The sequence below is a fragment of the Polyodon spathula genome, chromosome 1, assembly GCF_017654505.1.
Source record: "Polyodon spathula isolate WHYD16114869_AA chromosome 1, ASM1765450v1, whole genome shotgun sequence".
Classification (NCBI taxonomy): domain Eukaryota; kingdom Metazoa; phylum Chordata; class Actinopteri; order Acipenseriformes; family Polyodontidae; genus Polyodon; species Polyodon spathula.
The window spans coordinates 20678657-20822835 of NC_054534.1; the positions used below are offsets into that span (position 1 = coordinate 20678657).

The 144179-nt window shown below is 36.5% G+C and overlaps 5 protein-coding genes and 1 long non-coding RNA gene across 13 annotated transcripts in view; 5 read left to right on the plus strand and 1 right to left on the minus strand.

Annotated features, from left to right (window-relative positions):
• LOC121315393 (serum response factor-binding protein 1-like) overlaps positions 1–3419 on the plus strand; it is a 50808-nt gene extending 47389 nt beyond the window's left edge. The window contains exons 7-8 of the mRNA XM_041249450.1: positions 896–933; positions 2528–3419. Of these exons, the coding sequence (XP_041105384.1) occupies positions 896–933; positions 2528–2718 (229 nt within the window). The 3' untranslated portion in view covers positions 2719–3419. The remainder of the gene's footprint in view (positions 1–895; positions 934–2527) is intronic.
• A 301-nt stretch (positions 3420–3720) lies between these two features.
• LOC121315403 (protein-lysine 6-oxidase-like) lies at positions 3721–11167 on the minus strand. The gene is made up of 7 exons (XM_041249462.1): positions 10169–11167; positions 9891–9999; positions 9476–9607; positions 8316–8472; positions 7558–7653; positions 7355–7470; positions 3721–4827 (listed from the first exon to the last, which is right to left on the minus strand). The coding sequence occupies exons 1-7, from the start codon at positions 10749–10751 to the stop codon at positions 4821–4823; spliced, it is 1200 nt and encodes a 399-aa protein (XP_041105396.1). The 5' UTR covers positions 10752–11167; the 3' UTR covers positions 3721–4820.
• Positions 11168–15676: 4509 nt separating this feature from the next.
• LOC121316765 (zinc finger protein 474-like) lies at positions 15677–16953 on the plus strand. Its single transcript, XM_041251973.1, is given in 4 exon segments — positions 15677–15682; positions 16205–16309; positions 16311–16386; positions 16808–16953. Coding segments are annotated over 4 exon segments (333 nt in total).
• Positions 16954–21734: 4781 nt separating this feature from the next.
• On the plus strand, positions 21735–73114 carry LOC121315417 (synphilin-1-like). 5 transcript variants are annotated; one of them, XM_041249479.1, is made up of 12 exons: positions 21735–21845; positions 49295–49382; positions 56429–56501; positions 61116–61978; positions 63483–63662; positions 64501–64614; positions 65547–65672; positions 66773–66942; positions 67435–67527; positions 67808–68873; positions 69320–69396; positions 71936–73114. In XM_041249479.1, the coding sequence occupies exons 2-12, from the start codon at positions 49326–49328 to the stop codon at positions 72015–72017; spliced, it is 2901 nt and encodes a 966-aa protein (XP_041105413.1). In that variant the 5' UTR covers positions 21735–21845; positions 49295–49325; the 3' UTR covers positions 72018–73114. The 5 variants fall into 5 exon arrangements, with proteins under 5 accessions (XP_041105413.1, XP_041105433.1, XP_041105445.1 ...); XM_041249499.1 differs by having other exon boundaries at positions 69320–69406; positions 71936–72027; XM_041249489.1 differs by lacking the exon at positions 21735–21845 and adding an exon at positions 56214–56335 and having other exon boundaries at positions 49294–49382.
• A 32430-nt stretch (positions 73115–105544) lies between these two features.
• LOC121315432 lies at positions 105545–110282 on the plus strand. Of its 2 annotated transcripts, XR_005950264.1 has the most exons (4): positions 105545–105688; positions 106737–106972; positions 108620–108744; positions 109055–110282. It is a non-coding gene; the product is annotated as an uncharacterized LOC121315432 (long non-coding RNA). The 2 variants fall into 2 exon arrangements; XR_005950265.1 differs by having other exon boundaries at positions 108620–110282.
• Positions 110283–123535: 13253 nt separating this feature from the next.
• The window catches only part of LOC121315439 (sorting nexin-2-like), a 21910-nt gene continuing 1266 nt past the window's right edge, over positions 123536–144179 (plus strand). The window contains exons 1-15 of one of the 3 annotated variants that reach the window (XM_041249545.1): positions 123537–123721; positions 129650–129767; positions 132185–132348; positions 132806–132872; positions 133008–133051; positions 133193–133334; positions 134133–134211; positions 136216–136291; positions 137074–137187; positions 137486–137579; positions 138305–138510; positions 140098–140241; positions 140834–140845; positions 142325–142405; positions 142532–142603. In XM_041249545.1, coding sequence (XP_041105479.1) covers positions 123614–123721; positions 129650–129767; positions 132185–132348; positions 132806–132872; positions 133008–133051; positions 133193–133334; positions 134133–134211; positions 136216–136291; positions 137074–137187; positions 137486–137579; positions 138305–138510; positions 140098–140241; positions 140834–140845; positions 142325–142405; positions 142532–142603 — 1521 coding nt within the window. In that variant the 5' untranslated portion in view covers positions 123537–123613. Of the gene's footprint in view, positions 123722–129649; positions 129768–132184; positions 132349–132805; positions 132873–133007; positions 133052–133192; positions 133335–134132; positions 134212–136215; positions 136292–137073; positions 137188–137485; positions 137580–138304; positions 138511–140097; positions 140242–140833; positions 140846–142324; positions 142406–142531; positions 142604–144179 lie in introns of all 3 variants that reach the window. The other 2 variants (XM_041249552.1, XM_041249557.1) reach the window with 2 other exon arrangements.

Here is a 144179-nt window from a genome sequence, read left to right on the forward strand (position 1 = left end):
TACAGCCGAGCCACCTAATCTATATACTGATAATCTGGATTTTTACTTAAATAGGATACAACTCTGGGAAACTGTTCTTCCCAGTGCTATTTATGTTGTTTAATTGGGACGTCACTTTTTTCAAATGGTAAACGGAGATTGCTTTTCAGAGCAAGACAGGTTCGCGTAGCACAGTGCAGTGAGTGTGTGATTACACTGTGACTTGCGTAAACTATGTTGAACTCTTGAAGGAGCTGGAGTCTCCTGTGGTTTCTCAGGCAGCAGTTGCAAAGAAAGTTCGGCGTGTCAGCATTACCATGTGATAGATTTCATTCTTTCATTTCATGTAGAAATAAAAAACAGCTGATTTTTTTTTTTTTTTTTTTAATTTTTGTTTAGGAATAAAAAACAATTAACTTGTTTTTTTTTTTTAATTATTCATTTAACATTTAATCACAATGTGATGTGATTTAATTCTTTTTCGTTTAGAAACAAAAAAAATTGACTAATGTTGTCTCAAATGCCTCTTGTTTAATTGGGACAGATGCTTATTCAGGATATGTATGCTTCTCCCGAGGCGTCCTGATAAAGCGGCACTGACTGTATTTACCAAACTTGTAATTAATAATTAGAAAATTAGAGAAGACTGAGAATAAATGCATTATGTTAACCATGGGATTGTTCTTTTTTTATTGCCTAAAATTACTATTTGTAAGGTTTTACTGTTTGCTAAATATTTGGTCAATGGTGTCCTGTAACTACCGAAAGAGTGGAAAAGCTAACCTTTATAAGAAGCTAAGCGAGTAAAATGTTTCAGCTGATTACAGATGAAAAAAATTAAGTTTTGGACTAACATTGTGCTGTACCTTGGCGTGTAAATATATTATTTCAGTTAGATATCCATTTTGTTTTCCAGGAAGTCTCAAGGAATGCCTCAAGTGAACAAGGGGTCAGGTATGTTAATCTTACACATTTTGTTCCAAGACCACTTAAACCACAGTAAAAGCGTATTTTTTTCTGAGACTTTCAATAAAATAGAACAAAAAATCAATATAATCACAGTGGGTCTTAGGAATCAGTTTGCTGTGGGAATAATGCAAAAAAACACAGATTTTCAATGCTGTGGGATATTTTTTATATCTTTTGACCAACTTGGAGTGGGTCAAAAAACATGCAAGGCTTTTTTTGTTAGTTTGATAACCAAGTCAGTACAATTACCATATTTAATCATCAATTTATGTTAACATACTAGTCCAGTAAAACTGCTTCCGGTGCACAGAGGTCAGGTTGAACAAGGCGCATGTTGGAACGTGCCTGCAGTTTGCTTCAGTAGTCTTTCTTTAATAACGCTGGATACTTAACAAGCTGTTTACAGATGCTGAAAAAAGTAAAATTCATCCCTAAAGATTGGGTCAATGAATCCAGCTGTATTTTAACACTAGCCAGCTGGTTGACAAAGACTACCTCGGAGATTAACCAATATTATTATTGCTACTGCTACTACTACTATGATTACTACTACTACTACTACACAGAATTATTTGTGAGTGTGGGAATCTTTTATAATGTTAAGGGGAACTCAGTTTTTGGCCTTTTTATTTCAATTGCAGAAATACACAGATTTGTATTTCTTTGTTTATTGTGGGAAAACTAGGATCCCGGATAATGACAATTGACATATTCTATGTAATTTAAAAGGCAATCATTAAAAAAAGGAGGAAAAAATAGTGTTTTTAGTTTTTTTGCCTATTTCATGGCAGGTTATAGGAGGAGGGGTCAGGTGTTTGTAATATTACTTAAAACACTTAATTATATAGCACGTAAACTTCTGTATAACCCTTGCAGTATATTATTTAATGCACAGAGTGCATTAATAGTTTTTAAGATTACAGTGCAGTAACAGATTTGCATGGTGTAGTCAACTATATAAAAAAGTGTTGTAACAATTGAAGATCATTTTCTAATCTAATATTTAAGAGCTATTGTTGATTTTTGAGTTCAATTTCACATATGAAAATAGAGAATAGACTTTTTTTCTAATAAACAACTATGTAAACACTGGAGCCCATGAAATATAGGGCAAAATTTTGGAAACCTATAAATACATTTGTTGCCATTAAAAAAAAAAAAAAAACAACAAACTACAAAATGTCCCCTGCAACAAATTGTTTGAAAAGCCAGAAACTTTACATCTATATTTCTTAAACGGTTAAGCAAAATTTCTAAAGATTCAACACTTGGACAACCTTTAAACACATAACACACAAAACTATTATCACACCTTCTAGTTACATGCATAGACAAAATACTGGGTGCCATTGTTTATTTATTTTTGTGTGTGTTCCTAAAATACAGCTTTCTGGAATCCATTTGTATCTCTATAATATTGTAACTGGAGACATGTTATTGTTTGTTTTGTGGTGACTCATCCATAACTTCATAATCAATAAAACTAAAAGTATGTTTACTTAACTTTCTAGTCTAGTGTTACCTCCATTTGAGAAATGGCTATTCATTCATTGCATCAACTGAACTTTTGTTTCTGCAGCTATGTTAAGCAGACCTCAGTTTAAGAAGCAACTGCCTCGTGCTGCTGCCAGTCAGCAGTTCACAAGTAAAGTTCCACACGTGCAACAATCTCTACATCCGTCATGGGAGGCAAGCAGAAGACGGAAAGAACAGCAGGCCCAAATCACAGCATTCCAGGGAAAAAGGATCAAGTTTGACGACGACGACTAATTTTTATGTGTAAATTCACTAGAACTGGGCAGAGTAATCCAAAATGACATGCAAAGTGCAACTAACGCAAGTTTTCAGTGTTTTAAATAGAAATCTCTTTGAGCACCAGCATTTTGTTTCTGTACATATGTATTACTTTGCTCAACCTTTCAGATACAGAGTTGTACAGAAATCCTACATTATTTAGAATTTGGTGAGTTATCATTCTTTGTATGTCGTACCTTGTAATGTGAGCCATTACTGTTTTAAGTTTTATATTGCAATTTAATGAAGATATAAACTTTTCTCTTATTTGTTTGTTGTGTGTGTGTGCTGTTGTTGACATGCATATGTTGTTTGAGGTTTCATAGTACGTATATCTGATATATAATGCTCCAACAAGAACACTGTTTGTGTGTTGGGTCTGAAGAATGAAACATTTGACTAGCACATTTGTCGTCATGGACATATACTAGATTATATCTAGGCTTGCTCCTTCCAACATTTATTTTTCAGGAGCTCACAAAATACTGTAATAAAATTGCTTTTAAATTAATATTTTTTTTTGTGTATTCTTTGTTCTGGATTTGTGGTGGTTGTAGGTGTGTTTCATATATACAGATAATTCATGATTATCTGATCTCAGCTTTCAAAAGAAAAATACAGGTTGCAAACATTGGGTCTGATAGTCACAGTATCCAGAACGCATTCTATGCCTCCCTACATAGTGTGATCTTTTAAGTTTTGAAAAATTGTTTAAAAAAAAAAAAAAAAAAAAAAAAAAAAAAGTCACAGACAATGAATGGAAGAGAAATGCAAAGGAAAATAACTCGGCCAGAATGTAAATGGATTAAGTAAGTGCTCAAACTGTCAGCAATTGCTTAAATAAATTTCCGAATTGAAAGGACAAAATATCCTATCTATAGTCCATTCACAATAAAAAGGTATGGATCCAGAGTAGCAATATGTACCCAATGCAAGACACACAAGTTTATAATTTGTAGAAAGAGAGAATGTACATTGAACACTTCACCATTTATTCAAGTACATTTTTCATTAAAGATACAGGAATGTAAAGTAAGAATATGAAAGGGCAATAAGAATACAAAGCTACTATTAATGTTATACAGGAGTACTTTTTTTTTTTTTTTTTTTTTAACACTATCAAAACAAGTTAATTAGTATTTTATCTACAAAGCTGCAACATTTAGTGGCATTTAACTTTTACCTGCACACTAGTTACAAAGAAAATTGAAATCAAATTCCAAGTAGGCTAATAATTTAGCACTTGTTTTTATTTAACAATAGGGCACTTTTTATAAGAGTGTTTATTGCAAGACTGGATGTAGCCACTGTATTCCTGCATACGTGGACTACATAGTTTACTGACTGGAACTTGTCCAAAAAACATTTTTGGTATTTTGCATGAGGATGTGAAACCTTAGTGTGTGGTCCCATATAGGTGACCTCACATTACATTTGTATATTGAGTGAATAGTCACATAAATATGTTTCTGATACAGGCAGTTTGTTGTTTTAACAAGACATTGATCATTATCTCTGTTTTTTTTAAAAAAAATAGTCAGTAAAGGCAGTATGAAAGTGGTCTTATGTCTGTTAAAGTGGTGTTCTGATCCCATTAAACTGCACAAATAGTAGGTTTTAAATAACCATCATTATTCTATGCATGTCAAGTATGTACTCTTAATTGAGCTAATGCTGCGTAACTGAAAAAATGCTACAGTCAATTTAAAATCCGAGTACACTTTGGTCAGATTTGGTTATTTACAGACATATTTTACAATGAATGTTTTAACACGTAAAAAAAAAAAATATATATCCCAATGCTGTACTGTCTTCCAAATGTTGTTTATGTCCCGAGAATTATTTATTTTTTTTGTGTGTTTTCTAATACCACCCAACTCTATAATCTCTAAAATCCAAGCTGTTTGAACTAAAAATGATCATTTTATTGCAGTAGCTTAAAATCCAGTTATAGTGTTTTGTTACAAAAAGCAGTCCTTGTGCAATTAAAAAATGTATCTATCCTGGCATTCTGAAAATATCTTAAGGCAGTTTGTATTTTCATTTCACTCTTTTGGCACAGATCCACATCTAGTAAATTAGTACCTGAAAAGAAATGAGAAGTTGTTTACTCAACAAATCATGGGTCGTCATTATGACATTTTAAGGACAAAAATCCCAAATTACAAAGTATGTTACACAACTAAAATGCAATCGCATTACAGAGCCATTTTTGGTGTTTTTACAATGCTGTATTTAAGATAAGACAACAGGCTTCATAGATTTCCCAACATTGAAAAATGAAAACATTTATAAATGTTACTTATGTATTTCTGCAGCACTAGTCTTAGGTGCTGAGAAATACAAAGCCTGAAATCCCAAAGATTTTACAAGTACTCAAGTTTCTCTGGTAAAAGTGTTTACAGGGATTTTTTTTTTTTTTAAACATGTATCATTTAAAGAGATTGGCAAAAGCTTTAAAAGGCTACAATATGATTGTGAGGGCCACTGCATTCCCTGTAACACATACAGCAGACACTTCAGATTTGCTGATATATTAGGAACCTTTTCTTCTATAATTTAAATCAATTTTCACGTTATAGTGTAAAACTGATGAGTTAGTGTTTGATGTCGAGATGGAGTGCTGTTTATCCTGAAGATAGGCAGCTGAGTTATGTGACGCTGCGTAAGATGGATGATGCAGCATTATTAATGAAAATGCCAGTGAGTTATTTAGCATTGTATACTGCAGCTTTAAACGTTTTGTTTTCCTAAACCATATTATATTTCCTGTTAAATATCATATTTTGTGTGTTCTGTATGAGCCTTTCATTTTGTTCCAGAAAAAAAATTGATTCTGAATGATTCCTCAAGGCTCACTGTGGTGGCGTGATGTGGGGAAGTATATTAGCCTTGCGCAGGCTTCACTGCACAATACTTCATTATGACTTTCAGTGACCAAACTTGGCTAATATGTCTCCCCACTCAATCTTTTCAAAAAACACTTCTGCTGGAATAGTTGGTAAGCATGGCAAATAATGATCTAAGGGGAAACAACAGTTGAAAATCATATTTTTATCCAGGTCTATTTTTTTCTCTTCCCCAAACGTATACTTTGGCAATATAAATTTGTTCACAGTGGCCGCTTATTGCTGGAAACAAGTTGTGTTTCCAAATGATGTGGAACCTGCGTCAAATATGTACAAAAAACAAACAAGTATAACTAAGGCGTAATCTTGAATTTAATTATAGACAAAATAGCTTAATACTTTGTGTCTTGCTGAAGATCATATGTTTTGATTATTCAAAAATTGTTCCAAATTCAGTAGACAACCAAATCTTTTTTTTATTATTATTATTATTTTTTTAAACAGTCAACGGATTGCTTCAGTACTTGGTGGGGCCTCTTTTTGCCTTGATAATCTTGATCTCTGCCAGAAACCACCTTGGCATGAAGTCAGTACAGCTGGAATGCAATTAAATCGGTCTACTGCAATTTGATCTTCGTTCTAGGCTTCTTTGCTACCACTTCATTGACCATTTCTTGCCAACAATCTCATAGTTATTCCAACAAGAAGCCTCCTCTTACACAAAATAAATATCTATATCCTACAGACCCTCCTTTTTCTCCACCATCAGAGACCCTTTTGGCTGCACACAATGTGAATGTTCAATCTCTTGATTGCTTGCCAGTTACATCATTGGATAAGGTTTCAGAGTTCCCTGATGATGTTTAATGTTCTCATTGTATTATACTTTGATCAAAACGCCATAGGTCTGACTGCTATCTTGGCCAGTAAATAGCCCTGTTGGAATATGTGGTGTGACAGAGCAGAGACTCTGCACATGGATGCACAGGTGTGTGTGAGAGTTTTGTGCCTGCTGGCCATCTTGACGAAGGAAGCTGGAACCAAGCTGGCCACCCTTGCACAGCCACATGACATTGTTTAATTGATTAATTGAGTGACTGTTTGAATGGAAAAGTGTGGAATGTGGCCAGGTGGTGTTGGGATAATTGATGGCCGCATGGTATACAAGGAACAAAGGATGCTTGTTGAGAGAAAAACACAAACGGGATAGCTGAAGCTTGTGTGTTCTATTCTGTTTGTTTTAAGACATTGTAGGGTATTTGTTTAAACCTTTTGTTCCTGTTTTGATTTATTTTGTTGAATACAAGTGCACCAAGGCGCTATAAACTGGTGTTTGGGGTTTGCTATTTCTGCCACTGATCAGCCTTGACCACTCACCACTATGCCACAGTGATCTTCTGTCAAAAACATAGAATACTCATTTTACTATAGAATTAAGTGGGCATCAAGTACGTCCAGGCATTATCTTTATGTAAAGCCTATTGCATCTATAGTCTAACCTCCTATATTTTTTATAAAATACATGAATAACGTTCATAATTCACCAATTTTCATAGTTTGTGTGTCTTGTACATTATTCTCTTGTATAATCTAGGAATCAAGTCCACATTTACATGCTGCATTAGAACAGCAGCATTTCACTGGGCTTTAGTGCCTTTTTCTGTGTTTCAATAAATTTAAAATAGGGCATTAACATAGACAAGCATTTAATAAAATGGAAATAATAATAATAACAATATATTCACATAAAAAAAAGAACTTACGCTGAAAGTCTGCATCCTGATGTATATGCATAATGACCTGTGTAGCGAATGTCACATCGTACAACGTTATTTGAATAATCAGATTCTGGTACCTGGTAGCTGGGATTCACGCTAACCTACAAAAAAAAAACAGGTGTTAGTTTTGTGTAAGTGCACTATGTTACAGTATATACAGACATGTTAGATACTAAAAGGTCACAAACCTTAAGTATATAGTTGCCAGGCTTTACATCTGTGATATCAATCCATTGGCAGTCAATGTCAGCATTGTAGGTGTCATAACATCCTGGACTCAAACCCTGCACAAAAGGGGAATATATATATATATATATATATATATATATATATATATATATATATATATATATATATATATATATATATATATATATATATATATATATTATTTATCTTCATGTTAGTTAAAAAAAAAAATTGATGAACCCTATATATTACTGTGACTATACCTTTTTAACTGAATCCAATTTTTTTTTATCTGCTACTGTATATAGCATCACAATGAATCCACTATATGCTGCTGTGACTACACTTTAATCCTGTGGTATGTTTTTTTGGCAGTTTAGCCATGTGGAACATCTAAATGTCAGAACAGTCAGAAAAATGCAAGTGTCATGATTTCTGACCAGCTGTTGCTGGACTTTTGAGAGGAATTCTGCTAAAGAAGGACATTCCAAGTTAATAGCACACTGACTGGTTGCAGATGTGTGTAGTGTATGGTAACAAAAAAACAGTAGCAGTGGCCCAAATCACAGAAAACTTCAACACTGGTCAAGACACGTGTTTTTTTTACTAGCACAATGCACTGGGAGCTACACTGACCATTATCCTATTATGTGACTCAATGACAGAGTTCATCAGTGTTCACTGTTGGAAGTTACAATAATAGCAATTAATAGAAAAGGATCTCATGTTTAAAGCAATTGTCTGCAGAAAACCACACCTGTGTATGAGATGTGCAAGCATAGCGTCTACGGTAGCCATAGTCACATGAGCTGTCTTCAAGGCAAAAACTTGCTTTATGTCCTTCAGCTACTCTTCTCTGTGAATTGGCTTCCAAGAAGTCATAGTGGCTGAATTCATCCATACTGTGGTAATGTCTATTACACATAAACAAAGATGTATTATTATTATTATTATTATTATTATAAGCCATACAGATTATTGATTCTTGTATTCTTCATCAAAACTACTGGAGGATATTCATTATCATGCTATTTGTTGTTTTCAATGTGTTTTACACTTCTGTTTAATTTGTTAAATCTATACGAACTACACCATTTGTAACAAAAAAAGGCAGTTATCAATTAACTAAGTCTAAACCTTAACTAGCCAATCAATCATACAGTTCAGTGGCCCAGCTGTATACCTAACAATCCACTTGCTTTGTAGTTTGAGGTGCATTGATTTTTATACTGAAAGGCTAAACAAGAACGTGAGCTGTGAGAGACACTAATATAGTGCTATATAGATATGATATTTAATATTGTAGCGTGGTATTATATATTGTTGATGAAGATAGGAGGGTTTGGGTATCAATCTGCTTTTTAAACTACTGAAACAGTCCGTTCACATATAGTATTCTGAAGATATTGAGACAGACTGTGCTGTGCAGAAGCTATTCACTGAACACCACATCCACTCCAAGGCACTAAACAAGCTGATGCACTTCATAGCTTAGCAATGACTTTATCATTTCAATAATATTATAGCAATCTATCAGTAAGGTGCAAATAAAATCACTTGCAGCATAAATGTGTTATCAGGCACCACTGATGTGCTCTTCAAAGTATAAACATGTATGTTTTTTTTTTTCTAAAAGGATTAATGGTTTTGCTCATTTTTTATTTACTTGCCCTATTCACAAAGCTTTAGCTCATGAGTTACACTTTTTTTTTTATTGTAATTAAACAAATTATGAACAAAACATTTTTTTTAAATAGCTCATAAGCTAAAGCTTTGTGAATATTGCCCATATCAAGTGCCCCAGATGTTTACCCCAGTTGGCTTTATGACTGCATTCCATAGAGTGAGGTGGCCAAAGAAAGTAGTGCATTGTAACAGATGAAGTAATTGTAGAAATACCGAATGTATTTAACTTACTGGTGACAGCTGTGCCATTCCCATGCATAGCGTGGTCTACTTGGCATGAAGTCTGCTGTTCCTTGGTTCTTCACTCTCTGGGGAAACCTCAACAGCACCCGAGTATCATAGTCTCTTACCGAGTAAGCTGAACTGTCAATCACCGAAGAGATACATTATTATTATTTATTATTAATTATTATTATTATTATTATTATTATTATTATTATTATTATTATTATTATATTCGGGGAAAAAAAAAAGAAAAATATAAACTTCAAATATATAGCTTTTAGCACCAGCAATAGCCAAAACAGCCAGTGGTTGAGGTTCGTGAAAAGGTTCAGTGTACTGGTGAGCACTGAATAAAGAGAATATGCCCTGATGCAATCACAGAAAGTTGAAACACTGTTCCAAAGCTCCCTGAAGGTTATACCTTGAAAGGCAATTTTCCTCTGCAGCACATCTCAGGTTGTACATTGACATTTTCTGTATATATGTAGAGGCTTGTATATAGTAGGGGTCTGGCACCAAATCTGGGAGACCTGTAGATACATTTCACAATGGCTGTTAACCCTTTGAAAGAACCGCATATCCGTTACTTGTTTTTGAAGGATTTAGTATTACAAATTAAACAGCAAAACAGTCATATTTTCTCACAGATTGACGGTGTACTTTATTACACGTTTTGATCATGCTGAATATAATACTTACCATACTGGTGATACCCTGTCCCATATCCTGGTCTTTGTCTTGGTCGTGGTCTTTCATATGTATCGTAGTAATTATAGTTAGGATTGTCATCTGAAGATTTGTAAGGGTTGTAGGGATCATCCCCAACCATTCTGTCCTCTAGCCTTAGATTGCTTAGTGGCGGGGGGTTCGTCTCTCCATCATTGCCCTGTCCAGTACCATTGAAACCAGCCTGGAACCAGTATGCTGCCCCTAGTCTTGTGCCAGAATGATTTCGTCTGCGTGCATTGTTTGAGGTTCTCGAGTGCTCGGTGCCCGCTGTGTGGTTAGTGTTACTTAGTATGATAATAGGGTTTGGAGGTGGAAGATTGGCGTTGGGTTCTCTCCTTCTCGGTGGCTGGTATTCGGATCCATGGCTTAGCAAACTGAAGACCCTACCGTTACTCTGCCACTGAATTTTCTGCCTAAACCCTGCTGTCGACGGGGCATTTCCTTGCTTGGTGTGGAGCTGTTGTTGTTGGCAATAAACAACTTGTAAAATGCAAGTCAAATAACAAAAGAGGATGCATCTATAAATGACTGCGTTTAAAAAGAGTGTCTTCATTTTCGAGTTAAACAAAGTTTAAGTGAGGCAACTTACCTAACAGAAAATATAAAACTAGCTTTTATATCCTCCGTTAAAATAATATTTTTTAAAAAAATTTAATGTATTTATATATACATCTACTTCAATTCTTAAAATCTTATTTTTGTAGAAAACTGCATCCGAGCTATACAGGGAATTTTGAAGTTAAAAAAAAAAAAAAAAAATTCTTGTAAAAAAAAATTTGCAGATGAGCAAGCGCGCGCTCACATCTTCCTCTTGCTCGCTGCTGTCTGGAGTGAAGGGAGGAGGAGGAATGGGATTTTTTAAAAGTTTCTGGCACCGTTGCAAAGTTATACAAGCTCTGTTCTGGCGGGCATGCTCCTATTCTGTTTGTTCACGTAGTAGACTGAAAACGTGAAGTCTGACAGATCCGCAGATCTTGTTCTTTCTTTGTTAGAGAACGCCCCTTCTGGTCTGTTTTTAACTACCGCTCTTTAAAGAGAAGGGAGCCTAATACTATATGCACAGCATTGAAATACGAGAGGCTAAACCATGGGTCAACATTTTTTTTTAAACTGAATTGCATTTCTTGTGACCAGTAAATCTCATGTATCAGTTATCCTGGGAAAAAAAAAAACCCAAAACAAAACAAAAAAAAAACAAAAAAAAAAACAAAAACAACCTGAGTCAAATACTCGACAAGCTCTCTACTTATTTAGCACAATAAATACTAAAGTGAAAACATCTTCAGTATGTATTCTACTAAGATGCTGCGTAAAAAGTTGGTGTAAAAGTATGTGTACTAAATAACACATTATTTATATAATGTGTTATTTAGTACACATAATATAGTTACTGTACATCGCAACTAAACCGCTGTTATTTATGATTACGGTTAGGTCTAATTAGTACCATAAAAATCATACTGCATGGACAATAATAATTAAATATTTGAGAAGTCTTAGCAATAGAGAGATCTACTGATGTTTATGGTATGACGCCACATTTTTCATCAATACTATGGCAATGAAACAACATTGCCTCTGTTGTAGTACGTTACATTCTAATTAAGGGCATTTCAACTTAGTACCTAGTACTAAACAGGCTTATGAATGGGGTGGAATTAACAGACTGTTCAATCATTTCTAGAATGGTGCAAGCCTTAAGTATCATTCTAGTATGGGTTGGGTTTGCCTAAAACAAGCTAGAAAGAGTAAGAACAAATCCCAGAACGTTACTATTGGATTCTAAATTTGGGAATCCGATCAAATGAACGCCGTCACAAAACAATGTGTTGACAAATCCCTTCAAATGACTTTCAAACAGTATATCATATTTCTCAAAAGACAGTATTCAATGTTTAACAACTAATTTAAAAAAATATATAGAACAACAATGTTTAACACCTGATGTGTTTAAATGAGGGATATAGTCTTGTAAATTTTTAAAGCTAATACATCTAAATATAATTTTAAGGTAGGGGTTAAACAGATTGGCCGAACAAGAATACAGCTTCAGTTTTTCCAACAATTTACTCACTCTTTCTGTCTGAGTGGTGTTTTCATAGGACAAATATAGACAAAAAACAAAACAAAACAAAAACAAAAAAAAAACAAAAAAAAAAAACAACCCAACGTATAATTTTCTTTTCTGAAAGTGGGACCTCCCTTTAAACAAATACAGTATCTTCCTTCGAACACATCCTTACCTTAAATGCGTGATTGTGCGGGTAATACAAACTGTAATATAAACTGTTAATGATCTATAATAATCGTTCTTCGTGTTTCATAACACACATTTTAGTACCCTGTTGTAGAGGTGTTATTTGTGTTTAAAATATTTACTCAAAGTGCAGGCTTGAGCATTTGACAGCAACGTGTGCAATTTAGGAATTATTTTAACACCCCTTGATGCAGTGGCACTGGGTAAGTTTTTAAAGTGGGGGTGCTAAAAGCCTTTTAACAGAACTGTAACCCCTGTATATGATGGAAGCCATGTAAAGCCAGGGGGTGGTGCCGGACCCCAGCACCCCTCGTTCCAGCGCCCCTTGCTTAATACAAAATCTAGTGATAAGGAAACCAAAGTCATTTAGGCCATCTAAGGACAGAAGTGTATTACTTTTAGGGGTGAAAGATAGAAAGCAAGCAAGCAAGAAAGAAAGAAACAACAGTTTATGCGATACGAGGTCACTCAAAGTTATTGCAGGGTAAACCCTCCACAGACAGACTTAATCCTATAACACGACGATATTGGCCAAATCTTGTGCGTTTCCCGCTGTCCATTTGAGATGCTGTTTAATTGAAATACATTAACAAGGCTTCTGGGATTTAAAAACCAGTTAAAAACATTAAACACTTTAAAATCTAATAATAACAAAAATAGGTAGACTTAAGAGTACAGCATCTGCATAAACACTGTAAAAAAACTGTCTAACAAATACGCGGGAAATGCACGTTGCTTGTGCCTATGGCGCCCCCTTGTGTTTTCTTGTTGTAGGTTTTATCACACAATGTATGATAGTAGTCCATGTCTCATTATGAATCTGACCTGGAAAAGCCACAACCCATTACACTGGTGGTGTTTTGTTGGTTTGTTTGTTGTTGTTTTGTTGTTGTTGTTTTTTGTATCATTATGTTTAAACATTTGTTGTGTTTTGATACTTTTCGAAAGTATTTCAACGCATCCAAGAGCAGAATGACGCACAATTATCTAAACGACTTTTATTTGTCTTGATTACAAATATTTATAAAATGTTTTATATAATTTAATTTTACATAACAAAATCCTTGTTTGTGCACGTGCGCACGTATAGCTCAACGTGTTGTCAAAACTCACACCTATTAGTAACCTGTCCGTTAGTAATTTTACAAAACAAAGTAACAACAAGAGGTTCTCCTGACACTGATCCAGGTACTAGAGGGGGGTGGGGGGGGGGGGGGGGGGGGGGGGCTGGATTACGTTTTACCATATGAAATGAAATCATACAAATTATATAAATAATAAGTATTTGTCCTTTTTAAATATATTCAATATATCGTTTTTTTTTTGTTTTAATACAATACATTTTAGAAAACGTATACAGGGCTTGAAAATCATTTTTATGTGCGATTTCGGTGCTGCCACCCCTGCTTCCCCCACGCACGGACGGGACGGAAGGGGGCACGTGCGATATATATATATATATATATATATATATATAATATATATATGACATATATATATATATATATATATATATGAATCTTACGTACGAGAGAAGAGCGTCGTGCAATTTAAAGATCTAGCAATACTTTAATTTGTTTATTTATTTTAACCAGAATCATAGTGCTTTCGTCACTAGCACCCACTTCCTTACAGATTGTTGAAGCGTTTCAGGCATTCTAAATTGGGTAAAAAAAAATACAGTAGATTGGTCGTCTACAATATCTCTGCGGGGTTTTCCCGCACTAAAAGTTGCAGATATGCGGGAGCAGCATGGAAAATGCGCGATTGCTGCAATCCTGCGCTGAAATTCAAGCCCTGGTATAGCTTGTGTATATGGTATTTCCCTAATATAATTAAAACATGTATACTATAAATTAAATCATTTTCAAAATACATTACATTTTGGTAACCAAACAATATTTCAATTTTATTTTAAATGTACCTGAATAAGAAACAGTCTACTTAAATCCAGAATACTCTGGTATAAAACAGCCTTCAAAGAGGAGGTGGCAAACCGTTTCATCTGAGTTGTGGTAAAAACAGCAAACTACATCAATATCTTGGTTGGGTAAAACCTATGTAAAATGTTGTAATATCACAATTTTATTTTACAAGTTAAATAATATTTTCCCCAATTGTCCAAGCAGCTTTCTAGTTAATATCTATATTTTCTAGTTAATATAGCATTTCAAACAACAGCATACTCTTCTGAAGTACCCTAACAGGAAAGGTTTATTTCTCCATAAATGTAACATTTGAAAGATGAATCCTATAATCATCCAGGAACTGATGAACTAAAATAATAGGCCTATTTCTTCAACTCAGTTTTTTTTTTCTCCTGTTGTTCCAAATTAAACACTTACACTAACCAGGTGTGTGTGTTTGTGTATCTGGTTTTCTAAAGCAGGATATCAGAATACATCAAGGGTGTATCATCTCCTACACAAACAGCGAAGAACTGCAGCCAGGAAGAATACATTCACATAATACATCAAACAAAGTGTTGTGATAAATGAACCGTCTGTTCACAGACACAGCTGTAAATTCAATTTTAAAAAGTTACAGTACAAATGTTACAATGTAAGTCAATGCACTGTCTGTGTATTTATTTTGCATGCTTTATTTAGACACAGTAGAGGGACTGAAGCCACATAAGTGGAGGGGAATTTAGATCCCTCATTGTAGTTACATGAACCTACAGTTTGTTTACAATTGAGTCATTTTGGAAAACGAAACTGACAGAAATATGTTAATTTGAATTACAATTAAGCCGAATATCAAGAAATGGCAACTCTGGAAGTGTTGTATCCTAAAAAAAAAAAAAAATAATAATAATAAATCACAGCCTGATGATGAAACACATTCCCATAACATTACTAGTTATTGGGAAAAGACCTAGGATCCATTATTGAACAATAACTTTTGTTCAAAGACAGTTATTGTATTTATATATTTGAGAGATATGTTTGATAAAAAGCACAGAGAGTTGCTTTGCCACCTTAATTTAGAAAGAGAATTCACTGAGCAGTTCTTCAGATTTCCTAAAAGCCCCTTGAAAGAGTAATCGCTTGAAATTACATTCTTGTTTTCTATTTTATTCTTTCTTTTTTCCTTCTTTATAGTAATAAATATACTTTGGCTGATCTGGCCTGTGATACAGGCAGCTAAGCCTGAAGAGCCTCTCTGAACATACAGTCACAGCACCTTAACACTTCCTAAAGAAAATATCACTTGAATCTATGCAAGTATGTGCAGAATATACTATGTTTCTGCATACTTATAAATCTGAAACAATCCTTTCTATAAATTATTATAACATGAGTTATTTCTATGCATAGCTGGTAGATATTGTTTCACATAACCAATTTCACCATCTCTCTTTATAAAAGGTGATCATGTAACTGAATTTCATACTGAGGTCTCCATTCTCGAAAACCACAAATTCCACTGAAGCCTTAGAAGTATCTGTATCAAATACTGAAGCTTAAAATTTAAGCGATACCCAAGCAAGACCATAGGTTCCCAGAACACCCTTAAATTTTCACAAGAACACTTTTTTTTGTACATGAAGCATAAACAAAACTTGTTAAGGTGCATTCAGTGTTTTTAATAAGGTCAAAAGGTGGACTCTGGAAAACATTTGGAAAAACTATCCCTGACACCAGCTTCTGACCTAAATTACATGCATTACATGCATTAAATTACAACTGCTGGGATGCTGTGTCACAGAACTGTAGTTTCTAATCAAATGTATTTTTTTTTTTAAGCCAGCAATAGTGAGGCGGCCAGGAACTGTTGTTTGCTACATTTGTGGATGGGAATTTGGATCCAAGTCTATTAATATCCATGAACCACAGTGTTTGAAAAAAATGACACATTGAAAATAACCAGTTGCCAAAGAGTCTCCAAAGAACAGAACGTAAAAAGCCTTCAGTGAGTGTGGCCACAGGTACATATATTTCAATTCACTTTTATTTTTATGTAATTTTAATTAACCAGGTGTTTTGTACAAATAAATGTAGCTTTTTAATTAGCTGTTTAATAGTGTTCATTTCAGCAAGCCAGGCAGTGTGAGGACTACATGTATGTGATGATTAGTAACACAATATCATTTTAATACAACTAGATTTCCTAAGAGTATACAGTCCAGTTCAGTTGCTGTTCAATAACATCTAAAGTATTTCCTACTTTACTACAAAATCACTACAACTGACAGATGTTAAATCCAACTCACAATAAGGTCTTGAAACCTTGTTAATAATAGTTTGAAGTGTTTAACCACTGGATATCACTTGAAAATATTTTCCACAAAGAATACAGTATCCTTGTCTGCAGTAAAATCTGATACTGTTTTTATTTACATTTTCTAGCTACAGGCTTCTATGATCTTGAGGCACAATGCCAAGCATCCTGGCAAAACGCCCAGGTCCAGTTGATGCCTTGTGATATCTGTGGGCAGACTTTCCTGCCAGACAGACTGACTGTCCACCAGCGATCTTGTAAACCTCGAAAATAAAGTGGTACTAACACACACCCTTCATGGGAAATTATACAGTAGTTATTAAAGATGGATGGAAGGAAAATCTGGAAGACATAAACTGTCTTGCACATTCAGAATTTTTTTTTTTGTGTATGGGTATGAAACAACTGGAACATTTACAGAATTTTCCCCATTTGGTATTTGTTAGCAATTACCAACTTGTTTAACTTTGCAGTACAACACAATTTATGTATTCTTTCATTGACTGAATCATTTGAAGTTATGGGCTGTTTTTTTTTCTAGATTTCTACAGTATGTTAAATGTTTAGTTCATTGGTACTGATTTAAAAAAAAAAAAACAGGTATATATAACAAGTGGCTGGTTAGAGAAAAGGGCTTGTAACCAGGAGGTCCCTGGTTCAAATCCCAGCTCACTCACGTACTCACTGTGACCTTGAGCAAGTCACATAACCTCCGTCTTTCAGGTGAGACGTTGCTGTAAGTGACTCTGCAGCTGATGCATAGTTCACACACCCTAGTTTCTGTAAGTTTCCTTGGATAAAGGTGTCTACTGAACAAACAAATAATTAATAAACAAATATATATATATATATATATATATATATATATATATATATATATATATTTTAAATAATGATTATGTGGGACTTATATTTAATGTATTTTACAGATGTAGTCAACATAAAAAGGACATATCCAAGGTAAAATTAGACAAATATTCTGCAGTATAGTTTTTAGTAATTTCCAGATACTGCTATATAGATTAAAAGTTGCTGTCCCATGTAACCAATTCACTTTCTGTGTTGTAAATCTGTCTTACTACAAAGTAAGGATGGGAATATCCAATAAAATCATTTAAGTACTCGGGTGCTAGTTCAATTACAGGCTGAGTAAAGCTTGCGGCTTATTGATTTTCCTTTTGGAATTATTCTGGCATGCATAGCAGGCAGCAATACATAACACTATTCAAAGTATGTAAAAAGGTGAACAATTAACAAAGCAAGGCCAAGCAGCGATGCTTATTTTGGGTGTTTGAGTTCCCAGTCTCACCCCTACTACAAATGTCTGGCTTTAATCAGACCACGTGACAGAGCAAGACATTAGATACCGAGAAGTGGTCAGGTTTGTTGATAGGTTATCATTTTTAACTACACTACTGTATATAGATTGCTTTAGTAATTAAAATGATACAACTGGAAAACATTTTTGTACCAGCAGGTGTCAGTACAACCACTTTTTTACAGTTTAGCCTTATGTGCGCACGTTTTCAGCTACATGGACACTAATTTCCTCTGTTTTTGAAACTTGACGTTCTATAACACGATTTTTCCACATTTCACCTCGGGAGTGAGATTGTCCCTACCAATTCAACATCTTCTTTTCTGTCATCAACTATCCAGCTGCTTCCAATGTTGACCCTACTTCTAATATGCTTTGACCTAAGGTGAAATGACCTAAGAGGTGAAACTATAACAGATTTCCTGTACGGTCTGCAAAACTGAGCACTTTACATAACATATTGTAGAACCTGATGCATGCTTTAAAATAAAAATACATATTTTCTATAAACTGCACATTTGGCACATACATAGAACATAGTAGTGGACAGCAGGTATAATTTATGGAATTATTTTGTTACTGTAGCTTAAGCGAAACCTGCCTATAATACAGTAACTTGGGTAGCTGATTGCAGGAACTCAGAATGATGTGACATGTTTTAATAATTAGAGACATGTATGAGATATACTGATATCATAGAAATTCTAAGTGTCATGATACTGCGCAGATACCTATCATGCCACTTGTTCAATTTCTGGTCAGTCATGAGAACATAAAAGACCTAGCAAATAAAGTGTTGAGAACATCTTTCTTTTTAGTACAAAAACAAAATGGGTAGCAATTGCTGAAAATAATGTAGCTTCATATAAATCACAATATAGGAAGGAATAGCAGCCCACAAAGCCTCAAAACTAGGTAAAAAGTTAACCCTGGCCTTCCTTTATCTGGTCTTGGCTGGGAAACAAAATCCACAAACAGATCCCTTACAGAGCACGGAATTACAAATACTGGCAATGGTAACAGATTGGTAATAAATGCTGTACGGGTGTACTGATGCAGTAGCACACCCTGGTACTGCAGTGGTTTACAGTGTAATCTATCATACACATGTGAGAATATTGTTATTTCAAAGAGGCTCTGAGATGCTGCTCTAAGCCCTTGATGTTGAGGTGCCGGCTGAACTCCAGCTTGAGTAGCTAAGGAAAGCCAGGCAGAGGCATTGCAGCTCACAGGAAATGAACTGCCGCATGGTGACAGGTATTATTTTGTAGTCATGCCCTTACACCTGGATGCAGCTTATAAATCAGGATTTAGAAAAAGAATAGCCGTACTAGACCAAACAAAACAGTATACATCACATCTTTAAACACACAGATCTTAGGTTTTAAACCACGCGTATGCAGGAACTATTAGAACATAAATTGCTTAACTGAAAACTGTTATGCAATGATTTTCAAAGACCACCAGCATTTAAAAAAAAAAAGTGCTCCAGACCTTTAGATCCACAATGTTTGTATCCTAATGTTCAAATAAACTGAAATGCACGGCTGTCCAAATAACAAATGCTGACAAACTCAGAGGGGCAACTGATTAATCAGCAATACATACAATTATTTCAAGAGAGTGATCCACATAGATCTTGTGGAACCTGGATCCCACAGTGCTCTCTATTAGTCTTTTGTATAAAACAATAATGGCAGGAGAATTGCTGATATCAAGGTTCAGTACAAACAGTATGATTTCCCCATCTTTCCATTAACCACATGTCCTGCTATGTGTTTAATAATTTCTCTCTGGTATTAAGTCCATTCATCTAATATATTCTGTACTGATGTTTCTGAAATATTAACTACAGAATTAGAACATCTATTTTAATATGTTTGCTGTATAATACTTGTTTATTTGACACTTATTGCATGGGGTTATTTCATAGCAAAATAGGAATTATAATATTTCAATTAGTTTGAACCGTTTTAAAAATAAATTAATGTGTTAATAGTTAAAATGTATTTTTTAATATCAAACATATTTAAAAAATACTATAATGTACAATTGAATTGAACTTTTATTAATTAATAGACAAAACTATCAATAAGATCACGTGGAGGCAATATTTGAATATCTATCAAATCAACAAGATTTACTGTAACTGTAAAAAAAAAAACTTATGCTGTGTGTCAATGAGTCATTGATTATTCCTAGACCAGTACTAGCTGACTTTTGGGGAGTTAGTGATACAATGTTTAATACTTTCAGTAAAGAAGAAAACATCCTCATGGCCTACTTTCTTAAAAGCATAAAATATAATAAATATTTGGTGGTTTTGACAGACCAGGTCAGAAACAGGGTTAAACTAGTTCTGCTGAGAAAAACCACTTCAAAGGCAAGTCTGAAGATTCTGGAGGAAGAAATCTATTGCAGGTGCTACTACTTAAAACCACAGACCCTAAATTGTGATGAGTAGACATGTCAAATAGGGAGGGAACATATTCAATGCAAATCCTCATACAACCCCTGAGAATGACTTAACAAAAGAAGTGATCTTGTGATAAAAAAAAAAAAAAAATAATAATAACTACGGAAACTAACTATGATGCAGTAACTGAACTATAACGGTCCATTACCTACCCAGTTATACCTTTTAAATGAAGAGCATGACTAAAGTGTAGAATTCACAATAGCACAGCTTTCTATTACTTTTTAAACAAAACATAAAGAAATGGGTATTTGGGCAAATTATACTCTGCCTCAAAACTTCTCCCAGCAATAGCCGAGAGAATTACAGAATAAAGAAACAATGTGTGTGCGTGCATGTAATTTAAAATAATTGAATTATTTGAATGCCAGTTTACCAGCATGTCGAAATTAAGGTCACAGTCAACAGTTTTAATTTTTATTGCAGAAATGGATAGCAACGCTTCTACAAGTTCTAGACAGGTGACAGATAAGAGATATTGTATAACATGAAGTATTAACACAAGTACGTGTTATTTCAAGTTATTTTGTCTCATACAGTCACTGAAAGTATAATAATAAATGTATCACATTTAATTTGTATCTCACCAATCTCTCACATCACCTGCTGTTTTACTGACGATCTGTTATGCTTTTCAAAATCTATTTTTATTTTCACTCAGGTGAAGGCAGTTTATCCTGCCATAACACTACAGATTCATAGTCTGTTACAGCCTAGGTAAGGCAGACCGTGAATTGCAGTACAGTAAACTCAAATTCCATGCTGCCTACTATTGGAAACTGTGTGGCATCCGATTACCTGTAAGTCAGGAAGTGAATTAGGCAGAAAAACACACTTCTTTCAAACTTGTGTCAGGACAAATATGCATATATTTTGTAGCCTATCTACATAAAACCTTAATACAAAAAAGCAACCCGAATTTTTCAGTGTTTTTCATTAAAATGTATGCAAATCATACATTGATAATGGGTAAATGTATTTCTGTTCGAGTGCAAATCGCCACTGCAACAAAGTACATGAATGTTAAATGTACCGATGTCTGGAAAAACCCACATTACCGTTTTCATTCATAAGAAAATGGTGTAAACTGCAGTACACGTTATATTAAGTCTCAACTACTCCAACGTGGAAAGGGGAATACCAGCAGAAAGGAAATAATGTGCATTTGAGGTAGGAAACCGCACTTCCTCGCATGTAAGAGAAAAGGGTCTCTGAGCTCTCCGCTTCCGGTATGAAAAGGAAAACCGAGAGGAGTTGAAAACTGAGCTCCTAGTTCCAAATCCAGCTCCGTTATACCAGTGCAGAACAGAGGCAAGTCGGGGCAAATATTTCAACCGGTTGTGTCCACTTCCATTGAAACCTATTTATAAAGGTAAGGGTAACATTGAAAAAAAAAGTTTTGTTTTCAAAGATATTTAATATATAGTTTGGTAAGTCGTTTTTTGTTTTGTTTTTTGTTTATTTTTTGCATTGTTTACAAATCATTTCAAAACAATGAATCTGGTATGTAGAGCGGTGAACTCACATTACGTTTTGTTTGATTACCAATAAATAAATAGTGTTAATTACATAGATATATTTCTGTTCTATTGTTGTAAGTTTAAATGTGGTTCAGCTTTGTAGCAAGAAACGCCGCCCTGTTTCCCTTATTATGCTTGGATGCCTCGTTTCCATGAGGATGATGACAATTTCATGAGAAGTATCCGGTCAGTCTGTTTACTGTGGGAGTATTTTTTAGATTGAAAATAAAAAAGAGGATAGTTGTGTTTTTATTTTAATTTTGATTGTAGAGCTACAGCATGTTAAATATGCGAAAAACTAAAAGCAAATTGGGCTTGTGGGTGGCATTCTAGTTTTTATGTTATCATCTTTACTGTGTTTTTTTGTTTTTGTTTTTTTAATGTACTGTGTTTAATTATTTTATGTATTTTTTTTTCTATTTCGCAACTGTTACGCGGGCTTTTGATGAAAAGCAGTTCATGTCAACATTGTTTATAGTCTCTTGATTTACGGTATCATGTTGAACATGGAAATGTCAATTCTTTAAATACAGAATGTTTTTATTATCTTTGGGGTTTAAACATAGCCTTCAGTACACGCTGTTGTATTGTAGATGGAATGAGAGAAAAAAAAGTTGTAACTCCACTTAAGTTAGACTGTCTGTCAGTGGTAGCCTAATGCAATAGCTACTGTACTGTATTATGAGACCTACGTTTTTCTTTTTTTCTTTTTTTTTTTTTTTTTTAACAAGAGGCAGACAGTTTGACACATGCCATGGGCGAATGGAAAAATCAGTAGGCCTTTGTGTACAAAGGGTTAACAGATGGATTCCCAGTAGGCAGACAAGGGGGTCTGACTTTTGTATCTTTTATTTATTATTATTTAACTACAGGGTTTTACCTATACTGGTCAGTCAAATCAGAGGAGGTGTGTTCTTGCTGTACCCAATTGCACAACACAGATGTGGCTGTAGGAATCCACTTCACAATAGCAAATAACAAACACTATTTTTCAGCTCTTTATGAGAGCAGAAAAACATACAAACAGAGTTTCTAATTGTATTTTTATGTAGTTATGAATTGTAAATAGATAATGATTTTTACTTGGGTCCAGATAAATGAGAATAGTTTAGGTGAACTGAGGGTTGGCTTTGCTGATATGCTGGTAGTGTGCAGAACCTGGGGGTGACTCAGAGTGTAAGGATGTACGAAATTAATCAGTAACAATTGTTTTCTCCTGTGCAATACGACCCATTATTTTCTATCCCAAGATTATTTGCAAATAATGTCTAATGTAATCTTGTTAAAGAATTTACCAACTAATGTATACACAAATAATAGCAGCTACAGCACAGTATGTGTGCAGTAATGTGTTCTGTGGTATATTTATCACAGTTGACTTCTGTGGAATCATTCCAGTGAATTGGGTGGCATCATCCAATTATTGTAGCTAAGCTGTGGAGTTTGAACATGCAGCCTTTTCCTTTGTTTGTCAGACTAATCCTGTCATGAGACACACACGAGAGATGATGTGAAAAAGACCATTGTGTATCATGACAAAAAAAAAGCCCTATAGTATGATTAGGTTTTTTTTCTTCTTTTTATCTTGTGGCCATTTGTGACACTTCGTCTATAAACTGAAACATCTGGTGGCAATTCTGCCAAAAATAGCTTTCAGAATTAGCTGTTTTAAGATACTGCAGTATATTCATGCAGATACCGTAGGTTGGGTTGAACAAGCAGCTTGGCTTCATTTGTAAAGAGGTACATATATTCTGTGCTTCAGTATGAGAACCAATTGGCCATATTTCCTCATTGAGTAAATTATACTACCTTATTTAAGTTGCAAGATTTATACGGTAAAAAAGGGGGGTGGGAAATGTTACAAAACTAGTAAAACATAAATCAGGTTAATTTAATAGCTCAGATGTTGCTTCTTTTTGGTTTTATAACCATAAAAGTTGTATTTTGTACTATGGCTGGCATGGACTGTAGTAAATCTGGCCCAAAGAACCTTACTGAGGCAAAGTGGTACAGTATATCATCTTTCCAAAAAATAGGCTTCATGAACCATAGGAGGCAGTTGCCAGAAAGCATTCTTTAATTTTACAATGCTGTATAATATTCTGTAAAGTGAAGATTTATATTTAACTATTAAACAGCAGTGATCTCACCTGCAGGTGGTGTTTGAAAAAGTGACTTTGTTAAAATGCCATGTTTTGCAGTAAAGAGCACAATGTTGGCAAACATACAGTTTCCACAGGAAATGCTTGCATTCTTTACAGAGCCATGGTTGAGGTACTTGCTTTCTGAACGTAGAGATAATATTGTTTTGGGTGAAAAAAAGAAGTGTTTGTACTGAAATGCCATTGTTCAAGTCAAATCTGTTTACTGTTTTCATGCCATGTTGTAAACTGTTTGTAATTTCTTACACAGGGCTCTGTACCGATAGTCGGTTCCATTTTCTTACAAAGGTGTCATTCATTTCACTGCATGCATAATAGTTGAAGGACTGCATAATTTTTCCAGATAATTGAGAAGATTTTAGGGGTATTGAGGTTTATGTAAAGAATGTCAGTTCATTTATATGTTAGCCTTAAGGCATAATCAGGGGGGCACAGGAGAGGGCCTCTTCCTCTGATTCGTATCCTTACCTCAATTCTGCTTTAATGCGGGGGTGGGGTGGGTAGAGCAGGAACTGTCTTTGGCCAATTCACCTGTCAATCTATAGTCTCCTATAAAAGATAGATTACATCACCCAATGTTTCGGCTTGCGTTAGTCTTTTTGGCCTTTGTCTTTAGCATTCAGCAATTCAAATTCGCCTTGACTGGCAAGTTATTAAAAAAATAAATAAAACATCTCCTTTCAAATAACATCTCGAAATTCCAAAACATTGATATGGACAAACTGTTTGATCAATCCTCGGCAGAGTCCCAGGATAACCAGCCCGAGCAGCCATCTCCAACCAGCAACTTAATGCCACATCTGGTTCAATACAATCTTTGCAATACCAAATCCCAGTCTGGCACTGTCTGGTCCAAAACAATGGGGTTCCAGGCAAAGACCAGCCCCAGCACCAAACCAAGTCATCTATAAAGATTGGCCGGTTGCCAGGATCTTGAAAGCCCTCTTTGACTCCGGGATCCAAATCCCCCCCAAACTCAGGACGTGAGGGTCTATTCCTTTGGAAAAGCATCGAGGCAGAGCCCATCTACCTCCCTCCATCCAAGCGGCGCTGTGCAGCTACAAGAGACCAGCAGGCCAGCTATGCTTCACCTCCCCCTGCCCCAGGTCCAGCAATGGAGGCTAATACAACACGAACTCAAGTACAAATCAACCAATCTGACTCATTTTCAAACCTCAAGATGCAGATTCCAGCTCCAGCCAACGCAGCAGAACTTGCGTATCTCATCAACAAATATACAAGGACATTAAACCATTTATGCAACCATTTGCAGATAACATCTCAACCATAAGTACTAGTCTTGATGCCATGGATGCCTGGTTCAGCTCCCTCCTACCCTCAAGCAGCACTCTTTCCTCATCTACCAATGTACTAGAAATTACACCAGTGTTCAACTTATCTGCCACTGCTGCAGTATTTCAGCCAACCTTTGCTACCAGGCACCACACCATATCGCCTCCACTCCACCACCAAATCATCGAGGGTAAGGATGTTAATCTTGTGTCAATTCTCATTGCAACCTCTGAATTCGTTGACTATTGGTTAGTAAACTGTCTAGACATCTGTGACCTTAAAATCCAGTGACCCCTGCCTTCTAAAAGATCTCACTTTGGGTGAATTTGTTTTATCATTTTCCATATACCAGGGCATTTTGTGCACTGCATTTCCTCATTGCGCGAGGAGCTGGATTCATATTTGACATACGTAATAGAGCTATCAGTGAGATACGGAGGGACAATGTTTTACGAGTATCATAAAAGTTTTTCATCCAAGGCAGTAGCCTTCCTTGCATCGGACAAGATCATCATCAACTAGGGTACACCTGATCACGATTTATTCAACCGATCTTTGGCAGATTGCAGGCTCACTCATGAGGGTCTGCGCATCTACAGCACGCTCCACTAACCTCTGCCTGAAAAAAGCCATTGCAACCGGCACCAGCACTACCCAACCTCCTAGGACCCCCCCTCACTTCAGTAACAGACTGTTAGCCACAAATCCAATCCACACATCTGCACCCCCCACCGCCTCATACAACAGGGACAAATACGGACGAGCTGTTAAGTTTACTGGAGAAAGACAGATTTGTAATGACTTTAGCAGGTCATCCTGTTTTAACTTCAACTGCAGATTTGTGCATATGTGCGATTTCTGCTGCAATGCACACTCCAGGATAATCTGCCCCCTGGAAAGTGAAAAATGACAATCTGCACTGACAGTTTCCACACCCATCAACACAGACGCTCTAACTGAAGCTCTCCACTCGCACCCTGACCAGCAGTTCACATGGCACCTAATAAATGGGTTACAACATGGCTTCCACACAGGTATCACCAGTTTCCCAGTTTCCTCCTTCATTTGCAAAAACCTCAGATCCGCCACTTCGAAACCACGAGCCATCTCCACCGTCATTCAAAACTAAATCAAAAAGGGGTTTATGGCTGGCCCCTTCCCCTTCCCACCATTCTGGGAATACAGAATCAACCCAATTGGTATAGCTACACAAAAAATATCAGGGAAGAAGCGCCTCACAATTGATCTTTCAGCTCCTTGCGGTCAGTCCACCTGCAGCATTAATGCACTAATCCCCAATGAACAGTTCAGACATCAGACACATTTAAAGGGATGCCCAGCCATCCCTCTCTAAGACACCTATTCGGAATTTCCTGGCAAGGCGCTTTTCAATGCAATTAACCTTCGGCTGCCGCAGCAGCTCAAAAATATTTGATCCACTATCAGAAGCACACTGCTGGATCCTGTTAAACGAATACCACATACCATTTCTCTTGCATCTCCTGGATGATTTCCTCTTCATATCACCAGTATCGCAACATCCAGCTCAAGTTATCTCACAACTAAAAATGCTGTTTTCCACCCTGGGCATTCCACTTTCAGAGAAAAAACCATTGGACCCACCAACTGCCTCGTATTCCTTGGAATTGCCCTCGACACAACCAAGTTCAAGGCTCGCCTCCCGCCTGACAAATTGGAGCTTCTGCACCAGCTTATCAAAACCTTCCAAAAAGCAAAAACAGCCAAAATGAGAGTATGCCTCTCTCTCCTCGGACACTTCAATTATGTGATACGCATCATTCCCCAAGGGAGGACGTTCATATCACGTCTCCTATCCCTCTCTACTACCATGCAAAATCTCAACACCTCCATCCATATTCCCGCAGCAGCCAGGAAGGACATAGAGATGTGGATTACAGTGCTCGGAAACTGGAATGGTCTATCACTATTTTACTATGACCTCGTAGCAGCTCCTGACCTCAGCCTGGCTACAGACACTTCACACACAGGATTTGGCAGTCTCTTTGGGTCCCAATGGTTCTTCAACTCATGGCCACAGGAGATTCAATCACTCCCACCTCCTCAAAAGTTATCATCCTTGCTGAAACTATACCCCATAGTCGTGGTCGTCTCTTTATGGGGTCGTTTATGGCCCCGGAAATCAATATTGTTTTTCAGTGACAATACATCCACGGTGCACATAATCAATAAAGAGCACTCCTCTTGCCCTATAATCATGCAACTACTCAGATGCCTAGTTTGGATATCAGTAGCAAATAACTTTATTATTAAAGCTCGTCACATACCGGGCATATTCAATAACGCTGCCGATGATTTGTCCTGTTTCCAGATTCGGAAATTATGCAGCCTGGTTCCTGCAGCAGATTCCTCACCACTCCAGGTCCCCCCTTTCAGCTGTCTGACATTCCGATGAATTCAACTTTATCCAACCTGCTTCAGTTGGTGCACCAATGCATGGCTGCAGCTCTGACTCCATCCACCAGAGCTACCTTTTCAACAGCATGGGTAGCCTTCTCCATTTATAGTCTATCTCAGAGACATTATCAAACTGGCTCCATCGTCAATCTGGTCATACATCCCCGGCATCCAGTACCAGTATTGCCTCAAGTCTATTTCATCGCCTTACTTACTTTCAATTCCAGCAGTACGCCTAATGCTCAGGTCGATGGTAAAGAGCCTCCCTGCATCCTCTCCAACTATTCAGCTGATAACGTTTGACATTCTCTCCAAACTGATCAATAAATTTGCGAAGTGGTTGCTTCAACCCAGGTGACGACCTCATGATGGAAACACTATGCTTCACAGCATTTTTTGGCTTCATGCAATGCGCTGAGTTCACAGTTCCATCAGTGAACAGTTTTCCATCTTTCGGCATATGTCACTCTGACTTATCACTGGTCCCTGACAGCCACTTCCTTCTATATCTCAGAACATCCAGGGTTGATCAAATTCTGCAAGGGCAGCTTTTTCAACTTTCGAAAACTAACACTCCATTATGCCTGTTTTTTAGCCCTTCTAAATATCTAGCCACAAGGAACTATGCTCTCCCATCAGAACATCTATTAACAGATGTATCCAGGACAATTGTCTATCTGTACTCCCCTCAAGGGCAGGCTTGCCCCCTCAATTCTATACACCAGCACCTTATCAAGAACATGGGGCGCTGGTCTTCAGCAGCTGTAGAGACGTACATCAGAACGTTTCCCTCAGACATTGCAGTAGCCCAGCAATTAATTGTTAGCATGCCAGAGTGGGGGTGCCCACTCTGCCAGGTCCACCAGAGGTTTTTCCCCATTTTAAAGCTTGAAGAATGTTTTTTTTTTCTTTTTCCTCTCCACAGTGCAGATGGCCTCCAGTCCATAGTGGTGTTACTAACATTTTATGTTGTCATTTTAACTATGTGCAGCAAGCAGTCTTTCTTCATGGTGAGGTTTGCAGAAACCGGGGGTCCTATTTTTGGGGGACAGTGAAGCTCAGTCCCTCTGCCTCAGGTTCTTTCTGCGCCACCCATATGCCAGTATGGCAGAGGTTCTCACGAGAAGCCACCGGTCACACCTGTACTTTCGCAACTCATGCGCTTTGCCTCTACATAGGCTCTATCCAAATCCTGTCTCTACTAGCCATGATTAACTCCCGCACTCTGGCCTCTAACTGTCTTCTTATTCACAGGTCCCTTCGGGGCTCATGACCCGGCACCAGACGCCTGGCATGACAGCCTCAAGGATGCCGCCTGGTGCCGGACCTGTCTAACTCTACCCATGCCACTAGAACGTGGTCTTCCGAGCAGTAGGGACTCTTTCAGTCCTATGTGTTTTTAAGTTCCAACCACATGGAACCTCTGCGCTGTCATGGGTATGTGTTTCCCAGACTGAGCGAGGAAGCTCCCCTAGGTCCTCCAAGTAGTGAGAGTTATGTTTGTCCTGTCTGACTTCTAACACTCAGCCCCCATATGTGCCCTGTGACCTGACTGTAAAGGAAATGTGGCATCCACAACTTTTTTCTAGAAAAGGGATTTTAACAGCGGTACACTACAGTGCTTGCTCATAACAAAGTCTCCCTCCATAAAGTGGAACTGGTTATAAGGCAGTTTGGTCATGGCTCCCATGATGCAATTCTGCTGCACTATCACTTGCATATCAATATTAATGTATGGGTATTTTTTTTTATCAATTTAAATCCATATGTATTCTGGAAAAATCATACAGCTGAATTACTGGAGTGTGTACTGAAAGTGTAACATTGCAATCTACTGTATGGTAGCTAACTTGTTTTTTAGTTTGTTAGCCAACATTGAAACCAGACCTTTTGGGCCTGCAAGAATTAAATCCTGAAATTCTAGAATGGGCGCAAAACCTTGATTAGCATCTTCCATACTTTTGCTTCATTACTATTAGAGCAGTGCTGGTAACATTGCCAGATGTCACATTAAATGTTATTTTCCACCTGAAATAAAAGGTGCTGACTTTGTGTGATTCCTTTGGTCATGTCATTACATGTTAGTTAATTTTACAGGAATTGTTACAGCACCTGAATATTATTCAAATTTCTTTAAAAGTGTGGAGGAGCGGGAGGACTTCCGCATTCAGTATACTAAATATTTTATTTAATTTATTGATTTCATTTATATAGCGCCTTTCATACCGAAGTATCTCAAGGCACTGTACATAAATACATACAAATACAATAAAATACAAGATACAAATAATAATAATAATAGTAATAATAATAATAGTAACAATGATCATTGAAAGGTAGCAATTATTTTGCATTAAAACCACTAAGATAAAAATGCCATTTTATAAAAATGTGTTTTAAGTTTAGACTTAAAAATACCCACAGACCCAGCTTCCCTAACACATGGAGGCAGAGCATTCCATAGTTTAGGGGCTCTAAAAGAAAAGGCCCTCCCTCCCATATTGACCCTGGGAACAATAAACAGCCCCGCTTCCTGTGATCCAAGAGTGTGATTTGGGAGATACGCGGTCAGCAGCTCCTGCAGATAGCTAGGTGCTGCTCCATTCAAGGCTTTATAGGTCAATAATAACATTTTAAAATCAATATTGTACAGGGAGCCAGTGTAAGGAGGCTAAACAGGGGTGATATGCTCATTTTTTTTGGTTTTAGTCCAAATTCTAGCAGCGGTATTCTGTACAAGCTGTAGGCAGGACACTGCATGTTTTGGGATGCCAGAGAGGAGTGCATTACAGTAATCAATTCTTGAAGAAACAAAGGCATGTGTCTCCAGCATCAGATAAGGAGATAATAGGTCTCAGTTTGGCTATATTTCTCAAGTGAATGAAGGATACTTTAGAAACTTCCCTAATATGCAAGTCGAGCCCAGTCGAGTGAACCATGTTTCAGACACAAACTGTCTACTACCACTGTTTGTGTTGGAAAAGTGTTTTCTTTGATCAGTTTGCAACTGAAACACATTTTGGGATGTGATTTAAATGTTTCAGTCATTTTGAACAGGGTTCAGGCTCCAAGTTGAAGGGTTTTAATTTGGTTGATTCAGTACTTTGACTTGGGGACCATTAAACCTGAAAGCCAGTATGGGTTTGCTTGTGTACTTCCATTGTATCAAAGATCATTCAGTACAGTAGTTTACTTTTTACTATTCAAAGGATAATCGCATTCCTCTTAGCACTCTAGTCTTGTGTCTCATTTCTTATAAATTCTTAATTAAAATGGATGCTGATTTGCATTTTATGTACAAAAAGCTAGCACTGATTCTTATTGTCTGCTTACTGTTAGTGTTTGCTTTGGTTGCTAGGAAGTAGCCAAAACTCTCTCTCAAATGACCTTTGTGGAAAACTTTTATACTCACATGGTGATCGTTACAGTGATCTAAGCTCATGCAGAAATGTTTGAGGTGTACCAACATGGTCGTAGCGCAGGCACTGTTAAAATAATCTGATATGCTGTACAGTATGCATTACGCAAACATCTGGGAGAGCTGGTTTACTGGGTGCAGATACTAAGCAATACAAAGCTTTTGTAAAGATAACGTTTAGCATTCTCTTTATAAAAAATTGTGAGGCCAGCACTAAAGTGCTGCCTGCTTCTTTGTTGGATGTCAGTTGAGATCTTCACAAGCACTGGCTGATTTTTTTCCAGGGAGATGCATCCTGCCAGAACAACATTTTCTTCAGTGTTTTATATGCATCAGTAATACTTGCCACTCCAGAATAGTTATGGTATATTTTAGACACTAGCCTTGAATTGCAGACAGATTTTAAACGATTCATCAGATATGTGTTGTAATGTACCCTGTTCCTAATTTATCTGAGCTTTTAACTCTGTGCAAGTTCGAAAGGTGATGTCCAGTTTCATATTAGTTTTGTAATGTGTTTTTTTTTTTTTTTGCGAAAGCAAAACACACCATGGTGTAAACAGTTTTGTTTTGTATTGATCATGGGTTTTTTTCTATTAAGCCTGTTGTGTGAAATTTAATTACTTTAAATTTAAAAGGAAGTTGATGTGGAAGTAAATAAGACAATTACTTCACAGAGTAATTTCAAAAGGTCCTTTATTATTTCACACACACACACACACACACACACAGTTACATACACAGATGCTATACTGCGAATAACGATATCCCTAACGGGACACAACCCAACAAGGTTACATACAAAGATTATATTAATCACAGATCAATACAATCCATGAGACGCAACTAAACTAATTCTTACCCTTCCAAGATGATCGGGAGAGCCCTTCGACCCCGGTAAGAGAAAGCAGCTGTCTCCAAGAAAATACCGAGTAGGACTGCGCGCTAATCCTCACGGCTGACTCTCATCAGAGCAGGGGAGAACCCCGTCCTTTATAACTTACCAAGTTAGGTTTCTGCGTGCGAGAGAGTAATTGGCCAGATCACTCCCTCGAGACTCGGCCCTCTGAATAAACCTTCCCTTTCCCTAGAACATTCTGACAAAAACAAGTTATATAAGCGTGACAAAAACAAGTTATATAAGATACGGGTTATTATAGGGCAAGGGCACAGATGAACTCGAATGCATTTCTAGAACTTTCTAGAACACACTTTTTTTTTTATTACAAAGCCCCTTTCACACACACACATGCCGTTCAGAGACGTTCTGTGCTGGTATAATATCTCGCCATGTGGTTCAGAGATGGCATAAAATATGACACTTCTGTGACGGTATCGGCAATTCACACAGACCAGAATGCCACATCACTGCTGGTTCTGAGCCGTCATAACTCGTCTGTGTGAAAGGGGTACAAGTCTGGTATTGATTGCACAGTGTTTGAATGTTCAAGTACATTTTACTTGACAAGCAAACTATTGAGGTGTAATCTCATCCATGAATGTACAATTCTTGGCAGTATTAGATGCTTGGTGTAATTCATTATTTTAGTATTTTATTGTCCTTCAGGGCTGGCATTATGACTTCTTATATCCTTTGATCTGTTTTTTGTCCATCAACAGTAGTTGTTCATTTGCAGTTCAGATGGAAAGGTACTTAAGGGCTGGCTGTACTCATGACTGACACACCGTTACCTTTTTAAAACCACAGCTTTCAAAACACATTAAAGGGTTCCAGTCATACAGGGATAGGGTTAAGAGACAAGCCTATTCTGTACTGATTCTGCTGAATTGGTGGGTACATTACAGTAATGATGAATATTGCATATTTTGTATTGTTCTTTCATTTAGTTCAGACAGTTCCCTTAACAAGTATGCATTCACTCTTTTCATGAAGTTTTAACTAGCATACGTTTATAACAATCAATGGCTATGTTTACAATGGAAAAACTTACTGTAACCGATACTCTGTTAGCATTCCATTGTAATACAGTAACATTTTCAATTTACCTGCTTTTTTGGAAAATGTAGCCTATGACTAATTTGTCTGTTGCCTGAGGTCAGCGTCTTTGTATTTTAATTGAGGTGGGGCTATGCCAAAATGGTAGAATGAAAGTTAAAATTAAAAATACATTTGGCACATATTGCATAGTAAAATAAATATAAAAATGTACTGTTAACCATAGGAAAGAAAAATAGCATAGCATTCTCTTAAACATAGATACTGTAGCCTATTCTAACAATTCTGTTCAGTGGAGTGATGTATGTACATTATGTACTGTACATTTACAGTAGCACATTGTTTTTTTTTTTTTTTTTTTTTTTGTAAACCAGTTTTGTCTGAGGCAAATTTCCTACTCATTATTGTGCTCTTCTTTTGAAATGTTTTACTTTGGTAATGTAACTAAGTTCAATATATTGTACGACCCAGTCAGTTCAGGTCAGCAAGACTTCTGTTTTGTTTCGTCATGCCCTTGCTCTAGGTGACATGACTTACTAATTATCTTGTTATATCCTGAGAGAAATGTATGTACAGTATGACGTTGTGCAGGACTGGAGGCACCCGTTTAAGGGAGGACCTAGAACAGATTAAAAAAAGTACAAACGCATGTGCAGTTCAACGAGAGGCGTGGTTATATGGAAAACCGACTCTAAAATGGCCCGTCCTGACAATGTGTCAGCTTGCTCAAACTACTGTTACTGATCTTAATGGTCTTATTGCAGGGCTCTAAATTATCAAAAAAATGGGCTTCAGTCCAATACTTTTGTAGAGTAATTTTGCTTAGGATTCATATATAAAGCTACTTCAGGGCATTAGATTTTGCTGTAGCGGAAATGGCACTGTGGCCATAATTGCCGTGAATAGGCTTGCATTTAAATGGGCATTGCTGCAATTGAGAAGGGCAACCTCAGCAGTTTGCTGCATGGTCGGCGTTAATATCAACCCCTGTTATTGTCGTAAGTAGCATTTTCCCAAAACCACATCAAGTTGCATCTCAAGCTGTCCTGTGATTACAGTAATTTCTCTTTTGTACTAACTTCTGCTATACGCAAATAATTTTAACAAGCTTTAATATTTATGTTGGGCTTTGGATTGTTACTGAAAATCATTTCTTAATTTGCCAGTAAATATTTTTTTCAAAATAGCTGTTGATTTTTTATGTTAAAGAAACAACCAGAGCAAAACTATTTTCTTTCCATTTCACTCTTTTCCTCTGTTTGTGATAGTTACACTTTTAGTCATTGCTGCATAGGGTAAACAACACAGCTAAGAAAATAAATGTTCATATACATTCTGAGCAAAGAAGTGCTGGATAAGCATGATGCTTTGAAAAGATGATGAAAACAGATGGGGTGGCTGTTGTTGTTGTACACCCTAACAGGAAATTTTGTGTTGTTCCAGTTCATTGCACCAATCGTGATAATTGTGGAAGGAACAAATGCAATTGAAAGTTCAGATGTTTACTGACTCACACGCAGTATCCTACTGTTTTAGGTATAACATTTGCCGTCACTGCAAACCAAGTTTGAAACATAAGGATTAACTTATTAATCTTGCCAATGAATCTGTTTAACTTTTGGTCAGTAGAAAAGTAACATGAAGCCACTTACTTTCCATGAATCTTCCAACAGCTGCAAAAAATGACCAAATCAGCAGTTCTCACTGTGAGACTGGCCATTTTGCACTGATAATGTCTGTGATGCTGTGTAATTCTATCGTCAGTCCATTTTGAGTAGCACAATGTTTGTTGCTGATTTTAGCCGGTAAGTGCATATTGGTGGGGGTGGATATTAACTAATGTCCGGGCTCAAGTTTATGGTTGATGATTCCCAGATGTGAGAGGGTTTAGGGTTTTGCAGTGAGGAAAGTGAAGGAGCCAGTTTTATACCTGCACAGAAACATGCATACTGGCTGCTCTCGACATTCCTTCTTTAACCGTTCTTAATCTTGATAAGTTCAGCTCCTTTGTTTGTATCTCGATTGCTTATTATTTACCCAGGATGACCCAAATATTATATTGCAGTGGGATCTGCTCAATATTACATGGAAGAACTGAAGCACGGGTTCGATTGATTGGCCTGAGGTCACAGTGAGTCCATAGCTGACAAGGGCTTGGTTATTTGCCTGTTTAATACTGCACATACTCCCCCATTAAATGACTAAAAGCTAATCCATCAGTGTTGTAAACCTTGGAATGCAGGGCTATTGGCTATTTTGGTGTTTCAGCCTTGGGTTACCATAATACAAACCTTTTGAATAATGCAAACCTCCTTTGTACTACCCTATCAAAAACATAGTATATGATCTAGAATACTACAGTAATACCTGAGCGTACAGTGCAACTTTTATGGAATATGAAGTGCAACTACAAAAACATCTATCCAATGTATCTATAAAAGGGTGTGTGCTGTGCAGTGTTCCATAATTGTTAATTTTTTAAAAGGAGAAAATATATAAAGGAATAACTGGTTATTATAGACAGTTCATAAAACTAAAACTGTACAGAGGCAGATGTTTTACAATTTAAAAATATGGTTAACATTTGAGTTCCAGATGATTAACAGATATTATCATGTTATAGATACGATTAAAACATGTTAAAGTCAATGCAATGAGTCAGCTGGATATCTTAAGCGACAGTAAAAACATCCATTTTTTAAATTCTTAGAATTCATTGTTTGGTACACTTGGTTTCTACTCATTTCTTCCATTTCACCAGCTAAGAAGCTGGTGGCCTAGGAGTCAAGTTATCAATGTTTAATTTGGTTGATGACAGCATTTGTATAATAATAAATAATTTTTTTGACCCATGGTACATTAAAGTAGCCAAAATGTTCATCAAATGTGCATCTCCTCCCACAAAATCAAAAGAGGATACATTTCAAATGGAGTATACATTTAGCATTTACAGTACTGACTGTTTTATTTTGTTATTACCCATGGACATAAAATATAATGCTCTAATTTGCATCTCTTTAAAACATTTTGTTGCACCAGGGAATCCCCCTGGATTACTGTACATGAACCCACGGTAACCACTGAGCTGCAGCAATCCAGGTTGGTTTAGTTCAGTGGAAAATTCTCCAATGAAATCTTGCTGTGGCTTGACCCACTGATTATTTGATCCACCTACAGCTGTGGTTCTCAACCTTTTTTGGTTCCTGTACCCCCAATTACATTTTGCTCTGCCTGAAGTACCCCCTCAAGTGCGTACCTGGGGTGCCAGTAAAAATTGGAAATACACATTACTTTTTAGCTAATGACATTTAGGACAGGCAGATTATATATACAGCTCTCATACAGACCACTGCAAAATTATAAGTTTCTCTGGTTTTACTATTTCTAGGTATGTGTTTGGGTAAAATGAACATTTTTGTTTTATTCTATAAACTACTGACAACATTTCTCCCAAATTCCAAATAAAAATATTGTCATTTAGAGCATTTATTTGCAGAAAATGACAACTGGTCAAAATAACAAAAAAGATGCAGTGTTGTCAGACCTCGAATAATGCAAAGAAAATAAGTTCAGATTCATTTTTAAACAACACAATACTAATGTTTTAATCAATATTTGGTGGAATAACCCTGATTTTCAAGCACAGCTTTCATGCGTCTTGGCATGCTCTCCACCAGTCTTTCACATTGATGTTGGGTGACTTTATGCCACTCCTGGCACAAAAATTCAAGCAGCTCGGCTTTGTTTGATGGCTTGTGACCATCCATCTTCCTCTTGATCACATTCCAGAGGTTTTCAATGGGGTTCAGGTCTGGAGATTGGGCTGGCCATGACAGGGTCTTGATCTGGTGGTCCTCCATCCACACCTTGATTGACCTGGCTGTGTGGCATGGAACATTGTCCTGCTGGCAAAACCAATCGTCAGAGTTGGGGAACATTGTCAGAGCAGAAGGAAGCAAGTTTTCTTCCAGGACAACCTTGTACTTGGCTTGATTCATGCCAAAGCTGCCCGATTCCAGCCTTGCTGAAGCACTCCCAGATCATCACCGATCCTCCACCACATTTCACAGTGGGTGCGAGACACTGTGGCTTGTAGGCCTCTCCAGGTCTCCGTCTAACCATTAGACGACCAGGTGTTGGGCAAAGCTGAAAATTGGACTCATCTGGGGGTGCTTCAGCAAGACTGGAATCGGGCAGATTTGTCTTTGTGAAGGGCGCATGAATCAAGCCAAGTACGAGGTTGTCCTGGAAGAAAACTTGCTTCCTTCTGCTCTGACAATGTTCCCCAACTCTGAGGATTGGTTTTTCCAGCAGGACAATGCTCCATGCCACACAGCCAGGCCAATCAAGGTGTGGATGGAGGACCACCAGATCAAGACCCTGTCATGGCCAGCCCAATCTCCAGACCTGAACCCCATTGAAAACCTCTGGAATGTGATCAAGAGGAAGATGGATGGTCACAAGCCATCAAACAAAGCCGAGCTGCTTGAATTTTTGCGCCAGGAGTGGCATAAAGTCACCCAACATCAATGTGAAAGACTGGTGGAGAGCATGCCAAGACGCATGAAAGCTGTGCTTGAAAATCAGGGTTATTCCACCAAATATTGATTAAAACATTAGTATTGTGTTGTTTAAAAATGAATCTGAACTTATTTTCTTTGCATTATTCGAGGTCTGACAACACTGCATCTTTTTTGTTATTTTGACCAGTTGTCATTTTCTGCAAATAAATGCTCTAAATGACAATATTTTTATTTGGAATTTGGGAGAAATGTTGTCAGTAGTTTATAGAATAAAACAAAAATGTTCATTTTACCCAAACACATACCTAGAAATAGTAAAACCAGAGAAACTGATAATTTTGCAGTGGTCTCTTAATTTTTTCCAGAGCTCTCTCTATATATATATATATATATATATATATATATATATATATATATATATATATATATATATATTGTCTTTATGTCATTTTGAAACATTTTAGTTACATATTAAGCCCTTACCAATTGATGTGAAACTTGACCCAGTCTTTCATTCATGAGCATGGTAATCCTGAGCGTCAGCAGCGATCAAGCTTTTCTCCAAGCTGGGTCTCTTCCTTTGTTTTGTCTTGATTTGGTTCATTGCGGAAAATGACACTTCACATAAGTGTGTAGATCCAAATGGCAGCAGCTCATTCAGAGCGTATTTCCTCAAATCAGTACATTCCTTGTGGACAGAGCACCAAAACTGTGAGGCCGCGGTCTGATGATAGATCCAAAAGTTTTTCATGCAGTTTGGCAGGAATGTTGGTGTTAGAAATGCCAAGCATGAATGGATTACTCACCCATCAAGTTGAACAGACTCGTTTTGAATGTCCTGGAAGTATGACTTGAATTCACTTGCCAATTTGACCAAATGTGTGGCCACTATTTGCACAGCTTGAGTTTTGTCAATATCACCATTACTAAACCAGGCGTCAAGCTGAGGGAAACAACTTCAATCTCCATCCTCACATTTCCTCCCCCATAATTTGATTTGGTTCATGAAAGCACACACTTGGTCATACATGTTGAGGACATTTGTGTCATTACCTTGTTAGGACTGATTCAGCTCGTTAAGTTTTCCAAACACATCAGTGAGATAAGCAAGGTGCTCTGGCCATTCTGTGTCCTCAGACACTGATATAAGAGGGTGTGAGTGCTCGGTTAGAAAGGATCTTCCTTCATCCCACAGTTCAAAAAGTCTTTGTAGTGTTTTCCCTCTTGACAGCCAACGTATGTCCGTAATAGTAGTAACTGCTGGTGGTCAGACATGACATTTTCACATAGTTGTCGATACACTCGGGCATTGAGAGGCCTGGATTTGATAAAATGGCGATTTGTGAAAAGTGAAAAAATCTAATTTAAAACAAATCCCAAAATACTTCACATTTTTTTATCTGAAACAGTTTTGGGTTTCATTTCAAGATGTGACCTGAATAATCTACTACTTTTATACCTATCATATTTCCTGTTAAGAGCATATAAACAGGCTACAACTGTTATGTAAAGCTGTAACAGGGTGATGTTATATACATGGGTCGACACTGAATAATCATGCGTCAGACACACAGTATTGGGTGTTAACACGCTACACAGGCATGCAGATTTAATAACAACACAGGCCCCGATGCTAGGGTGCCAACAATGGTATTCCTAGTGCCAGATTTAATCAAGAAAACAAAACAAAGCTAAAAATAGAAGTTTGCCACACAAGTGCCGAGCACTAGTCCCACTAAAATGATCGTCCTGCTCCAGGAACCTACTACACTACACAAACCCTCTCTACACTGTTTGGTCAACATCCTCTAAACTGACCTAGTTCAGGAGTCCCAGGAGTACCGGCGACTCCAGCCTCTTCAAATGGCCTTGGCTGGGCAATGCTTCACGGGCACTGCCTTGAAGTGGAAGGGTTTCATCTAGTAATTCTCTCCATGGGGCGGATGCTTTATAATTTTTTTTATAGTTCACTCCTGTATACTGCTTTATAGTTTTCAATATACTTTACAAAAAAAACTGACACATTTAAAAATGTGTCATTTTGAAATCTAACATGAAATACTGAACTACTATTATGGCTTCCGGTATACTTGTGCAATATAATTTAGTAGTGTGTGTGTGTGTGTGTGTGTATGTAATGTATATATCTATGTGTATATATATATATATGTGTGTGTGTGTGTGTGTGTGTGTGTGTGTCTCAATCCTGAAATTCTAGGTGAAGTACAGCTGAAAAATCCTTGGAATCACTTCAAATTCAAATACATGTAGGTCTGTGAGGAAGAAAAAAATAGTTGAGGAAAAAAAATCACAAAAACAGATGCACTGGATAATCAAATTGTTTAAGTTTTTCTTTTCAAACTCGAAACTGTAAAACAACTTTCTGTGTTAAATTAAGAAACACCTTAAAAAAAAAAAAAAAAACATTATTGTCATACAGCCTTTCTGTTTAAATTATATTTTCAAAGACAGCACAATATCTCTAAACCATTCTAAATGATGCTGTTTTCTTCTGTTTTATAGCCCTACTGTAATAGCACTCTTGAATGGAAATTTCTGTATGTATTACAAGTGTAGTATTTATTATACATTTGGAGTTGTGTAGTGATGTCATGGTCATTACATTTTTGTTTTTTTAAATTTTGTTCTCTCTGTGTTGCACAGCTGGTTTCCTGCTAAATTTATCCAATCTACTCTTTGCAGTTCACTGTATTTGACCAGGCACGTGTGTTAGCAGCTCTTCACATGGTGTAATCCATTGAGGCCGGGAACCCTTATCTTGGTTTTTGCAGAATTTTACCAAAATCAACTGCTTTACGCAATAACTGAATCGTAGCTGCATCATTCAGGAAAAGGCTTTGCTTTCTTGAGAGATTAAAAAAATATTTCTGTACTTCATTACAAGTTACGGTGCATGTGAGGACTGATATGCCACAGGTTTTCAGAAAGCAGATTTCTATCAAGTAATGTGCTTTATAAAATAGTTATATGAGTCCCAGTCTGTTACTGGACTCAAATGACTGTGAAAGACTGAAGTTAGTTTTGTGTATAAAAACTCTTTCAGACTTTAATCTGTAATGTAATTGAAGTGTATACACTGGCAAACAGTACTGTTTTTAATGTTAAAATAAAATTGCTTACAGATGCAATGTAATTATTTTGCATACATATTAGGCACAGTTTCCAAGAGATGCAAATTCTTTAAGGGGGTTTTCATTACAATGTGTTAGTCATATCAGTTTTGTATGGCAGTGGTACTGCTAATGTGCAAACCAATGTTGTAAGCCAATAAACAGTACTGTATAAAGCGGTGTTACTGTAAATATCAAGCAGAGCAATCTGAGATCTTGTCCAAAAGGATTTCTTGGTAAGCAAAGACCCAAAGCAACCATACCATCATTATATCCATCACCATATCCATTATCTCTTGAAGTAAAAATTGCTTTTTTTAGAAACTGCAGAATTAGAAAGCCAGTTCAAAGCTGTTGTTAATCTTGGTTAGACACGCCTATGTTTTAGCAGGAGAACATCTTTCAGTGCTGTATGTGCTGCCTGAGGAAAATGTGAGAGAAAGTCCTTCATCCCTATGTCCCTACCCCACCCCCTCTCCCCTTCTCTCTGCACTGTTCCCCCTCCTACAATACCCCTTCCCTCCATCATTCTACTCCTCGTCCCATTTCTCTTTCTCTTTTCTCTCTGCCCTCCTTACTGTCCAGAACCATCTGGCCAACTCCTCCCATGCTGGACTTTCTTTTATCCTCATTGTTCTCGATGTTTCCTCTGCTTTTGACACTGTCGACCACTCCATCCTCTAGCCTGAGCATCTCTGGGGCTCAGTCCTCGGACCTTTACTATTCATCCTGTACACCTCACCCCTAGAAGCTATCATTTCCTCATTTTAACTTCCCTCACCATTTCTTTGCTGATAACACCCAGATTTTCTTTTCATTCTCCTCTTTTACCCCTGACCTGGCCGCCCATATATCAGCCTGTCTGGTCGCTATCCAATCCTGGATGGCGTGCTGCTACCTCCTCATCAACCCGTCAAAAACTGAAATCCTTTTCTTCCCTTCCCCCTCATCTACACCTCCCTGCCTCACCATTTCATTCGCCCCTTTGTCCCTCATTCCAACCCTCTCTGCTCGTAACCTCAGGGTCATATTCGATACCACCCCCTCCCTTTCTGACCATATCTCAGCCAGAACACGTTTTTTTCACCTATTCAACATCCGCAAAATACGCAATCTCCTCCGTTACTTCCTGTCTCTTCCTCCAGCTACACTGGCTCCCTGTTTACCACCATTGCCTGGTAAAATTCCTTAAACCAGTATATAAATCTCTCCATGGCTTTGCCGCACTTTATCTGGCTGCGATCAGCCAGATAAAGTGGGGCAAGGCCCTTACGCTCCCAATCACTACTGTCCCTCTCTGTTCCACGCTCTCACTGTGCCCAATCCCGTTTTTGTTCCTTCTCTCTTCTTGCATCCCTTCACTGGAATAAACTCCCACTCCTCATAAAACAGTCACCCACTTTACGCAGTTTCCTTTCCTTCCTAAAAACTCATCTTTTTTCCTTAGCCCATCCTACCCTTACTGCTGGCCCTTGACCTCCTGTTATGACCTTGCCTGCCTGACCCTGACATAGCCTCTGCCCCTTACTTTCATATATGTATTACTCTCACCCTACCCCGATATTCTTATCCTCTTTCACCCATTTTTTTCAGTTTGTACAAAATTCTAAAAACTTGTAAAGCGCTGTGACAAAGACGGCTGTAGTGGGGACGTCAGACCAGAAGAAACACACAGTACTGCGAGATGAAATGATAAATGGATGCGCTGCTGCGCGGTTTATTATTATAAAATAAAACAGGACAAAAACAGGACACGGCACTGGCAAACAAAGAGACAAACAAAAACGAACTACACAGACAAACGCGGTGAGCTGAAATTATGATTTGCTTTGTTATTATTTTCTCCTCTCCACACCCGTTCTCCACTCACCGAACACACAACCCCGAGTGAGTGAAAACATGCTGCTTTTACACAGACCCATTTATATCCCGTGTACCAATGACTATACACCAACATTAGCACACTACACGTAACATACAACACAAATAGCCCAGGGGTGTGGAACTTTGCCACATATACCCCCCTTTGGAATTGCTGGAGTCTAGGTACAACTACACGTGAGTTAATAAGAGGACAATTCCCCATGCTCACATATTATTACATTTTACTTGCACATGAAGTGCTGTGCAATCCTCGTGCCTAAATACAAACGTACATTTTAAACACTCCTGTTACACAGGCCCATTTATATCCCGTGCACCAATGACTATACACCAACATTAACACACTACACGTAACATACAACACAAATAGTCCAGGGGCGGGGCACTTGACCAGGGGCAGGGTTGACCTGTCTACAGTACACTACCTGTAGCTTGCTGAGTTTAGGCTGGAGAAGAGATGACTTAATGCAAAGAGATAGGCATACTGTTAAAATATTGGCATTGCATTACTTTAAATTCACAAGCTTTTTTTCTGTACTGCAGGGAAAAGATTTTTGATCAAAAAATTCTTCTAAATATATCTTTTTGGCACTAATATGTTTTTGCACTGTAATCACAGCTCTTGTTTGAAGCGAAGTAGCACTTGGTGCTGCTTTAGGAGCTATATAAATTACTGCTCTGAACTTTTAAATTTGCACAGCCTCTGAATAAACCTGATAAGATGGAAATGCCCTTCATTGAACAACATGTACTTTACTGCTATGTAACAGTTTATTTTTGTATACCTAGTTTGTTTGGCATGGAATTTCACACTAGAGTTCAGTTAACACCCAAGTTTGATTCATTTTGGTTGGTGTGAAACCTAAAAATATATTTGTTTCACATCAGTGTATGCAGCAAATGAGGGTACTAGGATTCACTTATAAAGGTGTTCTCAGCTTGATAGAGGGTATACTCTAATTTGTTTCCCCCTCAAACAATTTCCAACTTTGTGTAGCAGGAGAAACTGCAGCACATTTTACCATTTGCCATTTTGTAGCGATGAGGTGCACTCCTGGATATCAAAATACAAAACAATTCAATTATATGATGGCAGTTCTGTAAAGATTTACTAAACCAATCAGTGTCCCTCAAGACACTCTCACGATGGCAAGTCTTTGTTGTTTTTTTTGTTACAAAACAGTACAGTATCCATTGTGAACGAATCGCTATTAATGCCAAGAAGGTGTTCTTTTAAGCAAAGTGCCTGTTCCTTTAGCTGGAGCATTTACAATGAAAAAAATCTGTTTAACCACAAGGGTGTTCCCTAAGGTGAAGTGCTCTCTTAGGAGGTGTTCCTATACATGGAGTCTACTATATTTGCCTGTTGGTAATGTATCGTTACAATACAATCATTGAGACCCGAAAGACTGATAAACAGGGATTGGTAAGGAGTGCTACTGTAACAACTTACTGCTGTCAGGCTGATGCTATTGGCAATGCAAGAGTGAGCATAAATTCAAATAAAGTATTCCTCCTTTGAAAACGTATTGCCCTTGCACATCATGTAGCACAGTGAGCCTGACACAGCTGTGTGTGTGTGTGTGTGTGTGTGTGTGTGTGTGTGTGTGTATATATATATATATATATATATATATATATATATATATATATATATATATATATATATATATATATATATATATATATATATATATATATATATATATATATAATAATAATAATGTATATACATGGCCATATATCGTACAAGTGACAAACAGCTACCATGGACCCAACAGCCAGTGAGCAAGGTCATTTTAAAACAAACTGACTCGACAAGCAAACAAAATCTGGTGTGATTACAGTGATAAATTTAAACAAACTTGAATTCGCTTGGCGGCACACTGCTGTTTGTTTGCAATTTTTTGTTGTGAAACCAATCGAAGCAAAATGATAACGTTTTAGTTTTTCAAGTGAATTCTAAATCAAACGCAGAGCATTTACTGTAAGATTTAATTGCTGTATTTATTTTATTGCTGCAGTATAATACTGTACCTTTTGCATTGTTTCCATAGATCAGGAATAGGGTACACAGTAGCGTTATCCTTGAAATATTTAGCAAACTTACCAACAGTATACAATGTTAGTGTGACAACCTGGATTCATTTGACTTCAGCATATTGAAAACAAGTTTGAATGAATTATTTTATATTTTATGCAGATACATAAAGTTCTGGTACATGTATTTAAAAAGTAATTAACCTTTTATTAAATAAATAAGCTGTTTACATACTGTAGTATTTTATGCTTGCATATTTCCTTTGAGAAAATGCTTGAAACAAAACATTACTTTTAGCATTAAGTAAGTTAAGGTCAAACATTTTGCAAATGTTTCCTTTTAAACATACTATAGATCCAAAATAACAGTATTTTGGAGTAATGCTTCAACTGAAGGATAGGTACTTTTTAAATAAATATTTTATCTACAGTAAGGCACTATATTGGTACACAAAACTACTGGCAAGTGCACCCAGCTCCTGAATAAATACTGAATAGTAACTGGATCTTTTGTCCTTATATGGGCACGTTTTTAAGACAGAAGTGTGAAAGAATAGCTGGGTGTTACTGTAACTCATCCCTTTTTGGTACTGGCCTTTTTTTTTTACCCTGAGAAACATTGTTTTTACAGGGAAGAGGGTGATTTATTTAATGTGACCTGATGTCATTATGGATTTCTGGCGATGTGCATTGAGGACCAAATAAAACATAAAACATAATGTTCCCTATTGGAGGGAGAAGTAATAAAACAATCTTAATGTGGATAGTGCTAATTAGCAAAATAAACTTAGCAGCAAATGTCAATTTTGATTTGCGACTCAAGTATTTATACAGTGTGTTGTAAAGCTGTCGGAAAACATTGCTGAGAAAACAGAAGCCCATGTGAAAGTTCAAGATATGCATTGGTTTGCATCAGGCATCCACACTAATTTACATCCTGGGACAAATACAGTAACTAGATAACAATTGACAAGCAAATTTGAAAAGGTGCTTTGTCAGACTTTGTGCATTCTTCTTACATTATACTAAAACAGAAGAATGCATCCTTATAGTTAACTCAACTGGGATCTTGTAAAGTGTGCAGCTACAGTACGCCACACACTACAGTACACTATGTCCTCTGAGGCACTGTTTCCTAGGCAAGTAAAACTATATTTTATTCTTCCCTTTAGAAATACCTCATCTGAAATATGTAAAAACCTGAATTTAAAAAGCACATTTCTACTGGGGAGCCATAAAATCTTTCAAAATCTGTTACAACATAACACTTTTGTATTTTTGCATGCAATGTGTTCTGACCCTGGGGAAAATATAGTGCATTGTCACAAGAGGCTTGTTTTTTCAGTGAAGCAGGAGTTGTTTTAATTGTGTTTACTGTTCAGGTTTATTTTTGCCAGTATCAGTAAAAGGAGGAAAAAAACAATATAGTGTACTGTATGCAGGGAATGAATTGCATGTTTTTTCATCTCACACAGCTGGTTTCTGAACACTTTCTGGAGGTCCAAGGACGGATTTTTAATTTAGAAAGCTGCCTACTTTTATTTGATAATGTTTGTCTTTTCAGCAATGCTTGAACTGGTTGTATACCTTGCCCTTGGCTTGATTGGATTGGTAGGAAACAGCGTGCTGCTCCATGGTGCTTGTAAATGCTTAGCAGGATGACGGAGGACATCATGCATGTTGCTTCACAACATTGCTGTCATTCATTTGACCAGGATCGTGGTGGTAAACGTGCTGAGTATCATTTACAGTGTGGGCGGTGTGGTGATATTTGATATGGCTGGTTGCAAAATGTTGAAGTTCACCTTTGCCCTTACAAACATGCTTTCCATCTGGTTTACCCTCTATGTGGCATTGTTCTGTATTGTTAGGCTGGACCGAGTGGTGCATCCAGCAACTTCAGCGCCCAGAGTGAATCGACAAACAGTCCATCTTGTAGTAATGTTGGTGCTGTGGGCAATTGGATTGGGAGTCAGCCGTCCTCTCTTGTTGTACACAGATAAAGCAGAAAGAATCTCGAATGCTTCTTACTCATCGAACCAGGTCTACACTTCGTGCCAGGTCAACTATACCAGCCTTATAGTGCACCACGTATATGCACTGGTGATTTTGACTGCTGTGGACTTGGGGCCCCTGATAGTTTTGCTTCTTGTCAGCATCCGGATAGTGATGCTTCTGAAAGAACATCGCGTTGCAACTTATGGAGACATCTGGATCGGTGAAGACAAAGCAGAGAGTGAAATTTTCATGGCTTCCAAGCTTATTTTGCCTCTTGTGTTTCTTCTTATTGGTTTGTGGGTTTTCCATTTTGCTTTGTTGCAGTTCTTAGATAAGTTAGATTCTTATTACTTCATTCCTGTGATACTTGCTATACTGTCTTCTGCCTATTCTGCTCTCAGCCCATATATTTGTATCGCTATTAGCAGCAAAGTGAGGCAGTGTTTGAGACCGTCATGCTTTTCAAAGCCTGTACCGCAGAGTCACCCGCCTGCCACTGTCACCTATAGTTGTGCCAGTAGAATCTGCTCTTTCCATTGCAAATACTGTACAGCCTTTAAATATGACGGTGGGTATAAAACTGAGAAATTGGATTTTTGCCTTGAAATCCATAATGTTTCACTTTTGTACAAGTGCAGTAAGAAATAGTAGGAAAAATGTTTTGCATCATTACAACAATTCAGAAATCTTGATCTGTATATGCAAATCAGGCTATAATTTAAATAAATAAGTCATTGTAAATTGTAATCATAGATATCAGTTGTTTTATTGAATACTTTATAGTGCATGTTCTGTACAAATAAATAGCAAAGAAGCTTCTATAGTAGAATTATAGAATGTTGGTGTAATTATATAGTTTGTAGTAATAATAGTTTTGTAGTAAAAATAATTTTTCATTGCTCCAAGGTGTATGAAAAGCTCCACGTGTAAGTGTTTCATAACTCCTGAAAGAATGGAAATATTGGCATTGCATATCAGTTTGAGACGGACGACTAGCTATGACAGCTTCAGTTTTTCTGAACAATACCTTACTGTTACTTTTTTCCTAGCCCCTTATTTCTATCCTACAAATGCATTATAACTGTATACACTATTTCATTTATAAAATACATGATAAAGTACTATACATACATCTCTCTCTCTCTCTCATTCATATATATATATATATATATATATATATATATATATATATATATATATATATATATATTTTTTTTTTTTTTTCCTCTTGTGACTGACATTTGCTGGATGTTCAGATAGTATTGTTCTATAAAGAAGAAGCAGTGCTATAATGTATATATTCTGTCTACTTGTCTTGATTCATAAGAGCTAATCAGGTACATCATCATTGCAGCCTATTTGTGACCCAGCTCTATCGCTTGGGGGGTTCAATAAATCAAGCGATAAAAAAGAGTTGCTATGTTGCATCCGCTCCAGTTTAAAGACTTGCACAGTATGTAGCATCACTTTCTTTATAGGAATAGTGCTTATTTTGTATATAATCCACACCCTTTCTTTTTTAATGCAATGTATTTTCTTAAATTTATATTTGTATTTATATTTGTATATTCTTCCTGTAAAATGTTTGTAAAATATGAATTGGTTAATATTTAATAAAAGAGAACTACTATTGCGAAAGTTCAGTTTGTCAGTTTACATTTTTCATTTTATAAATATAGTTGTCAATAATAATAATAAGTTTCCACCATTGTTAAGTACATACAGGACGTTATAGTATATTATTCAATATTTTAGAGATTCACCATTTTCTTTATCTACAGTACCTACACCCTTATTTTTCTTTTTCAATCCTGGGAATTGAGTTATTTGGGACTTCAGAACCCAAAAATGTTTTTATATAATTGCCACCTTTCATTTCTATGTCTTCCTTGACAAACATTTTTTTTATTTTTTATTTTTTTTTATGTATTTTACCACTCCTATAACTCAAGTGTAACAGAACATTGTTGACATTACTTGGTCTAAATATCCTCAGCATCTGTTATTTTTTCTGCTCATTTACAGAATCAGGCTCCTGGTCTGGGGGGATTTCAGTACTAGTACTGTCCCTGGATGAGGGTGTTTCATGCCAGCCGGGCTCAGAGCATTATGTGTTGTGAGGAGATTATACGAAAGGGAAAGCTTTACTCGGAGTGTGACACGTAGCTCTTAACATGATAAAACACCTTGGGGTGACAAGAACGTGGAACTTCAGCTTGAACCTCACAGTCCCATTATACAAAAAGAATGGGCCAGGATTTCGATCTACTGTACTACTTTACTGTAGATATTCATGAGTGAGCTTTTCTAATGTTGCAGTTGACAAAACCGGATGTATAGTAAAATTACAAACCATATAAAGTATACCTTTGTGCAAATGAATGAGTACAGTATAACCATGTTCTGTGTTTGGATGTACTTGTTTGTGCTAATCTGATGCTTTACTTGATCCACAGGAACTTCACATAATGCTTCTGCAGATAAATAATGGATGCTCCTGAGTACTTGGATTTGGACGAAATTGACTTTAGTGATGATTTAGCAGTAAGTACAATATTTTTTAATGTCACTGTTTATCAGGAAAATGTGTGTTCATAATTACGGTAATCCAAGCTATGAGAGAAAAATCTGTGTTACCTGATAACTGGTGTACAGTATATGAATTATGATTTTTACAAAAACATATAGCAAGATTAACTCTTTCAGTAACTTTACAGAAAGACTACCCTGGTATAACTAATTAATAATACATACAAATAATGTAAATATAAATATTAGCACATATATTCATATATTAGATTTGTTTTTTGGTCTGCAGTATTGATTGGAGTTGTTTTGAGGATTTAGATGGCGATACAGTTTATTATCCCCAATATTGTGGGTGCTTATGTGTACAGTATATACTGTATGTCCATTGTGGTGAACCTTGATATTGCCATTCATTACTGTAGCACTAGTTCTTTGAAATGTAGGGCATGGTGACCTACTTATTCTGGCTAATGAAGACTATATTTGAAACCCTTGCATGAATTGATTGGATGTTACCCATTTGTTCCAAGGTTACTGAACGTACAGATCACACCACAGGACAAAAGTATTCGCATGTTCTCATTTAATTAAAAAAAATAAAAAATAGGCTTTTCTGTATTTTATTTGTTTTGTTGGGGAGACATACATTGATGCCAATTAAATACATTGTCTGGTTTGAAATGTAGCTATTTTCTTTTTAAAACTAATTTGAATTGAATCGTTGTTCAATATCTTTGCATAAATACAAAAGAATGTATTATGCATAGTGATTATCGGTGGCATGTTAACAAATGAATACACTGCCGTAAACTCTTGATTTATTTCTTCACTAATGGAAATAGCCGCATGGCTTCTTAAACTGCAAAATGTCTTTTCATTCAAACATGTTTGCAATGCTGGTTTTCTGCGACTGCTTTATGGATAGGATTATAATGGGTTATAATTTATTAGCTCTTAAGTATTTATGCAAGATATTTTCCATAATATACATAGTATACTAATGCCGGGGATTTTAATTGAATATGCATGTAGTAGCATTGTTGGAAAAAAGAACCTTTTCTGATGTTGCAGAAATTCAAAATAACCCCTACTTGGGAAAGATTGATTACCAGTAGTTGTTCAAGGCACAGAGCAGAGTTCTAATTACAGCTCAGTTATGGAGCTTGCAATTAAGGGACCTACACCAGCTGGGAAAAAAACAGGTACCTTCCACCCCCCACAGAGGGACACTGGATAGGGAATAGGTTCCCCCGAGCACAAGAAAGTTGTTTGAAGGAGCCTTGACACAGAAAAATATTCTGACTTTGAATTAAGTAGAAGCACGTTAATGGGCAGAGAACTAAAGGATGTGTTAATGCACTGTTTCCCCTTTCTGAAAGAAGTGGAATCCTTTAATTAGTCACCAGGGACTTTGAATGAGACAAAGCACACTATTACATTATTAATCACACAAATTACAAAGAAAACAGCCACAGTGGAAAATACGTTAGTTAATTATTTGTAGAACAATTTTCAGCCAATCTGTAGCACACAGTTGCAGTGCAAGTTTTTTTTCATACCAAGAGAAGCTGCATTTCTTTCATCTGTACACTGCAGTACCAATAAATTGAGGAGAAATTAAAAAAAAAAAAAAGAAAAACGGCTTGGAAGCAAATGTTCCCTCAGTTGTTTACTGCTGTATAGCGAGGAGTACCGATTTAAACTGACATCTTGATTTTACTTTGCTCGTTTTTGTAGGTGTGTGTGTGTGTGTGTGTGTGTGTGTGTGTGTGTTTGTGTACACAGTGAATTGTGGGATTGTAATCCTGGGCAAGGATACCCTATTGACATTAACTAAACAGTGCATTAGCATATTGCCCTCTGCTGAGCCTCTGAGTCATACTGTCTTTGGGTTACATCACATAACAATGAGTCCAAAACCGCCCTGACATCACCGCGACAGACATTACAGCTCCAACCATTACTGAGACTGCCCATAACAGCACTACGACATCACTGTGCCGAACTACAATTCCCAGAAGACTCTGCGAAGTTCACAACAGTGCCACTTACCAGGAACTCAGACACCCGATGCAGTCGGAGCGGGGTTCACCACAGATTTTCTGATTGCAGAAGTTTTTTTTTTCACAAAGCTCCACCATGTCTAGACTGGTAAATACGATAAGTAAAACCTCCATGCAATAAAAGCATGTTTCCATGAGCATTTTTTATGTAGTTGGGCTGCATATCGATTTTTTTGTTGTTTGTTTTTCACTTGTTGCAGAATGATATTCAGTATGTGTTGAGATATATATATATATATATATATATATATATATATATATATATATATATATATATATATATATATATATATATATATATATATATATATTAGTGCCTATAGAAAGTATACACCCCCTTGACCTTTTTCACATTTTGTTGTGTCAGTGCCAAAGAGTTTCATGCATTTAAATAAGGATATTTTTTCCACTTATCTACACACCATACTCCTCACTGTTCAGGGGAAAAAAGTTAGATATTAAAAATACAAAACTGAAAGATCATAATTGGATAAGTCTCCACCCCCCTGAGTTAATACTTGGTTGAAGCAGCTTTGGCAGCAATTGTAGCTGTGAGTCTGTTGGGATAGGTCTACCAACTTTGCACACCTAGATTTGGCAATATTTGACCATTCTTCTTTACAAAACTGTTCAAGCTCTGTCAAGTTGATGGACAGCAATATTCAAGTCATGCTATACATTTTTGATTGGATTTAGGTCAGGGCTCTGACTGGGCCACTCAAGGACATTTACCTTTTTTGTTCCTTGTCCACACCAGTGTAGCATTGGCTGTGTGCTTTGGGTCATTGTCATGCTGAAAGGTGAACGTCTGTTCCAGTTTCCGCTTTCTTGCAGAGGGCAGCAGGTTTTCCTCAAGGACTTCTCTGTACTGTGCTTCATTCATTTTCCCTTCTATCCTGACAAGTGCCCCATTCCCTGCCAATGAGAAGCATCCTCATATCATGATGCTGCCACCACCATGCTTCACAGTAGGGATGGTGTTCTTTGGATGATGTGCTGTCTTTGGTTTGCGCCAAACGTAATGCTTTGCATTTAGGCCAAAATGTTCCATTTTAGTTTCGTCAGACTACAAAACTTTTTTGCCACAAGGCTATAGAATCTCCTGAGTGTTTTTTTTTGCATACTTCAAAACGGGATTCAAGGTGGGCTTTCTTGAGTAATGACTTCCTTCTTGCCACCCTACCATACAGGCCAGATTTGTAGAGTGCTTGGGATACTGTTGTCACATGTACACTTTGACCAGTCTTGGCCATAAAAGCCTGTAGCTCTTGCAAAGTTGCCATTGGCCGCTTAGTAGCCTCTCTGATCATTCTCCTTCTTGCTTGTTCATCCAGTTTGGAGGGATGGCCTGTTCTATGCAAGGTCTTGGTGGTGCTATACACCTTCCACATCTTAATAATTGTCTTGACTGTGCTCCAATGGATATTCAAGGCCTTTGATATTTTTTTTATACCCATCCCCTGATCTGTGCCTTTCAACAACTTTGTCCCGGAGTTCTTTTGAAAGTGCCTTCATGCTCATGGTTGAGTCTTTGCTTTGAAATGCACTACCCAACAGAGCGAACCTACAAGAACTGCTGAATTTATCCTGAAATTATGTGAATCACTACAATTTAACACCGGTGGCGGCCACTTAACTTGGTGTATGATATTGAAGGCAATTGGTTACACCAGAGCTAATTTAGGATTGCTATTACAAGGGGGTGGACACTAATCCAACCAAGCGATTTCAGTTTTTATTTTTAATCAGATTTTCCCTTGGAAGTTGTGGGGTAGGATGTGTAGATTAAATGAAAAAATTCCAGGCTATAAGGCAACAAAAGGTTGTACAGATTTGTTTTATTAAATAAAAAGTGTAACTTTTTATATTGTTGTCCTTGCATCTCTGCCCTATCTTATCCCTACTGAAGCCACTGTTTTCTTTCTAGCATGACGCTTTTATCCAGAGTGAGTTCGCTTTTGTTTGAAATTGAAATGTTGTAGTCAGATAATTCCCCTTTATGTACTTGCATGGCACATAGTTATTTATTTATTTATTTATTTATTTATTATTGTACTACTGCTAATCAAGGTCTGTGCACTATTTATACTAAAAGGGTCTATTAAAATACCCTTAGAAATACATCACAGAGATACTTACATCCGCTAATATTTTTGAATTGTCAAAGATGCAAGCTTGATGCAAGCTTGATCCAATTCTTCCAGTGACAGCATGAGACTTATTTAATTGTGCATTCATATCTTTATTTGAGTGAGTCTTCCACCCTCAAGGGCTCAGCGTGTATTGCAATTGGCCAATATCCACAGTTGTTTGTCAAAAGTATCCCAAGTTCCTGGTAAGTGACTTGTTTGTGAACTTCGCAGAGTCTTCTGGGAATTGAATTGTAATTCGGCGTGGTGATGTTGTAGCGCTGTTATGAGCAGTCACTGTAATGTCCATCGTGGTAATGGCCCGCTTGGTGATGTTGTAGCGCTGTTATGAGCAGTCACTGTAATGTCCATCGTGGTAATGGCCCGCTTGGTGATGTTGTAGCGCTGTTATGAGCAGTCACTGTAATGTCCATCGTGGTAATGGCCCGCTTGGTGATGTTGTAGCGCTGTTATGAGCAGTCACTGTAATGTCCATCGTGGTAATGGCCCGCTTGGTGATGTTGTAGCGCTGTTATGGGCAGTCGCTGTAATGGTCTGCGCTGTAGTGTCCGTCGCGGTGATGTTGTAGCGCTGTTATGGGCAGTCGCTGTAATGGTCTGCGCTGTAGTGTCCGTCGCGGTGATGTTGTAGCGCTGTTATGGGCAGTCGCTGTAATGGTCTGCGCTGTAGTGTCCGTCGCGGTGATGTTGTAGCGCTGTTATGGGCAGTCGCTGTAATGGTCTGCGCTGTAGTGTCCGTCGCGGTGATGTTGTAGCGCTGTTATGGGCAGTCGCTGTAATGGTCTGCGCTGTAGTGTCCGTCGCGGTGATGTTGTAGCGCTGTTATGGGCAGTCGCTGTAATGGTCTGCGCTGTAGTGTCCGTCGCGGTGATGTTGTAGCGCTGTTATGGGCAGTCGCTGTAATGGTCTGCGCTGTAGTGTCCGTCGCGGTGATGTCTGTGCAGTCTTGGACTCGCGGTGATGTTGTGATACATTCTTTTGAGTACTTCTTCAGAATCATGCAAATCCATAATGTGGTCCTACTGATATTCGCATTGTACTATGAAATTGCTGAATTTTGTTATCGGTAGACAGTACTAGCATGCCACTCTGATGCTTATACTGTACGTGTAGGCCTGGAATGTAACTACATCTGGTTTAAAATATTACTATAAATACTTCTTCTTTTGATGGAATAATTTCATATCTGGAATTAGTTTCTCTTGCTCATAAAACACCAAAGAAAGGGAATGTGTGCGGCACATTTTAGACATACTTCAAATGCATTGCAGCTGATCTTCCATATAGATGATACAATGTATAATAGGTAACTTGCAGTGTAAAATTGAAGTGTATGGAGGCTTCATATTTATAGGTAGATTCTTGTGAAATGTCAGCTGATATGACAATAATTATAAAGCTTATTATAATATTATCCAGGTGGAAAAATAAAAAGCAATGAAAAAAACGCATTCAGAGTGCCCATAAATTGTCAGATACTCTAATGCTACTAGTGTGACAAATGTGTCTGCTATATTATTGTTTATTATCCAGTATAATTAAATCAAAATATATCTGGGAGGACATTTTCTAAAGAAAGTACAAACGGAAAATGTCAAGTCTGGTTAACTACAATACATAACTTCTAACTTTTACTATTAGGATTTACAGAAGCATTACAGTACTTTACTATTTGTGTCCACATTTCAAAATTTGTTGCTGCGTGCTTCTTTCTCAATAACCATCTAAGGGTGATTTGGGAACAATCATTTAGGGAATGTGGATGCAATATCAATTACTTTAAAAGTATTCAGATATACTAAATAGGTAACAACTGAGTGAAGTGAACTGGGGTACAGTACAAAAGTTAACTGGTAGTATTTAGAGTTGATGTTAGGCCTATGCACTGTAGTGCATTTCTGTAGCTCATTTGGGGTTGAAGTAAATGTGGATTCTCCCCTAGCTCATGGTCCAGAACCAGGCTTACTTCAACAGATGAAAAATGCAATTTTATACTGTAATCCAAACTGAAAATAAATTCAAGATGCTTGCTGTACTTAACAATAAGTAACTGGCATACCAAAACCTCATTGAAGCATTACAGGAGATCAGGTATTTGTTACGCAACAACCTGGAGTTTACTTATAATGGGTGACACCTAAATCCTGCTGTCTGTGCTGCTAGTGAAACCCTGGCACACTGCTTAATTACTGTGCCACAAAGCAGTTAGTCATTTCTATTGCAGAAAAAAAAAAAAAATTAGTACTGTGCACTGAAGCCCAAATCAGAAACATTTTGTTCTTATAGGTAATAATAAGCTGGGCAAACAATGGTCTAAGCAGAAATAACAATATATAATAATAGAGAATAAACACGACTGGTATTAAATATTGGCAACCCATACTTTAGTTGTTTTGGTTCTTGTTTTTATTTTTGATAATGTGGCATTATATATCTTTGGACAGACAGCTGACCCGCAGACAGTGCCTCTGATTAAATATGCATACTTTAGTGGTGCTGGGTTGCTTTAGGATGTCATGGAGTTTATTTTCCCATTATTTTGTTCTGCAGCACAGTTATAAATCCTGTTGGAATCAAATGTACTTTTTTTTTTTTTTTTTAATTGTAAATATTTGTTTCCTTCTTCATCCCCAGCATGAATATGTAGAAGAATTCCAGCTTTAAGTATTTGTGCCCAAAGTGCATAGGATCTGCTCTTGGATGCACTGGCCCCAGTCCTGTATAATGATGCTTTTAAGGGGATTGTGCAAGTGATGGTTAAGTTTGACCTGTGCATTTTTTCAGTCTCAATATATACTCTGTGTAACACATCTTGTCACAATTTTATAAATCTTTTGTTGCTCTTTTAGTATTCAGTGACATCTCTGAAGACCATCCCTGAGCTGTGCAGAAGATGCGATTCTCAGAATGAAGAAAGACAAGGTACCACATTCGTAGTGCATTCGGAGTATAAAAGTTCTATTTCAAACCCATCCAGTAACAACAGTTCAATCTATATACCTATAGGATATACTGTCCGTGTCTGTGTATCGTATAACAGTGTACCATTTGGTTGAAGACAAAAGATTGTAGAATTGAAACTCAAGCAAGATGATAATAATTCAGGCTGAAAATACTCTTAAATTGAATTAGTTAATTGTTTTCTGCCAGTGAGAGCAGCGCAAAATCTATTGAGTAACTGTGATTAGGGGTTAAGAATCTGGGTGGAGATTGTAAAATAGTTTTAGATTAAATTCTTACTATCAAGTAGGATTAGTGCCAAATCCACATGTGTGATAAAGAGACTAGTTTTTTAAGAAGTGGAAGCTGTGTGGCAAATGACCGTGTGAATGACTTATCCATTTTATTTTTTGGAGGAGGGGGCAGTAACTTAATTAATAACATACTATAATGCTTTTTCGTAAATGTTGGCATGCAAGTACCTGTCAGACTTTTCAAAATGAGATTTTGTTACAAGAGTACTATCATTTTCACGCACATGTCAGTTTATCATGAAGCGCTGCTAGCAGTGCAGTAGACCTGTCTTGTTCAGTAGTCTGTGTTCTTGAGAAAACAAAAGATTACCTTAGTGTAGTACCATATATTGCATTTCAAAATAAAAATAATTATTCACCTTTTTTTTTAAAATAATGCCTATTTGAGACATATAAAAATGTAATTACTCTATGGGGAAGATGTATGGAATGAATTTGTTAGCTACAGTACCATCATTTTAACTTAGTGGTTATCTCCAGCAAAACCAAGAACAGATTTTCTTTTGTTCTTTTGTTTTGGTCTTGCAACCAGAAATGCTCATCCAGGTTTAACTGTACCTGCGCTGGGATGATCCAGTAATATTGTACAACAGCGCCACCCTCTGATCACTGCCTATTTTGCTTATTTTCATTATGAACTGCCAAGTAATGTTCCATATAATTTGAAATCAAATACAAAAGGTACTTGCCTGGCAGTTACAGTAATACCATAAGAAATGCAATGAATATTCAAAGCAAGGGTCAATTAAAACAGTGATAGGTTAATACATGTAAATACCATTTTGCAATCTGTCACATACCCACACCTCTGCATTGTTTTAAGTGTGAAATAGGAACACATTTGATTGTGTATTCAGTTTTAAATTAATTACAGAATGTTACAATTACATTTGTTATCTGAAAAAACAAACAAGCTGAAACATTTACTATTAAAATATGTAAGGTTTGTACTTGTCAGTCTTGCAGTATGTTACTTTATACCATGGCTCCATGTTACATCAGTAGCGATGATGAAAGGCCACTCTGTCTTGCTGTCTGTTTGAATTTTATTTACAGCAGCTGTTTAGCTTTCATTAAGGGCTAAAGTAATCTAGAAATTGCAGCTGTAGCACATTCACACTTAAAGCATAACCCGGACTGCCTCAGCAATAACAAACACATTTTGTTTTCCTAATGGCATTGGGTTTAGTCTCACACAATGGCAAACAGACATCTTGGTACAGCAAACACTGCTACAAAAAAATACATGGAACAAAAACAAGAAAACAAACACCAAACAGATCTTTGGGTAACCCAAATAAAGTTCAGAGGGCTTGCTACTCATTTATATAAAAAATAAATAGGGCCAGTCAAAAGAAGGTAAGAATGCCACTAATACAATTAAAGCAGACAACACAGTTGTGCCCAGCATTGGGGACCAGCAGCAATAGAGGGGGCATTTCCTGATTGCAGCAGGCAGACCTTCACCCATCAGGTAAAGGCTGTTATTAAAGTCTAAAAGATGCTGACGTTTTTTGGAAAGAATTCCAAACAAGAATATATAAATATATTATGCCCGAAAACAGCTATGTAAACAAAGCACTGGATAAATCAAAAAATATTTCTCTAAATATCTAAAAAATATTTCTGGCTATTTTTATCATTTCTTTTAAACATTAACAGTGGCTTGCAGAGGTGTAAGGAATATGTTGTAGATACAGTATGTAAAGATTTAAGAATATCTCCTGTATCTTTTTGTATCCTGTTTTTCAAGCGTTAATAAGTGATCTAGCAACAAATGGCACCTCTGACTAAATACAGCCAATTACAAAGTATTTATAGTGACCACTCTGTTTACTCAAACATATAACAGTTTGCAGAGACCGTTCACCTAAATACCGTAACTGTGACGACTACCAGCTTGGGGAGGAATCAATCTGGTGACTCAGAGCTTTCCTTTTGCCAAACCCCCAGCACACAGCTGATTATAATTAAACTTTGAAGTTGATAATCATGGGGAATAAGCTCTGTTCTTATAATACACAAACTCAAGAGATTTTCTGGCGTTGTGTTAACTGTATTATTATCCACTGCTTGATATTGTAAAAGGGGTATGTTGTACGGCAGTGGGCATTTGTAATACATGCCTAGGTATGTAACTAAAGGGAAACCCATCTGATTTACTGATGTCATTTTCTTTTTTGTGATAAGCCTCTCAAGTAAGTACCAGCCTGAGAGACTGACCATACATTTAGAAACCCCTACTATTACACTGTCAGTGAGGTCTGGAGCCATCATGGGCAGACAAAGACTGTATTGATTTCTAGTGATGAGTCTGCAATCTGTTTGAATGGTTCTAGATCTGGAGGGATGTGCAATCATTTTCAATGATTACTGTATTACTTCTAATTACTTTGGGGACGGTGGGAGTGGAACTCTGTCTCAAAGTCTGTTTGCCAGCCAGGGAGTTCTCACTTTTTTTTTTTTTTTTTGAAACATTAGTATTTTGTGCAGGACACAGAAGGACCTGCAAACCTCAATGTTAGTCTGTCAGAGTTGTTGCTTGCTAGTTTCATTGTAAGTATGGTCAGTAGGAAAGTGTTATAGATATTTTTGGCAGGGTGTTTGTTACTGAAGTACTTTATTAAGTTGCTGTTCTCACTTACTTATTTTGCCTCGTACACTAAACTGTGGGAGTGTAAAAACGTATGGTATTGTAATTAACATTTAACTTGCAAACGTTCTGTGCTGTCCAGAGACTCCCATTAACTTTATCTTTTGAAAGCATTTGTTACAAATTTAGAAAGAATGATAGCAACAATGAGAAGGATTACATGGGGTTCAACATACTGCTCACTCTGTTAGTGTCTAGACCTGTCTGTAGAAAAAATATGTTTTTATAAGGTCCAGACAGAATTAATTTTCATGCAGTCTTTAATGGTGCCTGTCAGAGCAAAACAGCTGGGAAACATATGGCATTCATTTTCGTATATCACTTGAAAAGAATTTAACATGTAAATAAAACAAATATAAAAGTGCAGCCCTTTGTGAACTTCTAAAATCTTGCACAATACATAAAAAAAAAAAAAAAAAAAAAAAAAAAAAACAGTGGATTCTTTGTATTAAACCTCTGGGTTCTTCAAATGTTTCTAGGCTACAAATGCCTGCTGATTTTGCTATGCTGTAAAGGTCATTCTAAGTAATTCTAATGGTAATATAGCTACAGTTGACAATATCTACATGCCAATAGTGTGAGGAAGCAATTTTGAAATTGGGCAGAAACTTGATAAGTGCTTTTTTATTATTTATTTATGGTGAAGTTAAGATTGCCTGCATAAGGTTATTTATAATTTAAATGTTGTGCAGCCAAGGTTCACATCCCTGTTCTAGTTTCGTGGGAAGGTTGTATTAATTTAAGACATCTGATAGGTGACATTAATTACAATGCATGTAAATAGGCTGTATTTTATGTGTGCGTGTATATGTGTGATGGGATAAAAAAAGAAATAAAAAAAAAAAAATGGCAATGCTTTATATTTATTACAACCACAAGAGGAACGATGTCATCAGAATTCTGAACTAGTATTGAGCTGCGGTCATCTGATGCTTTGGCTTGTTTTACTGTATACTAAGAGAGAGACTGTGCTGTTTAAAGAAGGGCTGACCAGTGAGGATTTATATCTACCAGCGGTGCCGGTCTATTTGTGCAGCAATCTCTTTTGAACAGACAGAGGGATTAGGAAAGAGTTCAGAACGGATCAGTAGGAAACTGGAACCATAAGTTATACTTGCTTTGAAGTGCAGGTTTAAAAGATTTCTTTTTTCTTCTTTTTTTTTTTTTTTTTTTTTGTTCTTCATTTTTCCCGGTGAAAATGCCATCTATGCAGTAGCCATTTTGGTCTTGATAATGCATTATTATTAATATCTAGTGTGCATTAGCATTATAATTCTTACATCTCTCTCAACAGTTTAACTATTACCTTGGATATACATTTACTGTGGATTAAATCCCACAGTAAGTGCAGTACTTCCACACTGAACACACAGTGCAGGTAGTATAAGCAGGTACAGCACATTCCTGTAATCCACATGGTGGATTTTACATATTTTAAAATGATTCACAAAATGAAAGCACTGTGATATGAAAATATATGATATCATCACAGGGTATTATGTTTTATTTGGGTTTCAGGATGACAGTGATTTAAAGCGTAATACATTTGTTTGCTACTTCAATTCTAAAGTGTAGTGCTTAGTGTTAACGACTGCAACTTTCTGACTCTTGTATGTTTTACTTCATCAGTTTCAGGTACAAACTGGAATTCTGGAGTGTCAACACTTGGTGGTAATGGATTAAAACCAACTGGCATTGCAGAAGTGTGCAGTAAGTTTAGACCTGTGAAAAGGGTTTCTCCTCTCAAACATCAACCTGAAACCTCTGAAAATGAAACTGACACTGACCAGCAGGACCAAAAAGGAGAATATCACAAAGAAGACACATCAGAAAAGCTACCTCGGCCAGCCAGTGCCTCTCCCAGCGAGGGCCAAGGCTTCAAAGGTAAAGATGTTAGCTCTGGGGTCTTGTTTGGGGAGCTTGAGCATTATGACTTGGACATGGATGAAATCCTGGATGTGCCCTACATTAAGATGAACCAGCAGCTCTCCACATTGTCAAAGGTAGCGCCTGAGAAAAGGACTGTGGGTATCGGTTCAAGTGACACATTTCATAGCAACAAGCCTTGCTCGGGGATAAATTCTGAGAACGTGCCAGCCAGTGTGACACAATTCTGTGTGATGTCCCCGGTGAAAAACTCAGAGCCCAGAAAGGCACAAGCCATTGTCCCAGACCAGAACAAGCACTCGGCTGGAGGATTAGAGCTTTCCCAGAATCTGTTTACATGTGGCTTAGTCTGTGAAGCTAAAGCCCAAGGTAAAAACTTCACGAACAGGACGTTTGCTGATTCTCATGTACATACGGCTGACAAGACGATGCCAAACAGCCAGCCAAGGATTTTCCAGCTGCAGAGTCCAGCTGGTGAGAGCAACGTGGACGAAACCAGCAACAGGACCTGGAGTAACATGGGAGGACAGGGAGAAAGGAACGAGGATGCAAAGAAAGTCAAAAGCATCCTTAACATCGTCCGAGAAGGACAGATTTCACTGCTGGTGAGTGTGCACAATAATATACTACCTGTGTAATTTATGGATGGGGAAGTCTTTCACTTCATTATTTATTGAGCTAACAAAAGGACTTTTGTTACTGTATTGAACTGCCTCTTACCGGGTAATTTATTGCAGTATAAATAATTGCCTCAAATGGAAAGCTGTTCCTTTTTAGAAAAAAAATATTAGAAAAATATTAGAAATACACATTTCAGTTTTAATATCGCATCAGATGTAGAAAGAAAGTATTAAAGTAAAGTATTGTGCAAATTGTTTTTAGTTCAATTGGCCACAGCTATTCAGAGATTAGCACAGCTTTTGAAGCTCCATGCATGAGAACAGAGGGTGCTCTGTAATATTCTCATTATTATTCAGCAGTGTTTGTGCCAAGTTGTTGCAACAGCATTCACAGACTGAGGTGCACATTAGAGCGCAAGTCTCCTTTGACCCAGAGTGAAGGTTTAAGTTAGTTCCAGCCCTCTGATCAAACACCATGCTAATGTGTTTCCAGAGAAACAGATCTGAATGCACACTATAATATGCAGACAAGTTCAGCGAGCCTCACATTCATCCTGAAAAGCCCAAAAGTAGCACATTTGCCATAGTTACGTAGCTGTGCAGAATATGATTCATTTCTCAGTGCCGGAGGAATTTAATACACCCTGGAATAAACACTACACAGTTGGATCGTCAGTGCGTTATTATGTGAACAAGCCTCACTTTGTTCAACTGTAATAATAATTTTTAAAAAACAGTAAGTTTTATGTTTCACTTAACCCTTCACTAGTATTCTACATTAGTTAGTGTGTTATGAATTAACTTTGTCATATTTTTATTGGTAAATGATTATGTTAGACATGAGTCATCCCAGACAGCTGATGGTAGGTGGTCTGTCCACGTCATTTTACAGCTTGGTTTCAAACCCAGGATCTCTAAATACTTTTCTCTAACCACCACCTTCAAATTTGTATTAAACATCAGTAGTAATGTGATATTTCTGCTCATGATGGGCCAACAATGTTCCTACTTGCATTGCAAAACCCTTTGGAGCCATGTTGTTCTGTGTTGTTTAAATGTATACTTAATGAAATCTAGTTTTACAATAAAACAGATTCTACTAAGAATATTATTTACTGTATCTAGTTTTCATATGTTGATTAGATGCCTGCCTGAGTGCATAACAAATTTATACCTATTTTTGAAAAAACAATTTTGTAGGGATGAGCCATTAAATTTCAATTATTTACCTTAACTAAAGTGAATATCATTAAAGATTTTATTATTTTTTTTATTATTTTTATTCATTAAAAGTAACAGTTTTCCTCTTATAAACCAATAGTTTTGAAACGGGCATTTTACTTTTTGAGTTTTTTTTTTGCTGAAAGATGATCATGCAAGGTAATTTGTGTAGGTTTCTGTCACAGCTTGCTAGTGTAGTGTTATTTTAACAGAGTAATCCTGTTTTCTACTGTCTGCTATGTCAATTGTCTTCTGCAATGGGAACCAGCCGCATTTAGCAGTCGATAACCTGGAAACGATCCACGATGAGAATGGAAACAACCTGTTGCACATTTCAGCCTCACAGGGACATGCTGAATGTTTACAGCATCTCACCTCACTGATGGGAGAAGATTGTCTAAATGAAAGGAATAGTGACCAGCTCACTCCAGCTGGGTTATCAATTAAGGTTAGTAAGGAAGGCTGACACTGATGTTTTGGAAGTCCAGTGTTTATATTGGTCAGGTAAAAAAATTAAATAATAATAATGCACAAGGCTACCATAACATAGTGCATCCAAAAATTGGAAATAAAAAAGGAATTGCCACACTGATGCACAGGTTCTGGGAACTTGTGTAAACAATTGCAAGCTTTGTCCATTGCCGTCCTTTTGAATTCAGGATATCTACGTTGTTAATATGCATTATTTTATACTAGAGCCATTTTCTGTCCGATAACCTAGACCAGCAGTATAAAGCCTCAGTTGCCCTTTCTTGATCTGTCTTTCAGTAATGCTGTGCTGTGTTTCATAGTGCCATTTAAAAATCTAGCTTTTAACTGCCACAGTTTTATACAAGTATACTGGATTACTATTTGGTGGATCTTAAGAATTAAAAAAAAACACTCTGACATCCACCCATTTTGTAAACCAAATTTTCCAGCTTGGCTTTATTTTTTCTTATCCATTTTGTATTCCAACCTTTTTAAATTTCTTTATGCATTGTGAGAACATGACAACTGCCACACAAGAGGTGGGTCCCACCAGCAAGTAGTGTTAAGCAATACTAAGATTGTGCAGCCCTGTCCTCCTCTAGTGGTCATGGGCATGTACTGCTTTATTACTTTTCTTGTAATAAATGTAAAACTAATACCAAACAAAAATGGCTTGCGACCTGGATCACCCAGGACATGCCTGTGCAGGTTTAAAGATTCATTATATTGAAATCACATACCAATATTAAATACATTACTTATAAACCCAATTTATTTTAATTGCATGCTAAAACGCACTGCTTTGTTAAATACAGAACGGACATTTGGAATGCGTACGCTGGATGGTGAGTGAAACGGAGGCTATAGCAGAACTGAGCTGCACTAGAGACCATCCAAGCCTTATCCATTATGCAGCATGTTATGGACAGGTAAGATGACATGAAGTTCAGCCTCTTTTTTTTTGTTTGTTTTTTTGTTTTTGTTTTGTTTTTATATAACTTTACTAATAATATTTCAAAGGGCCATACTTTAAATGATTACTTTAAGTAGACTGTATGTAAAAATTCTACAGTATACTTTTTTCAACTGCCATACTCTGCCATGATGTCATGATAAACTTTCTGAATACGATATGTATTGAAGGTTAGTAACATTCTTTTTGTTCTATTTTTCCACTCTATACTCTTTGGCACAGTGTTGAACCAAAAGGCTTAAACAGTGGTTTTGATTCATTACACAGTTTAAGTACTTAATTCACTTTTATTGCCAGCAAATCAATTTGTTCAAATTGCTGTCAAAGGTGAGATGTCCTTGTCGGCGGGTTAAACTCCTGAAGCCCAAACAGCAAGACAGATTAAAGTCTTGTGTATATTTTGCGCACATAAGGTGGTTGTAAAAGTTGCATGCTATTACAAACCACCTGAAGCTCCATGAATTCAGTAATACTGTGACCAATGCCCATGATCGAAATGCTGCCAACCCTGTCACTGGGGTTTAGTAGAAATGTAAGTCTTTATCCACCAGTCTAGTTTATTGGAATCTAAACAGCATTGGAAACGAGATGACTAATCTCAATCAGTGTCTGTAACTAGTAAATTGAATACATAAATAAATCTCGGGGGGGGGGGGGGGGGGGGGGGGGTGTTTAATTGAGTTTTTTTTTTGTTTTTTTATGTTGTAAAACTTTTTTCAGTATCTTTGCTAGTATAATGTTGCTGTTGCTCGTATAATAAGAGTGCCAATATTCTGTTTTGGATCTGTTTAAGTTCTATTTTACTCAATTTTAAGGGAAACTTGAGTCATAATGTTTTAAAGATATATTATTTGGCTTTTTAATTTTTGTATTCAATTTTCTTTACAGGAAAAGATTATTTTGTGGTTACTACAGTTCATGCAGGAACAAGGGATTTCATTGGATGAAGTTGACCAGTATGGCAACAGCGCAGTTCATATCGCTTCTCAACATGGGAATCTGGGGTGCATTCAGGTATCAGCGTTTTAAAATAAAGTGCAATAACATATGCCTATCTTCCTCCAAATATAGGACAAGCATAATACAGGAGCTTGAACCATAAGAAAAGAAGGTCACTATGACCAGCTTTGACAGATTGAGTAATCGGGGAACTGATATTTTAAATTGCTTTGATTAATTAAAAATGGTGTGAAGTGATTTATAGACTTTTTAAAGCATATTTATCAGCATTCTAGAACAGTTTAAACAAACTCCATTCCAGGTTTAATGTGTAGAATGGAGTGCTTTGTAGTCTAGTTAAGGGGATTAGTTGGTTCAATGAAATCCTTTATGACATGGTTGAAACAAAGAACTGGACTGGATTTACCAAGGCTGCGTACCTCTGGTCAAGTGTGTTGGTGATAATTGCAAGTTTCTTGTGGGACAACTTAGAAACTTCTGGTACCAGTTTTGTGACAACAGCATGTATCTACAGAGGCACTTAGGACTACATTAGGCAAGAGCATACTGTATTTTGCTATGATAGTTATGCTTTTGAATTCTTTTAGATTTTATTAAGGAGTTTATTTCGTGTTATAAAACTGTCTGTTTTGGAGTTTGACAACTCACAGTAATGTCTCAATGGGAATCACTGTTAGTTCTGAGTGTATAGTATTATAAATACCTCAGCCCTGTAAAAAAATAAAAATACTTAACACAACATTCATACAACAGAAAACTAACATTTTTCGGAAAAGACAGGAAAGCTAAACTCACTTGGAAGCCACACAAGATTTTGTTTCTCATTTGAATATTTTAAAAGAAAAAAGGAAAAAATATTTTCTTACTGTTCTTTTAATATTTGTTTGCAGTGATGGCGTTGTTAACAAATGTGTTTAATTTATCACAGTTTCTTAGTATTACTGTATGGCTTATGATTGAGTCTTTAGAGTACTCATGTTAAAGAGTGTTTTGGGGTTTTTTTAAGCTTTGGGATTGTCTGTCACCTTTACTAAATGAATGTGTTTTTTTGTTTATTTATATATATATATATATATATATATATATATATATATATATATATATATATATATATATATATATATATATATATATATATATAAATTTCCCTATAGACACTGGTTGAATATGGTGCCAACGTTACCATTCAGAATCAACAAGGAGAGAAGCCTTCCCAGAGTGCTGAGCGACACGGACACACCACTTGTTCTCGTTACCTGGTAGTCGTGGAGACCTGTATGTCCCTCGCATCTCAAGTTGTAAAAATAACCAAACAGCTGAAAGAGTAAGTGATAAACACAGCAAGCATTCTGCAATTACCATAAGAACTCCTGAAAAATATTTTAAAATCTATTTAAAAGAAAATCAGCCATGACTAATGTACTAGCTTTCAATAATAGTGAAGTGTGGCACAACAGAAATATGCTACATTATTTTGGTCTTGAAATGAACAGTACAGTAGGTGTTGGTATGTAATTATCATTGTATGGATTGAAGGTCTTTCAAGATGCCAGATACAGGGCTATCCTCAGTTATTCCGTCCCTGCAGTGGACTGCAGTTTCATGTTATGTAAATGTTTTTCCTTCTTTCTTTGTTGATTCAAAAGTGAGTTGACTTATGCCACCTTGGGTGGATAATGGTTCTGTTGATTTAGAAACACCAGGATTGTAGATTTTAAGTGTGAACAAATATACAAAATAATCAGATTTTGTTTTTACAGTTAATAACAATACCAAGGTGTTGCAAAGTGTCTTAAATAAATGATAATGTTTGCAGGCAAACCACTGTACGGATCACCTTGCAGAGTCAACTTCAACAGTTACTGGAATCACAACAGATAGAAGAGGGTACACCTATTGAGTCCCCCAGGTATCTACTTTATTTGATATTACAGTTGTGACTGACATCCTCTTCTATATCCACAGTTGTTTACCTGTGACTTGTTGTATGGGAAAGTAAAATAATTAAACAGATCTAAATTGGGGTGTACATAGTACGGTATTAGGAAGTTGATACATTATATGGTACTTATTAATCTGCATGTATGCATGCAGGTTGATACTTTTAAATTGAACACAGTATTGATGAGAGTCTGTTTTGTATGTATAATCTTCCTTGCATTTTTAGTGCTCTTTGTTTTTCCTCCTAGTTCACCTTTGTCCCCTGGGACAACCAGGACTCAAGTGCCTTTTTCTCCTGAACATAAGCCAACTGATCCAAGTAACTCAACACTGCAGAAGAGCTGCATTGGTAACACTACCTGCAGGCGACTGTTTAAACAGAAGGAGGAAGACTCTGACAAAATCTTGCGTCAGCTGTTGGGAAAAGAGATTGCAGAGAACGTATGCACCCAAGAAAAACTGTCTCTGGAGTTCCAGGATGGGCAGAAAAAAGGTGCTGGAACTGGAGTGGGGACCACAATTCTGAGAAGGATGCCAGCAGAGAAGAGGGAGCTGAAGCTGGCCAGACTGCGGCTGATCATGCAAAGGTCACTTAGTGAGTCGGACACAGACTCCTATAATGCCGAAGACCAGAAGAACACTCCTGTTAAGAGAGCTGACAAGCGTCGGCCGCAGCCCATTGTTGAAAATGTGGAATGCACCGAAAGCTTAAACTTCATGATCAAAAAACACACATCCGCTGCTGGACGGAAATACGCCTTTGCCACTGGTTCATCAAAATCCGTGGATGAACACAGCCCCTCGCCCACTTCAGAAAGCAGCGACCCAGATTACGAACCGCAGTATCAGACTGGGAGTCTGCCAAGAAGAATATCTGCTGGAGAAACATCTCAGTTTGGCTTGGATGGTGCCAATGGCCAAAAGGTTACCACAAGTCCCAAAAGTGCCCTCAAGTCCCCATCATCAAAAAGGAGGACTTCCCAAAACTTGAAACTCAGAGTGACCTTTGGAGAAGCTGTTGTGCATGTGGAACAAACGGAATGTGACTCGAACAGTGACAAAATCAAAGAGAGTGGGAAAGGAATGTCCAAGACTCCACCTGGCAGCGAAGCTGGAGACCACTGGAAAAGACCATTTGGAACTTTCCGATCCATTATGGAATCCCTGAGTGGAAACCAGAACAATAACAATAACCATTACCAAACCACAGTTATCAAGACATCCACCACCGGTCTACCACAGAATCCCATAGGGAGAAAAGCAGCAGATTCAAAATCAAACCAAATTATTCCCACAAAGTTAAAGAATAAGACAGTGAGTGCAGTATAGAGGCTGACTTTAGAGATGTTTGGCAGCACTTTGTGTGTGTGCCGTGCTGTAGCTTTCTGATGCATTGCTTAATGCTGATTTTCACCTTTTCAGAATTACGAAAACTTTATGAAGCTAGGCACTGCTAACATCATGTCTTGTGCTTGTCGTAGGCGGAAGGATTTTGTAGATATCGTAGATCAGGTTGTACACCAACAAACACCAAATTTGGCAAGAATGTAGTTTTAACCTTTTAAAGTTTAAATCAGGTTTAGCTTTATTAGATAACAAAATAAATGTGTACCACACTGTATTCAGAAATTGACAGATATTTATATTTTGTTGTCACACTTTGCATGGAGTTGCTGGCTTTACTTTTGCATGTATTGAATGTTGGGCAGGAAAAGATGCACGATTTGCTCAAAAAGCATTTACCTTACACTCCTTTTTAGGACCCTTGCAGCTTCAATTCCAATCACCCTACTTGCATGCTGATCACTGATGGCCTTCCTAACACTTACACTGCATGGTATGTTTTGGTATGTTGGAAATTATTAAACAATGATTGAAATGATATATTTTATTCTAAAAGTATGGTTTCATCAACATATCATTGTGCAGAATGAGGCTAAATTTGTGTTTTAGGAAGCACAGCTAGTATTGTAATAATAAAATATGTAAAGTTTGAAAAATGGTAGCTATATCATTGTAATGCCAAAGTAGTATCTAAAAAAAAAAAAAAAAAAAAAACACCCTCTATCTGTCTATCTGTCTGTATCTATACATTAGGGATGGCATAGGGTACTCTGGTATCCGGGTTACCCAGTTCTCATGATACTACTCGAATACTTTTTCAGGATTTGATTCCTCATCAAATCCCCTTTTGCTAAAATCGAAAATCTCAGGTTTCCTTGCGACCAGTTGAATCGGAGCCACTCGATTTGACCGGCTAGACCAGTGGTTTTCAACCTGTGGTACACATACCTTTACTGGTATGTAACAGGCTTGCCACTGGTACGCACAAGAGTTCTTTATGACGATATGATTCCTCAAAACAGAAATGCTCTGTCAATCGCACCATCGTGTATCAATCTGTTTGTACCACTGAAACACAGAGAAATGAGAAATTATAATGCAGAGCTCCAGAATGTGATTAAAATTGTTAAAAATGCAAGAACAAAACATTAAAAAAAAACAAAACAAAACAGGGGTTAGGCACAGAAAAGATGCATCTCCCTTTTAAAAGCAAGTGTCAATATTTACGAATGCGAGATGATTTTGGTCTGACTTTGTGTAATTAATATATATATATATATACACACACACACACACACACACACACACACACACACACACACACACACAATAAAAGTAGAGTCTCTACAGCAATGCAAGTGTTCAACTTTCTTTCAGCCAAACTGTTTAAATGGCTTGCCAAACGAAATTCATCATTTTGCTTCAAATAGGTTTAAATATTTGACTCCTGCTCATTTATATTCTTCATCAAAATCTCTGTTGATTAAAAAAAAAAAAAAAAAAAAAAAAAAAAGGACATAGTTATAAAACAAACAACGCGTTTCGACACAAACGTGTCTTCATCAGGTATAGTAACACCAGCAGAATACATGAACCCCGGTTTCTTGCAACAGTTGTGATGGTGACCAGATGTGCGAGTACTGTTGTGTAAGCAAAGTAGATTAAAATGAACAGTTGTTTCGGAAATGTAGAACAAGAACAGCAACAAATAAAAACACATTTAAGGTTTATGTCTTGCACATGTGCCAGTAACAAAATGCCCTGAAAACTTAACATAATTAATGAAGGGCTGTAATGCAGCAAAAAGAGCAAGAATTAAATAAACAAGGATGTGAAAAGGTTACCGTGCCAAGCTGAAAAGTTGTCTTTGTGAACTCCAATAAACCAATGTTAACTTTTAGAGTGCCTAAATAAAGTTTTGAGTCAACACAAATAGATTTTTTCATCTCTTGTTGCATCCCACTAGATTTAGTTACATTGTTTACCGTTAGGAGTTTAAGTGGTTTAATTGAACAAGATTCCGTGGTTAATATAATATCTCTTCAACCAAAGAATCAGCCACAGTAATTACCATTATGTAAAACAGTATGTAGCATAAGCCTTGTACTAAAGCAGGGCCAGCTGTTGAACAAAGTTTATTTCTGAAACTGACCATTTAATAAATGGAAGCAAAACGCACAGAAATGCATGTGGTCAGCTGGCTTGAATTATCTTCCCTGTTCCCACCATGACATACAATGACCTTCAAACTTGATTATTTCGACCTACAGCCACAAACACGTGTGCATTAGTTCGTAGTGCTTTTAGAGGCAAAAACGGTTTAATTAACCCTTTCCAGGAATCTGGTAACCCGGTCCTAGAAGGTCTATATATATATATATATATATATATATATATATATATATATATATATATATATATATATATATATATATATATATATATATATATATATATGTGGGACACACAACACACATCTGACTAAAATACAGAATAGAATAACGTCCTCTTTATTATGCACATAGTGAAGCAAAAATGTAACTTTCCATGATTTAACCATGCATAAAGCACCATGTAATCAACGCTGTATTTTTTTAACAATCAATGGTTCTGTTGTACTGTGGTATTTATTCATCTACAATTGTAGTTCGCCAAAAGTTACCATTTCCCTTAGTACAGAACCATTGTGTTGCTGTTGCAGTGCCACTGTATTGACATTATAAATCATCTGGTAACAGATGTTTATATGCAATTTTTTTCGTGGTATTAGTCCAAATTGTTGATGTCACTAATTAAGGTTCTGCTTCCTGGTTCCTAATCACTTAATTTGCAGCAGTTAAAACTTGCTCTCGTAGTCTAGCAGACCATGTTCCCTACAATACAGGTACCAGGGTGCAGGAGTTTAGTTATTTACAGAGCATTAAATTGTGGACCAGTGATTGTGTTCTGTTTTCACTTTGATTCTTATTGTACATGTTGGCTGTATGTTTTTTCAGTAGGTAAATGTGTTTATTTTTTTATGTTTTTCACAGCACTGATGACCTCAACAACTCTTTGGAGAAAATGACTGTAAGAAACCTAGAAGACTCAGAGTTACAGGAACTCTTCCTTTAAGGGCAGCATTGCGTCCACATGAGCTTCCTTCACTGTGTTGGTGCAAGCGACGTGAATGTTTTCCTCTGGTTCATTTTCAACAAGCCTACATTGCAGAGAGAATGCAGAATCCAGAATGTTATAAACATTTACTCTCCCATAAAAACTCTTGTAATGCTGAGCCAACAGGTCCTATATTGTTTAGGGGAATTGGAGCGCTCATATTTTCTTTTTCACAGTTCACTGAACTTCTATAATACAGCTATTTATAAATCTATGCACTTTCAGAAGCAGTTAGACATGCCACGTATTTAGTCTATTTTCAACAAAACCCAAAGGAGGTATGGATATTTTCATTATTTTCTGATACATCAGAGTGGTTTAATCATTTTAACAGATTTTATTAGCATTATTTTAGAAATAAAATGCATGCCTTTTTTTAATGAAGACGAACTACAGATAACTAGCAGTTGAATATTTCACATGGTAGTTACTGTATGAAGTACACAATTATGAATGAGGGGTTCTAATCCTTTAATTACTGTGGTAACCTGTTTTTTCCCCCCTGTAAACTTGTTTAATTCATGTGTGGAATATATTTGTATTTGTTTTCTGGTCTGTTCATTCAGGACTATTTGTTATATTGTTAATGTTGGAGTGCAAGGTGATTTTTACCTTGTCTGTGTATGGATACAGGTAAATGCTATCTTAGTACTTTAGTAATGATTGGAATCTGAGCCTATGGAAATGTATATACCACATACCATGTTTAAAATATGTTCTGTTAAGTCCAGCAGTGTTAACTACAGATCTCTACTGTTTGTAGAGAATGTTTACATGTTTTTCTGTTGGTATTAGATTTCTGTTTTAACAACTGCAGTATTTTACAAATGGGCGGCACTATTTGATACCTTTTTAACCCACATTACTTTTGCATTTGTATTTTGTACTGTGTGTAAGATAATCCATATAGTTGCTATTATGCAATAGCAGTTTGAATAAAGTGTCTAAAACATCTGTTTCATATACATTTTTGGACAGTAAATTAAATGAGATTTCTTAATATAAACAATAAAGTACTTTGATGCAGCTGTAGAACAGATACAAGAATACTCCAATAAATGTGTTACTAGTTTTATACTATTGTAATGGTTTCATTCCTTTAAGATTCAATTTAATTTATTTATTTATTTTTTTAAGTGGACCCAAAATGTCTTAGTAATATAATACTGCAGATAATTATCTTGATTTGCTGCATACATAGCAGTACCCCACTCATTTTAAGATAACATAATTTCATTCATTTAAATTAGTAAAAAAAACTACCAACTCACGAAGTTTAAACATTCATTTTTTCTGTATAAAAATGTTTAGGCTTTAAAACAAAGACATGTCTTAGTGAACTATTGCAAGAAAAATAACACCAGGGACAATACAAAACAATGACGTGGCCGTGGGCTTTAAAACCGTGAGGCAATACAAATAAAAGCTGCTACGCTTGCTCTTTTTAACCCTTTTAAGATACAAAAGGAATTGAGTGGTTGTTCAAATGGTTTCTTCTTAAAATATATTTGAGTGGGAATCAGGTGTATCAGATGGAGACTGTCCAACCAATAAGCCTGACTTCTTTATATGTAAACTTACGGAAACTATAATAAGACCCAAAATGGAAAATTACCTATACGGTGACAGTCACTATGATTTTAGGAAAGGGAGAATGTGTCTAATTAACCTGCTTGATTTTTTTGAAGATGCAACATGGATAATTGCAAAGCATATCACATGGTTTATTTAGATTTCCAGAAAGCTTATGACAAAGTCCCACATAAGAGATTAATTCTCAAACTGAATGCAGTAGAGATTCAAGGAAATGCATGTACATGGATTAGGGAGTGGTTAACATGTAGGGAAGTAATGTTAAAACTGTACAATGCACTAACTATTAAGACCTCATCTTGAATACTGTGTTCAGTTCTGGTCACCTCGCTACAAAATGGATATTGCTGTTCTAGAAAGAGTGCAAAGAAGAGCTACCAGAATTATTCCTGTTTTAAAAGGCATGTCATATGCAGACAGGCTAAAAGAATTGAATCTATTCAGTCTTGAACAACAAAGACTACTCGGCAACCTGATTCAAGCATTCAAAATTCTAAAAGGTATTGACAATGTTGAACCAAGGGACTTTTTCAACCTGAAAAAAGAAACAAGGACCAGCAGTCACAAACAGAGATTAGACAAAGGGGCATTCAGAACAGAAAATAGGAGGCACTTTTTTTTTACACAGAGAATTATGAGGGTCTGGAATCAACTCCCCAGTAATGTTGTTGAAGCTGACACCCTGGGATCCTTCAAGAAGCTGCTTGATGAGATTCTGGAATCAATAAGCTACTAACAACCAAACAGGAAAGATGGGCCAAATGGCCTCCTCTCATTTGTACACTTTCTAATGTTCTTATGTTTGAATGACCAAATCCAACCTGTCAGTAGATTTTATTGCAAAAATAAAAAAGTTAGTATTTTATTGCAAAAATTAGAAAGTTTTTTTATACAGGAGACACCTCCAGATATTTGTTAAGACACTTTACCTTACATTCCTCAGTAAGAGTGAGGGTTTACCCATTCCCACATAGGTTTCAGTTTTGGGTACAGAGACTTCAGATCTTTCATGCAGGAAGGTGGTGACATTTTAGCACTGTCTGTATTCAACATCATCGAGAGGGTATTCTGAAAATGAACAAATGTACCACTCGCAAATTAGTAATATTATGCCACTATGGAAATGTAATTTTTAATTGAAAATCTATTATAGCCACAAACATGAAATAATAAAGGAACACAGATTTCCAAAAACTACTGTTAACTAAACATTTTTCTGTTACCATTAAACTGTTTATTTAAAAAATAAAATAATAATTATCACCTGCTAAAAGTAAAATAGACAGTAATGCATACATCTGGTGTTAAAATGTCATTTTGTATTGAGCTCATTTTAAAATGTGACTGACCTGAGTGTCTGAACCTTTGGACGGATAGAGAGGAACCCACACAGCTGACTTATGATCTCTGTAAACTTGGGTGTTGAGATAAATGGCAGATGAAAACACTGAGATCAGCTAATCTTGAAGATAGATTATTTTACCAACAGGGAGGTGAAATATAATAGATATAAAGCTTGATAAAAATATATATATATATATATATATATATATATATATATATATATATATATATATATATATATACACATACATATACATACCGCTTTTTTAAAATTATATTGTTAGATTAGATGGGAATGAAAAGTGGCACCAGGTACTAACGGGGCAAACTGCTACTGTACCTGGTTCTGAGTATATTACATTCCAACAACATAAATGTAGGAATCTACAGTATTTTAAACAGCTTCATTATACTGCCACTATAAAGCTTATAAACATGCACTAATCTTCACTATTTTTTTTTCTATTTAGCAAAATTAATAAGGGAGTTACTTTTTCACATTATACTATTGGTTTTATAAATATTAATATTTATCAATCTGTTACAAATATACATAATGTTCACTGTTTTAAGTTAATGATATTACAATGTCCCTGTATTGCAGTTCAGTGACTGCGTCAATATTCAAAGCGGTGGGTTGGATTTTACAAATATGGAGAAACCTCCCAACATATATCTTATCTGATGGTTGTTGGTTGGCACCCTCTGCTGGACTAAACAAGATTGTACTGGAAATATGCTGATGTACAGAAAGACTGACATTTAGATTAATGATTTGAATTTATTACAATAAATATGTATTGTACACAGAAATATATAAAGGAATTTTTTTACTTAAGTATTTCATAAAAATATAATTACAGTATGTGAATTATTGTAAATAAATACAAGTTTAAGGAGTAAGTAGGTTCCAAAAAATAGAGCGTTACACATCCCCACGTGTTGCTACAACTGAAGTATATGTAATTTGTATCTTGTTAACATCCTGACAACTTTTTTAAACACTTATAACTTTGAAAATGTGTTTCTAAACTCTATTCAAAATGGCCGCTCTATTGCACTGATAGCACCGTGTAACAATTTTTTAATTTTTTTTGGTTCCTGGGTAGTAAGTGTTATTTCCTAATTGCTTATGCCTCAAAAGTATAGAAAATGGCTATTATTCCCCACAAACTTTGCTTTTGTGACCAGGACAGTGATATTTTGAAGTTTACCTATTTTCCAGAACATTCCAGATAGATTCAGTGCTGAGTAAACTTGGAGTAACTTCTAGAACTTTCTAGAACTTTCCAGTAATATAAATAGCAGTATAAATACAGGGCCTTAAGCCCACCAGTTCAGTTTAGTTCCAGCTGCCTAAGTGGATACATATCTGCATTTTTATGAGATGGCATCAAGAGGCTGCAATGGTGGCATTCCTGATGGGTCTCCAAGGCGGTTATACCAAGTTTCCCTGCTATCTTTGCCTTTGGAACAGCAGGGACACCAAGGTGCACTACCACAGGCGGGACTGACCACAGCGGACCGAGTTCTCTGTGGGGAGGAATAACGTCAAGTGGGAGCCACTGGTGCACCCCCGGAAGGTGCTGATGCCACCACTGCACATCAAATTGGGCCTTATGAAACAATTTATCAGAGCTCTAGATAAGGAGTCGGCAGCCTTCAAGTACCTTCAAGACTTCTTCCCTAAGCTGTCTGAGGCAAAGGTCAAAGCCGGTGTCTTCGTCAGACCACAGATAAAGAAGATGCTGGAGTGCAATGAATTCCCCAAGAAGCTCACTAGTAAGGAGAAAGCGGCTTGGAACAGCTTTGTCGCTGTGGTTCGGGGCTTCCTGGGCAATCACAAGGCCGAAAACTATGTGGAGCTGGTTGAGACTCTGGTGAAGAACTATGGCACAATGAGCTGTAGGATGTCCCTCAAAGTCCATATCCTTGATGTTCATCTTGATAAATTCAAGGAGAACATGGGAGCATATTCGTAGGATCAAGGCGAGCGCTTCCACCAGGATATACTGGACTTTGAACGCCGCTACCAAGTACAGTATAATGAGAACATGATGGGAGACTACATTTGGGGGCTGATTCGTGAAAGTGATTTACAGTATAATCGTAAATCTCGAAAAACTACTCACTTCTAGTGTAGTCATTACTTCTTTAGACTACTTCTTTGTAGTCATTTTTGTATTACTTTAGTATAAATATATGTTAATTTGGATTCATATGTTGTTTCTTTCTAACTTTATGTGAACGAAAAGACACAAATTCGCCCGTTTTCTCATTAGAAATAGGTAAATTTCAAAATATCACTGTCCTGGTCACAAAAGCAAAGTTTGTGGGGAATAATAGCCATTTTCTATACTTTTGAGACATAAGCAATTAAGAAATAACACTTACTACCCAGGAACAAAAATTGTGTTACATAGTGTAGTCTAAGGATTATGTGCCCACATTGTCGAACAGGCAACACAGCAGTAACGATCCATCATGTGGTACAAATGAAAAGCCAGAGCATTTGTTATGTTTTTTTTGTTTTGTTTTTCCTGCAGTGAGAGCGGACATTTTGAAAAGGGCTTTGGAACAGACTTTAACGTTCTAAGTGTAAAAAGTTGAAGTTGTCAGTTGTTAACAATGGAAAGAAAAAAAACAGGTACGTTATTTAAACAGTTGTAGCAACACAGAGGTACGTATACAACTATATTTTTTGGAATCCCGCTACTTACTCTTTAAATTGGGAGTGATGAACAGCTGTTGAGTTTTAGAGAAGGACTCTGTGACTGGCGTAGAATGAAGCTAACCTGTGGCAGGCCCAGTACCTCCAGTATGAATGAGAACTAGGTTGTTATTTTCATCTGTCCCAGGATTGAGGTTATACCTTTGCCAAACTATTCATGTTGGGCATGATTACACCCACCCTTGCTTTCTTATATGAAGTTATGACACCTACAGTATTGTGCCAATATGTGAGCAATTATATAGGTCTAATAATAAATCTGTTAAAACAAAAATCCTCGCCAGCGTCAGACACATAATAAACACAATTCACCAAGCCAAAGGGGGTCTAATTGACATTTTTCATCTATCGGGTCTCTGTAATCTAGCAACCGTAACCACACATGACACTATAAATGTTACTGCTAAGTTAAAAAAAAAAAAAGTCGGTCTGCCACTCAAACAAACATTTCATAAATGAACAATCTTTAATATTCAGCAAACCGTGAACTGGTAACACCCTATTGCAACAGCCTCATCTGGTTTAGATACTGCAACTGAAAATAATACAGGATTTCCATTACATGAGAGTAGATGTTGAACTTCATGCTGATTTGAACTCAGCTCTCGCCAAGATAAGCACCAACTAAGACGTAGCTTTGCAGTAAACTAATGTGATCCATCTTCATCCATTTGAGCTGCTGCTTCAGATAAGTTCTTCACTGTGCGACGCTACTCTTGGCCACTGAACCAGACTTCTCTGAGAAACCAGGTTGTAGAGTGTGCCTGTGGCAGAGCACAGCTCTGCTCTTTAGAAATTGGCAGGGATGGGGTTAAATTCCCCTACCTGCCTGGGTTCATTGTGTTCAGGTGGCTGGGGTTGATTAGATGATTAGTTTAATTAACGATCAATCAGCGCCCAGCCACCTGACATAAAAGGAGGCCTCTGCTTCTCATTTAGGAGGAGGGAGCTGAGGAAGCAGGTTGGTGTTTGATTTTTGAATGTTTTGACTCCAGTGAAGGAAATTACTGTATTTTTGCTTTATTTGTGTTTAAATTGCTTTGTTTTGGCCCTTGTGCCCTTTCATTTTTGTGTTTATAATAAAATAGTTATTTTTTTGAACTCCAGACTGTCTCTGGGCCTCTATCCACTCACCAGCCTGCCACAGTGCCACAAATCCTCGACAACCCACCTCCACTGGCTAAACTCGGACTCTCCATCCTCGCTCTTTTGCTTCAGCAGCTAGTTGAGCATACTGAAGTTTCTTCCTCTCATACACTTCATCCACAGCATCTTCCCATGCTCTGTTCTATTGTCCATAGGTCTTGCCAGCCAATCTTGCGTTGTTCCACACTCTATCTCATCCATTCTCCCTGCTTGGCCTGGAAATGGCCTTTACACACCTGATCCTCTTCTTCTGGTTTTGCACCTCATTGACTACCAGCTTCCTCCGTTGAAATGGGGTTGCCTTATGCCATGCTGAACTGAGACCAAAACCTCCTTTTCCATGCTGAACTTGCCCCATAATATCTCAGATTCGAAGGGCATCCTTAGCATCTTCTACAGCTTTCTTTGCTGTCCATTTTCTTCCAGTTTTCAACACAGGTGCTGCCTCCCTTACGCATTTGTCACGTGAATCTACTAAAGTAATTTCCAGTTGGACTTTGGCGCACTTAAATTCCTCGATTAGAGCAGAGATTGGTAGCAGTATTCCTTTACCATAAAGTCCCACTCTGCTGAGGCAGCATGGAACTGCCAACCATTTCTTGATTTATGAACTGATTAAAGCTTCCAGCTTCTTGACTGTTGTCAAGGAAACCTCATACACAGTAAGTGACCACAGCAGTCTTGGCAGTAGACCAAACTGAAAGCATCAGAGTTTCAGTTTGCCTGGTAAAGTGCTACTGTCTATGCTCTTCAACCCTTCCACTGTTTGTTGTCTAAATTCTCCCACACAAACTGTGTTCTTTAGATCCCTGTCGTACCATCTCCCTAGACTTTTCACTGGCTTCTTGCACAGTGTTGGTATTGCCTCACCATTAATATAGAACAATGCTATTGGTTAATTCAATGCTATTGGTTAATTTGCCCAATAATCGATTAGTGCAGGCTATTGTTGTAGTCATTGTTGTCATGTCATTCATGTATGCTCGAATTGGTGGTAGTCGCATTGCAGAAGCCAAGCGCTCTCCTCCCACTACCCATTTTGATACCATAATAATTACTTCCATTGCCATGGTAAAAGTCAGTGGAGAAATGATACGTCCTGCCATTATTCCAACTTTTAGGCATTGCCATGTAATTCTGAAGTTGAAAAACTAAATTGCAAATCTCCAAAGTAGGCTTTCACTAAATTTGTTATTGTCATCGGTACGCTGAAAAAGTCAAACGCTGCCCAAAGAAGTTCATGTGGCACTGAACGATATGCATTAGCCAAATCCAGGAATGTCACATGGAGCTCCTTCCCCTCCTTTTTTGCTGATTGAATTTGTTGCCAGATTATGCTGATGTGTTCTAAGCATCCTGGGAAACCTGGAATGCCTGCTTTTTGTACTGAAGTGTCAATGAAGCAGTTCTTTAATAGGTAGGTTGACAATCTCTGAGTGAATAATGCTGAAGAAAATCTTGCCTTCCACGTTTAATGGGGAAATAGGACAAAACTGACCAATGCTTGTAGAATGCTTTTCTTTTGGTATAAAGACACCATCTGCTCGGCGCCATGCTCTTGGTACAACCTGTTTAAACAAATGACATAAAAACATGATACTTTTTCAACATTTATTTATCCCCAAATGAGCCAACATTTAATATCCATGTGTGAAAAAGTACGTGAACCTTTAGATTCAGTAACTGGTGGCACCCCCTTGATCAGCAATGACTTCAGCTAAGCGTTTCCTGTAACTGTTGGTCAGTCTCTCACATTGGTTTTGAGGAATTTTGGCCCATTGTTCCTTACAGAACTGTTTCAACTTGATGACATTTGAGGGCTTCCTTGCATGGACAGCTCACTTCAGGTCCTGCCACAACATATCGATGGGGTTTAGGTCCGGACTTTGACTAGGCTTCTTCTTCTTCTCCAGCCATTATTTTGTAGATCTGCTTGTATGTTTAGAATCATTGTCTTGCTGCATGACCCACTTTTGGTTCAGCTTCAGCTCACGGATGGAGGACCTGACATTTTCCTGTAGAAGCTTCTGATACATTGCAGAATTCATGGTTGTGTCAATGATGGCAAGCCGTCCAGGTCCTGAGGCAGTAAAGCAGCCCCAAACCATCAATGCTTGACAGTTGGAATAAGGTTCTTCTGTTTGAATGCAGTGTTTGGTTTTTGCCAAACATAACGTTTCTCATTGAGACCAAAAAGTTCTACCTTTGACTCGTCTGTCCAGAGAACATTGTTACAGAAGTCTTGTGGATCATCTATGTGGTCTTTGGCGAACTTCAGAAGAGCAGCAATGTTCTTTTTAGAGAGCAGTGGTTTCCTCCTGGTTATCCTTCCGTGAACACCGTTCTTGTTCAGTCTTTTTCTGATAGTTGAGTCATGAACACTCACATTAGTCAAGGCGAAAGCAGCCTGCAGATCCTTGGATGTTACTCTGGCGTTCTTTCTGACTTCGTTGACGATTTTCCAGTTTGTTCTTGGAGAGATTTTGGCAGGAAGACCGCTCCTGGGTAGAGTGACTGCGGAACTTTCTTCATATGTAGACTATCTGTCTGACAGTGGACTGGTGGAGCTCCAAATCCTTAGCAATGGTTTTGTAACCCTTTCTAGACTGAGGAGCATCAATAACTGTTTTTCTGATGTCCTCAGGGATTTCTTTTGATCGTGGCATGAGGCGTTTCCACACACCTGTATGGTGAAGACCAAACTCACAAAGTTTCTGATCCTTATATAAAGTGGGGCCTCCCAAACTCACCCCTGAAGATCTATGTAATTATTTAAACACCTGATTCTAATTATCCACTTAATTGAGCTGATAAAACCAAGGGTTCACTTACTTTTTCACATACACTGAATCGTAATTACTCATTGTTTGTCTAAATCATACATCATTTTGTTTCAAAAGACATAGAATATAAACCCTACTGGATATTAAAGAAAAGGTTTTGATTCAAGAAGGCTATCATGGTAAAACTATGGAACTTCCATAATTTTCATTGAGGTTCACAAACTTTCTCGGCCCTGTATATATATTAGACAATTCTCTAAAGATAAATATAGTCTATAATTCAATATCTTTTTTTTTTTTTTGTCCTGGATTTTACTGCATGTTGTGAAATTAAATCATATGGCACAGCACAGTACCAAAACTGATCATTCTGTTATAATAATTAACCAGGGATGCAGAAGCAAACATGCAATAATGCTAATCAAAAATATCTTTATAAGCTTATGAACAGTAGACAGTATAGTAAACTCATGGTTATGTTAGTCACTGACTACCTCATACTGTGTTACAGTACATTGAAGAAAATCAGGTGCCTTGGAAACAAGGCTATAAATCAAAGCAAGCACTGGAGAGCAGCCAGCACAGTGCTGGATGTGTTCTATCAGAAGCGGGACAGCTGTGTTTTCACCACATTGTTTGGAAGCAGTATAATAATAAGCACATAGATTTAAAAAAAAAGAAGTTCATTAGTAAAGATTCATTTATTACAGTATTTAGTTAGTAGAGCACATATCATTGTGTACTAAATTATGTATAGGAAAATATTGAAAAGATAACTAGAGAGCAGATTGAGCGTGAACGTGAGGAGATACGTCTTCCTAGTGAATAGGATCTGATAGGACTGCTGTCTCTAATTACTCTAGATGCACCTTGTAGTTATGCTGTAGTATTTAGTATGTTTTATTGCAGGATCCCCAATGGAAGTGAATGGCAGTTATCCACAGTGTACACTATGCCCCCCCCCCCCCCCCCCCCCTTTCCCATCCCATTTACTCTATTGTACATATACCATATGCATAAAACAGTGTATCATATAATAAATAATAAACTTTATATAGGGCATTTAATAGTGGACCACCATCACAAAGTGCTTTACAAGATACAAGACTAGGGTGTGTGAACTATGCATCGGTTACAGAGTCACTTACAACAATGTCTCACCCAAAAGACCACGCAAGGAGGTTAAGTGACTTGCTCGGGTTCACACAATCCCTAGCTGGGATTTAAACCAGGGACCTCCTGGTTACAAGCCAGTTTCTTTAACCACTGGACCACACAGCCTCCTATATCTATTACACAATTATACACATTTGTTTTTTTTCAGGAAAAGAAGGAAACTGGAAAAGGCATTAAATAAACCTGAAGCTCAGCTCCAACCCAGAAAGGTAGGCTACTGTTGTGCTTTAAAATGTCTGAACCCTCTGAAGTACTTGAAGTAGTTGTTGCTTGACAGAGTGGGTTGGTTATCTATCCTTTGAAGCTATGAGTGATTGTCAGAAATCCATATACTTAGACAAGGCTGCACAATAAAAACAACAGCAACAGCAGAGACATTCTTCTTTTGGGTCTGCCCACCGATTTTGGAATGCATGAACTGATTCTGTTGTGAGAATCTCCAGACCAGATAAATGTGAGTGCAACATAACAAGCTTAGGTTCTTACAGTGTATCTTACAGTGTTTGTATAAGTACGAGGTTTATTACATTAAAACCAGTTAATTGAATTGTTTTCTGTTTCAGAATTGGAAAAGAAGGAACGCAACATTAAGGAATTATTAAAACACAGTGAAATTAAAAAACCCTGCAGTGCCTTCAGTTCAAATCTCAAGCAGAAGACTTTAAATCCCAAATTGTCTGGTAAGCATTCAGACTGTTTATTATGTGCTGGAGAAGCACTTTGTAGATTATGTTTGGTGTCAGCTTTCCTTTTAAAAAAATGCAGGATTTTGTCTGTGGTGTGAATGTGAGCAGCCCATCTCATCAAGGGAGACTTGAATTCTGAAATAGTGGTTCATCAACTGTGATAATCTGAAAAGCCCTGTAGCACCACATATGAAACTGACAGCTACTCTAGGCTTCCAGTATGATCAGTTTGTAACACCTGCTGGTAGATACTGTATTATTCAGTAGAGAATAAGAAAGTAGTAATGCTCAAGAGCCATTGTCAAGAATGAACAAACCTTCACAAAGCAATTTTACAAAGCAAATATTGTTTAATTGTGAATTAGCTGAATTTTATAAAAGAGAATAACCCTGTAAGCACATGAAATTACCTATTAAAGAAAGGAGAGAAACACTCAATTTATTTACTGTATTTCAGACCTTATGATATCTTTTTTGATACAAGTCATTTATATATTCTGTTGAACGAATATGAACATGGTTATTTTTGCCACCAAATACATTTCAAGTAGTGTTCAAATTATTGCAATATTTTTCCCTGGTACTACATTTTACTCAGTCAATATACTGGTATATATTACATTCTCAGACAGTTTACAATGTATATTCATAAACCTCCCCAATTGTAAATTGGATTATTAGGGATGGAAACACTAAATGTTCATTTTGCATGATAACTTTGGTTGCTAAACTTATTATTTACATTAAAAAACAAGTATGACTGTTGTCAGAATTATATTCCTATAATATTCAAAAGATTATACTATTCTCTCATCCAACCAGTCTGGTAGTTAGTAAATAAAAAAATACACATTTTCAACACAGCCTTCTTACAGCTCCGGGTGCTGAGGTACATATATCCAACTTTTAAACCAAATGCTGTGCAAAGATTTTAATATAAATGTGCCCGATTGAGGAGACTGGTGCATTTTAAAGTTCCTAATCTGTAGTCACTGCAAAAAATGTGTCTAAACTTAATGTGCTTTGAGACATTTTGTTGCTTCACACAAGTTTTTGGTGTTTCACACTAATACGTAGTCATACAGTTGTCTTGTAGTGCAGTGGCTTGTCAGGAAGGACCTTTTACCCAATCCAGTTGACTGGGTGCACCCTCCATGATTACCTGCATATTTGAGAAGAATTAATTTGCAGTGCCGCTATTCCACCTGAAGCTGACTCAACCAAAGTCAAAGCCGATGTTGTGTTATGGTATATGTGTGTTAAAGAGCAGGTGGCTTCAAATTCAAGTTGTATTTCCCTTTTCATGAAGTTTGCAATCATTATAATTGGTTCTTATTGCAGTTACTCATGTTTAATTTGAGCTGAGTTCAGGAGCAGCCCTCGAGTTTGAGCTGCCAGATTCCTTTTCACTGCAGACACAGGATCAGGAACTGTATCGCTGTAAAAGCCAGCTCCACTTGGTGAACATCTGCTGTGAAGCAACTAGAGCTGAAGAGCTGGTCCTGAGCTCAGGTCAAAGCACTCTGAACACAGACTGTATCAAAGAAATCATGGAGTAATTGCAATCAGAACCATAAAGAATAAATGCAAAGAGCAGAAAAGGTAAGCACACCGTGTCTTAAATGCTTTGACATACATTCATGTCATTACTCAGAAGGAGCTGGAGAGCCTTCAGCAGGATGTGGAAGTTCAGAAGTTTCTTCTGGACCATCAGAGAAGACAGCACTTATCCCAGCTTGAGGACATGAGAAAGCAACTTGAACACGCCCTTCAGGAAAAGGAGCAGCTAAAACTCCATTCCTCCCAACAGGCAGAGGTGTGTAAATACAATAAAGGAAAGTCTGAATCAAAGGCAAATGCAAATTGCTTCAGAATATGGGTCCATAAGTGTCAAATTAAATACTATATATCTATTCTACTTTTTATGTATGCTGTCAGAAGGATGAGTTCATTATAGATGAGTTGTTATAAATTCGGCAGAAACAAACTTATATTAAAAGACACACACTTACATCTTGGTATTTGTGCAGTAATATATCTGTTTTGAATACAATAAAATAATGTACACCTTAGGTAAATATATAAAGTTGTATAGTAGGAAAATTCATTAAAGGAAAACTATTTCAGTTACTAACAAATATGTATATTTTTATGGAGAGATACACAGGATGTAATGATACGTTTTACTGAATCAAGATTCTTCTTACATTCTGAGACGGTATTACTTCTTTTTTTTTTTTTTTTTTTTTTTTTTTTTTACAGTCTTTTTTAACCTGATGCAATATCTCAATAAACCACAAGGGGGTAATATTGTATTTTATGAAAATCATGATCACACAATTATACCTTACCTTTTACTAAATCACTGTTTACTTAAGTTTAAAAAATATCTATAAAATAAACAATTTACAGTGTCACATTTAACTGTTTAGTGTTTTATTTTGCACATACATCACTTTACTGTTTCCTCTCAGCTTATTAGCTGGAATTAGTTGTACAATTTCAAAGCTATTACTTTTGTGTTTTTGTGTGTGGATTCTATCAAAAAAATATGAAAGGTAAATTGCTTCACATTTTTAGGAACTGGGAACTTTTTCACCATGTATTATTTATTATTAATAATAATTTATTTTCCATTCTTGTATTGTAGGAGGGCCCCAGATCTTCAAGAGTTCTCCCAGAAGTGAAATGCATCATAAACTACGGTATTACAACATTTTGTCCCAGAACCTTTGATACTCATTTAGATCTTGATTTACAAAAATCTCCAGTTACAGGACACACAGATGTACTGAAAAAGTACATTGAGGATATGGACACACCAAATAATCACACAGTTAATGCAGAAATGCAGAAATGCACTGTATTAACACTTTGTTCTTCTTATTTGTATAGATTCTGTTGCATATACTGCTCTGCTTAGCATGTATATTGATTTTGATTTAATCACAGAATTTAGCATCAAAACACTTTATCTGCATATAGGGACAGCCTCTTGTTCAGCTACTTTTCCTACACGCTCAAGATTGATTTACAGAGGCAGAATGCATTTAGTAGTGTCCTCAAGCTGGTTTCACAGCCCACGATTAGTGCAAGATTAGTGCTAATCAGGCTCTGTAAAACCAGCTGATTGTATGGGTGTCTTTTTATTTTTATTTTTATATATAAATCTTTTTTACTGTTGGCGATTTACATTTTTTATAGACCCATTAATGAAATGTTAAGCCTGTTTATTGCAAATGAGCATGGAATGTTACAAAGGAATAATGAGTCATCAAATCCTGTATACACCAGGGAGCAGATTACATTTTTAAATTTTATGCTCAGCATTAGCTAAGGCAGGAATACCAAAATTCAAACCAAAATTCACAATTCCAATAAATTGCTCAGTGTTAAACCAAAATTCATGGCCCTGCATAAATGGGATTGTAGGGGATTTAATTTGAAGATTAATGCAGTCACTTCAAGGTGGTATTAAAACACAGTCATTGAAGCGTTGTAGAACCTGCGTAATTTTTTAAACGTAGCTTCAAAGTTCTTAAACAGCGCACATGAAGTATTTTTTTGTTAAAACACAACATATACATGAAATATAAAATGGGCAGCATATCATACTTAATATTCTGCATCTGCACAAAATATTGGCTGTGGTTCAATGAAGAAAATAATAAATCTCTATTTATCTAACCGCAAAAAATTATTCAGGTCTAGCCCGATGAGAAAAGTTTTGATCTAGCTTCTCATGGCAGAGTTTCCTCATTTAACAGCACTGCGTGATATATTAGTGTGTTTTTGCCCTGGAACGCATTAGTATGTGCTTTGATAGTCACTTGGCTTCAGGGGCACAAATGGTAATTTGCCTTTATTCAGTAGTGGTTAGATGTAATATATGAAAGATGTATTTATCTGCAAAGAAGTAGAACACTGACATTCTTTGAGCATTAAGGATATACCTTGTGTACCAGTCAGAAACAGGGCACTGTTGCCAAAAACACCTTGCCAGTGCTATTTGAAACCTAAGATAGTGATGCTGCCATTAAGAATAATACTTAGAACATACTTAGGGGTCATTTTTAGAATAGTAATTTGAAGATTAATGCAGTGCCATGAAGGAATAAATTAACAACATGAGGCAGGGCGTGTAGCTAAGATAATGCATTGCTTTCATTAAAAAGCAATCTGCGTGGAGCCTGTCCACTACCACTGGAAACTCTTCAGCTGTCACCTTTATCAGGGAAATAAGAGAAAGCCACTATATTTTAATCACTGGTGTTTGTCAGGAACGTAAAACAGTTAGCTTCCCACAAATCAGCAGACATGTATCCTGATAAAACAAGCGAGTTGGAAATGCCTGGCCCCAGTGCAGCACCAATTCCAGTGTGATCAAAGCAAAAATAATGGGAAAAGATTCATGCAATGCATTCGGTCTCAGGTTTCTGGCTCCGTCAAGTTTTGAAGACAGCATACCTGTGAGTATCAGTTAGCCATGATTTATAGTATTTGCTCCACACTGACATCACTTTAAAGCACTGTGCTTTATAAAGTGCACTATAATGCTACTACATCATAAAACCGTCCCCAGGCATTGTCATAAATATTCTTTCTATCATATCTTAGATTTTTAAAAAAATGCCCAGCAGCCTAAACGTACTGCTTAACACATGTAGTAAAGAGCTGGAAGCATTTAGACACATACAAGCAGATACAGGAACATACTTCTGATTACTGTTATCAACAGCTGGGAGTCGTTGACAAGTTGTATTTTCATTCCATAAGCATCACAATGCAAATGGCTAGGGGCTTTTCTAAAGGAGTACTTTCTCATGCTGAATTATACCAGCCATACAATATGTTCCTTAATGGTGCTTAAATCCGTGTTTATTGTTTGTGTTTATATACTGTAAGTGACATGTTTTATTTTGTTGAAATATCCTTTATTAATAAGGTTGGCATGCTCAGTTAGCTTTGCTCTCATTATAGATGTGGTTTGAGGAAGATAGAGCTAGTAAAAGAGTAATATTATTACCATTATTGTTTTAAAGATATGCAAATTCAAATACAACACTATGATGCAGATACACAGCCGCATCCTGCTACCTTTCCTGTAGGTCACATGGTCTGTTTGTAGCTAGATCTCTGGAGTTGGTTTGAGCTACAACACATTGAGTAGTTAGGTACCAACAGACAGTGGCAGCTTTGAATCTATAGCACTATCTTTGAGATGTCTGCATATACCGAACTGAAGTACAAAATACAACCAAAGAATGAAAAGCTCTTTATTAAAAAACAATGGGTGACCAGTGAGTATAATAAAGCTTCTGCTAATATATACATACATCAGTATATATATATATATATATCCTATAATATATATATATATATATATATATATATATATATATATTCAATTTTTCTGTGTACTCTGATCAAAGAGGATAACCCTTACAGTGTCCTTTCATTCCCCTGTGTTTCTTCCATTTGGATGACATTGATTAGCCATTGAAGTGCCTTATCTGGCACACTGCAGAAATGCCAATATAGTCATATAGTTTCCTAAATGACATAGCATTAAGTAGTAAATTATCTTGTTTAATGATAGTGCCAATCCCCACCCCCCAATCTATATGAAAGATACCTTCCCTCAGGTTGTATGATGGTGCGTTTCAGTGCAGTGCAGAATTGATCTTGACCTATTTTATGTTAATATTATTTCTTTCTACAGATAACAAACAGTAATGTCAAACAGAAATCAGAATCAGAAAACTATAGGTTACAAAAAAAAAATTGTACTAAAAATTAGGGTGCTACATTTTAGACATAAAATAATGTTTTTCTCATAATGAACAGCAAAAAGAACATAAAGAATATTAGTTTTTTTTATGATTCCATCAATGTGTAGATTTAAATTAAACATATATTTATTTTAATTATCTGAGGGGAAACTTAAACTGTTACTGAGCAAGCTGTAGGATATATTGCTGTAGGATATATTGCTGTAGGATATATTACTCTAGGATATATTGCTGTAGGATATATTGCTGTAGGATATATTGCTCTAGGATATATTGCTGTAGGATATATTACTCTAGGATATATTGCTGTAGGTGGCAGGAAAGCCATAAGATTCTGATCCAATTTATTGATCCTTGAATATCTTAACATCAGCCTTTTAATTATCTGAGGGGAAACTTAAACTGTTACTGAGCAAGCTGTAGGATATATTGCTGTAGGATATATTGCTGTAGGATATATTGCTGTAGGATATATTACTCTAGGATATATTGCTGTAGGATATATTGCTGTAGGATATATTGCTCTAGGATATATTGCTGTAGGATATATTACTCTAGGATATATTGCTGTAGGTGGCAGGAAAGCCATAAGATTCTGATCCAATTTATTGATCCTTGAATATCTTAACATCAGCCTTTTACTTTATATTTTTCAAGAGCGTGCTAAACATCACTAAGTAATATACTGTTAAGATTAAGAGAGGCCAGTTGGATTACATGTTTTAAAAGTGTTACTGAACAGGCCATATGTTTTACATATATTAAAAAAAAAAAAAAAAAAAAAAGACTTGTCTTTGCCTGATGTTTTTAATGTATTCCTGCAAGATATTTTTTCCTGTGTCCTAAATCAGTTTTGAACAGTTATTTCCATTTCACATCGAGACCTTGGCATGAACATTTCCTGTGAGCCTAACAAGAAGACGTCTGTGTGTCTGCTGTGACTCAGCCAGTAAAGTTTATATGCAGTTTGTTGTTATTTGCCAGTTCAAATAGTGTGTTTGCTTCAGTATCTTATGCTGTCTTTCAAAGATTTGACTGTTGTGGATTTTAGAATTGTACATCGTTTACTTACTATTACAAACGTTACATGCACATTCATCTTCCCATCCCTATATATACCCCAGATGAAGGTTGTAAGAGTCCTGTCAAAGACACCAGACAGAAAGACAAATCAAAACACTGAACTCCGTGCTGTGATACTTTAAAACATTTTCGTGGCAAGACCCCAAGTGTGAAATGAAAATAACTGCTTAAAAGAGAGACTTATGATCGAGGACATAAAAACGTCATATCATTATGAAACACATATGAACTTCTGGTGAAATGTTTATAGTTACAAAAATACTATAATCAAATTTATATTCAAATGTAGACTTTCTTTAAAAAAAATGCTATTCTGAATGCAACATTCATGTTAAAATGTAATATTTTGTATTATAGTTACAGTTGATATGCTCTGAGTGCAACACTGCAAACATGGCCTGTGTTTCTTCGTTACAGTTAAAAAAAATCTGGTAATCTATCATCAGGAAAACAGCTGTAATAAAATCACAAATGACCTGTCTCTGGTAGCGCAGTCAGACTGTCGTCCTCCTTTTTTTTTCACTTTTTAACATGGAATGTGAGTATTTCATTTTTATCACTTGATTGGCTGCGCTGGGACTCTTTAAAATACTAAAATATCTGAAATCCTATACAAATCCAATTAGTTCTGTCATTAATCATGTGTTTGGGGTATTATCTAAGGTTTTTACTCGGAAACATGCCATTAAAAGTTGCGGAAATTAATTGCTGCTATCTAAGGTAATGGGCACTAGTGACACATTTTATCAAATTTAAAGAAAAATTATGGATAGGGAAATTCCTTGTGGAATTTTTATAGACAGCTGCTTTCTCCTACTATTGTTTATTGCAAATGTTATTACTGTGATCTATTGCCCTATCAAGTTTTGTCTGTAAGAGTTGCCATTTTGAAGCACTCAACAAATACAGGCTCTAGCCACTGATATTAGTTGTTTTGGAGCAGGGGTTATGAGTCTCAAGCAGTAATCTGGTCTTGCAAATGTCAGAAGTGTTCCCATTCTCTACGCAATACAAAATAATTGTACATATATGGGGTGTGGAAGGGTGGTGGGTAATTCACTGACACAGGAGACAGACAGGTGGATTTGGCAACACCGCACAGGTGCCCAGTTTTATTTTCAGGGTGCTGTTTTTAAGTTTATCCCACAGATGGTGCTGTGGGTCCATGGTCTGATTTACCAACGATGGTAAACAGAACCACGGGCATACCAAGCGATGGTACACAATAGCGGCGCCCTTGCAGGTGCTCAAAGAAATAATAATGAAAACAGAAAGTGAAAAGAACAAGGGAAAAAAAATAACACAATAACAAAACTACAAATAAAAGGTGCCGCACTCTGCAGCGATATCCCGGTCGCTGCTGCCCGTGCAACCCGGATCTCTGTCCTATGCTGCCAGCTACCTAGCCTGCTCTGTTATATTTTTAAGGGGTCTGTCCAAGGGTACCCCGCTCTCACTGTCTCACTGTGACACTTTTGTGTCTTTTTCTCTCCCGGCTGGTTCTCGGTCCTCGACCAGCGTTTCCGCACTCTCAGAGCGTCTATAAGGGCAGACCTGAGATAACAGCAGAGTGTTATTTTATAGGACCAACAATCTCCCAAGACTTCCTCTCAGCCATTCAGAGAGGGGGAAAGTCCACACACCCACTTTCCCACCTCCCCGTGTCACTGTCATGACTCACAGGTGGTTGTTGGGCGACTGCCGCCCTCTTCCTGCAGCCCCTGAACACGCCAGCAGAGTCAACACAGATCTCTCCCTGCTACATGGGGGTTTTCATTTCTGTTTAAACAAAAAACACAATTTATATGATTTGTGCATCCAAGCTAGATTATTTTAATTACGGCTCTATTCAGTCTTTATTAACAAGTGGCTTCTGTTTTGTAGGATATAAAAAAAAAAAAAAAAAAAAAAAAACACTAAATATTTTAAGTATTATGTTACTTTTTTTTGTTGTAAAATGACTGAAGAATCGTTATCCAGTCTAATTTCCTAAAACGTTGCATCGACAGAAGGTGGCGACTTAGATGAGACCCCCTCCGTCCGTCCGTCCGTCCGTCCTCCCCAGCCGCCGTAGAGAAATTGTGCTTTTTCCTGATCTGTGAAGTACAATGCACAGACTGGACATCTCACCTGTATCTCCACTCAACATCTCATTTGAAAATCAGACATACTGAATCTTGGTGAGATTTTAAATCTTTGTAACATGTTTTGTGAGATTAATCTTGTCCTTGTAAACTATACTCAACACCTCTGCTCTAGTACACCCCTACGTCGTACGCACATTACAAAAACTGTGAATTACGCATGATATTTACATTTAATGCGTAACGAGTACGCAGAGCAATTTTGCTGGACAGCTTGAGTTCACATGTTATCAAGCTTCTTGATCTTGTACTTCATTGGTCATATATTGCATGCGGGAGCTAAAGAAATGACAGGACAGCTTGCCAGAAACAATTGATCAATAAGTCTGGGTTTTCAATAATAAAAATTAAAAAAAAAACTTAAAGGTGATTCCACTCACCTGCAATGCGTGTTTCTGACTGGTGTGACCGGATTTTTGATTTTGGATTATTGATTTCTCGGCGCCGTCTTCGTCTCCCTCAACCTAACCTACCAGTTTGTCAACTGAATTTTTGGAAGGTAAATCTATATAATCTAAATACAATATTCTGAGTTTGGAGAGAATTGGAATGTTTTATACTGCTATAGCATGGCGATCCATAAGGAATACAATACTGTTTTTAGTATGTGCATGCAGTCCTTTTGTTATGTATGTGTATATCTGGGCCAGACCTCCGGAAAAAAAAGTTGTTGATGCCTATCAGTCTGGAAAGGGTTACAAAGCCATTTCTAAGGCTCTCGGGCTCCACCAAACCACAGTCAGAGCCATATTGTCCGAATGGAAAAAGTTTGGGACAGTAGTGAATCTTCCGAGGAGTGGCCTCCTGCCAAAATCTCTCCAAGAGCAAGGCGTAAAATCGTCCAGGAAGTCACAAAGAACCCTAGAACAATAACCAGGGGTCTGCAGGCCTCTCTCGCCTCAGCTAAGGTTAATGTTCATGACTCCATCATCAGAAAGACACTGGGCAAAAATGGGTTTCATGGCAAAGTAGCAAGGCGGAAACCACTGCTCACTAAGAAGAACATGAATGCTCATCTCAAGTTTGCCAAAAAGCACCTGGATGATCCTCAAGAGTTCTGGAACAATATTCTATGGACAGTTGAGTCAAAAGTGGAACTTTTTGGCCAACATGGGCCCCGTTATGTATGGCGAAAACCAAACACTACATTCCACAGTAAGAACCTCATGCCAACGGTCAAGCATGGTGGTGGTAGTGTCATGATTTGGGGATGCTTTGCTGCATCAGTTCCTGGACGACTTGCCATCATTGAAGCAACCATGAATTCTGCTCTGTATCAGAGAATTCTGTAGGAGAATGTCAGGCCATCTGTCAGTGAACTGAAGCTGAAGCACAGCCCTCAACCCCATTGAGATGTTGTGGCAGGACCTGAAACAAGCAGTTTATGATTGAAAACCCACAAATGTCACTCAGTTGAAGCAGTTTTTCATGAATGAGTGGGCCAGAATTCCTCCACGGGCTGTGAGAGACTGATCAATAACTACAGGAAGCGTTTGGTTGCAGTTATTGCTGCTAAAGGTGGCGTAACCAGTTATTGAGTCTAAGGGGACGATTACTTTTTCACACGGGAGCATTGGGTGTTGCATAACTTTCTTTAATAAATAAATGAAATAAGTATCAAAATGTTGTGTTATTTGTTCACTCAGGGTCCCTTTTATCTAATATTAGATTTTGATCTGATAACATTCAGTGTCAAAAATATGCAAAAATGCAGAAAATCAGACAGGGGGCAAATATTTTTTCACGGTACTGTATATATAGCAACAGTCTTCCCGAGGGGCATTTCATTTTCCACTATGGCTGAGTCTGCAGTACATAATTAATATCTGAATCTGTCACGAAAGTAAGTGAGGCAAGGTTGGATAGTAAATATGACTGATACCACGTGCGCAAATAAATATAACAGTAAATGTTTTTGAAGTTCATACCACATAGTTATTGGGGAGGTCAATCATAATTTTAGATTTTAATAAAATAAACAATGAACTGGCTTTTGCAAACAGTTTTCATATCTAAAATGAAAACACTCCAAAAAATGTTTTTAAACATTTAAAAAGACTTTTTAATGCACCAGAATTAGCTTCTTGTTTGGTAGACCTCCATCTTGTTTTTTTAACCGCCTGTCAGTCCTAAGCTTTCATAATAAAGATCGCCCATTTCTTTTTATTAAATCAATTACAGGTTTTAAAAAAACAAAACAAAAAAAACTTTACTCCAAAGTGATTGGCAGTTTAAAATGGGAGGATCTAAGTACTATATTGTTCCTTTTGTGGCCAGTCCAAAATAAAGAGTGTACCCCCCGGTGCCGTGGAATATGACACAGTGGTTAAGTCTAAACGCCACTGTACGCTCATCTTAAAAAAAAAATCACCTATTTTATAAGAAAATTGACTGCTTTTTTATGGGTGTTTGTGTGCACTTTCTAATCAAGTCTAAAAAAAAAAAAAAAATTTCATGGGGTTGGTTTTTTATTTTAAGAAATTATGATATTTTTTAATATAGCACTTTTCGTTGTGTTGCGATTTTAGGCCTAAGTAAAACAAAATCAACTCAAACATACATAAATATGTTGATACACTCTTGTAATTGATTTAATTGTATATGACTAGTTATATATTTTGATTTGTGATTTGTGATAATCTTACAACGATTTTGAAATGGCTGCATTCGTGATGCACACTCCCATAGGAGCCAAAGTCGCCCATGCTGTTTTAGCCGACCCTATAGTTATCAAATTTTTTTGGCGTACAGCCCTCTGTCTGGCTTGGTGACTGAGGCATAATCCAGTTTATATCCCGGCCGTCATATTTGTTTACATCGTCAAGAGTCAAATCAGAAAACAGTGACGTTGACGTTTTAATCATAGTTTTAGTTTGGAGCCTCTTTCATTTCTAGTATGTTTTGTCATTCCTTTTCTGTTAAGTCACAGAATTGCTATTCAGAAGTTTTTTTCACATCTCCCCTGCATTCCTCACAACAAGAGAAAATGGTGTTCCTTTGGACAGGACTGACAGTGATGTGAGCCAATTACATGACAGAGGGAGGCTATTGCCTGGTGGTGTAAGGATGTTCAATCTACTTTTGCTCCTATGATGAGGTTTTAACCAACCACAGGCCAGAATTTCCATCCCCTGTTTCAGGTCATTGAATAATTTACTCTCCAAGTTAAACAAAATGTAAGTGTGAAATGTATTAAATATATATTAAAACAAAACATGAAAACTGCACACTCCTCAAATGTGTTTTTTACATAACATAGTATAACATATGAATACCAACTGGAAGAAGTCAAATTGTTCTCATTAATTGCTTTTATTTTTATTTGAAGATGAAAAAAAAAATGTCCTGCAGAGATGACAATTGAATTGTCTGAGCTGTTTGAAAGAGGAACAGAAGCAGGAGAACCTAAGATAATGAGATACCATGCAACTTATATTTAAGCTTGTTTCAAATGGTCCAAGAAAAACTGAACATTCTTATATTCCGGCTTCCTGCTTGATTTTTGGGTCCTGACCAAATCCCTATTGAAATTAATAGCGTGCGATGCACTTTGCAATGCAGAACCTGTATCTTCTGGAATTCATTAATGGTCTTGTAAATCAAACTCCAGCCCACAATGAATTGACATACATTTAATGAAATATATATGGTATATAGAATAACCAGAAACAATGTATTAAAAACATATTCTGGTAACTAGAGCCATAGAGCAGTGCTTCACTCATTCATATGCTTCTGTTGGACTGCACATGTGTACTGATGAAGAACAACTGAACAATTCTGTTGTCAACAGCAACAGACCACAGCCCAGTGTGTGTGCGTTCATGTTCGTTTTCTGCACTTGTAAACAAGTGTTAACAAGAGGCATTACAATTTAGTGTGACAAATTAGGCTAAACTTTTTATCTCTGGTTGTTTGCACACATACTGATTGGACTGTTTTTTCTTCTAAAGATTGCCAGGGAAGATAAATGAACAGTGGGAGCAATTAGAGTAAGAAAAAACTAAAGATTGTCTGACATGATTTAAGTTTACTGCTCAGGCAGTTTGTCATTTTGTCTCTGTAGTCTCTATCAGAATTGACTAAAACCGTAAACATAAATCATTATCTTAATTTATTTCACCAAACTGTAGCCTGTGGAAAAGATTTTTTTATTTTTATTTTTTTTTACTAAGAATCAATGTAATTAGTGTCCGACTGACTTCAAAAGCATGTTTTATAGTAGTATACACAGGCCAGGTTGGTAATGGTGTATGTGACCTTTACTTGAAAGATGGTCATTGTAAATGACCAACAAGGTTGTTATGGAAGTCATTTAGGAAAAGTATGTCTTGCAGATTATTGGTAATCACTCTGACAAAATGATACCTCTGGTATGCACATACATTCTGTATGAAAAGTTAATAATTTGAACCTTTGAAAACAGTTTGGCCATTATACATGGTACGACTGCATATAGTACCCAATCAGGTTTTTGTTTTGTTTTTTTCATATGGTGTAGTTTATGCGATAGATGTGCATTTATATTTTCATTTTATGGGACAGAAAACATTTTGTTTCTGTCTGTCACTGTGTGTCTTTATTTAAAAAAAAAAAAGCTTCTTGTTAGTTAGGAATAATAAGACCAAGATTTGATGTGCAAGGTACAAAGGTCATGCACTATTGAAAAACTATAAAAACCTGTCAGGTTAAAAAAAAATGATTGGGTTGCTGTGCATGATAGTCATTTTTCCAATTGTATGTATATTGAAATGTTGCCCCTCACTATAATGATAATAATCTTTATATAGCACCTTTCATAATGGACCACCATCACAAAGCTCTTTACAGAGGTAGGCTGAGAATTGTGCATTATTTGCAGAGTCACATACAATAGGACATTAACTTACCATCTTATCTGCAGGATGGCACGCAAGGAGGTTAAGGGAGTTGCTTAGGATCACACAGTGAGTCAGTTAGTGGCAGCGGTGGGATTTGAACCATTGACCTTCTGGGTACAAGCCCCCTGGACTTTAACCACTGGACCACACTGCCTCCTTAATTCAACAGTCTTATGTTGAATTCACAACTTTTATAAGAAAACTTTGTTTTGTTTAGACGTACAGGTATGTGATCAAAATAAACTATCTAAATTTATTACAATTGCAGTAACATTAAGAATTTTGTATAAACAAACATGAATATAGGAAACTTGTTGAGTTAGATAGGAGAATGTATTCATTCACAGCCAACTTGCATTTTCTTTCTTCTTTTTTTTTTAACAAAACAAAACACATTCATGAATCTAGTAGGCTTTCCACTGATTTCATGCATTTCACAATTGCTGGGTATTATTTCCAGATAGAAAATGGTAGTACCAAATAAATTCTGCACCCTTTAACAGATGAACAGCAGAACAATGTAGGTACAGAACAATGTACACAGATGGACAGCCAGCCTCCTTTTATCTTCGTATAATAATACTCTCTTTACCAAGATTCTCCAGTTACAGTACAAATGTGTAATATATGTACAGCTATACAGACAAACAGAAAGTCACCTCCCCAGCTTTAAGAATTCTCAATGTTTTGTGTTGAAAAATGTTGTTACCTAGTTTTGTTACAATTGGCTAAGCAGTTCTCTATGTATGTGGAAATGTAACCAGGATATATATTATGTACAGACGTCCCACACAGGGGATATAATAAACTAGTGACCTTTTTATTTTTATTTTATTTTATAAAGTCATTATATAGGCTTAAGTTAAACCAGTATTCAGTATTAAAGAGAGTCAATTTTAATCAGCAGCCAAAATTGCCATTTTGAAGTTGTCTTCTAACTACATGTATTTGAGGGTAAGAATCTGCTTATTGTTTGGCTTCTAATGTTAGGCAGTTTATCTGACCAGGTCATTTTCAAAAACAGACTATTAAACCAGACATTAACTGCACATGTGTTTTACTAGCTAAGACAACATACATTACATTGCTTTTATTATTATGGCAAGCCTATGGTTGTTACTTGCACATCTTTATTTGCACATTTTATTTGAAGACATTGAAAAAGACTTCTTGTCGAAACATTTGTCACTGAATTTGTGTTTCTTTTAATATTTTGCGGGACGTGAGCTAGGGCAGTGAAAGCAATTGATAAGCTTTATAATAGGTTTGAGGTGCTTGTGCAACTTGATATTGAAAAGAGCAGCTCATGGTCAAGCTGTTTTGAGGTTTTGTGCTTGAGAGGTATGGATATAAAACACACGATAGGCACCGTTGGGTATGGAAGCTGGTCCTAGGTGCAATTAAGAATCTGAAAGGAAATGATAGAAAGGACTGTCTGACTGGTCTGGTGCTGCCCTCTGATGAGGTAAAGCACAGGACTCCAAAGCCGGGCACAGAGAAGCACCTGCAGGGAACCTAGAGGGAGGTAAGTAAGATAAGGAGTTAGTTTAGGACTCAAGCTCTGGAATCATATAACGAGCCACGCCCTGAGTATAGATTGAAAACAGATTAACCTGTCGATTGAGGTAAGATAAAATGCATGAGTTGTGAAAGAATAACGTGTGGCCGGGGGTCCCCTCTGACTCGTGCAGTGAGGACCTCCCTTTGAATGGCGAGGGTGGCTGAAGCCTGACCTGAGGTCGGGAAAGTGTGATCATTAACCCCCAAAGAATGGACCCCCGGCTCCCCGCAGAATCCCGCTCTGTGAGAAAAACAAAAGAGCATATGCCAAGGCATGACATATACACAAGATAGAAAAGACATACAAGACAAACAGAGGGGATGGTTAGTGGAAAGGCTATGTGTTTACTTGCCGCTCAGTGGAGAGGACAAAACCCTTCTAATAAGGGGAAAACCTCTGGTGGGCCCAGCGGTTAGGTAGCCCCCACTCTGGGCATGCTAGCAATGGATTGGTGAGTAGCTGAGATATCAGAGACAGATGAATGAATGTATGCATTGATGGCTGAAGAAGACCAGTGACCCATGATTTTGATGAGATAGTGAATGATGTTTGCTTTGGTGGCAGAATTGGCAGCTTCAATTCTGAAAGAGTGAGGGGTGTAGAGTTGGGGAGAGAGGCCTGCCTTGGATATGAGGGAGGCTAGATGAGTAGTGAACCAATGTCTTATGATTGTTGGGGAAGAATTGATGAACAGAGGATCTGTCAGAAGGAAAGGACTCTTGTAGGAAATATACTTGGGCACGAAGGAGTAGGGACATATTGGAGAATTATTTTTGATATTTGAATAAACCATCCTTGATGAAGCTGATCAGTTTTTGAGGAACGTAGAAGGAGAGGAAGTTGGTAGTTGATGAGACTAAACTCTGAGCATTTGAGGAAGCCGAAGAACATGGTGAGACACAAAACTTCAGTGGCAAAACTCTGCAGGCATTTGCGCGTAACCCGCTGAATATCCTGTTGAAGACTGATAGCAGACAAGGATTTATGGTAATCATAAAACATTGTGCCTCCATATCTGACTGATAACTCCACGATATAGAATAAATATTGATTGAACTCCTGACGGTGATGAGGATAAACAGATCATAGAACGTCTCGGTAGACTGAAAATGCAAGCACAAATTCTCCAAGGGTAAGGCTCTTTGGAAGGCAAGGATCACTGGATTTGAGGGTTACTGAGACATTCCCACATTCGACAACGCAATGATCTAAAATCTCTGACGTTGCTATTAGTATAGAAACGAAATTGACATCTTTACCTTTGATAATTTGGTGTCTGATGTGAGGGGATAGAGAACGGTGTTTGGGGAAGTGACTGCATGGGAACCTGAAGTAACTGCTGAGGCAAGGCTGTATTCCGGAACATTGACTGCGGGGACAGAAGCAGGCTGAGCCAAAGCAGACGCTGAAGCTGGAGCTGAAATGAAAGAGGTAATGGTGGTGGTGCTATACAACCTGTACAAGGATACTTCCCATCAACCACTGTTCCCCAATCTCTCTGATTGCTCCACACCTCCCCTATACCTTCAATGCTTCTCGCGCCAACTGACCAATAACACATTTCCTGCAAATCACCAGTTCTAACCACTGGTATGTACTGTATAGCACTGCACTAGTGACATCACTGAAATGTACACAGGTCCTGTCCATTTCCAGTGACATACCGGTACTTATTTCCCCACTGCATTAGCTCGGCACCATAGTCCTTATCCTGACCGATTTAATGGCACTCCTGTGAGAATTACTGTACATTATTTAGTTGGGTTATTTTTCATTTGTGATCAGGATTTTGAGCCATACAATATATTGTGTTTTATAGAAACATAATTGTTTTGTATGGCCAGAGTTTTGTCAGCCTAACAAGACAATTGGTCATTTTTAACCCCCCCCAAAAAATATTGAAGTAGGCTGCAGGAAGCTGATGTTTACAAAGCTCTATTGCTGATTTAATCCTGGCATTGGGGATGCCAAAATAGAGAATATCATTTGTTTGAAAATAGTAATAAAATACACAATCAGATATTTGTAAAGATACTTAACCAAAGTATTACTGTAAGATCATTCTCCTAGTGTTCCTGTGTTTTAAAATAATTGTATTAATTCTATATGGAAGAGGTTATTTTTTAGTCATTACTTAATATGAAAAGTGTTTATATTTTAGTGAACATAAAGCAATTAACTACTGTGACTACTGGAATCCATCATTTTTTGTTTTGTTTTGTTTTTTTTAATTAATTTTCATTTTTTTCTGAGGAAAGTAAAAAATAAATATTGTCTATGTATTCTTCTAAGCAGTTGCCATATTTAGCAGCCATTGATAATATCAGCTTGTGCCTTCTCTTTCACTTTCTCGCAAGAACTTCATAGAGCTATTTGTGGCATTCTCCTCACAGGGCAAATAGCATATAGTACCTAGAGACATTAGTTTTTTGAAAGTGAAGTTAAACTGATAAATTAGACCTCATTTATTGAACAGCAGTTAGAACCAATTGCCCAGGGAGCCATTTCACACCTTTGAAGACCCTGGTAACTTAATTGGTAATAGTTAGGGGGCTGAAGGAAACATTTAAGCATGTAACAGCAGGATCACTGTGCAGCATGAAAATGGAGAAGACGAGTTCTCGCTCTGACAAGGGGAGTCTTATATAGATTTTTGTGTCCATTGTTTTCGCTTATTTGTGTGTGCTTTACTCAGTCAATCAAATATAATTGACACCACTGGGCTCTGTTGTTTCGAGGATGACAGGAGCTAATGCAAGAGAAAAAGCTGGAAGTAAACTTCTCCCTAAAAGGATGTGAAAAGGTTCCTGCCAGGCCTGTGACATTTTTTTCCTCAATTGCATTAATTGATGTAATGGTGAAGAAGAGCATAAGATGATGGATACTGATTACTACAACCTTTTTTTAAACAGTGATGATTTAGCTTTAGCATATAATGTTTCTCTGCTCACACTCACACGCACACACACACACACACACACACACACACACACACACATGCACGCAAATATAGCTGCAGTTCCTGTAAACAAGAAACATCATTTTCTGAAGAGAAACATTTTTGCAACAAATTAACATGCAAAAATGGTTCCAGACAACTATATTGCTACCTGTTTGCTTATTGACTTTAAGGTAATTTATTTCCCCAACACATTTGTACACACTGAGTATAGAATGCTTGTTGAACACATGACATTAATACCAATGTGTTGTTAACACATATGCTGTGACCAGTTGAGGGACATGTGGTTAGTGCTACAAAGGCCTGTGTCTGTATTTGTGGAAACCAAGGCAAATTAGTGATTTAAAAGAAAAGGGTTTCTTCAAACATATCCATCTATTTCATTGTTTTTAAATTAAAAAGAGAAACCACAGCTATTCCAGAGCACTCTGCTTGGCTGAAAAAGATTCCAGCACTAGGTGGATCTCTTAGGCCCCTGAGTATGTTGTTGTTTTCCTACAATACAATACTTGATTTACGTCAAATAGATACAGGATTTACTCAATGGCAGAGGCACCTTTACATGGTTCATTAATGCTTTTTACCATATTCCTTATAGTAAATTACAGGGCAGATTACATAATTTGAGAATTATGATGTTATACTGAAGGTGAAATCTTACAAGTCAGAAAACTAAATGTGATGTTGTTCATTGTTTTTGTTGACATGTTTGATGGCAGTGGAACTAGGCTGGCTGGGTGAATTTCAGTCTGAACAAAATGGACCACAAGAAGTTGTAATAAAAGACATTTCTCTTCATTGTCCCCCCTATTTCCATAAACACTCATACTCTGAATTCTGAGCTAAACAACTGAACAAAGCCATTTATCTATGTCCAATTGTATTGCTATCCACTGTGAACTGGGCAAAGACAGGAACCCATTTCACTTATATAAAGCACAACTGCTGTAAATAGAAATGACTTTTGGTTATTCTGGCAGCAATCAGATTAGAACATAAATCTCGAAGGCAAGGTCTATTGGTGACATAGCCTTCCATTTAGGTGCCATAGGTTTGCAAAAGCCTCCCAAAAGCAGCGTTTATTCAGAAGTTAAACATTTAGTTTGTTTAGTTTTGTTTGTTTTTATCAAATTCTTGCAGCAATTTTTAAGCAGCATTTGCTATACATTTTCCAGAAGAAATGCATCTAATTTTCACATTTGCAGTTTTGTGTTCAGACATGATCATTCAGTATGAGTTGAGTCCATTGATACAGCATAGTAATAATCAAATCTGATAATAATATAAGTTTACAGTACAAATGCTTAGAATGTATGTTTTCAATATTGGCTTTTAAAACAAAAAATATTTATTATTATATTAATAAATATAATTATTAAATATGTTTTAACTATATTGAGGATTACACCTTTAAATTTAGTAGCTACTGTACATTTCTGAAGTAAAGCAGAAATATTTTATATAACTAAGCTTTACCATCCAGTAGATGAAACACCATTGTAAAAAGCACTAATGGAAAACCTTATGCCATGCCCTTCAGGATTGGCTCTTGTCCAGCTCAGCACAGCACTGATAAAGGATATTCAGGAGTGATTCACTAATGATATTTCAACAATAAGGTGAAATATAGATTTAGTAGTAAGGGCAAGTAAAACACAATCCACTCTTACAGAAACAACTCGGTGTTCAGATAATAATTTCACTCAAGTATCATGCAACCCCCTTTTATATTTTGTTCCCATTTAGCATTTGTGCTGTACTGACAGAGAGTTTCACAGATCCACATTACCTTAACCTCGCACAGTTAGGCTGCAATTTATTTCTACAGAGCTGTAGGTTTCATGTTGTTATTTGGTGTTAGTTTTTATTTATTGTCACGCGATTGCTCCTATAACCTATTCTATTGATCTGTGGGTGGCTTATAGCCAAGCATCAGCTGGGTGTCCTAAGGGAGAGAAATAACCAGTCCCAGAAAGCCTTGAAGATTGACTGGATCATTCGAACCCCAGTGGAATCCTCCTTACACTAGAGCATCATTTAGGTTTATGTTCTTCCATCTACCTTGTTTGCTGTAAATAGCTGCTCATTATGTCAGGTCAGATGAGTGCTGTGGCGTCATGGCTCAGCAGCCGTGATCAGCTTGCAGAGCACATAGGAGAAGGCCTCCAGAGGGGAAATGTATGTGTCAAGTTCTCAAGCTGTCAAGGCGTATAAGCGACAGTTTAGGTTGAGGGTTTAAAACATTCTGGCAAGACCCCTTTACTTCCCTGGCAAATGACTTTTACAGTTGACATTCAGTTTGAAGCAAGACAGATGTGGGTACAGTTTTCTTCAAGTTACCCTTATTCCAGTAAGGTGCAATACTGCAAACTCAATTTTGTACATCTTCAGAAGACTGAGAGCGTAAGGCAGAACCATTTATTTTGTTTGACAAGAGAAATGTTTTCTTTCTCGGTTTGATAGTACTCTGTTAAACTTTTAAACGCTTGCTTTCATCATGGTGAAAACATGTAGATATTTTTTTTTTAAAAGTATTCACAAAATGTATGTAGGTGGCTGTTTTGAAAAAATAAAACAAATAAGATTTACAAATATAATTCACAGACCTGTACATGATAAAATACAGTACACTTTATTAGATGACACATTTTATGGCTTAATAAAACAGTTGTTACGCAACTAAACATCTAAAACAAAATGAAATCCCAGCAAAAAACTAAATGTTTCACCAATTGCCTCCACTCTCTAGCAACTCCTATTTCTAAGTCTGTTTTTAGCAGCCTGTCATTGTGACTAATGTACATGCCCTCGTGTGACCCCTTCAAGAAATAAGTGTCTGAGGAAAACAGAAAACCTGAGAAATACAAGATAAATTAAGAATATATCACCTCAACAAAATAACATAACATTTTGAGTGCTCTTCCAATTCCATAAATCCCAGTCATTTTTTTTTTTCAATATTAATGAGTGACAGTGATCGCTTCATGCATAATAGTTTCACTGTTCTTCAAGTGGTTTCACCTTTGTGCCATGTTGCCAAATGTTTATGTAATTGACAAAATGTAAATAAAGATAAAATGGAAGGTTTACTATTAAAAAGACAATAACCTGGCCAACAGCAACATTAAAACATGTTAATACATATCTTTGTACAGTTTGAAAAGATGTAAGATGAAAAAAAAAAACATGTTATTAATGCCTGGAATATTTCTGATACAAGTTTTACATTAATTCCTCTTGTAAAAACCAAAACTAAAACTAGAATCAAATTACTAACTGTAATTGCATTTTTTTTCTATTGATAATAGAATACAAATACATACCCCCTTTGCACAAATTAAGTCTAAAAAAGTACTTAATAGCTGTTTGATTAAGTACCAAAATCATTTAGTCATTTAATGAATGGGTCTTTTATATGAGAGAGAAATATGTAGCAATAAACCATCACCCTTCAGTCCAATGCTTTTTTCTTTCAGTTTGTGATTTGCTGCCATGGAAACTGCTTTTTTTCTAAACTGGTTCTTTATTCAGTAGAAGCCTCATTTCTTCAAGGATTAAATCACAGCATGCATTCTTTTATCACTTCCTTTTCACAACAATGTTTCTTAATAATGTTCAGTAAGATTTGCAGTTACTTTTTAGCAAACGCATTTTGTAAAACTCAGTGAAGGGTAGAGTGAAGAAAGTGTCTTTTTACAAAGGCCTAGCTATTGCTGAATGTGTTGACTCAAATGATATTCTGGAGAAGGTAAGTCAATGGATGTTGTGATGTTCTTAAATTGATTGTTTACTCTGCCTACCCTACTGTATAACAACACTAAAGGATCAGTTATGATGGGCAGCGCAGTGACCTTTCTTACAAAGGCATTTTCAATGAACTTTGTTGCAGTACATTGGTCAGTTTATGCAATAAAACTGTAAAAATAACCAGTCAAGATATAAAAAAGGTTTGTTGCTCAGTTGAGAATTCGTTGCACAAAATATATATTTTTTTTAAGTGTTATTGTCTGTAGCATTACAGTGGAGTAATAGTAAATGTGGAGTGGAGTGTAGTAAATGTTTCAGGCAAGTTTTCCAACAAAAATAAAGTAGTTTTATTTTATTTAGCTAATAAGAAACTACTTAGAAATATAATTTCTGTACAAGTTTTGTCTTCGTGGTATAATCTATTACAGTTTGCTTCAGAATTCTTTTTGTAATACAGTCATGTAGCTCATTCTGAAAGCATTACAAATCAAATAAACAATTTTGTTCACATCAATGTAATTTCTGATGACATTACAGACCATGCGAGCGAAAGGACTGTGGTTTACTTTTTTTTTAATAGTCTGAGCGTGCACTGTAGTCTGAGTGTGGATCATAATTAGGGCTTCTGTTTTTCGGTTTTTATTAATTTCATTTTTAGGTGCTTATTTTGAGCTATTTTGTATGTTTCTATGTAAAAAAAAATTTTTTTCGGGGGGCTTTCACTTTTTATATGCTGTATGAAATCATTGTTTTTGGTTACTTTCCAAAATGCTTCAGAGTTTTTTTTCTTTCACAATAGTAGTAACTCGACAGTATTTGCACACTTAGTTGTACCTTCTTTCCTTTGCTGTCTTCCACAATAACAATCCTTATGGTCACAGGCACCTTCGGTAATGGTACAGTTAACACGCTCAAAAATAGAAAATTCTGCCAAAAAGCTTGTTAATCTTTATTATGTCATCTTCAATACATGCCAGAGAAGAATATACAGAAATTATTAAAATATGTATGAAATATAGGTGAAAACATTACTGTGTATTACCTTTTAGTTCCAGGCGATGAGTGTTGGATGTAGTAGCCACTAGAGGCTGCTGGAGGGCGCAAAAGAAACAGTGTTGAAATAAGAGTTGAATGAAATAAGAATACCAGCTAAAGTAAGAATGGAGACCAGTACTCTGTAGCAGCACATGCTGGGCAGACCAATCTCCTCCCTGATGAAGAAACCAACCATTCGTCAAAAGAAGGACCAAGAGAAGGTTTGCAGTTACTCATTGATTCTGAGAAGGTAAATGTGTACCGTTGAGACCAGGCCAAATAGTATATAGACTGTTTTCTGTTCATATTCTGTTTTGATATTACTGAACTAACTTACTTGATGAACAACTTCCAACGTGTTCATTCAGATCTTCAAGGCTTACTATTAATATAATGGTAATGGGTTTAGTTGTGGGACACACATAACCATGTAATAACATGGCAATAACTTGGTAACTGTCAACATTACCTAGCATGTGTGTGATTACAAGAAATACCTGTTTTGTAGTGTTAAAATGTAATTGCTTCAGGTAACAAGATTTTAATCACAGGGTCGTTTCCATTTGTAATTACTCAGTTATTACAATGTTTTTATTTGGCTATTCAGGCTCTGTAATCTGAAATGCTACTTTTGGTTAATGTCCTTTATTACAAACATGCATGTAGCTGGAATATCCAGCCCGTCAACATTAAAGTACATAAATATAACCAAATATTTCCAGTAAATCTTAACAAATATGTATTGTCATCACTTTGTAGGTTTCACATTTCCCTGTGTAAAAGGTGCAGCTATATTCACAAGTTTATGTATAACGTACATTTGAACCGATTGAATGAACAGTATGATAAAGACTTCTTTTGAGGTGCTTTTGTAACATTTTCAAGAAACCTAAATCCTTAAACTCATGTCTAACTTTGAGTAATCAAGAAATTCCCTTCCAAGACATACCTATGTTCACAGATATGTTGCTGAATAAATACTTTTCACCTTTAAAATGTACTTAAAATTTTTAATTCTCTATATTTTTAATATTCAGAACATGCTAGTTTGTCTGGCTTAATCACTGTATACGTGTAACATGGAGGAGTATGGAAGCGAACCTTTGACCAGCAAGAGTCTAAACCAGTGTGCAAAAGAGGCAGACTCATTTGCCCAGGGACCAGAAAGGTGGCACTGAAATATATGTCTAAGATATAATACTATATATAATCATATTTATTGAGTGTTTATCTGAAAGATCAGCCTAAATATACTGAGGTGGTAATCTTCCATAACATTTTCTTACAGTACCGCTGGCCCCTTTGTCATCATAAGGATTCTTCTGGTATACAGTATACTATTAATGTCTTAGATCATCAGGTGCAGTGTGAGCACCAGCAAGTTAGTCCAAACTTGGACTCTCAGACCTTTTTTTTGGTTACCTAACTCGGTCAGCCTGAAACCAAAAAGTCACATGACGACACCACAGGGATGGTACATAAGATACAATACAATTCTATGTTTCAGTTTGGTGCAAGATAGGAGGGTGGTGTTTAGGATAACAAGCCATTGAGAATTGAACAAAAGCTGTTACTGTGTTCTGTTAGGCACAGTTGACTGCCTTTTAGAACCACAAACTGTCTGCAGAACCAAAAACCTGGGTATGGTATATTTAACATTTATCTGTCAATGGTTACACTCAGGTGTGTCTGATGTTCATAGTTGAGATATGATTCTTGGTGGTCTTTTAAAGGCACAGGGTTGCTTTAATCTTCTGAGTTTTAAAATATCACCAGGATTTAATGACTAAAACAGAAAATAATGCAAAAAGAACACATGCTGATATTTCCTGCCCATACCAAGTTTCTCTTTAAAGTACTGCAAATATGTGAACTAATATCTGCTTAACTTTAAAAGGATGGACAACTGTTGCCTTAAGGAGAGGATTCATGGAGAACAAGACAGGGGGAGTCGTGCTACCTGTGAAGAGGTGAACAGGGAAGATGCAGCATTCATTTTAACATTTCATTCATTCCCCCCAGGTTGTGAATATTTATGATTAATGTTATATACTTTTTCTCAAAGCACTTATTGTCCTCAAGTCCAACTCATGCAAAATGTTAAATACATTAAAACTGTTCTAGAATTTTTTTGGGATCCTTAGGTTCAAAAGTCTATAAACGTATATAACATTTGGTTAAGCTTGGTGAATAGGACCCATTTATTATGTTAAGTCTCCAAGCATCACATGCTGTAACACAGAAATACAGGAATACAGTTCAGTTCAAGGTCAATTTTCTTTATAGTTTATTTTTTTAAACAACCCTGAACAAACATATATTCTTTTTATAGGCACTGAAAAGCCCACACTTCTTGTTACTCAAGTGAGTTCTTAACAGAGTGCAGTACAAGAGCGGCTGCCCACAGGGGGCAGTGAAAAGTTCCTCTGTAAGAGAATGAGCACTCTGGAGACTGTTCAAGACGATTTCCTGGAGCACAGTATTGATCTGAGAGACGAACAAGCCCCGGTAACAAATCCCAACTACTTTCTCCCAAAGACCTTTTCAAATCCCTCTTTAATCACTAGCTAAGAGGCAGAAAATTAAGGGTTTTGCAGTTTTGAAAGGTGCACTTGTGAGAATATATGGAATAATTTTGTTCTTTTTTTAACCATATGCACACTGACAATAGAAAGTATAACCTATCAAATCCTTTAGTTATAAACTGTGAGATGTATTATTTAACAGGACACTGGATTTTTGTATTGGGATAAATTGGATAAATAAAACTTGACGATATGCAAATGAGAATAACAACAACAACAACAACAAAAATGTGTGTTACAAAGACTGCTTTTTAATGATACCAAATGCAGACATTCACAAATAACTGTGGTATAATGCTTTGGAATATGAAATTGTATACTTGTTGTTGACCTCTGATGCAATGTGGCAATGTAGAACACAAATATTAATAATGCAGGACAATAATTTACATTGTTGTTAACATAGTATTTTACAAGTGACATACATTAAGCTGAAAATATTAACTGCAGTGGAAATCAATAACACTGCAGTTTCACTAAGTACAGTAAAATAATATATCTTTGATATCCATCATATATATATATATAATATATTTTGTATATATAATATATATTGTAACATGGCAGGGAAGGGGTTAAGTTTCCCTGCCCAGAAACATGTGAGAATGAACATTTGGGTGTAATGGGTTAATTGTTTAATTTTTAGTTATCCCCTGCACCTGGTGTTAATTGTAAATTAGAGCCAGGTGCAGGGTATTTAAAGAAGGAAGCCAGTCTGTTCAGGGCTGCTGGTGTGTGAGGTGCCCGATTGTAGGTGTGTGCAATCGTAGTAGAAAAAAAAAAAAGGTAGTGTGAGAAAGCCTTTTTGTGTGTTCTGTTTTTTTTTTTCCAAGGTGTGTTACAAGTAATCAGCTTAGCTGTCCTGAGTGAGTTAAGTTCCTGTGTGTAATAGTTAGTGCTCAAGAAAGAGCCAGGTGTTTGTTTTTATTTTTGTTTGGGTTTATTAAAAGTATGCATAAGCGCAAGAACAATCAACTTCTGTGTCCTGGGTCCTGATTTAAAGGGGCAACGAACCGTGAGAGTTGTGCAATCGTTTCACTATATATATATATATATATATATATATATATATATATATATATATATATATATATATATATATATATATATATATATAATTTCCTGAAATGTAACATGCACCATACAGTTTAAACAGCTGGAATAATCACACTTCATTTTCTTAAATGTTAATTTTACTCAAGTGTATCTAATCATTTTGACATGTTGGATATTAAATAAGACTATGTGAGATATAATAAATGCATCCAAATCCAGACAATAATTAGGGTTATATCTGTGTTATTTTTCTAAATTGTCAGGTCAGAACTGGGTCATCTGTTATAAATTATTTCTAACATTACCCAAGTGAAAGGAATGTGACATTTCTAATACCTTGTGTAAGTTATTATCTGCAAAGAAGAATAAAACAGGTGCTAAAATGACTATGAATATATTTGCAAAGCATTGAAAATGTGTTGAAAGAACCAGTCCATATTTGCCATGATTAACAAGTTTATTGTGAAATGGTTCTTTGCAATAACATGGGTTATTTTAAATGGGAACATTTCACGTGCTCTCATACTTTATGTTAATGACTGCCTTTAATACTGTATATGCAAAACTTATTGACCCTGAGCTATAATAATTCATTCTTGAGTTGTATGCTAATATAACACAAGACATATTCCAGTTATAGGACTTCTGATAATAATGTAATTTCATGCAGGAGAGAGAGTTGCTTCTGGGGCAGCTAACAGAGGCTCAGACCGCCATTTCATACTTTATAAAACATTCCCTGGAAGAGCACAGTGATCAGGTAAGAGCAAGTGACAGACTTGAATCACTATAGATTTAAATCATGCCATCACATTACTCTTATGAAATTCTCTAATGTTTTATGAAAGGTGAAACAAATCTGTATATTTATTTTTACTTGTGGATACTGTGTTTTAGATGTTAAAACAAGTCAAAGATGATGCAGTGTTAACAGCCTGCAATAATTAAGTGCATAGTGTAAGCGAGATATCACAACTAATTTGATCAATGACTGTGTAACAGAATTCCCAAGAAGAGGCAGAGGCCAGTGTTCACTCTTTAACAGATAATGTATCAATGCAATCAACACATGCTGCCAAAGTAATGAATATTCTTTAAATCATAATTTTCTTCTACCTGAAAGGGACAGGAAAGGCAAGCATCGTAATTGCCACATTCGACAACAGCTGTATTTTTCTCATTTGTATGTCCCAAGTCCAAGACACATTCTTTCTGTCCCTTTCAATGGGGTTAGTATGATACAAAATACCATACTCTTATCCTAAATTTTCTTGACCATGGTGTTCTTACTTGCTGTAAATAGTGTGTCAGATGGGATTACAGCTTTATACATCTGGGTTAGGTGTATTTGCAGAATAGGAAGTGGCTTGTTCATGTACAGTGTGAAGCTGCTAGTACCAGGGTTACATGAGGGTTATTCTACAGTAGACATTATCATCCTTGTTTAATAGGGAGAGCTGATCTGTCTATCAAAATAATGAACAATACTGAGAATGTAAAATCTTGCAATGTATATAGAGCAAAATAAAGCTAAGAAGAAGAAGAAACCCATTCACCAGAGAGACTTAAATCAATGAGAAAATGGCTAATACAGTGCTTCTGAGAATTGGGTCCATAATCGACATGAAAGCTTTACAGCTTATTCTCTGAGGTTCGCTTCAGGATAAACCACAAAACTGTTCTAAAGTAACACTAATTGACGCACTTAGCAGTGTTCCTTTGGACTGGAAGAGTACTGAGACCAAATTACTGTCTCAGAAGTGGGCAACCTTCCCTGGACCTTTGTAAGAACCAAGCTTCTTCTGTGCCTAACTGTAAATAAATGACTGGCTTGAGCTCCAAATTTCTCATAAACAACACAATTTAATTCTATAAAAATTATATTTTTTTAACTTCTAATGTAAAATCTAATTGTGTCAATTTGCAGTATGTCCTAATTGTATAAAACTTGAAACACAAAGTAACTTGCAAAGAACTGACCTGGATGTTCTCCATATTGCTTACAGATACAAGATGTCTGGAGGCCTATTAAATTCACCTGTAACTACAACCAGTAACGGTTCTGTTATCTAAGGACTTGCTACAGAGAACCCATATTACTCTTAAGATAAATGATTGTGCACCATAGGGCAGAGGAGTATTTCGTAGTCTGTAACTCAGATTTCTTTCATATATTTTTATTATCATTTCTGGTTCCCTAATGTCTGAATCATTGCAGTTTAACTATTACTCATTGGTGAACTATTTTAAGAGATTTTCACATCCTTCGCTTGTAAAGAGGGGCTTGCCTTTACATACACATATGCAAGGTTTGAGGTGAGGCTCGTGGAAGAATGGAAAACGAAGAACACCCCTGACAAATTTGATATATATCAATAAGTTTGACTTAAAGGGCTATTCTTTCCAAACACATTCCGCTTTGATGAAATAAAACCAGAGGTTTGATAAGACTGTTTAATATTTCAAACCCTTCCTAACCCCCTTCTTCTTTTTAGTGATGATCACTCAACGTTGCTAGGAAGTAAGGCATATTGGCTTTAAGAGCCAACAAGCTTACACACAGGGTTAGTTGGAATGGGCTCAGATATGCCTTGCCATTTTTTAAGGAGCATTAAGAGATTCAACCCCACACACAATGCATTATCAGCTATTCCAGACCATTTTGATAAATTGTTAAGGGAAATTGGGGCTTCAGATTAATTATGGGGCAGGATTTTAGTTTGAAAATCAAAGCAAATTGATGCCTTCATTCTTTAGAAAAGAAAAAAAAAATCTTCACGTGGGGGGCGGATAACAACAGAAAAGCGGAATGTAAAGCCTGCTATACATTATGGAATATATTGCTTTGTTGTAATTGCAATAGACAGTTTATGTTACCTGTTGCATACCTTTTTTTATTGGATTCAAGCAGTGCTTACATAGATCCTAACAGTATGAATTAGCTCTTGTTTTGTATTGGAACATATGATCGTGCCACGTAGGTATTGTGTTTTGATTGAACAAGCACAGAATATTATAATTGTGAGCTTGCCAATATATAAAAAACGTACTTTAAACACACACATACTACTCGTTTGGAAAGTTTGATTAATTGTATTATATTACATAAAAAGGCAACTGCTTTTGGTCATCTGTCCCTTTTTATTGTTGTTTTTGAATAATTCTAGACATCACGTTGCATGCAATCAGGTTGATTTGTAAACAGAAAGGTACTGAATCTTCTAATTAAGGAAGAGGGATAGCATTTGTGTTCGCTGACCTTGATTTACAGTAGCTTCCATGTAGACATGTTCTCCTTTGCTTGTGGATCTGGGTTTAATATTTTACTGTTTGGGTCAGTAGCTGCATGTCGACCTTTGACTAATTAGGTTTTAACATATACAGGTTTTTTTTATAGACTCCAACCCTAAGTAACATTAAAACACAGCTGGTTATGGCAAAGGTCATCTGTCCGTTTTTAGTCTTGTCAGTCAGGTTTTATGGCATGAATAATTATAGACATTAAGTCACATGCAATAAAGTGTGCAGTGTAGGGATCACAAGTTGTGTGTTGTGTACAACATTGTTACACTGGTCTTTGTGATCACTAGACAGAAGCTGGTGATTTATGAATATGGTTCTTGGGGACTACTGTAGTCACCGACCTACACATCCTTCATAGACTCAAACTCCCTACTTTTCATATTGCATCTAACCCTGCGACTTTTAAACTACTTATAAGTAGCTCTTGTTTCAGTGCTCAGTGCTTGAGGTCAGTGTTTGAGACATTCATATATACAAAATGTCTAGACATTGATAAAGTCACCATCAGCTCTTCAGACACTTCCATAATACAACACGATATGGTTAATGCACATATTGAATTTAAACTTGCTAAAAGCCATTAGCTAAGCCTTCTATCAGTTGAAATTACATTGTCGAAAATTATATTTTAAATAATAATGTATGCAAATATTACAACTTTATTGTGTCATAAATTTAGGAAGATTGTTATGCCAGTGACACTTTAAGCCTTAGTAATTTATTTCGTTTTCTAATCATTTCAGAAATGTTTATTGGCACCCAGCGCTGTAATGATACTGCAGTAGTGCAATACAATCCAGATGTGGATATGTTGGAGCACGTTTGTTCCCTGGCCAGCAGTAGCCAGTGCATCCTCAGTGAAGCCCTGACAGGTAGGAGTGTTGGATGGCATGAAGATACAGTTCCAGGGCAGAGAAGGGGAGAATCTGCCAAAATACTCCCTAAATGCTAACTGCTTACTGTAATCACACCTCATTTATTACATTTGAAGGGCAGAAGGACAAAGGTGCAGGGCTCTCACCTTGTAATTAATTAAACATTTCTGTCACAGTGATTCCATTAGGATTAAAGCTAGATCAAGCATGCTTAATTACTTAAAATAACCATTTAGTGATGTTTTCCCTGTAGTTTGTTTTTCTTTCACTGTTGGTGATTTTATGGCATGTTCATTCAAATTTTAAAGACACTGAAGATTATATTTTCAACTTAGAAACCCAGGCTTGTGAAGCTCAATTACAAAAAAAAAACAAAACAAACAACATTTTTACTCTAATGACAACAGATTTGCTTTACTACTGCTTTATTACTTTAATACACCAAGCATTTAGTTTATTGTTGAATATGAGTAAGAAAGAAGGTGCTACATCATCCTAGATGGTACGCCTCATGAGCAAAGAACCATGAGCTACAGTAACTCTATGCTGGAGCAAACCAGCCTCGACTCCTTGCCAGTCAATGGGCTAAACACTATTGAAGCTGCCATGGAGAGTCCAACAAAGTCAGAGCTGCAGAACCAAATATTACAGATGTAAGTAGTTTAAGAATTGCATCTGATTTTGTGTTATTTATTTGTATTGAATGCCTGGATACCACAATCTAAAGCAAATGTGCTTACTGTTCAAAAACAAAATGCAAACTCCAGAGGAACTGGACGAAATGGTCCTAGTAGAGAGCTGATACTAACAGTGACATATATCTCCTGACAGATAGTGGCTTTAATAGTGAGATGGTTTTTATAAGGAGCTAGCCCCACTGGTAATTTTTTAAATTTAATATAATGTTGGCTTGGTGTCATGTCACATTTGCAAACAAAAACACTGGGAGAAATAACCATGGCGAATTCCAGTTTCTCAACTGAATTTAAATTTAACTGACATTGCATTTTCTGTTTGTTTCAGGCAAACAGAACTCAATATAAAGTCCCAACTTTATCAGGAAAAAGACCAAAGAAGCTGCCGTTTACTGTCAGATATGAAACATGTCGACTTCTTACAAAAAGTATGTGCAAAGGAAATTATTAAACAACTGTAACATGCACTCCTGAAAATATACATTTCAGTTGTGGAAGTGGAAAGTAACTTATTTGATTTGTATTTATTTGGTTAAGGAGCTGAATACAGTTAAATTATGTACCAAGGAGGAAGGAAACAGACAATTTAATGCAAGCAAGAAAGGTCAAGGCTCTGTGATTTTATTTACAAGATTAGACATGAAGCGAAATACACAGGTTTTGAAGAAAAGGCTGGCAGCTGGTAGGATTCCTCAAGAGAGCTATGAGTTAAGACAATAAAGTAACAAAATGCATAACAGGGAGAGTCATTTTTAAATTATTGGTGGTTTGTTTGTATTTAACAATGTCTACAGGGCTACAGGTTATATATATATAACAGAAGATTTGTTCAGCAAGAAAGAACAAAACTAACACAGCATTTGTCAGACCTAAAGGGCTGGAGACCCCTGCTCTATAGGCTAGATAAATCAATAAAACCAAATAAGTGCTAGCCATTTTCTTGGCCTGCAAATACTGAAAACAACAATAGTTTCTATTTTGTTCCCGTACAAATTATCAAAATGTTGAATTAATTGGCTAGGCAACCAAGCATAATGTTTCACCAGATAAAATATGGATCCACCAAAAAGACACAGTGGTGAATGTTGCCCTCTTAATGACTCGAAAGTGCACTCTATTATTTTCTCAATAAACTCTTTCCCAGAAGATATTACTTCCATTAAATATTACTCGGCATTCAGGCCCAGTACTCCTTTTGAGTTTTTTTTATATGGAGATCTTATTGAAAACAGATTGTGTTTGTATAACATGGATAATCATGTTTCTCAACAGATTGCTTCTCAGGCAATGGGGGAGTATTCCAGACTTCAGAGAGAGAGATTCAGCCAGCTTGTGAAGCAGTACACACAGCATGTTGCCTTATGTGAAGCCAAGAAAAACCCCAGTAACCTGAGAAAGAGAGCTGCTGCTGCTGCACCAGATGAATCAGAGACTCTCAGAAGAATAGAGAAGCTTCACAGGAGGGTAATTTCCACCCTCCCCCTTCATTCTTGCATTGCTTTGGCCAAAGACATGTATGAACAGTCATTTATTTATTTATTTATTTTTTATAACGCAGTCATGTTTGAAAACCAACCACTGAAGGCTTTTTCAATAAAATGACACAGGGGAAAGTATATCTGGGAATAGAATCAGTACATATCAACTAGGGATAGAAAATGGTAGAAAACGTGAACCCAGATCCCCATTCAGAAAGTTACCGGGGTACATTTTCACACCATTTCAAGCTGACAGCTGGTAGTCTAGCATTAAATTAATTGGCACCTTAGTAACCAGGGTTCCAGGTACCCATCTCTACCACTAATAAAAACATTGGTGAAATAATGTATCCCTACCACCTTATAAGCATCATATGTATTATCATTGGTTTGCTGCAGAACAACGGTGTACTGTAAGTGGTCTTAAAAAGCATTTAGCTGAGTCCCGGAGTGGCTCACCTGGTAAAAGCACAGCCGCATGGTATGCAGGGTAAGTCATACAGCGTAGGTTTGCGCCCTGGTTGTGCGAAGTGGCCAGTCTTCGTTGGGGATTCCGAAGGGAGCATTGCATTGGCTCTGGCTCTCCCATGGGTTAGAGAGGCAAAACTATCAGGGACTGTTTCTCATCACGTTACATTGAACCCTGCTGGCCAGGCACCCAGTGAGCTCAAAAGCAGACACCTGTCGGTAGCTCGCTGACGTCCACTCTTGAGTTCCTGGGTGTAAAAATTATTGGACATTCCAAACTGGGGAGACAATCAGGGGGTAAAATAATGAAAAAGATTTCTTAATTAACTTTGAAATATATTTAGGAAGAATACATTGTATTTAGAAGCTAGAACCCATTACAACATCAGCAACAATAACTATTATTTGTTGACTAGAAAAAGGAAACGTGGAACAGGAAAGAACAGGATTTGATAAGATTGATGAGCACATTGATTAATATTGAGGAGAAATCAGGCTTGTTCTTAATAAAGCCAGTACTCACGTGGAAGGGAAGGGAAGGGAAATGCATAAAAAAAAAAGTCAACCTGGCTGCCTTTGGTGATTATTAAGCAGTAGACGGCAAGGTTGTGTTGACCAGATTGGAAAGGAAAGAATGTTTAACAACATGGTCAGTTGAAAAATGCCATTGAGAGTGGCATGATTACCTTTAAATTGTAAAGAAGGCATGGATTTAGAGCTCCCTATGCCAAGGCTAAACAACATGAGAGTGTGTGTGTGTGTGTGTATATATATGTATATGTATATGTATATGTATGTGTATGTATATATATATATATATATATATATATATATATATATATATATATATATATATATATATATATAAACGCAACATGTAAAGTGTTGGTCCCATTTTCCTTGAGCTAAAATAAAAGATCCCAGAAATTTTCCTTATGCACAAAAAGCTTATTTCTCTCAAATTTTGTGCACAAATTTGTTTATCCCTGTTAGTGAACATTTCTCCTTTGCCAAGATAATCCATCCACCTGACAGGTGTGGCATATCAGGAAGCTGATTAAACAGCATGATCATTACACAGGTGTACCTTGTGCTGGGGACAATAAAAAGGCCACTGTAAAATGTGCAGTTTTGTCACACAACACAATGCCACAGACTGGCATGCTGACTGGAAGAATGACCACCAGAGCTGTTGCCAGAGAATTGAATGTTCATTGTCTCCATCGTCGTTTTAGAGAATTTGGCATTACGTCCAACCGGCCTCACGACCGCAGACCACGTGTAACCACGCCAACCCAGGACCTCCACATCCGGCTTCTTCACCTGCGGGATCGTCTGAGACCAGCCACTATGACAGCTGATAAAACTGTGGGTTTGGACAACTGAAGAATTTCTGCACAAACTGTCAGAAACCGACTCAGGGAAGCTCATCATATCAAAACAAAGTCAAAATGGCCAAAACAAACAGTTTAAACAAAAATAATATATACTTTTAAAATACCATGATTTTAGACAGAGCCGTCGATTTCACACAGTAAAACATGCCTTCACAAACTCCCCTAAACCCCAACAATGTTGTTACAAATATATATATACATATATATATATAATATCCTATATATACTATATATATTATATATAATATATAAATTTATTTAATCATCGCACAGCTCACAAAACCCTCACCTTCACCAACATTAATTCTTATCACTAATACAAAACTAACACCCGTGATCACCTTTTTATTTACACTGTGTGGACGCTCTAGGCAACGTATTTAACATATTATTACACCTTGCGTATTCAGCCAGTACCCATAGTGTTTTTCAGAGAGGGGGAATTTAGGACCCCAAAGGTCGGTGGACTATGCAAAAACGGCTCTGTTGCCATCTGGGGAAAGCCTTAGACCCCTTTCTGGTACCCACTATTCCCCCACACCTGTGCACCAGCAGGGCATCCACAAGGGGATATACGCTTTGGTAATTGACCATGAAACCTGAACCACATGCTCAAGGTTCATTCTATTTAATTATTTTATATTTAAACTCAGTATCAAGTGTGTTGCAATTATTAAACCATTAGCAACATACTTTTGTAAGAATGTATAGTACATATAGAATATCCTGCAGCATCTCTGGATTTAGATTTGTCTGTGGAAGAGTTTGGGATTTTAGTTATTGTTTTATTGTATAACAAATACTGTTCTATTTTAGTTACAAATTATCCCAGAAGGCAATTCCATCTGAAGTAAGACCTATAAAGAATACAACTAGAAACTACTTTACAATGAAACATCAAAATGATCACCACTGCATAAGTAAGGTAAGTAATTTTACTTTTTATGTACTGTATAACATCACATTTTACGCCTCTTGTATCAGGGGACTTTCATTATATCTTCAAATTGTCCGATTTATTTTCTTTAACTTCTGCTGTGTGTGTGTGTGGTGTGTGTCTATTGGTAGGGTTACATTTGAATTATGATCCTTATAGCAGCTTCAGAGATAATAACAAAACAATCTACAACTGTAATAACAAGTTATATTGTTATTAAATTTAGCATAGCATGATGTAATTATGTTTATGACAGTGTTTGTCATGTTGTGCTTCTATAAACCATAACAAGGATAGCGGCATCATAACTATGTTTTAATCCCAATCTATTTATGTTTGGATGCTTTGTCAGGACATGTGTTGCAGGACTGAGACAGATATATCATGCATTCATCCTTCTACTCCATTTGAACTGAAAAAAAAACTGGAATTTAAACTAAAGAATGTAAATAAAACCTTAAATCAAAAACAACAAAGGAGTCCTGTTTTGAAGGGCAAAAGTGAAGACAAATTGTAATAGTATAAAACTAGCAAGAAAATTGGTTATTATTCTGCATAATTTCTCTGATTGGTTTCTAGAAGTAAAATGATTTTATTCCACTTTGAGACTTTTCCTGTGCCTCAAAACAGGACCTGTGAAGTGGTAACAATAATGCCACATATTATAAAGCTAGTGAACAGTAGTGAATTTGACAGTTAGTAGCTAGCAAGTAAGTACATCATTACATATTTGGAAGCCTAACATCAGACTGACTTGACCTGGTTTTCTTTTCTGAGAATAATTTCCAGTGTATTATTATCTTAATTAATTATTTGCATTTTTTACAATTTTAAACAGTAGCAGGGAAAACAAAACAAACGTCTGCATCCCATATTAGGTGTCCAGCCCTTCCTAATCTTTACACAAACGATTTTGCACCATCTGCACCCAGACCAATTCCTGAAGGTAAATGCAGCTTCCAGTTTTTATTAATGCATGTCATTATATCCAACAGCTTTGATAATGGGTGTTCTACATATTATGTTTTTATTGTGGTTGTGGTTGCTGGATTAGGGTTACTGGATTTACAGAGCAGGGGGAGCACACACACTGTTAATGTGTAAGCTCTTATTCCTCAATCTGCTCTACAAGTCTGTGATTGTTAAGACATAGTCTACAACATATACCACACACTGTACTTTGAAACCCAGGTGTCCGTTCATCCAGTCAGAGGAGTTGACTTAGAAAGGTGCACCCAATCAAAATGCTGTGCCATAACAGGCAGCACCTACAGCCAATGATATTAGTGCTACTGTCTCACTTTCAATACATTTAGAGATAGTGACGTTCATTGAAAATTGCATCTGAAGGGTGGCCTCAAGTCTGTCTTGAAGGGAACATCCTCTTCTAGTAAGAGCTAAGGTAGTCTCCATGCTCATCCAGTATCTGACCTCTGTACTGCCAAGTGAGAGGTACATTGAAACTACAATCACCTTTTACCAACTATATGAAAGTACATTAACACGCTGCATTACCAGCATAATGTCAGCTTTTATCCAAAATGCCAGCTTTTGTCCTTTTTGACAATTTTATCACTGCATCTAATTGAATAAAGCATACTTTTTTTGTGGCGAACTATAACAAGTAAAGGGCGGGTTTAAATTTCTACAATTCCTAATCAGATTTCTAAAAGACAGTGTTTTACTGTCATTTGTACCTGATGATTACAAGTTGAACATGGGCTCATGGGCTCATTATGTTTATCAGGCACCTGAGCTGTATGTCTGATCATGCACATAACCAGTTTCTGTATCCCAGACTGCAGCTGCTACTGTACACTGAAATCAACAACCACTGTGTCAAGCATCTTTAAGGAATGGTTAACACCCAGAAGCCAACCACTGATCAATCTATGTGTGCTTGAAAGTGACAGGTGACTGACAGGGCATCACAGCAGCATACTGTAAGAGAATTATGACACCTGGAAGTTAAAGATCTCCTACTCCTACAAATGGCAGCTCAGCACATCTGCATACTTATTACAGGTCACACAATTGACCCTCTGGCTCTTTAAATCATCACCAAGGTTTCTGAACAAACAAAGGAAAATACAAACAAAATACCTAGCTCTCTTGGAGCACTAGCTAACACAGTTCTTCTCTTAACTTTGAGAATACCCTGAACCTAACAGGGGAAGGCTAATTCCTTTTACCCCCTGTGACGGGGGTGTAACAGGTCCAGAGTGTAATTTGCCCTCCCGACCACTGGTGGCGTCATGCAGCGGTAAAAACAGTACAATAACTCAAAACAAAAGCACATTCCAATTTTCCCCCCATCCCACGGGGGGGAGGGACAGGGAGAGGGGGGTGGTGGCGACACTCCCTCCCACCACAAAGGACCCCAAAAATCCACATCAGACAGTGACAGCTGAGGACTGATTTATTGCAATTTAATGGTATCTGTGGCCACCTCCAGGCTTGTACAGTCCCCTCCCAGGCCCCATGAACCTGAACGACAGAAAGCTCCACATAAATAATGTCAAAGAATGCAAGGGTCCACTGACGCCAGGGCAGGGAATGCAGACGCTGCCAGTGCAGGGCCAACATTTTCTTAATAGCAGTAATGCCAGTCAGTCAAATCCGCTTTTGCTGTAGAGACAGATCAAGTGATAAATCATCATTTAACAAAAGGACTAAACTGGAACAAGGAATGATTTTCCCTGAGTATAGTGGATAAAGTTGAACAAACTCAGTCCCAGAATACAGCCACATCCGGATATTCCCAAATCATGTGAAAAAAGGTGCCCATGGCACCCTGAGGACAAAGCGCACACAACAGGGTATCAGCAAGTTTCATTTGGAATGTTTCTGAGGGGTTACATATATTCTATAAATAAAATTGAAATGGATCAGCTGGTGATTAGGGTTTTTGGAAGCAAAGCACAGATTATCCCAAACAGTATCCCAACAAATGTCTGCATTTGCAGAAGATATGTCATAAGCTGTCATTTTCTGAATTTATTATGAGTACCTTTCTGTCAGTAATGTGAGGTAGAATGCAATGTATTTATGTATACTTGCTTAGCTAGGTGCATTGGCAAAAAGTGCCACAAGGGTAGGGTAAAATGGGCAAAAAAAACAACACAAAAAAACATTTATATTGGTTTAAACACTAAAGGATTGTATGACTCATCAACCATAAGGCTGGATTATGACTTGAAAGTTAAGTATTTCAATAACCACCATCATTTTTATTTATTTATTATTATCAACACACCTCAGAAATAATAATAATAATAATAATAATAATAATATAATAATAATAATAATAATAATAATAATCCTTAAATTTACTGTGGTGTATCATGGAAACAAAATACAGCAAAGCATTGTAAAAGAACATTGAAAACACCATCACAAACTCCAACATAACAAACACATTTGTATACTCAAGCTTGGTACCTATGAACATTTAGACTATTTGTACTCTAATTAGAGAAGCATTTTTGAAAACAGAAAATATGTCTGGGAAATCGCCGATCTGTAAGTGCTACTGTGTGTAGCCAGTATTGTTTGCAACTTCCCACAAATAAGTGTATTTATACTGTTTAATATCACTATGATTAAATAACAACTGCAATTATGAGTTTAGTAACATTCATTCATTTGGAATATGTTCTGTTCTGTCAATTACTTATTTTGAAATGTGTACATAACGAAAATGACACCCATAGACATTTTGAAGCTACAAAAAAAAAAAAAAAAAAAAATCGGATTTAAAAGTTTAAACCAAAAACAACAAAAGCCTACACGTGCTAGAGTGGTTAAAATAAAAAAAAAAAAAAAAAAAAAAAAAAAAACACTGTCACAACAGCATCAGCAGGCCGTGAGTTGTGTCCCATTCAAACTTTGGACTTTTTTTGTAGTGAATACACCCGGGATAAGTAGAATTTGTATTTGCAAAAGTCTGGATACACGTTATCATTTGCTGTTAGTGCTAGTCAGAGAGCGTCACAAGACCAAGCGGTTTCAGCTGATCACATGACTCTTCCGGGTCCTTCTGACTCTCACCGTTTCTCCTGATTGTTTTTTGGTTCATTTATTATTGCTGGAAGAAGATGGCGACGGAGAGGGAACCTCCACCGCTGGGAGATGCAAAACAAACCGATTTCATGGAACTGGAAGACGGGGAGGATCTCTTCATCAGCACCGCCTCAACGCTGGAGGTGAGACTGCTAAAACGTAGCTTTAATGTTCAACTATCTATATGTTTCTTGCAGACTGGTAAATGAACACAAGGCACCACTCTGTTAAAACTAGAGTACACTTAATCCAAACTGACAACTTTGTATTTAAAACCTACTGGAAAAACGTATTGTACATTATAACCCTGACTGCATCGCTTTTTAGACTTGTTTTTGTATAACAGGTATCAAAAATAAACCGTTGTGTGGCTTATGATTAGTACGCATGTGTGAGATGGGATAGGGGTGTCAGTGTAGGGTTACTTTCACTTCCTGCTTGCGAAGGGTTACACCAAACGAGTCTAGCGAAAACAAATGCTTATTTTGTATACAGTGTGTTGTATCTAGAGGTTTTGTGAAGATGATATATAACCCGAAAACTTTGAAAAACAAGTTGTATTGCAGTGGTGCTTTAACTCCCTCCGAACAAACCATTCAAGCCTCCTCCTATGTGGCTGTATTTGCAACGTTTTTATTTGTTTTTCATTTATTTGTGATTGTTGACAACGTCGTAATCAACAGTTACTATGCAGATCTACAGTATTTAATACATTGGCTTCGTCATATTGACAACAGTTATCAAGTTTAAAAGCTGTTTATAAAATTAATGTTATCAGCATATATATATATATATATATATATATATATATATATATATATATATATATATATATATATATATATAATCAGTATGTTAGTCATTAATGGAATTAAATGTGGGAGTTGGAGACCTCCCTGTTTCAAATAAGACATTTATAAAAATAAATAAATAAAAACCTTTCAGGTATTGCTGAAAGACAAAACTGACCTAGCGACGCCTTTCCCTGGTTTACTGTACACCCTTCCCCCATCAAATCTGGGAACTGGAAAGACCAAACACCCCTTCCCAGTTGCTGTATAGTTTGTGCCTGTTTCATTTCATAGCATGACAAGCTCAGGCACCCTGGTACTGAGAACAGCAATCTGTTGATCTCTGTATGTACAGTCGATAAAACAAGGTGTAATGCAGTAGTTGGCATCTGTTACAGTTGTCAGGTCACTTAGTTCCTCCCTAAAGTAATGGGTGTGACTGTTACTGTACCAGATTGTTTTTCTTTTGAGAAAGAAGGAATTCCTATTTAACCTTGGCCACTGCTAGAGTCACGTGGTAGTCTTGTGAGTGTTTATAAAATATATAGTGTCTAATGTTCTTTTGCCTTTGCTGAGTCTGAGGTTCGAAGTGGTCTTAAAAGCAGCACTCGAGGCGTAGACACAGATTAACCAGTCTGACCTTTGAGTCTTCATAGTTAGTAGCTACTCTGCAGGGGTGTTTTTACTAAAACATAGTCATTGAAATGGTAGTGATACACAGTTAATGGAGAATGCTTATTGTAATGTGGCTCCATCCTAGGTAAAGAGCAAAAGGTTCTTTATAGAGAAACCAACAAGGCCTTTTATTGTTTTTATTTACTCAGGATCGCATTTACAAGTGGCAAATTGGTAGCAAGAAGCTTAATCTTACGGTACACATTATAAAAGTTTAATCAGTTGAATATTGAGCTTGCTCTTAATAACGATTGACCTTGTTATTATTTTGTTTACTGTATCTCGGTATTCTGTCTACTTTGCTACCGATATGTAGCCTACTTTCTACTCCTGCTTGCATTTCCTCATGAGAGATTCATCCAGAACAAGGTTAATACTCATTAGCAATGCTGTTTGCTTTAAATAGGAAGACTGTAATTTTCTAATAGTGAGTGTGTCATTGTTTTTCAATTGCATAATTGAAAAATGTATATTTATCCCCAGTCAGTTCTCTACCTGAGCTAAACTTTAAACACCAGACCAGTGTCAAGGTTCAGTGTGGGGGTAATATATACTGCTAATGGTGCAGAACTATTAATACACAACTAATGTGTAGCATGTAATATAGGTGCTCTTACTGTAAGTTAACCTACTGAATTATATACTGGCCACCAAAAGTATTTGTACAGTGGATATGATGACAAGACAATATTTGAACAAAATCAATCATATTGAACCATCCAATTAATGATCACATTTTCTTTGCCACCAGACAAAATGTGGTATTTCTTTAGGAAGTAATTTCTTCAAAAAGTATTTGTACACGATGATCTGAAAGACGAGCTTAGAGAGCAGGCTTCAGAATGTTTTAGTTTTACAGTGTAGCTCACAATATCGTGGCCAGGCTGTTCGTTAATTGTCTGGTTCTAATAAAGGTCATCAGTGTGGTATTTATACAGGGTGTGTCAACATTGCTTCACTCATGAGAAAAATGTCCAAGACTTATGAGTTGTACACAGCTCTCTGGCAAAGAAAGGCCTCAGTATATAATGTATGAAGTACTGAAGCATGCAGACTTTAAATTAATCATACAACAGTACAATACACTGTTCAGAAGTCAGGCCTTGTTGTAAATGCTGTTTGGTAGAGCTGCCCTAGGAAGACCAATGCCAGAACTCATTTAAATTGTCTAAGTGGTGCAGAAGAACAGAAAAGCATAACAAGTATTTTGTGTTCATACAATTCAAAATTTGGTGTGACAAGAGGCAGGTGGGGAATACTGCCTTGACGGTCTGCAACCCACGGTGAAGTCCTTGCCTGGGTTTTTAAGGCAGAGATGGGGATAGGTCAACTGCATTCCATCAAGGGGACATATGGATTTAGTATGAAAACACAATTGTTGATTGCTCCCAAAAAACTGATTGGTCGCCAGTATAACTTGAAACACCATTGTGCTCCAAAGTGAGTGAAGCCTTAGCTGGACTTTAGGGGTCTCCTGAAAGCCAAGACTTGAACACAGTTGCAGTGCTTTATATTTTATTTTCAAGATTAACACAACAACAAAACCTGGCTGTTTGTTTGCCTGTGCTCCTTGACCAGATTCATTTTTTTATTTGTAATCAGCCTATGGTTAAATGTATTTGCTACTACCGGTTTATTTAAAACAAAGCACAATACTATCCCACAATTCCCCAGTGACCTTTGACTCACAGCAAGAATTTCAGAGGTTGGCCATGTTTAGAAATAAAGCATTGAAACGCTCTAGATTTTGGCAGCTAGCCGTGGGCAGCTGAAACCTGTAGTACCAAGCAGTGGAAACAAGGCATAATTTACAGGTGTCTGGAACAAAGTGATGACCAGTTATGTGTGCTAAGCAGTTTGGTCGAATGTGTGATAAATGTATGTGCCAGATCTACTCGGTACTAAAAAACTTTTGTGTTGTACAGTAAATGTAAGTGAGTGTGCATATAGTAAGAGTGTACAAATAACAAATAGACTTGCCCAGGCACATATTGTTTTATTTTTTCATAAAGTATGGAACTGTATGTTGGTCATAATAGAGCAACTGTCTCATATTGCCAAAATAAGTTAAACTTGTTTTTGACAGGTGTTCAGGTACTTTTCAGCCACTCTGTTTAAAGCTTTGAAACATCCAAGTGCAACAAAGGGTACATTTTGACCTTTGAAGGTTTGGAACACGTTACCGAAGGAAGGTTCAAACCTTTGATGGTACTAAATTACATCATTTACTGTTGTCATCACTACAGCTACTATTTTATATTTGATTGAAAATCCTATTATTTTACAGGTAAGCCAAACATATTGACTAGAACATTCACATGTAGTTTAAAAATGTTATATAGAACAGTAATCATGTTTTCATAATTTAAATAGAATTACATGTTTATGTACATGTAATTGATGCTGCTTGAGATATAGTGTATACAGTAAACTTGCATTGCAGCAGCACCAACTGCAGCGGGTTTAGGCAAAACAAAGCTGTATTTAACAATCACAGTTCCAAGCAGGTTGTCATTCACAGTCACATTTTACTATTATTTATTATTATTATTATTATTATTATTATTATTAATAATAATAATAATAATAATAATAATAATAATAATAATAATAATAGGAGCTTCACTTATCAAGTGACCCCAGAGATTGGTTGTGCCTCCATGACACATCAGCAGTCACTTTCACAGTTTGCATTCAATTTTTTTTTAACAAAAAAATCCCAAACAGCAGAGGGGTTTCGAGATATTTCTTTTAGTACAGCTTATGTTATACAATGGTTTGCTGTCGAGATGCTAAATGAAGACATTGAAGGTTTGCCTCTGGATAACAAAAGCTGGAGGAGGGAGGGGGGTGCTAAATTAAAATAAAAATTATTGGTGTTAACATATATCTTGTATGTTTCAAACATAGTCTACCATAGCACTTCTCTGACAATGTGTTGTACACTAGGTATTCAGTACATGTTTTACTGAAGCACTGCAACCGTTATAGGTACCCCCCAGTGTTTTGGATATATACCCTGCTCTGTACATGGCTGTGGCGCCATATATACCGTGCTTCCATAGTCAAGCCAACTTGAGTACACACCGTAATTGCCCCCCCAATGTTGCGTTTCCATGTTTTTGTAAAACTCAAGTTGGTCTCAAATTCGGGCACGTACCCGAGTTCTTTGGTACCATTTACTATGAAGGCTGGCCAAAATTAATCAGGCCAAGCAGAAAATATGCCACTAATCATGGAATCCAGGGTCTTGGCAACAATCTCTAAAGCCAGTGTCATTTGCAAATTATGGTTAGAAAAAACAAAATAATAGCTTACCTGTAATTTTAACAATGTAAAAAAACAAACAAACAAAAAAAACAATGATTTAACATGACAGCACATTATGCAACGTGGAATCATACTGAAACGTTATCACTGACTACTGTTTGGGGAAATCAGGTCATTCAAAGTCAGCCTCAAGGATCTTCTTGAAATCAAAAAGTGTTTCAAAGTATAAGTCAAGTTCCACTTTCTATGAGTGTGAGTAGGAATGCGCTCCAATGTAGGGCAAAAATTAAAATCGGAATACAGAAAAATCAAGGACCACAATAACAAAAGCGGAAACAATCTAAAAACATTCCGCTATTACAGTTTAGATGCGGTTTTCGGACACTGTCCAATATCTCAAGACAATCTGCAGTGAATTTTCTGGAAAAGTATCTATTGCCGTGTTTGGTGATAACAATGTTATAATGTCAATAACAGTGATACAGTAATGTGGTTACTATCTGGCTACCTCGCGTGATAGCATGAGTGAGACTTGTCCAGCTCAGGTAATAACTCGGGTTGCGCCTCAACTTGAGTTTTAGAAAATTCAGGTTAAGCCGGGAGCACTTGAATGCACTCGAGTTGGCTTGACTATGGAAACGAGGTAATGGAGTTGCTATGTAATATGATTTGGTAGTGGATTTTTTAAGTAATATGCATTATACAAATTAAAAGATCCTTTTTTGCATGCAAGTGACAATTTTCACATATTGTCAAATGGTTTATTTTAACAGAGAAAAAACAAAACAAACACAGTGTGTGAATGGCGCCTGATGAACCTTCAAAGTTGTAAAACTGCCTTTGAAATCCTGGCCTGCGAACAAACCGTCTAACACAGCCCTAGAAACACCAACATATTTTGTATTTTTAGAGAAAAAAAAATCTAACTGGTAAAGTTGTTCAGTTAAATCATTTTCTGTAGTTAATTTCAATGTACCAGCAATATATCTCTATACCATTCATTATATTCGAGGTCCATGGACCCTTTCTTGAAACACAAGTGCATACACAGCATGATTGAAACATTTCCTGTCTCCATTGTTATCTTCCTGAGCACAGGATATGGATACAGCTGAAACATAACCTCACTTCCTTTCCAGTTACCTCTTGCCCACTGAGATTGTTTGCTTCATGTGAAATAATCTAGATGCTTTACTGAGCCTTCCATTCGGCAATCGTTCAGTTCTGCTTATCCAGGCAATAACGTAGAGAGGTTGGTGTTTTTCTGCTGTGGTAGCATCAGGAAAACAAATGTGCTATTCTCCATCAGGCTAATTTTATGTTTTTGTGTTTCAGTCTAGTCCAACGTCTCCTGAACCAGCTAGCCTTCCTGCTGAAGATATCTGCTCATACTCTAATGGGCCTCAGCCTGCAGAGATCTCATTAGACGATGATCGGGAGGATCTCTTTGCGGGTAATTAGATCTGTTTGATTTTTCTAAGGCTTTAAGACCAAGGGCCTCATTTACAAAAGAGCATTTTATATATATATATATATATATATATATATATATATATATATATATATATATATACACACACACACACAGTGCCTATAGAAAGTCTACACCCCCTTGAACTTTTTTCACATTTTCTTGTGTCAGTGCCTCAGACTTTCATGCATTTAAATGAGGATTTTTTTCCACTTATCTACACACCATACTCCACACTGGGGGATAAAAGTTTTTTTGGCATACTTCAAAACGGGATTCAAGGTGGGCTTTCTTTGAGTAATGGCTTCCTTCCTTCTTGCCACCCTATCATAATCCAGGGCGGGACCTGAGGCAGGGTCTTGGTGGTGCCATACACCTTCCACTTCTTAATAATCGTCTTGAACGTCCTCCATGTGATATTCAAGGACTTTGATATTTTTTTATACCCATCCCCTGATCTGTGCCTTGCAACAACTTTGTCCCGGAGTTCTTTTGAAAGCGCCTTGGTGCTCATGGTTGAATCTTTGCCTCGAAATGCACTACCCAGCAGAGGGAACTTACAGGAACTGCTGAAATCATGCGAATCACTACAATTTATTTTTTACATTAATTTTCTGCAAATTTCTTAACTTGGAAGTTGTGGGGTGGATTAGATTGAAAAAAAAAAAAAAAAAAATTAATTTTAATTCCAGGCTATAAGACAACAAAAGGTGAAAAATTTGAAAGGGGTGTGTACATTTGTGTGTGTAAATAATATTTTAAAAAATCACGTAAATAGAATGGGAATGCTTTCTTCCGATTGGTTGCTCTAGAGGGCATTAATGGCCAGGAAATGCCCTCAGAATGTCCACACAATCGTGAAGTACAGTAAGTTATCAATCTGCCAAAAAAAACATCCAGTATAACTGTCAACTGTCAGAACCACAACAAACCCATGAAATAATGGCTATAACAGGTCACATAATAGGTCCTCCATAAAAAAAAATATATACTGGCTCCATCTCTGTCAACAAACAATAATGGTCTTCACATCTTTCCGATGTCTTTACTCCTGCAATTATTGATGTCCACCAGTCGTCAATGGTTGAAAATCAGCAGCAAACCTTCCAAAAAACTTAAAACCTACAAAAGCACATTAAAAAACTGAAGCCCAATGCTTTGCTTCACCCTCAGAAATCTCAGCCACGAACATACCCCCTATGTTTCAAAACTGCACTCTCACAGAAAACCTAATTCAACTTGAAATAACTTTACTGTAAAATTGGTAATTCCTTTCTTTTAAGAATAAATTAATTTGTTTAATAATACTGTTATAGAATCAGTTTGTTATATTTACCTATTTAAAACTGTAACTTTTCAAAAAAGAAAGCGCAACAAAACAGTCTTGAATGTTTTCCGTGTCTTAAATAAGTTTAACTAAACTGTATTTTTTGATTTTTGTAATGTTTGGTTTTGTTTGTTAAGAAAAAAATAGTTTGCTTCGCTGTTCACGGCTGAATTATACCGTCGAAGAACCACTGCAGCAGCACGGAACGAGCACTGCAGGACATATAGAAAAATAAATCAGAGGTTATAAATCTTAATGCTATTGCTGTGAAAACCATAAATACTGTTTATAATAGCAGTAATGACCTACAGGCTAGGCATAAACGGCCAGGAAATGCCCTGCCTGTGTGTCATTATTGCATAAATAAAGGAAAATAGATGAATAAATTAACTCAATACCATAATGCCTGATGGTTTAAATAGATAGGAATAGTATATTGTTATATAATTAACTATGTAGTAAATTACATTACAAGCAAATTCATAGATTTAAATAGAGAGAAGTGAGTGTAGTTACTGTGACATAGTTTGCTTCGCTGTTCACGGCTGAATTATACAAATACCTAAGTATCTCTGTTTGTTTTCAAGTAAGAAACTAAACAAATTTTAATTAAAGCTTCCACCAGTGATTATATATTAACATGGTAAGACACTTTATAACACACCTTTTCCATATCCATTCATCAGAGGTGGCATTCACTTGACATTGTGCTACTTTGGGTGCTTTAATAATAATAATAATAATAATAATAATAATAATAATAATAATAATAATAATAATAATGATGTATTCTAGTTGAATTTTCAGAACAGGCACATTTTCACTTTGTCTAAAAGTGCAGAATGAATGTATTGGTAAATATAAGGCTGTTGGCTTTATAATATTCTCTCATTCTGTACCCTGTCCAGTCTTTTCTTTGCCAATTGCGTAGTTCAGTTGCTGTCTGTACAACCAAGTGTAAAACAAGCAGGTTAGTAACACCACAGTCGGGCTCCTGTGTTGGTCTCCTGGTGCTACACAGGGTTTGATAGGGGGTTTCTTTTCTTACTCTTTCACTTTTGTATGTCCTCAGAAGCAACAGAAGAAGTGTCTCTTGACAGTCCAGAAAGGGAACCCATCCTGTCAGATGAACAGTCTCCTGCCATCACCCCAGTGACTCCGACTGCACTTGTAACACCAAGAGTAGAACCAAAATCTATTTCTGTTCCTGCCATGTTTGAGAGGTCGAAAGAAGAGGTAGCGTGCACACTAAACATTGTTTTCTAGTGCTGCTGTTTCAAGAGAACAGTCAATGGGCTGTGAAGTGTGCGTTTTTGAGTTTTTAGTTTAGTTTGTTCACGTCGTGTCCACAGGGCCAGCACAAGTACATCTCAATAGTGCAAGCACTGATACAAAGAGAAACCTGAGGAAATTGGATGTACATTAGAATGATTGTTTGTAATTTATTTCAGAATTGACTGCTCCCCAGTTATTAGGAATTATATTTCCTCCAATAATTTTTCAGATATTATCTGGGCCCTATCGCACCCCGCCAAAGCCAAACATCCACAGATAAAGGCTATATATATATATATATATATATATATATATATATATATATATATATATATATATTATATATATATGTTATCCTTACATTTAGTATATTAAATCATGTTAAAAATATATACTGAATCTTTTTTTTTTCTTGCAGCTGGAAGAGGAGGCTAATGGAGACTCATTTGACATGGAGATTGTTGTATCTGACCCAGAAAAAGTTGGTGAGTTCTATAATATATCACCATGTTTTATTTCATTATTTTACTGCCATAGGAAGTTGATCATTATGTGCCTGCTAAAGCAAGCACTGCTGAATAATATTACACTTTGTTTTTGTTTTTTTTTTGCTTTTCAAGGGGATGGTATGAATGCCTATATGGCATACAAAGTAACAACAAAGGTAACCACAAATTCTCTTTTATACATCTTGTTTGTTTCTGCCAAGCCACAGTAATATACTGACTTTGATTTAATTCAAATTGATGAAAAAACAAGTCTTAACAAATAGACATTAATTTTTTCCCATGTTTTCCCCATACAGACTTCCCTGACAATTTTCAATGAGAATGAATTTTCAGTGAAGAGGCGGTTTAGTGACTTTTTGGGCTTGCATAGTAAACTAGCCACAAAGTACATGCATATAGGTTACATAGTTCCCCCTGCGCCAGAAAAGAGCATTGTAGGTAAGGTGGATTTTGTTTCACTTTTTTTGATAATTATCAATAATAATCAAAAAAACATACTATTATGATTTGGTAATTTGCAACAAACTAACAGTAGTGTACTTGGCATGTACCAGTGTGCTTAAGATTGATACGTAATAAAAACATAAAAAAACTATATGAACATAATTTAGATATTTTATTTAATATCATGTAATCAAATAAACTATACAATTATATACATGCGTCTGTTGTTCAATAAGTATATGGGAAAACTGTCTGCTTGATTTTTTCCATACACAAATGTAAATGATCAGTTTAAACCTGAGGTCTGTAGTGCAATTGGAGATCTGCTGATCCAGAATGGTAGCAATTGTAATGCAAAAATAAAAGGAACAAAGATAACGTAGAGCTGGAAATGGTCTGCAGATATTCACATATTAGCTAGTACTAAGAACAACATTATGAGGTTTCTTGAAATTGATCAATTTGGTTTTAATATAATTGTCATTCTCTTTAGCTTATCTATGTCAATTTAGTTCTGTCTGATTTTGAGTTGGTGGGGTGGGGGGGGAAACAGCAATTCTAAAATAATCTACTGTATCTCATGAACAATGGACAAAAAACAATGTGATACTTAGTCCATTTGGGGATTGCATTGAAGGGTTTTTTGGGGGCATTCGTAGGGCACATGTTCCGGCTTGTCAGAAAAGTTACTGACTAGCTACTTATGTATGCCTCTTGTATGTATGTCAGCTAGAAACTGATGAAATGATATTTCTCTTGGTAACTTACTTTAAACAAATGTGACATTTACAGGCATGACAAAGGTCAAAGTTGGTAAAGAAGACTTGTCATCTACAGAATTTGTAGAAAAACGAAGAGCAGCCTTGGAAAGGTATAATATTGGCATGGTTAACATGTTTAAAATAGTATTGTTATATGTATTTCACAATGGTGTTTTAAGTATGCATTTACAGTATGTGGCTGTATGACAGTACATACTGTTTATGAGGCGGGTCATTGTTCCATTGTCATATGGGCTATTTCATGAAAACTGCTGGTAAGCCCAACATTTTTTTGATGACCAGGCTTCCTTGTTAATAAAGTACCGTCACCTCAGAAATATTGAGCTTGCCATTAGTCTTAACATCAATGACTTGTACATGTAACAACATTGTATTTGTGAATTGGAAGGGAATAAAACCCCTTTACCTTTTGAATATATAAGGTCAATATCAGAGGTGGAAGTGTTTTATTAGGATAATCAAGGTTTTAGTGTAATTTGCAAATCAAGATCGACAATGTAACATCTATGTGTACACCCACTGTGCAGGTTACTCTTGATTTTCATGGAGTTAAAGTGTATAAACAACTTGATTAATAGTGGGCAAGTAACATGGTAGCGAAGTGGAAATCTGGAGTGCTTAATGCTTAACAAGAGGTGCACACCAAATACAGTTCTCAATTTCCCTTTGTGCAAAAATGTCCACAGGGAATAAGCCTATTAACACCCTGCTGTACTGTAATATATGGATTATTCGCTGTGTTGGGGTTAGACCTATTCACTGCCTACAGTGTGTACTTTAGATGCAAGTGGGGAAGGTTTACTGCACAGTCCAGCTCAATTGCATGCAAAAGGTTCACTATAAAGAGCACTGTTGTTGTGGTCTTGTATTGTGAAAAGGTTAAGCAACAAAATATTAGGTGAATGATTATTACTGAACTCGGTGGGTTTCTCATCTGACAGAGCTTTAGAGCAGCTGTAGTTTTTAGTGGACACGGGAATATCAGAGTCAGCGGTTTGACAGCAATTTGAGACATGAATGGTCTTTTGTCTGGTTGTGATCCACCCTAGTATTCTTTGTTTTGTGCATTCTGATGCATTGAATAAAAATTAAAGTTAAGTGAGGGTTTGACATTTCTCTGCCCTTTTTCGAATCCTATTGATTGACTTGAAGGTCAGTGTTGTTTGAGTCCACTCCAGGCAAAATACAAAAAATCTTTTAAATTTGAGAATGCCGCCTTTGTTTTTTTTTTAAAGCCTGAAATATTTTTTACATGTTTATGCAGTACTCATTATTGTATGGTATATTATGGTATTACCTTTTTTCTAAATGAATTATGCAAATTAACTAATTTCCCTGTGTTCTGTGATATCAATGTATCCCCCCCCCCCCCCCCCAAAAAAAAAAAAAAGATATCCCTATTCATGGTGAATAAAGACTACTTTATTGAAAAGAGAAGTATATCCTTTGCAAAAATGTCATGTTTATGTAAAATTGAGAAGTGCTTAGAAGCTGTTGTCTTTTTTTTTTTATTTGGGTACACACCAAATGTTGGCTCCTGATCCATTATGATAAATAACAAAACATTTGCTTTTTACTTGACATATCGTGACACCTGTGATATATAAAATGTAATGTCTGTGTGTCCAGAAAAATATGTGTCCACCTGGCTGAAAGTCTACCCCCACATAACTATTAGATTCACATCAACTTTCCAGACATGGCACTATTTATTGTTGTGTGGTAGATCATATGTACCTTTTATTGTGAATATGTATACCTTTAATTTGATACCATAGTTATAATTTATAGGTCAAGAAAAAAAAAAATCATATTTTAAGAAATAAAAATCAGGAGCTAATGATTTAAAATGTTCTACAACCAAGAGTTCTTGCAAAAACATATTGGTCTTGAAAAAATAAAGTGACACACATATAGAAAACTACTTCCAGGACCTAATTTAGCACAAAGTGTTGAGAGTATCAGCATATGGGGACATAAGGAAGTCTCTTTTTACATGCAGATACCGTGGATGTAGTCTACAGTGATCTACTGTACTTTTTGCATGGCTCATGTGTTACTAATGACATCCTTGTTTATTTATAATTTTCCAGGTACCTGGAGAGGACAGTAAAGCACCCAACTTTGTTACACGACCGTGATGTCATGCAGTTCTTAGAAAGCTCAGAGGTACTTTCTTTTAACTGGAATATTCAGGCTGATAATACTTAAATAATGCTAGGGTACATTCATATTTTTCAATATGAAAAGTACAATAAAAAATTAATTGCTGGGATCCTTAGTTATAACATTTTGTTTTTTTGTATATCTCTTACGATTGTGCTTTACCTATCATGCTTCTATGTAGCCACATGTAAATTGGGTGCTAGCATAAATCAGAGCCAGTTTTAGAAAAGTTTGTACGTCATGAGTTAAAGATCCATGAACGCATGTTCATTATATTCTGTTACATATAACAATGATCTCACTGCCTTTCTCTTAATTCACTTTTCTCTACAAACTAGGAATATCATGAGCTCCTATTAATGAGTTTCATTTTAATTGGTATTCAAATTCCACCACCTTTCTTGAAGGCAGCTCTTTTATTGCTGCTGCAACAGATTGCTAATTGTAAAAGCTTGCCTTGCCATGTACTCATTAAGTGGCCAGTAAGTTTCCTTTTTCCAAGCGTTTTTTGATAAACAGGGGTTTTTGTTCAATCTTAATAGAAAGAGTGGCTGAGGGCAAAAAGAACAACAACAAAAAACCACAATCAATTGAAAGCCTATATACGTATGTTTTTCCTCTTGAGAATTTGAGAAGTGAACACAAAATGAGATCCTATGTTATTGAAATGTATGAGAGTGGAGAAAACCCCAAATCCTATTTTCTTTCCTTTCTCCCTCTGGTGTCCGGCTAAACCCCCAGCCTGTTAACCAGTTTGTTTGCCCTTATTTGTCATTTGATTCCAGCTGCCAAGAGCAGTTAGCACCCAGGCGCTGAGTGGAGCAGGAATATTGAGGATGGTAAACAAGGCTGCCGAGGCTGTCAACAAAATGACAATCAAGATGAATGAATCGGATGCAGTAAGAGCTGATTTTTGGACTTGAATAATGAGATGAATTAATGAGCCTCTCCAATTGCATTTTCAGGTTATGCCAGAACAAAAAGGTATAGTAATTTGCTGAGTGGAGGAGGAGGAGGGGTAGGGTAGTGTATAAGAGGAGGGGGGGTTAGGGTTAGGTGAGAGGGAGTCTGTTTACATTAGTAGGTCACAAATGTATACATGGTAAATGTATTTATTTATTTATTCTCTTAAAATGAGAAACGTGGTTTGTAATGGCTTGTTCTCGCTAAATGAACACCATTTATTTTGTTGAACAGTGGTTTGAGGAAAAGCAGCAACAGTTTGAAAATCTGGACCAGCAGCTGAGGAAACTGCACACAAGTGTTGAGTCTCTGGTCTATCATAGAAAAGGTTTGTATTTAGTAGAACAAGAGCATATCCTTTTTTTTTTTTTTTTCCCATATGCCTAGAATTCAGCTTCCCCTTCATGTGTCAGGATTCATTTTACTTTGTTGTACACTTAAGTAATAATCCCTGACACAGGGAATTACCAGCGATTATGAACAGTTTTGGCAGTAATGGCCAAACTGATCCATATTCTGATAAATCCTGTGAAGGGATTATTGTAATGAAGACATAGAATGTGCAATGTGATGCTAGTCTATTTAAAAAAAAAAAAAAAAAAAAAAAATAGAAATTAGTTCCTTAAAAATAATTACTTTTTTTTCAGCTTGTGTCAAGTATTATAGCTGTTTTATAGTCAAGCAGCTTGTACGTTTTCTGCCTATTGACATCCTTAATATTACCTGGATTGAGAGTGTAATAGTACCTGGATTGAGAGTGTAAAATAGAATACTGCGATGCTGTGCAAGTTTAGCTGAAGGAAGGTGTTTTATTTTATTTTATTTTATTTTTTTTTAGGCAAACCTTTAATAAGGCTTTTGAAAAAATTGTTTTGTTTTTTTTTGGTTTGTTTATAAAAGTGGTCTTAGATAAATTGTTTGGCATTTATTTATTTATTTATTTTTTTGCAATATATTCATTTTTTCAACTGCACCGCAACTATACTGTGTAACGTATACATTCCAAAACCATTGCTGACCACTGGCAGCTGTATTTGGTGCTTTTTCTCTTAGAGCTCTCCGTGAATACAGCTGCCTTTGCAAAGAGTGCCGCCATGCTTGGAAACTCTGAGGACCACACTGCCCTCTCGAGAGCTCTCTCCCAGCTGGCAGAGGTGGAGGAGAAGATAGACCAGCTCCATCAGGAGCAAGCCTACGCAGACTTTTACCTTTTTGCTGAGCTGCTCAGTGATTATGTCCGTCTCCTTACAGCTGTAAAGGTATTCATTTTTTCACACTTCATAACCACAAACAAAGGGTAAAATAGCTCAAACTTGTGTCTTGTGGCAGGATACATAGCCTTTAAAGAAAAAGTGACATGTAGAACAGGTCATGAATAGGTTTTAGTATGTTTGGTTCATAATTTTGAACTTTTAAAATAATTTTTGCATCCATCAGTATGAGACATTTATGACACAAATATACTTCATAAGCGACATGAACATGAACTTTGTTTAATGAGCAAGTAGTTTCAAACGACATTTTTACAGTTTTGTTTGTACACACACACACACACACACACTATATATATATATATATATATATATATATATATATATATATATATATATATCAATAAAAGTGTATTTGGCTAGCATGTAAGATACATAATATAATAAGGTAGAATTTATTTGTCCATATTAAGGTATTTGTTCACGGACCACCTGTAATCCCCCCCATCTCAGAGGAACACACAATAAGCACATAAAAAATCAATATACTAAGAATAACCGTAGACTTACTTTTCTTTGTTTTAATGCAATACATGGGCCGATTTCTGTGAGCAAAGTTATATTTAAATTGGAATTTTAAAGAACGGTTCTAGTTTACTTTTCATAATTCAGTTTACACAGAGGGGGAAAAAAACAGACTGTTTTAGTTTTAAATTGATAATTAGAGCAGAAATGTATTCATGTGAATTAGTTACAATACATCCATGAGGTACCAGCATAGTCGGACCTCCAAATCTCCAGCTGTAATCTTTATTTATTTAAAACTTATTTTTGCTGAAGCACAGTTCAATTAATATCAATACACAACATATTAAACTCGCAATAAATAAACACGTTGTAAGACGCCTTTAAAAAAAAATTAAAGTTTTTAAAAATGAGTGACATGCCTTTCGTCACATTTGAACTTTTTAGGAGGCATGACTGTAGAGTGGCTAGAATTAACCTACAAGAAGTAAAATCTGTTGGAAAAAAATAAATGAAAAAAAGGGTTATGTCCACTCTGTTTACAGAGCGACTGAGACCAGCACGAAGGCTTCATTCATTTTAATTAATTACAATAAATGGAAATGTTGAAAACCTCCAACCCAACTACAGCTGTATGTTAATGCAACACAACGCATGCCCTGTTGCGTGTTATCCTACTTTACAAGGTGATATGTTGAGTGCACATGAGTGCAATACACAAAAAATCCCTAGTAAAGAATACATTGTAGACACTCCAAAACTATATATGACGGAGAGTTTAGACCGTTTTTTTTTAACGTGTGCATTTTCTTCCTGTTTCTGTAGTTGTTTTTAAGGTCTCAGATTTTGGGGTTGCAATGGGATCTATAAACTATGCTGCCGCTTCTGTTCCACAGACCACCTGAAGGGAGCAAGACCACTGTTCTATAGCATTTATGTAAAACTTTATGTAAACTTCAGTGTGATTATGAACTTGGTCATAGAAGTTTTAATTATGTGAAAACACTGAAAATTCAAACAAAAAGCTTATGTCATGTTAAAATGGTATCAGATGAGTTATCATTTGGTCAAGTGCATAGTTTGTCATGTGTTAGTTTTTTCTCCCTGTAGGGTGTGTTCGATCAGAGAATGAAGACCTGGCAGAAATGGCAGGATGCTCAAGCCATGCTACAGAAGAAGCGGGAGGCAGAGTCCAAGCTTCAGTTCGCCAACAAACCAGACAAACTGCAACAAGCAAAGGATGAGATCAGAGAGGCAAGTCTGTGGCGTCGGTTGTACTGAATCACGAGTGGAGCAGTGGGTTATTAGAACCAGGCAATTCTACCTCTTACAAGGGGAAGTCTAGGAAGTAATACACTATCCACAGTGTGGCACAGCTCATTCTTGGCTCGGTTACAGGTTCCCTCAGGCCCCTGCTTTACAGTGCAAAATGTACCTTCTTACCCTCTGTGTAAAATATGATTATATAGAAGTGGAATGGGAAGAGCGTAGTGTATTTGATAACATCAATTAGTCTGCAACCTGGTATGAAAAGAGGAGAGGAAATGTTACCTATACTTCCTTTACACTAATATACTAATGTCATGTGTTAAAATCCATAGAATACACATCAACCCATAAGCTCTTATTTCAATGGTAGTTTAAATGCTTTCACCCCATTTCTTGGTGCACTTTAAAATATATATTTTGTGAATGTGAATTCAAAATTGCATGTAATCTAGGTTGTCCCATACAAGGTCAATTTTTAAACGTTCACTTTTTTTTTAAATTAAATTATTTTTTTTTAGCATAAGACATTTTCAGCGTTGCCATAATTTATGCATTTTCTCTGCCATGCTTCACAAAGGAAATTGAAGAGGTAGGACAAACCCGAGTTTGGTTTTCTTTTTTGTTCATGAATCATTAGCAATAATGGTTGTGTTCCTCTCGCTGTACGTCATACAAAGCATTGATGTACTTCTGAGTGTCTCGAGTTTAAGAAAGTGCATATTTTATACTAATACTTCACTGCTTGTTTTTGGTTTGATCATCTTTTCACACATCGCCTTGTTTACCTTTCTCTGCCTGTGTACCACCTGTGAGACATCAGTGTGCTGCCTCTGTAGTGCATTAATCAAGGAGCTGAGCTGTCACTATCTGAAAACTGACAGCACTTTTGCAGTCAGCTTTCTCTCGTAGTTTTGCCCAATTTTCTATATATGGTTGAAATCATTTCTAGTTTCAAAACACAAGTCATTATATTTGACTGTTTGTCAAAGAACAATTGATACTGTGATTGTGGCCTTTTGTCTAATAGATGCTAATAAAAAATGTGATGTTTTTTTATTTTTTTTATTTGTATTAAACTTGCTTAATTATATAAACAAACACCACAGAATTTAACACAGTATGAAGGCAAATAAATGCATAATAGTAAAATACCAATCAATCAATCAATCAATCAAATTTATTTTGTATAGAGCCTTTCATGCCAAGGCATCCCAAAATGCTTCACATGACAAATATACTATACAATAATATAATATAATATACAATAAAGTATCAAAAACATCCAGAAACAAAAATTAGAAGGAAAAAAAAAAACATATAAACAAAACTCTAAAATAGGCCATCCCAATCTACAAAAAGGCCTCTGCGTAAAGATGTGTTTTAAGCTTTGATTTAAATGCATTTATATCTATTAAGAAAACATCACTGCAGTCCCTATTCACGATAATATGAATAAAATATAATTTGATATTCATGTTACTTTTTTAGACTGCTGTCTTCTTTTACAACAGCCAATGAGATATTCATGAACATGAAGCTTTTCTTTCATTCCCACCTACAGACTGAACTTGTTTCAGATTTATGAACATGGCTGCATTCACCGCAGCATTCTGTTGAGGTTTTGGGTGGGTCATTTTCCATTGTGTTTTTTCAGGTCAACTTTATTTAAATGGTGTTGGGGTGTCCAAAACTGTTTGGACTGTTTGGTTTTTTATTAAGTACAAATTGTGTTAAATTGCCAGTGCTGTGTTTTATGACATGGATTTTGCCACTTGCTTGTGGAGCAGGAACAGCATTAATCAGTTTTGGAGTATTTAGAAAGACTGATGAATGGGTGCCACCTCAAAGCTACCTTTTCTACCCTGGTTTCCAGCACATCTCTGTGTTTTAGATGCTTTTGTTTTGTGTTTTTTTGGTGAGATTCCAGTCATTTTCTAAGATTCAATACACATTTTTATTAATAAGTCTAGCTTGTATAGATAACATTGTGCTGTTTACCCAATATGAACGTCACAGTTTAGCTGACCTAAAGCTCTTATGTTTGTTTCTGTTCTTCATTTTTCTTCAGTGGGAGGGAAAAGTCCAGCAAGGAGAGAGAGACTTTGAACAGATCTCCAAAACTATCCGCAAAGAAGTGGGAAGATTTGAGGCATGTTCAAAATTTTTGAACTTTATTTGAAACGCCTCATTCTATTAATAGTCGTTTGTTTCTGCCAGATTTAGTCTCGTTCCTTTACGTAATCTGCTTAAACATTGCCCTTCTCTCTATTGACAGACTGAAAGAGTGAGGGACTTCAAAACTGTTATCATTAAGTACCTAGAGTCCTTAGTGCAGACACAGCAACAGGTATGTTTTATTAAATCTATTTAATTATTTAAAGAGCAAGTATCTTAATGCTGTGTGTATCTATCTTTACCTGGCTTTGAACCTCATCCGAGCTTGTCTGGAGAATTTTAACTGCATAGTACTGAACAAACTTCCTCTTTCCATTGAAACCATGTGACATGGTGAGTAGGTGGGACTATCCATGTTGAAAGGTCATTTGAATGGAATTAGGGAGTGTGTTCAGTCATAAGCAGTTAGAATTTTTCAGAATATTTTTATTGGCAGATGAAGTAATTATTATAATCCAATATTGGATCAACAGAACCCTAAGCCACTCAGCGTAATTGAAAACACAAATAAATGACTAGGGAAAGGTGAAAAAATACATAATGTTGCATGTTGTGTGTGTTTTTTGTTCTTTGTATACTGATGCCTTTTGATTGCTACTTGAATTCTTAACACAATATGCATGTCATATGGTGACTCTAAACACTGCCGCTTATTATTTCTATGTTCCAGTCCCCCAGGGTTAATTTTATAGAATGACTTATTAGCATTAATAGATTCAATTAAGAAACACCAAAGTTACGTTATTGAAAAATCTGTGTTATCAATTTTAGGGCTTTTTCATGTTACACTGTCTAACCGGAATACCAATAAAGCAAGATGTATTGCAGCTTTTCACTGGCCTGTCTTGTGTCACCCAGAAGGTGCTAGAGCCAAGGATGCTTGTAGAATGCAGTAATGATAATACTGTTCAATAATAACCAGCAGAATAAAAATGGAACTCTGAGTAAAACTAAAGAAACATCTTTACCTGGTTAACAGATATTTAAAAAAATATTTTGATAATGCTTTATTTTTATTTATTTTTTAATTATAAACAGTTAATAACTTCTGTAGCCTGCGCACATGTTAATTTGCTAAAGATTGTGTTATCCTAATTTTTATTTGCCTAAACAAATTTAAACCCATTTCAGTCAGAAATAAGAATCATCATTAAAGAGGAGGGAAGTTGCCCTGAAAAATAAGTCACTTCATATTAAGTCATTAAGCGTTAACAAATAATGACACATTTGTTAACATATTGGTAAGCTACTATAATGTAGTTAAGTTTATAAACAAATTTTAAAAAGTGTGTATCTATATATAATTCATTTAAATAAATTAGATTTATTTATTTTTAAACATGCTACCAAAGTCCCTTTAGTTTTACTTATTAGATAAAATCTGGGTATTAGGGTTAGATATTATGATAAAGTAAAGGAATATTTTTAAAATAATGGTCATTTGAGTTATTGCTACAGGGCTCGAAATTAAGTGTGGCAATTGCCATAATGCCCATCAAAATGAAAGTCTATCTATGGTAATTATGGCTACAGTGACCTTTTTGTTACTGCAACTACAGACGCCTGTGCACACCAAATTAGGAAGTGTTTGGATCCTAACAATAACACGATTACATAGTCGCATCAGTGGGGGGAAAAAACCAAACCAAACAAACAAAGAACACTACCCTTACAAGCACACGGATTTCTAATGCCATCTGACAAAAGTCCTGAAAAGAAAGTTGAAGACTGTAACCTGCAATTCACTT

Bases quoted from the DNA above. Each gene is read 5' to 3' on its own strand.
- LOC121315403 (XM_041249462.1), bottom strand. From the start codon at position 10,751: ATGAAGACACTCTTTTTAAACGCAGTCATTTATAGATGCATCCTCTTT. The intron at 9,608-9,890 runs GTATAACCTTCA...GGTGATTGACAG, and splicing joins GAGGAAAATTGCCTTTCAAG to TTCAGCTTACTCGGTAAGAG. The intron at 7,471-7,557 runs GTTTGTGACCTT...TTTTTTTTGTAG, and splicing joins CTGGCAACTATATACTTAAG to GTTAGCGTGAATCCCAGCTA.
- LOC121315417 (XM_041249479.1), top strand. From the start codon at position 49,326: ATGGATGCTCCTGAGTACTTGGATTTGGACGAAATTGACTTTAGTGAT. The intron at 66,943-67,434 runs GTAAGTGATAAA...TAATGTTTGCAG, and splicing joins ATAACCAAACAGCTGAAAGA to GCAAACCACTGTACGGATCA. The intron at 68,874-69,319 runs GTGAGTGCAGTA...ACTCCTTTTTAG, and splicing joins CAAAGTTAAAGAATAAGACA to GACCCTTGCAGCTTCAATTC.